The sequence below is a fragment of the Thermobia domestica genome, chromosome 15, assembly GCF_964235325.1.
Source record: "Thermobia domestica chromosome 15, izTheDome1.hap1.1, whole genome shotgun sequence".
In the NCBI taxonomy this organism is placed as follows: domain Eukaryota; kingdom Metazoa; phylum Arthropoda; class Insecta; order Zygentoma; family Lepismatidae; genus Thermobia; species Thermobia domestica.
In genome coordinates this window covers 185,738,156-185,878,730 of record NC_137468.1, presented here as the reverse complement: position 1 = coordinate 185,878,730, position 140,575 = coordinate 185,738,156, and the positions used below count along the sequence as shown (strand labels likewise).

The following is a 140,575-nucleotide window of genomic DNA, read 5'->3' as shown; positions in this document are numbered from 1 at the left end:
TGTGTGTGTGTGTGTGTGTGTGTTAAAAGTATCATAATCTGCGCCAATTATGCAAATTATGCTGGGTGTAATTGTATCTTCTGTTTAAAAAAAGTGAAGGGAAAAGTAGAAGCATACAAGCAAAAAGCAAATGGTTAAAACAAATGTGATTGACACTTCCTTTAATATAGCTAAATTAATTTTATCACATAACTTGTCATAGGAATTGGACACTCAACAAACTAGGGAAAATTTGCTAAGAAAAGGGAAAATTTTGTCAGTCGAGGGAAATATTATTAAGGACACCTACGGACAATGTCTTGGGATGGAAAACGGTGGATTTCATACTATAATTATGGGTGAGAGTACTGGTATTACATATTGTATTATTGTATTACTTACCTGGTTGTGTCATTTAAATATAATAACACACAGGCCCGTAGCCAGCCCAACAACTTAGGGGAAGCACGGTACAATTTAGGGGGGGGGGCCCGACCCAATCATATTATACTTCATCGCCATATTATTGTTCATTTGCAAGCCTACCGTGAAACTTTTAGGAGGCCAGCCAAAGTTTAGGGGGGCCGCCCCCCCCTGGATACGGACCTGATAACGCATATATAATTTGTTCTCTATAATATATATATCTAGTAGATAAAATATGACATATATACTTTCAAGTGAAAATTTTCAATCTTGCTTCGCTCCTTCCCGGTCTCATCCGGGATGAGAATTAAAAAATCCTAACGACTTCCTTAAACAGAGCTACACAAGTAACAGAAAAACTATAGAGACTATTCAATATTTTGCGAAGCATTTTTGTATTTGTGAAAACTAAACAAGAAAAATACTTATCCTAGGTATTAAACCTTTAATTAGTCCTCTTAAGTAATTTACAACTTTTATACAATTTATATAAAAATTAATATTCTTGAACCTATTAAATTATACTCCTCAACCTAATTTCTTTCAGACCATCAGTTCATTCATCCGAGCGGTCAATATCAATTCCTTAAGAGGACTCATTCGATCCCCGACCGAAGCAATCCTAGTATTAGGGTGGAGCGTTTTGCACTTTTGTTGGAAATTCGATGACGGCTAGTGCGGAAAAGGTGCCATTAGTGGCACCGACCTTACTGATTTTTTAAATATCTTTTTTGACAACCCCTTACCCTGCCCCAATGGACTTAAAGTTTTTTTAAGTGTATGGCTAGGCAACACGCACAACACACATGACAAAAAAGCTACTTGTGGTCGTTTTTAGAGTTACCTGATGGATATAATACAATTATTTTATTAAAAGAAACTTGTAAGAATGCCTGTAAATAATTTTAAAATGTTTATAAGTCAAAGTACAGCCATATTAGCTCAGTTGTTGGTATTAATGTCCAGATTTTGTTTGGAGTGCCACGTTAACGATGATTATAGGCATAGCTCTTGATATAACACGATTTGTTCTTGGCAACTCTTCGCTTGTTATGTACACCGACAGCAAATGCCATCTAGCTGCAGGCTACACAACTTCGTGGTTGCTTACTTTGGCCACGCTCTGCGAGCGTCGTCGCAACGCCCGGCTCCGTGCAGAAGATTCGCGCACCTCCCGCTCGCCTCGTTGGCTCCAGAAGCTACGCCAACGTTTCTAGAATACTCTCGCTCGAAGTTCGGCGGTGATATAAATATTGCGTACTTCGGCCAACCAATTTAACAGGCCACTTTATTGCAGCTTAAGCTTTAACGGTTTTAGTTCGCTACTGTTTCTGTTAAGACAGAGAGTTTGTGCATTGTGCCTAAAGTTACAGTATTCTTAGTGCGATATGATTCAGAGACATTTTGAATACTTTGGTTTCCAAGTTCGGAAGCAATGGAAAGGAAGATGAAGAAAAAGCCTCATAGTAGACCAACGCGGGAAAGTGTGAAATGAGGCTTATTTGGCACTCCAAGTGAAATGAGTGAAGTACAGTTACCCACGTACGCTGACGTTATGCGACATTACCATTGGTTTCGAAGTGGTTTAAGTAGTGACAAAACTGTAACTAAATTACCAGTGACTGATATTTGTAAACTAGTGGGACAAAGAATTGTACATATTTGGCCTAAAGCAAGCATTCCTGTGGTTTCAGAAAAGAGAGTTTTTGACATGCTGAAAACATCTTGTACTAAGTGTCGCACCAAGGAAAAACATTTCAGTCGACAAGGACAAGAAGCAACACTTCGTGCAGGTTTTGTTGCACACGCGGAAAAGTCTCTTTTTGATATTGCGTTTTGCAAATTTAAAACCGCAGAAGATTGCAACTGTGAGAGGACACGCAAGATTCCAAAACGAGAATTCAAGTTTCTTTTCCACCAGAGAACATAACGGAAAATGAGCATTGGTAACATTGACGTCCGAACAAGCAAACCTCTGTCAAAGATGTTTTCCCGTAAAGTGAGCAGATTTAAGGGGCAGACAACCAAGAAAGACGCTGGAAGTGTTGAAGCAAGTTCATCAATTCGTGGGTAATCCAGGGAAGCTGTTGAATCGGGAAGCACGTCGGGATCTGACTTCGAGACGCGACCAAGAAGGAAACATAGCCTAAAGCGCATCGGTCTTCAAAATACAGCGGAGGCAGCGTTTAGAACTGGAGCTTCAGACAGACAGGTTGCTGTGATCGCTTCTGCCATACCTCAAGACGCAAGACTCATAACGCCAGAGGACAAAATCTTGTTGAAAGATTTAAGGTACGAAGAGAAAAAGATAAACTGGGTGAGAAGATCCAGAAAGAAAAGACTCACCTACGCCGGGCGATTACACGTATCTACTTCGACGGAAAAAATGATGCAACTTTTGGGCAAGAAAAAATAAACTACGAAGACGAGGTGTTACAGAAAAGCATATCAGAGTTCTATCGGAGCCCAGTTCAGAATACTTGGGTCATGCCACACCTAAGTCAGGCACTGGCAAGGATATTGCCGACTCTATATTCGAGGTTTTAAAGAAGAACCAGTACGACGTGTCAAGTCTTGAGGCAGTCAGCAGCGATGCTGAAGCCACGAACACAGGATGGGATAACGGCGTGATAAGTCACATACAAAGATCCTGGGGAAAGGAACTGCAGCATCTCATTTGGCTTCTTCATACCAATGAGTTGCCATTTCGACAAATGGTTACCGAATTGGATGGTGGGACGACCGGACCCAACGCTTTTGCCGGCCCCATCAGAAAGAAATTAAAGGATTGTGAACGTTCATCGATCGACTCCTTTACACCCGTTCCCGTTGAATGGGAGTCTCAAATGGAAAAACCAGATGGTTTAAGCAGCGACCAGAATTATCTCTGAAATTTGTAAGGCTGTTGCTACAGGAATGTGTACTCCCGACCTAGCAAACAGAAAACCAGGACCATTATCACATTCACGATGGCTTACATTGGCCTGTAGGATGCTTCGCCACTACATCAGTACTGATAAACCTAGTTCAAGTTTCTGTCTACTTGTTAAAGTATACACTCCCGTCTGGTTTTCAATACGGCGAAATTCTTCGTGCGAATGGGCGCCATGAATCTGTTTAGCACAGTTTAGCTCTTACGTTTTCTGCCAGAAAATGTACAACACATAGTTCATTCTGTTCTACAAACAAACGGATACTACGCTCATCATGAAAACCTGCTGATAGCGATGACAGCAGATGAAAATCTGCATATTCGAACGTTAGGCTGGAGAAGGATAAAAAAAATGCCGCAGCCAGAAGACTCCGAGATCAAGCCGCCCACGTGAATTCATTGTTCCGAAATTAAACTTTAAAGCTGAAAATTACTATGACATGATCAATTGGCCTAAATGTCTAACAGAGCCGCCAATCACACGAACCATAACGGATCAGCAGCTTGAAGAAAACATCCGAACTTCAGCTACTCTAACAACAATATTCCCTTGCCATAGTCAAGCTGTGGAACGCACAGTGAAGCTGGTGTCCGAGGCAGCATCGAAAAAGTGCGGCCAGAATGTAAGAGATATCTACATTGGAGCCAAATTGAAGTCTAGAAGAAGAGTGCCCAGCTTCGAGACCAAGAAGAACTACGTGATCTAAGGTCAAATCTCAACGTATGCCTACTGGGTGGGTAGGTGGTCGGAACTCGATGTGCAACCACCTCCCCGTGGTGAGTTTTGGGTTATTTCGCGTACAGAGCAAAATAAGCAAAGAGTTGCACAAAGAAAATAGTGTTATATCAAGGGCTATGCCTATAATCATCGTTAACGTGGCATTCCAAACAAAATCTGAACATTAATTCCAACAACTGAGCTAATATGGCTGTACTTTGACTCATAAACATTTTAAAATTATTCACTGACATTACTACAAGTTTCTTTTAATAAAATAATTGTATTGTATCCATCAGGTAACTCCAAAAACGACCACAAATAGCTTTTCTGTCATTGGTGTTGTGCGTGTTGCCTAACCAAACATTTATAAAACTTTAAGTTCGTTGTGGCACGGTAAGGGTTTGTCCAAAAAAAAAATATCTTAAAAAAATAAGTAAGGTCGGTGCCACTAATGGCACCTTTTCCGCACTAGCCGTCATCGAATTTCCAACAAAAGCGCAAAACGTTCCACCCTACCTAGTATTCTAACTTTGTCGCTAGCTCACTCGACTAGACAATTGTTTTAAAATTGCACCTAGAATAAGACTCAGTTGATCCTCTACAGAATGAAAAAATGAAATTTCTCTTCCAGCTCTAATTCAACTGTTCCTACCTAAAACTTCTGAAATAATTAAAAAATCCGCAGCTATGCATCACTCAGATTCCTGGAATAAAAAAATCAAACCGAATGCCACCTCATTCAGGAGACACTCAAAAATGCATATCTAAATGCCCCCTAATTCAAGAGACAATCAAAAATAAAAATCTAAATGCCTTCTCATTCTAAAAGCAATAACAACACAGTGAATGTCCCCTCATTCAAGAGACAACCACAAGATTTAAAAGAAATCTCCGCAGCCGACATCATTTAGGCGACTGGGTATTAAAAGCAAAAAAGAACAGCGTCCCCTCACTTCGAGAGCGTTTCAAAAAATTATCTGGTTCGTCGTATAACGACCACCATCACCTATAATAAAAAATAGCTAAAGTTTTTCTCTATCCAGGCTCACTTTCCTTCCAAGTTCACTTATCTCGAAAGAAGAGTTATCATTATTACATTAAAATAAACAGTCTCTATCACTCAAGAGAGCTGCCCAATAAAATTTTCATAATATTTTAATAATACTAGTTCAAAAATAAAAAAGTAGACTCCCTTATAGCAGAAATCTAACAAAAATTCCTTGTTTTATCCTATCTAAAATATCCTAAGTTCCTAAGATTTAAAACAAATGATAGCGTATGCCTCAGAGCCAACTACTCATTCTGTAAGTCCGGATGAGAGGTAGAAGACTGCGTCCCTTCATTATTGGAGGTAAGGATCTCTGGGAGATGTGTAGAAGTCAGTGGTCGAGAAGAGAAGAGAGTGCTTCCCCCACCAACATGGACCGTATTTATACGCTCTACATCCCAACTCACCAAGCAGCCATATGTTCCACAAAAAATCTTATACCACTTTAGTCTTAAAAATTAATCTTTGTCTTTCTCTACTAACTAATGGTAAAAAGCAACTAAAGCGCAAAATATTATAAATAAAAGAATTCTTAAATAACACCAAGAAATTAAAATTTCATGTCATTTAATAAAATCTATATACTATCATTAATTATGTAAAAACACAAAAAATGAATGTGTGATTTTATAATCAACACATATTAACCTTTCCTAAAAGAATAAAAGAAAACGTTAAAAAAGAAAAAAGGCTGTTTACCCTCTGAATTTTCAAGAAAATTCTTTAAGCAAAAGTTTTCTTTTGGTCCTGTGCGATTAAAACTCAGTTTATGTATATTCTTATATCATTGTATACACTCTCCCACACACAAAACACTTCACTTTGAAAGTACACTCACTCTGCATTGAGTTTGAATTCCATTAGTTCGTCGAAGTTAACTTTCTTTCATGGGGTCGAGGGTGTCGCGATGCTCTCCGTGTAGATGAATAAATAGTCATCCTCTTCTTCTATAGAAAGTTCTTGCTCCATCTTTTGCCTTTTCCTTTCGCGTTCCTCCTTTCTTTGTTCTTCCTTTTCCTCTTTTATTCTTCTTTTGCCCTTAATTTCTCAATTTATTATACTAGACTAAGGGGAAGGTTCCAGTTTTTAGTTTCTGCACTTGTCGATTCTCCATCTCTGGGTTTGTTTTCTTCCCACTTCCTACTTTTGTTTCTATTCTTTGCTCTGTCCACCTGGAGCAAGTGCTCGACGTCCAGGCTCGGAAAGTCTTTCGGTCTGGCCGATACATATACGTTTCGGTGATTCACAGGAAGTTTAAAAGACATGTTGAAAACTAAGTAAAAAAAAAACTGCAGTCCTATCAACTCTAAAATTAGTACTGAACGAAGAATTTTAGAATTCTCGTTCTTATAACCACTTGGATCTGCTCAGTTCCCATAGAAAATATTCAATAAATCTATCATAATACGTTTGTGAACTGTTTTCACAAGAAAATGTACGAGAGAAGCTGGTGAGTAGCTTCCAATTTCATTTTCACAGTTCAGTTGTCGAAGGGTAAAAAACCACCTCTCCATCTCTTATTACTATGACCTCCCGTTCTGTGTTAAGAAAAGGTTTCCCTCTAAAAAAATATTAGTGTTAAAAGTTATTCTTCTCGTCAGAAGTCCCTCCTCACTTCTTCCCTCAATTCTTCGGCTATTTCCCTGTGTCCATAATTATAATTAACTCTCTCTTACACAGAAAATAGGGGCTACAGAGGATTTGTGAAGTAAAGAAAAAATAAGAAAGTTGGTATTGAGATAAAATTATGCTAGGGTTCACTAATACTGTATATTTACAGTCTTGCTTGTATCGAAAATTGTACTACATTCTAGGAAAACGTTTAGGAGTAGCATCTTCTTTTTCTGTTTCCTTATTTACAAAATCTGGCTTGTCATAATACTTTTAAAACTGATCGCAGTTTACCTTTAACACTGTTTTTCGAACTAAGTCTTCAACTTCGTAACTATTATGAGCGATTGTGTTCTTAATGATGTAAGGTCCCGTCCACTTTGCTAATAAACCTGTTGTCTCTCTTTTTGAGGCACACGACACTCTTACAGCCTTTAACCAAACTTTATCTCCGACATTGTACGGATTTTCTTTTCTCTTAACATTATATTTTCTTTCTTGTTCTTTGTGTGTCCTTTCTTGTACTTTTAACGCTTACATAATTCAATACATTATTTTCGTTCTCCTTTACTCGCATCTCATTAGATACTAATTCAAAAGTATCCCTCATTTCTCTACCAAAATAAAAAAAAAACTCGGCGAGAATGAGGTGCTAGAACAAATTTTTCTGTTTAACTTTCTTGCAATATACTTCGCTTTTATTACCACAGGGTCTATATCTAACAGTACTTCCTTCGCTTTCAATAGCTTCAGGGTATCAGACCAAAGTTTATTTTTAAATATAGAATGATTATCAGAAATCAGAACTTCATAAAATTCGCTTTGACAAAATACTGTCATTATGAAGTCGCATACAGCTCTGGCCGAGATCTTTCTCAACGAAAAGATTGTAGTAAACCTAGAGAAAGCATCCGTTGCAATAAAACCATAAATAAAACCTCCAGTCTTTTTGACTATTTGACCCAGTATATCTACATATAGCGTATTCCCGGGTTTGCTTACTAGAGTACTGCTCATAAACCCTGTATTCTTACTTGTAGACGATTTAAATTCCACATATGTCTCACAAACTAAACAGTAGCGTGTTATATCTTGACTCATTCCTATCCAACTAAACTTCTTCTGAGTTTTCAAAATAGTTCCTTTTATTCCAGTGTGTCCAGAATAAATAAAGCTATGCAAAGCTTTCAATAGGACATCTCTTAATTTATTAGAAACCCATATAACAAATCTAGCATCATTGATTTTCTTATCCGTAACTATTCTCTTTAGGAGGACATCGACATCAAGAATTGATATTTCAGCTAATCTCTTAATTTGGCTACACTGCTTTCCCTCTAAAACTACTTCTTCCCCATTGAAAAGCCTAATTATTTTTCCTAGTTCGCCATCTTTTCCTTGGGCATTCTTTAATTCTTCAATGTTAACAATTTGATCCACAGGTTTTTCTTTTCCGAGTGAATCATCATTTTTCTCAAGGAAAGGTAATTATTCAAATCCTCTTATTGCTTCCTCTGAATCAAATTTTTGTAAAATACATCTCGGTATACTACTAATACTTTTCTTCTTTTTTCTTTCTTCTTTCAAACTGCCGCTATTATAAAAAATAGTTATATTAATTTCTTCTCTAGGTAACTCCTGAAAATCAATCAATTTCCCATCACTCATTTCGAGTTTCAAGAACCCGTTGTGTCCGACGTCCTCTAAGGGATAATATTCATTCATTAAACCATATCCTTTCTATTCTTCCGGGATTGTATAATTATCCTGTATACGACTCAAATAGTCTACATACAGGGCCTTCCCCTTTAAATGTCTCAAAACAACAAGATATTTACTAATTGTATTTATCCATCTGCAGACAACAGCAGGCACTGTGGAAGCTTTCAAAAGAGGCAATAAAGAAACGTGATCAGTATATACGAAGACTGTGGGTGCATTCAGTAAATATTTCTCAAATCTCTCTATAGAGATTAACATCCCAAGTAGTTCCTTCATTATAGTATTGTATTTCCGCTGTGAATCTGTCAGCTTCTTATATCCATACGCGATTACTCTAAAATTTTTTCCATCTATCTTCTGAGATCACAAACCCCGTCGTTATATCCGATATATCCATGAATAGGTAAAATTCCTTATTTAACATTGGCGAAAGCAACTTCGGATCACTTTCAAGGATTTGTTGCAGTTTCTTAATAGCATTTCCACATTCAGTTGTCCATTTGAACTTCTCATTTCTTCGCAAAAGCTGAGAAAGTGGAGCAGTAATTTGTGTCATGTTCGATATAGCTGATCTGAAGTAATTATAAAAACCCAGAACTCTTTGTAGATCTTACAAGGGAACCTTCCGAAAATGATAGTTGCAGTGAAAGATGTAGCCTATGCCAATTGAAAGAGCTGTAACAGAGATGAGCATTCCCAAAAAATTAGCTGCCCATAGAAATAGGTTCAAGAAATATAAAGGGTGGAAGTTCGGGAAACAGCAAGGCTGGACAAGGGGATAAAGTGCAAATTCCCCAAAAAAAGAAAAAAAAGAGGGGGCACGGCAAAATACAATGCTGACAAGTGATGTATAGAAAGAGACCTGCCACAATATGGAACAAATGAAGGCCGCCAGTGGGGTTAACAGTGTTGCCAACTGTAATGAAAAATACATGTTTTGCAAAGAGCACTATATGAAGTGAGTGCAATATTCAGTGTCAATCTGTCATGTAGAACATAAGATATGACGTGTATAATCAGTGGTACAATCTAACAAAAGAAAATAGAAAAAACAGAAGTACGAAAAATATGGAAAAGACGAAGTTGGCCGTAATGCGCCACATTTAATCACGAGCTGTACATATTAGAATGAACAAAGCAAGAAAGCACCAACTATGCAGGAAACCGACGTACCTAGAGTCGAAAAGAAAAACGAGTTCCAAAGTTGGCAGCACTGGCCATAAAAATCCAGACAATTCTAATATAGTTAGGCCACTCGCTTCACAAAAAGGAAATTCCGGCAACAGGCATTAGCCTTCGCATCATTTGTACATGCTCGTCCACATTGTACGTGCAATTGTTCGATGAGACTATGGTCGAAACAGAAGATACATTTGCAGTGAGCACAGCGGAATACTGTCAATCCGTCACACATGGTATCGTCATCCGCAAAAAAAAGTTCGCATATACTGTAACTTCCACATTTTCATTAATAACTCAGTTTTCTTAATATATTATCGCTTCTTTGTGCTTTCCTTAACAAAGCAGTGTAGTAATGAATAATTATTTATGATTTTTGAGAAAAAATAAAGCAAAATAAGAAAATTATAAGCAAAAAACTGTGATTGTTATGAAACTTTAGTCTGTCAGATAATTACGCGAAGAATATCCCGAGGGAAATTCACTCCATACAGTGCACAGGTATTAGGAGCACTCACAAATACGTAAAATTGAAGGAACAGAAAATAATGTATTTTTGAGATGAACATACAATTCACACTTCACGTGAAGTTCCAATATGGGAAATCAATCAATATCTTCAGTTGAAATTACTGAAAAAAACAGAAAATGGATATTTAAAACTCCAAGTGTAAACCTGCGCTTGGAGCGAGTCTATTTCTAATATCAGAACGCGTTATTTCGTAACAGAGTTAGTTGGTAGTGTGGCCGAGTAGTGGTTCTCGGCGTGGTTCGCTCGAGGTCACTGGTGTTTCTTTCGAGCAGCTACTACTGCTAGTGTAGTGTGTCGATTCCTCTTTCTTGTGTGTGTGCTATCTGACTGAATTTAATTGTACTTTTCAACGTTCTTATTATTATCACGTAGCAATTTTTTTTGTTCTTTTGGATTCCAGTTTTCTGATTTAAGTTCGATATGAACACGATTCGCCTCAATACACTTCGTATCAGTTTTCAAAGTGTGGTAAATGTGCCGACTTCTATTATTTTACATGAGTGGATTAGGGATACCTTTGGGTTACCGTTGGAAACTGTGCTCAGCATAGAAATGGATTTTCCACGTAAGCTATTATATATTAAATTAAAAACTCAGGAAGATTGTGAACGCATTTTAAATGAATTTACAGATACTGTTAAGTATTCTGATGCGGTAGGTTCGTATAACCTACCTATTGATTCGGCTTCATATTTGATTAAATTGGTCCGCATTCATGCGGTTCCAATGGAACTTTCTGATTTACACCTTAAACAAGTTTTTCTCTCCTATGGGGAAATTCTAAGTCTTACCGATGAACTCTATTCTACTGGACATTTTTACCCGGTGCGTACCGGGCGGAAATTACTTAAGATCGTCCTCAAAAAGAACATTCCGTCATATGTCACAGTCCATGGTCTTCGTTTATGGGTGACATATCCTGGACAAATTAAAACTTGTGCGCGATGTGATAGTGATCAGCATTTGATATCGCAATGTGATAAACGACTGCCTAAACGTGCTCCTGTGACTGTTCCAGTTTCTGGAGGTTCTCGACTACCTTCCGAGTCAAATTCACGCTTGGCTCCGCCTCCAGTGCAACTTAAAGCTGTTCCAGATGTTACTAACTTCAGTGTTTTTCCTGTACTTTCTACTTCTTCTCTAGTCAAGACTATTAGTGCTGATGGTGATGTGGAAAATACCCCTCCCTCACTTAGTACCTCTGGAGCTCCTTCTTTAGAGAAATCTACTGTAACTATTTCGCCTGCTGATGTTTCCAGCAAAGGTGTGATACTACCTTCTATTACTTCTGGATTGAATCAGGTAAGTTCGGATAATACTTTAGAGGCTGCTGCTGCGATGTCGTTAGTAGTGGACTCGTCTCTTTCAACGCCCTCAGTGAACGTTTCAAGTGACCACTCAGTACATGAACAACACGCTGCAGTATCTAGTCCGGAACTTGTTACCTCTCCTAGTGTTTCTGTTATTCCCACCACAAATTTGCCTAGTGTGATGAATGTTGAGATGGTGCCTTTGGATACGTCGAAGAAAAAGAAACGCCCTCTCCTTGACAGTAAAGCTCCTAAAGTTCAGAAAGTGATTGACTCATCTCTGTCTGATGAACCTAGTATTGCTCTCCGCACGCGATCTAAACAACTTTCGCAACCACAGGTGCCCCCTGCATCTAATGAACATTCCTTTTCGTCCAACCAAAATGCTGAAACGCCGTCTTAATTTTTGGTTAATTTTTTTGAAGTTTAAATTTTTGCGGTGTGGTAATTTATCTGCTTCGTGCATAGGCTTTGCATTTTGTATATTACTCCCGTATGTTTTACATTTTTACTTTTCTATTTTCCATATTATGTATGGTGTTAGGATTGGTACTATAAACTTTAACGGACTTTCTTCCGCTACGAAACAGGATGCAGTTGCTGCCTTTATTAATACTAGAATGATTGATATTTTGTTTGCCCAAGAGGTTAAAATTACTGATTTACACGGTTTATATAATTATATTTTTATTAGTAATGAAACTGTAGCGGGCACAGGTACTGCACTTATTTATCGCAGTGATTTACACCTCGATCAGGTTTATAATTATCCTGATGGTCGCATTATTACTGGCAATTTGGAAAATATACACCTTTGTAATTCCTATAGTCCATCTGGCTCGCAAAACCGTATTCAACGTAATAATTTTTTCAGCGATGACGTTGCTACTGCATTGCATGCTGGTACTCGATCTATTATTTGGGGAGGTGATCACAATGAAGTTCCCGGTTCTCAAGATTCCTTACAGAACCGTACCCCTTCCACTAATTTGCTTCATGTTCTTACTCAATTTGGTCTCGTGGATGTTTGGCGTCATTTTCACCCTCACGACCCGGGTTATACGTATGTTCATTCTCAAGGAGCATCTCGCATCGATGCTTTTTTTATCTCTGCATCCTTGCTTCCTCATGTTCAAAGCATAGAACTGGTCCCAGTCTGTTTTTCTGATCATCATTCTGTTATTTTAACTGTTAATTTACCTGTAACACAATATCTACGAAAATCTTTTTTTTTGGCATCTTAATACTAGTATTTTGTCTGATCCTTCCTTTCAAGCACTTCTTCGACAAAAATGGAATGAAATAAGTAAGCAATCTTTACGTAAGCGTAACATTATGCAGTGGTGGGACTCTCGGGGTAAACCTACCCTTAGACGTCTCTGTCGAGACTATTGTCGTGAGCGAAGTAAAAACTTTCATGAACAGTATAATTATTATTACCGACTTTTGCATGAGTACCATCTTGCTTATCAACAAGGGGCTCCTGTTTTATCACAAATTAAACAGGTGAAAGCTTTTCTGTTATCATTACATCGCACCAAGTTATCCGGTATTAGTGTGAGGAGTAAACTTATTTCGAATCAGCCCACTGAATCTCCCGGTCTGGTTCAAGTAACTGCTGAAAGACGTCGGGGCAAACAACGGCTAATCGGTAAGATTCAAGATGAGGAGGGTCGTTTATGGTTGGGAACCAATGTTGCTCCTTGTTTTACCCGTTATTATACCCGTCTTTATAGCCGACATCCTTCTTCTCCGTGCCCTGATGATTTGTTTTCTGAGTTGACTCCCTTAGAACCTGCAGCTCAAGATGTTTTGAATGCCCCTTTTACTGAAAATGAAATCAAGCATGTTATAATGACCACGCCAAAACATAAATCTAGTGGTGTGGATGGATTTCCTTATGAATTTTATCAAACTTTTGCTGATATTTTTATTCCTTTTTTTACCGAACTTTTTAATGATTTTCGTGTCAACTTACGTTTAGGGACCTCTCTTACGCATAGTATTATCGTTTTACTTCCGAAGCAGTCTCAGTCCCCTTGTGTCACTCAGTACCGGCCTATAAGTCTTACTTGCTGTGATTATAAACTTTTAACCAAGGTTCTTGCCTTTCGTTTACGTAATTTCCTCCCAAATATTTTACATTTTGCCCAATTTGGTCATGATGTCCAACACCCCCTATATTTGGCACTAGCAAATATTCGTGACACCATCGCTTTTTTTGAGCGTTATCCCACTCGCGCCACAGCAATATTAAGTACTGACTTTTCCCAGGCCTTTGATAAAATTGATCATGACTATCTTTTTCGTATTTTGGAAGCATTACATTTGGGCACCAGTTATTTTAATATGCTCCGTGCTCTTTATCGAGCTCGTACGGCACAATTGAAACTTAATGGAGCGCTTACTTCTTCATTTCGGCTTGAACGTGGTCTAATCCAAGGGTGTCCTTTGTCCACCCTTTTGTATAGCATTGCAGTTATGCCTTTTATTAGTAAAATTTATCGTGAAATTGATGGCATTTGTCTTAATAAGGCGGTTCTCAAACTACAAACATACGTTGATGATTTTAGCTTCTTTTTTCATTCTCAAAGTGACCTTGATACGATTCAACATAATTTGCACTTATTTAGTCAAGCCTCAGGTGCGACCCTCAATGTTAAGAAAACCAAATTGTTATGTCTTTCCGACCAAGCACATACGTCTTTTGTTTCCCCCTTCACATCTGTTTCTTGTCATAAAATTCTTGGTATTACCTGGTATCCATCCGTTAAACATACCATATCGGTAAATTATAATCTTGTTGTTTCTAAGTTGGTTACTTTATTCTATCAACATAAAACAAGAAATCTTACCCTTTTTGAACGTGCCACTTTTATTCAGGTTTATGCTCTTAGTCTTTTATATTTTATTATGCAACTTTTCCCGCCCTCGGTTGCTATTCTTAACAAAGTAAACAAACATATGTTATATTTTCTTTGGTATCAACATACTCTTCGGGTAAATCGCCAGGTAGTTTGCAGTCGACCTTCTGTTGGAGGCCTTGGTATCAAGGACATTGCTCTACAGGCCAGATGTCTTTTTCTTCATAGAACCTGTAAACTGCTTTGTGTTTTTAGCAATTCCTTTTCGTCACAATACATCATGCGCTGCCTGAGTCACGTGACGCTTACTGCTCCTGTCTCCGTTCATGGATGGTCACAGACCTATCCTTATTTAAAAACGGTAGTTCTCGATATTGCATATGGCCTTATCGCACGGGCTCGGCTTGAAGATATGACCGTTTCACAATTATATCAATATTATGCTTCTCCCTCTTGCGTTCCGCTTATAGTAAGTAAATTTCCTAATAATAACTGGCCTCAAATTTGGCGTAACATTGGTTCCCCAGTTTTATCTTCCCCCTTACGTTCGCTTTGGTATTTATTGGTGCATAACTTATTTTTAACAAATGCACGAGCTTATACGCTGGGCATCTCCCCTGCTTCCCTCTGTCACATTTGTGGACAAACTGATACCCTCTCACATCGTCTTCATACCTGTACTAGGATATACCCTCTTTGGCAAAAATATACTCAGATTCTTGCCAGAATCCTTCGCACTAGTACCGACTATATAACTTGTGACAATATGATTTTGCGCCCTGATTTTGTTTTCTTCCCTCCAGTTAAACATAATTTTGTTGTGTGGTTGACAATTACAACGGCTGATCTCTTTCTTCATCTTTCTACGGATTTCTCCCCGGATTTATACATTTCTTGGTTATCTTATTCTCTTTTGCGTATACCTGTTCCCCAACGTCATCGCTGGTTTGCTCAGTATTATCAGGCGATCTATTAATTTTTTTTTTTTTTTTGCTTTAACTACTGGTATGTTTATTTTTTGTATTTCTTGTTATTAGTTGCATTTTTCTAATTGTTATTACTGTAACTATTATGTAAGTGCTCAATAAATACTATTAATTAAAAAAAAAAGCGGGTTTAGCAATGCTGTTGAAGTTCTAAAACCGAAGGGTGGCAGTTCGAGCCTGAGTGCGGAACGCTTTTTTTTTCAATATAGTGAAATATTTTTTAAAAATATAAATGTCTAGTTTGAAGTGCTTAAAAACACAAGACCAGATGAACAATCACTTTTCAAAGCTCAGTCACATTTATTCACTATGTTCATCAATTAGGCTATATACGAAGACACTAAAATGTGGAACGTTAACGATCCTTATTAACGTTAATACCACATCCGTTATAATGAGAACAGATTTGTGATCTGAATACCAACCTTAAACCATACGTCCAAAATGAAAATTATTCATGTTCTTGATAGCTATTGCAACACTCAGTTGTAATATAGAGAGTAAGAGTGCGAAAGAGAGAGATAAAATACTGTATACAGGGTGCGGAAAAATTCCCGGAACGGTCCAATATCTCGCGAAGTATAAATATCACCAAAACAAAAATAACACATGTTAAATAGTTTTACAGAAGCTATCCAATGATAGAAAACACAATCACCTATCCCTACCTCCTTGGGGACTACGGGGGATAACTTTAAAATTTTAAATGGGAACCCCTATTTCTTATTTTATATGTGGATTCTCCAGAAAAAGTGATAGTGATTTGATCAAAAATTGAAAATAGTGTGTGCGAAGATGAAGTTACATGGAATACAATATCGATAATTGTTTTGCAAAGTAGCTTTATGAAGTAGTTCTTAGTAGTAGGGTTATTTACAACAAAAATAAGCCATTTTTGTCACCATTTTTATTTTCTTGCAAATTAATAAATATGGACAAATGCATTATTTTATGGAAGTTAAAATGTATGAATTCGTTATGTGGGTAAAAAAAAATCACATAAAAATTTTACTCTGCGTGGAAATCGAACTCACGACCTTTCATACCGCAGTCCCGTACGCTAACCGCATGGCCCAGAGCTCGACACTGAGAGGCCACATTTTCATAAAGATTTGCCGCCTCCATTTTTTATGTGTCGATTCAAGTGCTATCCGTGAAGGCACTGTTTTCAATTTTGGGTCAAATCACTGTTACTTATTCTGAAGAATCCAAATGTGCAACAAAATATGGGGATTTCCATTTAAAATTTTAAAGTTACCCCACGTGTGGGAATGGAGGGTTGCGTTTGGTATCATTGGATAGATTTGTCAAAACTGTTTAACAGTTGTTATTTTTGTTTTGCTTATCTGTATATTTCGCGAGATATTGGACGGTTCCGGGACTTTCTCCGCACCCTGTATAAGCTTGTATTTTTAATTAAAACAGTTAGTGTAAATCATAATCTGGATTTTTATAAAGTAAATGAAACAATCACATAGAAAATGTATACTTATTTATTCTTTATTATTATGTAAAAATTTCTTATTTATTTACATCGAATGTTAACTTATTGTATAGTTTATAGCATGAGTATCAGCTGATTTGTAACACAAAATTATCTATAAATTGAATTTAAATAGGAAATGATATAGTTGCTATAAGAACAAGTTTATGAAAATGAACTGTATAATAATGGTTGTATTTGAAACAGAGTTTGCGTAATGGAGTAAATATTTACACCGCCAGCTTTGCAATACTGTGCGGTTTAAATTGTCAATCTCATCAATTTTACTTATTTCGCTTGAATGTTTATGGAATTTAGTATAGCATTATGAAACATTCAACAACTGATCTAGTAGTGAAACATATTTAATAAGATTACCGCACATTACGATAGATTCCGAGATCGCTCCCAGCTTTGCGAGCACTTGATAATATCTTATTATTATTTCAGATAAAATATTATGTGGAAGAGCTAAATTAAATTAGAAAATGAAATGAAATATTTAACATCCCACTATTACGCCCTTTAGGCGGTAAGGTTCTAGATTGCTGGTCCTCACATAGAGGAGAATTTGGATTAGTAACCAGTTTGGTTCTTTTCTTTATCAAATCTCAATACACAATTCATATAGTAATATCGAGCAAGCGATAGCGAGTGAAGGCAGGTTAACCAGGTTGATTGCTTTCTTCATCACCACTCAATTGGTATACGGACCAGTGTTCTAGAATCCTGCTATTTTAGGCTAAGGGAAAAGATAATTAAAGTAAGAAAAATGATATAAGAATTGGTGGAATGAGAAAGTGGAAGGAAAATGAAATGCTTTGAGAAAAGTCACGGACATAATGTTGTCCACCACAAGCTTACTTGGACGGAATAAAACCAGAGACCGCATGCACCAAAGGTAAGCGCTCTACCAGTGAACCATCGCGCCCCATAAATTAAATAAGAAAGGTCAGTAGTAGGCATTTTATAATTGAATATTGTATGTAAGAAACTTATTGTCCATAAAGATTCTTTCTCTTCAAGCTTTTGTAATTGATGTTGCAAATTGTCCGATGCTTTGCAATGCGGGTCAAAGGAATAAATGCATTTTTTCGGGATAGTATCGTCTGCCCCTTGCTGCTATTGGTGGTATAAAAGTAGTGTTGAGTTGATTTTTAGTTTCTTGTTCCTTTTGTTATGTGAATATAGACTAGACCAAAATTTTTTACTGGTGTTCATTTCAGGATCACTCGGTAGCATGTTTTTAGTGGAGGAATGTTACGTGAATATAGATTACACCAAGTCACAAATATTTTGACAAAGATATACATTTTTATTACACAAATAGTTTCTGCTTTTCCTTTTACTGCAAATGTTTGTTTCTAATAGTGATTTTTATTCTTATTGTATCCGTGAATACACATTCAAGACTTTTTTTTAAAAAATAAGTTGTTTAATAAGGCACTGAAAAGTGTTGGAGTTTGTAACACTCTAACACTTAAAAACATAATACTGAGTGATCCTGAAATGGACACCAATAATTAATTTTGGTCTAGTCTATATTCACGTAACACTTTCAACAGCGAGGCTATATGAAACGTGGGCTTACTAATTAACGTGGAATAAAAATAAAAAAGTCTAGTGGCTAGCGCGAGTGTTTTTGGTTCTTGTAGTCTCGGGTTCGATTCCCGGTAAGGGTCGATTCAGGTTAAATTTTCAGGGGAGTTTATGGGAAAAACGTTAAAAAATATAATTGCAAAAGTCTGATGCCAGCGTTTTGTAAGCTATTGACAAAATAATAGAAAGACAGGAAAGAAATTCTCTTGAGAACTGAAAGTGAACAATGTTTTCGCATTTATGCTTAATTTGCTACTAGCGTGACACATTAAATTGAATATAATATAAATATTAGACACAAAATTCTCTACTTCACGGTTGATAACATGGTAAATGCTAGGTATTGTTAAACATTAAACGTAACACCTCAATTTTATATCAATAAATAACTTAAATAAATAAATAACAAGACAGAACAATACTATTAACCTATATTTGCATAGTATATAAATTAAAAACACGTTGTTTATCATAACGAAAAATGGCTGAACCGTTTGAAATGAATTTTATTAACATAGTTAACACCTACCTCGGACTGGGTTGTTGTCACGCCATTTTTATTGAAATGCGTATCCAAACAGAAGAGAGGGGGTTAAAATGTATGCCAAAAATAGAATCTCTCACGTTTGTGAGATGAAATATGATACATAAATTCCTTATTTAAAACGAGTGTGCACGTGTCCGGCCGTGTTTAGAAATTTCGGTACTAAATGGAGAAGAGGGACAATTTGTATCGTTTTTGCTCAATATTTAAGAATGATGACATCGAGGTTGAGTCTTGTCTTCACAGCAAAACGGATGAAGCACTTGAAATTATCTTTTAAATGTACGGTATTTAGCATTTGGTCCATTCGGATTCATTAACACATATGTCGTAGGAGGAACCGATGGATATAAACACCTTATTTTAAAATATGTGAGCCCATCTTCCATTGTCCTTAAAAATCCACTTTTGAGGGGGAAATGGGGCAAGTTCCTAATAAGGCGGTCAATATGTAAAAGTGACGTCGTGTTTGTCTGTCCGATCATCACGGGAAATCAAATCAGCCGTTTGAAATAAATATTTGAATACATTTAGTACTTGGAAGAAAATGGTTAGCTGACGTTCACTAGAAACTTGACAAAACTTCGATACAAATTAGAGGATAGTCAGCTATGCCTAAATCTAATATTGTAGGTGGAAGTGAAAACGACGAAAGAAGTAACAGCGGATTAAAATTTAGCATTAGAAGTCATTGAAAAACAGAATGTGATGCGCGAAAACGAGAAAAAAAGAAAAGGAAAAACGTAACGTTGCCGACGACAACACACTGGATGGTGCTTATTGAAAGACCCATAAACGCTATTCATTAGCTCATTCTTCACGGTTTGGATTGCAAGAAATAAAACTATTTCTTCGTGCTAATACGCCTCTCAAAACAAAATGTTATATTTCTGCAAAATTTGTTTTTCTCACATGACTGGATAATTTTTTAAAAAATTCTATTGTGCTGAAGAAAACAAAACCATATGACAAGCATATATCTTTACTACATGTTGTTATTCACTACATCAGCGAGACGTTGTTTGCAATGACACTGATACATTGAGTGGTTTGTTCGAGAAAGTTGCTTGTCTCGATTTTGTTTACTCTTTAGGTTTTTCGTAGAATACATGAAAAAGAAATACATTTTTCGCTTAGATATCCAGGAATCCTGTTTTAACTGATCAGAAAACAGCAATCTACTGGTGAAATGATATGGGGTAATGTGTAGCATTTTGTTTTCACGCCATCGATAGCAGCAAGGGGCACATGAATTACATAAAAAGGGAGTGTGTTGTTATGAACTACTAATATCTTTTTAAAAATATCTACGTGTTACTTCGTAGCTCAGGGGATAAGTGAGAGATTACAATACACAAGTTCGCACGATCGAGTCTTGTCCACTGCTATCGAGTTTTTTCTATTCTCAGCCATTTCTGACTTCTACCCTTTTCACGAGTTGCACGTTGAATGAGCAGCCCTTTTAGTTGAAGCTATTAAACGACATGTGCAGTTGGTCTCTCCGAGAGCTAGTAAGATCGTAGTTTTTATTTGCTAAGAGGCAGAAAACACGTAATTTCGATATATGTTGTTTGACTACAAGGGAGCACTTCACAACTGATTACTGAGTGATAAGATCTGTGGTATTCTGTTCAACTTTCCTTTAGGCAATTTTAAACGTAATAGACAATATTTGTCTGACCTTGTCAGTGCCTGAGGCAGAAGAAAAAATCAATGAAAATGTTTTCAACATAACATTTTCGATTTATGTTTATCTCCTATCCGTTTTTGTTACGATTGCCTCCTTTAGAAATATCAGCTCTTTTTTTTTTTTTTTTTTTTTTGGCCCGTATAAGGAAATGCTATTGCGGTTTTCCAACGTTCAATATTTTTGGCAAAATTAACACTTTCAAATAAAGCTAAACAAGCATATGTTTCACAGACAAAACAATGTGTAAAGTTCTACTTTCCAGTTAGGCAACATTCCTTCAAAAAGTTGCAACTATAGTTTGCATCTCAAGTAATAGGGTAAATGTGCCAGTAGTCGACCATTTAAGGAGATTTTCAACTTTGTTAAAGTATAAAAAAAATCATTTTTTACTAATAACTTTTACTGCATATGTCATTAGAAAGAACAGTGTTTAAATTTTACGTTTGTGTAGCTCGCATAGGAAATCTTTTATAAATAATTACACAGGAAAAAGAAAATACCAGAAACCCTGAAAAAAACAGTAGTTGACCTATGAAAACCAAAGGTCAGCCATTACTTTAACCAGTACTCAGCCACACTATAGAATTGACTTTTTTAATGGAATTTTAGAGATCAATTCCTCAGTAGCAAATTAAGGGACAAATATATTGCAAAGAAAAACTACGTGGAAAACAGGCCCGCAACTAGAGGGAGATAGGGGGCCTGGCCCTCCTAAACTTTTCGTGGCCCCTCCAGACCTCAACACAAAAAACACAATTTAGATATGTGTAAGAGATTTTTGATGACTTGCCCCCCCTAACATATCTATGCCCCCCCCAAACCTCTGTGGCTAGAAGCAGGCCTGGTGGAAAATATATTGCGATACAGGAAAAAAAGACTTCTTGTATGATATTTACCATAAACTAAGAAAAATGTGCCTCGGCCTAGACTAGCCTATTTAAAACTAATACATAGGCCTATTTATATTTACATTGATATTTATATTTAGCTATGACATTAACCCTTTAATATGAAGTTCATTAAGCACATTCAGGACACATAAGCACTTGTTTAGCAAGTTCCTCGTACGATAATTCACTGAGGCACGTGCATTTTAAGTGATACCAGTGATCACAAAGTGACACCCAATATATTTAAGTGTATAGTTCTTAATATCACTTATGAATTCTTCTTCAGGCCTTAGACGGCATTTCAACAACTTCTTGCGTCTCGTCTTTTTAACTACTAGTGCTACTTGGCTTGACAGTCCTTTTCTTTTTGTTTGACTTAAAATTTTTCCTTTCTTTTGTATTCTCTCCCTTTTTCATTTTAGACATTCCTCTTCTAGTTTTCTTTTCTTTTCATTCTTTACCATCTGATAATTTCTCCATGCTTGGGAGGATACTGCACTTTGAACTTTTTCTCTGGGCACATGTTTGGTAGTTTTGTTTTTGATTGGAGCTAGCCAGAAAAGATGCTAATCAAAGCCAGATGATATGGAAGTATTTTACGAAGGTTTTCTTTGAATTTCTTCTGAGATCATATGGAGTTCTTTCTGGCTCTACTGACTGTAGAAACAGAAGCAGACCTTTCACCTTGCGTCGCTTCAGTACAAGATGCCATAACAGATATGTTGTTTTCCTGGTTTGAGTCAGACGTAACGTCTATTTCTGATATCGAAGATATATTTGTAGGCTCTACACGGCCAATTGCTAAAATTTGGTATGTTCCAGGACTAAGATATCGAGCATTTCACTAGCAAGTATCTACTGACAGCAGATCGATCCTCTTCGGACAGAACAATAGCCTTATATGTGTTCATTAGTGTAGAATAAGAAGACTCTTTGGATAGAGTATCCTCAACGCACCTGATTGCAAAAACATCTGACACTGAGTCTATTCCAGTAGATGTCTTTGGACTGGTTGAAAGAAACGCTAAATCACGCGTTCTTAAACTGTTAGACATATTTTCCTCACGCTCACAGTGAGTTAGAATGTAAATATTTATGATTATTCTGTGTTGTTTCGGCAATCAGGCAACTCTAGGAACAGAGCAGATAAGAACAGATAATAATAATAATAATAATAATAATAATAATAATAATAATAATAATAATAATAATAATAATAATAATAATAATAGTTGAAGAGCAATTGCAGCCTTGGAATTAAAAACGTGCAGAAACGTGACATTGTGCGGAGTAATTTAAAAAAATAAATCAATTAGATATGGATAACCCTTACTTCCTCATAGCTACCTTAGATTAAAAGACTAAGCTATGATCAGGGTCAAGGGCGTCGATCCTGCTAGGGCCGGGGGGCCCGGGCCCCCAAAGCTTATGTAGGGCGTATGCTTAGGGTAAAATAAATACTCATTACCTGTCCTTTTTTAAATTTTAGAGAAATAATTCAGACCAGCCATAAATCCTTAACCTTTTTTCCCTCAGTTCTAGAAAAATACAAGAATTGAAATGGTTACAATACCAGACTGATATTAAAGTACGGGACAAAAATAAACGACCAACATCGTCATAATTTTTAATGGCATTTTCGATCGTTTAATTTTGTCCCGTACTTTATAACTGTATTATACTTGTATGATGCAATTAATGACATCATAACAGTTACTTTTTCATTAAATCGTTAGAAAAGTCTTCTACGTATTAGTTAAGTGTTTTAGTTGTATGTCATGTGTCATTTAAATTGAATGAATGATAAGTGGATGACTACTGGAGTATATGTATCCAGTAGTCGTCCGTTGAAAGTAATGGGGGGCTGACCATTGGAAATTGAAGTGAAGAGTCATTTCCTAATGGCTGACTACCGGAAAACGTTATCAAAAATGCAACTTGTAGTCAGCCCCCCTTATTTCTACGCAATATCTTGTTTTGTATCATAAACCACGAATTTTTAATAAGCTACGATACATTCATGCACAGAAGAAAGCAATAACTCGTACTATTTTACAATAATATAATTTTAACTTAACTTTGAAGTAAAGCTTCTTCCTTATTTTTTATTAACAAAATGCGCACTTTGCTCACTTGCATCAGCAGACCTCAAATGATAATTTTTCTTTTCTGCCACGAGGAGTCACACCAGGCCAGAACAAATGAGGTTGAATACTGGAGCTCTTATTTAAGTTGTAGTTGATTATTTGTTTGATAACAAGCTACTGTATGTTTATTTAATATGCTTTTTACTGAAAAATGGCTGACTACTGGAGACGGAGTAGTAATTGCATGACTTGGCCTCACTTTTTGGCCCCTGGGTCCCTGCCTCAGGACCCATGGTCCCTGGCCCAGGGTCAATGACCTAGGGGTACCATGGCTCACCCCCTAAAATTTGGCAGGGGTACATAGGACCACCCCCAGGACCCATGGTCCCTGGCCCGTGTCAATGACCTAGGGGTACTTAGGACCACCCCTCTAGATTTTGGCAGGGGTACATAGGACCACCCCCCCCTTAAATTTTGGAAATTGCCAAATCTAAAAATTGGGTGTGGTAGCCTAGGACCACAGTATGTACCTCTATCAGTATTGGGTGTCTATGTCGTTCCCTTTTATGAGTAAAAAATTGCCAAAAATTCAAATTTCGGAGGTTTTTGACCTAATTTATCCCCTTGGATGAGGTATTATTACCCTATATGATTATATGGGCGTATACAGGGATTCATTCCCTTTTATAAGACATGGGTATATTAATGCACCCCTTGAAATTTTTGGGAGGTGTACTTTGGCCCACCCCTTCAATTTTGGAAATTGCCCAATTTAAACATTGGGTATTATAGTACAGGACCCTAATATGTATTATGATAAATTTGGGTGGTCCACCTCGTTCCCTTCTAGGGGTACAAAATTGCCAAAATATAAACGTAAGCAATACGTAGTACCACGTGTTTGGTTTTTGGTCGATTTTATCCCCTTTGATGAGGTTATTATCCTATATATATAGTTATATGGTCATGTATAGGGGTCCATTACCTTTCATAAGATATGGGTATATTTGTGCACTCCTTTAAAAATTTGGGAGGGGTACTTTTGGCCCACCCCTTAAATTTTGGAAATTGCTCATTTTATATATTTGGTATTATAGTACGGGACCCTAACATGTATTATAATAAATTTGGGTGGTCCACTTCGTTCCCTTTTAGGGGTACAAAATTGCCAAATTTTAGTACAACCACGTGTTTGGTTTTTGGTTATTTTATTCCCTTGGATGAGGTCCTATTACCTTATATGGGTGTATACAGGTGTTTATTTCCTATTGTAAGACGTAGGTACATTTGTGCACCCCGGCAGGAGTGCCTTGGCCCACCCCTTAAATTTTGGAAATTGCTCAATTTAAACATTTGGTATAATAGTATAGAACCCTAATATAGATCACTATAAATTTCGGTGGTCTATCTCGTTCCCTTTTAGGGGTACAAAATTGCCAAAATATAAACGTAAGCATTACGTTGTACCACGTGTTTGGTTTTTGACCTAATTCATTTCCTTGGATGAGATCCTATTACCTTATATGGTTATATGACCATGTATAGGAGTCCATTCCCTATTATGAAACATAAGTACATATGTGCACCCCCGGGAATGGTACCTTGGCCCGCCCCTTAAGTTTTTAGAAATTGCCAAATTTAAACATTTGGTATCATAGTACTGGACCCTAATATATATTACTACAAAATTTGGGTGGTCCACCTCGTTCCCTTTTAGGGGGCATTTTGTTCCGCTTTCGTCCCGAGTTTGATTCTTGAAAATGTTGAATTTAACGTCCCCGCGAAAACGGTGAGAGATGATAGGACGAAACATGAACTTACTTGACTGAGGATTGAAGCAGGGACCTCATACAGTAGAGAGACAAGCACTGAGCCATCGTACACGTGTGTTGATTACTATGCAATGGTCCCGAGTTTGATTCTAGGTGTTAGTTTCAGGAAATGTTAACGTTCCCTTGAAACGATGATGAGAAATGAGAAAACATCATAAACTTACTTGCTTGCGGATTGAAGCAGAGACCTCACATATTTGAGCCACTATGGCCCATTGAGAAGTTCAGTTTGTTGATTACTATGTCATGGTCCCGAGTTCGATTTTTGTGTTAGTTTAAGAAATGTTGAGTTTAACGTCCCCTTGAAACGATGATGAAAAAATGATAGGAGGAAACATGAACTTACTTCGTTGTGGATTGAAGCGCTGAGCCGCCGTACTCCATTCAGTGCGAACAGTTTCGCGTATGAAAAGAAGACGAGCAGATTATGTTACATTACACATTTCAGTGCGAGCAGTTTATACTAGGTTTATGTTTCATATAGAAAGATAGAAGATCTGCGTTGTCATCTTTTTTACTTCGTGTGCAACTTTGACCTTGAAGAAAACCTTGTTGACTCAGTGCAAAGCATTGACGTATACACATAATCTTATTGTTTAGTTGGCTGTATTTAGAGATGAATCAGACATGTAAGGTTGCTGGTTCGAATCTAGTTGTGTTCGCTGTAACTCAGGGTCTGAGCGATACTTACCGAAATTTTTCCAGTGTTGCCAACACTATCAGAATGAATCGATTCATTTAGTCGGAGCAGTTTCGTGACGAAAACTGATTTTTGTTTTGCACACAAAAAATTTTCTGAAACAGAATTTTGTTTGTACATAAAAATTTTTTTCTGAAACAGAATTTTGTTTGTACATAAAAATTTTTCTGAAACAGTTTTTGTTTTGTACACACAAAAAAATTTCTGAAACAGAATTTTGTTTTCGTACACAAAAAATTTTTCTGAAAACATTTTTTTTTTCGTACACAAAAATTTTCTGAATCAGTTTTTTTTTCGTACACTAAAAATTTTTTGAAACAAAAATTTAGTTTGATTTTTTTTTCGTAAAACATTGATTTATTTTATCGGTAAACTGATTCAGAAAAAAGAAATTGAAATCGCAGTACAGGAAAAAGAATTTGATTTTTGGATGTGAAATAAAAACACAGAATCATGTTTTTGTACATTTATTTTAGCATGTGAAATAGAATACAGAATTTCTTTTTTCTTCAAAGGAAGACGTGTCCGTGACGGGTACAAATTCTGTAAAGAGAAAATAAAACATATGAATATACATGGTAATATTTATTTTGTTTCCTGTGAAAGAAGAAAAACAGATTATTAACATCGAACTAACTGATCAAGAGAGAGTGAGGTGAGAAAAGAAACGCAAATGTGACGTAACTGAATTCTTTTTTTTTTTCTCCACGGGTTTCTGCAAGGTGATGTCATCTGAGTTTTGTTTCCGCTCGTGCATCGTTGAAGCATGTCCCGTGTTGCGTTGATTCTTTGCCCTGTCTTTGGGAGGTGATGTTGGTGGGATTAGGGAAAAATATGGCTGTTATTCTGTTCTGGCTTTTTTATACCCATAGGGCAATGTCTCGTATGTGTCTGGTATTAATCGGCGTTTTTTATAGTTGAAACTGTACTTCTTTTCTTCAGGTTTTGTGACAAGATGATGATCGTGGGTTCTGTAAATTTTGTGCGGCGTGCTAATGGAGATTTTTTCATTCGATTGATTTATGATCATTTGCTCCAGACTGTTAAAATTTAGCTTTTGACTTGCAGTATAATTGAGTGTGAATCCACGAATTTTGCATACATAACTGGTTGATTTCGTGTCGGGATTGTAGATTTCCAAGGCGTACTGTTTTGGGCTACCAGACACGAATTTTTTAATGTATGCTTTTGGTCCAATTGATTCCAGTTCATTTGACATTGAACCAAGAAATACTTCTGGTTCTATTGTGGGCTGTGATGGTCGCTGCGTGAATATTACGGAATCTGTATCGAAATATAGTACTCTTTCTTGCAGCAGTTCTAAATATTTGTAGAGTTCCAGACGAGCTTGACACGTTGTAAATGCTCCAAGGACAACATTAGCATTGTGATTTTGTACTGGAACATCATCTTCATACTGCCAATAAAGGTATAACATCGAATCGTTAACAGGTAAAATTTGGTTGACTTTTATATCTGGAGCAGTTAATTTTTTATACAGTTCTTTGGGGTCGTTAATGATGGTCGTTTGGCTGAAATTGTCTCTTATAGCGAGTCGTCCCCAGAAGGCATTCAAACAGAGTTTTGCAAGACTACGACGTGCTGAATTTGTCATTATATTTGCTGCATCTAAAGTTATGCCTTCCCGTTGTTGTACCACTTGAATATACTGCTGCTTTTCTTCTTCGGTGACGCAATTGGCAGGCCATCCAGAAGCTTCCAGCTTAGATTTCAAAAATGTGTTAATGTATTCGCTGAATAATCCGCCAGTCTTGGTTTCTGGATCATATACGGTGATGTCGTAATCCCAAATTTCGTAAATTTCAATGACTTGATACCCAAGTTCAATGGCTTTTTGAATTTCATAGGACACCCATGTTCCTGTTAGGCTTCGTTCACTGTCCGAATGTGTACATTCAGAATCTTGATTTAATGCTGTGGCACAGGCAGCACAAAGTGGAAACAACAACTTCTTATTTGAACGAAATGGCAGCACTGGATGAAACACATTTCTGCTAGGCAAAATCTTCAACTTGACCAATCCGTTGACAGTTTGAATGTCGGGCATTTCTGGATCTCCCTGTAGATATATTCGTGGATGCCCTATTGGATACCGTCCACATTTATTCACATAAGGATACAGGGAAACGATATCCAAGAATTTTATTTCTTCGCCTTCATTTTCATTTGCGACGTGGTACAATTTAATGGCATTAACACGGCCACCATAGAAGCTGTCTCTTGGATTTAATGGTGTCTTATTAGTATAAGGATGTGTGCTTAAAGAAGAGGCCAATGCTGGATTGGATTTTAACACTTGACGAAATTCACATTCCCACATTTCATGTATTTTATATCCCATGGATCGTAATAATTTCATTTTACGCTGTGTTCTCTCGTAGCGATAGTTCATCGTTTCTTCGGAGTTCTCATAAATGGGCTGATCACGGCCTGTAGGGACACATAGAGTACAGCCGTGAATTCTGCAGCCTTCAAATTCATACACGTGTTCCTCTTTAGTGTCAGGATCTTTGTAGTAACCGTCCAGATGAAAACCAGCAACATAAACTTCTTTTCCTTTCGCAGCATGTTGAATTGAATGACCCTCTTTTTCTTCCATGTAGGCAAGCCACTGCAAAGCAATCCGTGACTGATTGTTTCTGTGACGGTATCCTCGTGCAGGAAGAATGCTAATAGTATTGGGTTTTAAGAAATTTCGTCGAAATACTAAATTTCACGCACTCGCCAAAATGATAGCCTCCAGGAAAGGATTGACGTGAGTTTCTTGTTCAAAAGTGGTCATGACAGATATACAAGCCATTCGAAGTACGTTGACGTCCTGGATACAATAGTTTATTAATTCTTCTTGGAAAATAAACGTATCGTTCTGGTGTTCGTTGTACCATGTCATGAATTTCTCTCGTTCATCCACTTTCATTTCATCTGCACCATAATAATGGATGTCCGGTAATTTTCCCACATACGCTTGATTTGCAGCAGTATTAAAAAAGTGTGGAAAATATCCTTTGGTCGCTGGTAAATGAAATGCCTTGGATAATTTACTTAAAGCCATTGGCATGAAATTTAAGGAGTCAATAAACGATAAGTGATTCACTTTCATGCTTAAAATTTTTGCTCCGTTCAAGATCAAAGTTGGTTTCAATTCATGTTCTTCCACTAAAGATTTAAGAATAAAATGACCATCATATCCCTTACAGTTATGTGCCAAAGATACAATAAGTTTGATGTTGGGTCGTGGTTGACGTAAATACGCAAGAAAGGCATTGATCGGATCATCTTGAAAAATATGTTCCCGCTGTCCACAAACTTCACACGGATGATGTATATCCTCATCTTGAACACAGTTGTAACATACTTGTTGGGCCACCAGTAAATTGGGCTTATGAATGAACGTGTCTTCATCGAAGAAAGTATCCTGTGTGGCTTCGATATCATAGAAGACAATCATAGCCTTCTTGGCATGTAACACTGATGGAACTCCAGGCTTTAATTGAGTCGTATCAGGCTTCATGTAGCATTGGTGGGTAGACGTAACGTGTTTATGGCACACATTACAAAAATAATCAGTACAATCATGTTTTCTTTCCCCTGTATGGACAAACGAATAAATGCGTAGACATTTGGCACACTGTTTCACCATCTTGCATATTGGTTGGCCTTTATGATATGGTAGAGTCAGATGATTTGTATAGCATGTTTCACCATAAAATTCACGATTGCATTCTAGGCACTGCTTCTCCGTATTGGTCTTACTGCATGGCGGTTTCTGCAAACATTTCTCGCACATGGCCGAACAGTTCTTGACGTGTCTATTTCTGTTATTATATTTTTTGTGGCATGCAGCACAATAGTAGTTGGTAGAAAAAACAGACGTTAATGACGTGATGATGTCATAATGAGAATTGATGCACATTAAATTGATTGGAATTTTGTCTTCGCCACCAGGCCCTTCATACAGAATATCTTCTCCGGAAAAGCTAGTGTATACGGTAAGTTTATAATTTGTCAAGTAGCGTTGCAATTGTCGTAATTCTTCCACGGATCCCCCATGCTCTAAATTCACTGATGATCTGGACAAAAGTTCATGTACGGCTGGAATAACAACACACTTTCTCTGGTTGTGATATTGTCTGTACAGTTTCTTATTTGTATCCTTATATTTCTTTAGGCCAATAGCAATCACAATCGCATACGCTAAACATTTCTTGTCGGTGTTTTTTACACGTAAAATGCCTTTCTTGCACTTTAATAATTCGTCGTTTGATAAAAGACCTCGACGCACCAATCCAAATCTACGGGGCACATCCACATGATGAAAATGGACAATGAACGGTTCGTTCATGAGAAAACTATCGTTACTTTGAAGGATGCGATCAAAGGATGCCCATAAAGTCTCCAGTGTCAAATTACTTGCATGCCGGAAAGATAGATAAAATGGCTTGTTCTTTTCATCGTGGGATAAAATCGATAATCCAACCATCGATGATTCGTCGACGTTTTCCAATAAATAATCCAACATCTGTTGAAAGGAGGCCTGAACCCACTCCACAATATCGGTGCCACTGGTCGGAGCATTAATTTGAATTTCCAGCATTCGTCCTTCAAGATTAAAACGCCGATAATGTCTATTGATTTCTCGCAAGACAGTAAAGCCAGAAGTAGCCATATTCAAATAGGGAAAAAAGGTAAGGTAAGCAAAAAGGAATAGGCAAAGAAAAACAAATATCTAAAACGAAAAGAGAAAAAAAGCACGAATTAAAATTGAATTCAGAGATCACTACGTTATCAAAATGACTACACGATCAATCCTAAAAGAATGATCATATCTCAAATAGTTCTACTACTGAAACGTTTTATTGTCGTCAAACCCGGACCAACATCAACATGTAAATGACCTAAGTTTCTGTAGTGATAAAAAGAATGAATGAAATTGTTTTTCTAACTGTGCTGAAAGAATCATTGTAGTAAGCATTTTTTCCTCTGACACTGAACTTTAAAACGTATGACGAACATGAAACGAAAACAAAATCTCATGCGCTTGCTTTTCTCGAGCTAAGGCAAGAAAGACTCGAATTCGTTTCTCGGCGGGAGATCAGATCCCACATTAAACTGTAGGTCCACGTCTCACGTTGTAGGGAACAAAATCGTGCGTAGTTTCTTTGTTTACTTTCAGAAACTGAGCTAAGTGGTTAGCGTTACGTTCCTCTGGCACGGGTTCAACACCCAGTATGCGATCAGATTCAACATTAAGCTGTATTCCTAGCCCCACTACTGAAGGGACGCTAAAACCAAAATCAACAATTTTCTCGTGCCTACTTCTAATGTGTGGGATGTGGCCCGGGTTCAACACCCAGTATGCGCTCAAATTCAACATTAAGCTGTATTCCTAGCCCCACTACTGAAGGGACGCTAAAACCAAAATCAACAAATTTCTCGTGCTTACTTCTAATGTGTGGGATGTGGCCCGGGTTCAACACCCAGTATGCGCTCAGATTCAACATTAAGCTGTATTCCTAGCACCCCACTACTGAAGGGACGCTAAACCAAAATCAACAAATTTCTTGTGCTTACTTCTAATGTGTGGGATTCCTAATTCGATCCCCGGTCAAGTTATTCTTCCATTTGCTAAATATTTCGTGTTAAAATAAAACAATGATAACAATGTTATCCTCATGCAAAAAACACTCCATTGATGTTAAGAAAACGCAGTCGATACTTACCTCAAATTCAAGGAACGGAGTAAAGTCACGCTGTCACTAGAGGTACACCTACGTTCATTCAAGATCTTCGTGGAAGTAGGATTTGAAAATGAAATTAAGAAATTTATTTAGGTCTAAAACGTGTTCAACTATAAAGTGACATTACTATCAGCCAATCAGAAACGAGGAAAATGAATCAATGACATCACGGAGAACCAATGAAAACACAGCTTTCATCATGAGCCGAAACGTGATGTAAGAAGCAATCTGATTGGTTGTGACATTATTCACGTTTTTTCTCCTTACACATCAATCGTTACGACATCTAGTATCGCAATTTTGATAATGACATCATACCGTTGACTCGTTAGTTTCTTACGACATTCAAATTAACACATCTAAAATGTGATTCATTTTCCTTAAACTTGATTGAAAAAATGTAACACTCATCGATATGTTACGAAACTGTCTTTGACATAAATGTAAAGTTGAGCTTTAAAAGTCCGTCAGCTGAGAAAAAATGCTGATGTAGTAAAAGCAGATTCTGCAATTTCACAATAACAAGCTTCTATGCGTAACAACAAGCAGAAATGTGTAGTAATGTAACATAATCTGTTCATGTTCTTTTCATACGCAAAACTGCTCGCACTGAATGGAGTACGGTGGCTCAGCGTTTTTTTTTCTGATGTGTGAGTTCTCTGCTTCAATCCGCAAGCAAGTAAGTTTATGATGTTTTCTCATTTCTCATCATCGTTTCAAGTGGGACGTTAAATTTTTCTAACACTAGCACCAAGAATCAAACTCGGGACCATTGCATAGTAATCAACACACGTGTACGATGGCTCAGTGCTTGTCTCTCTACTGTATGAGGTCACTGCTTCAATCCTCAGTCAAGTAAGTTCATGTTTCGTCCTATCATCTCTCACCGTTTTCGCGGGGACGTTAAATTCAACATTTCCAAGAATCAAACTCGGGACGATTGCAAGGTTCACTCCTAAAGCGGAACAAAATGCCCCCTAAAAGGGAACGAGGTGGACCACCCAAATTTTGTAGTAATATATATTAGGGTCCAGTACTATGATACCAAATGTTTAAATTTGGCAATTTCTAAAAACTTAAGGGGCGGGCCAAGGTATCATTCCCGGGGGTGCACATATGTACTTATGTTTCATAATAGGGAATGGACTCCTATACATGGTCATATAACCATATAAGGTAATAGGATCTCATCCAAGGAAATGAATTAGGTCAAAAACCAAACACGTGGTACAACGTAATGCTTACGTTTATATTTTGGCAATTTTGTACCCCTAAAAGGGAACGAGATAGACCACCGAAATTTATAGTGATCTATATTAGGGTTCTATACTATTATACCAAATGTTTAAATTGAGCAATTTCCAAAATTTAAGGGGTGAGCCAAGGCACTCCTGCCGGGGTGCACAAATGTACCTACGTCTTACAATAGGAAATAAACACCTGTATACACCCATATAAGGTAATAGGACCTCATCCAAGGGAATAAAATAACCAAAAACCAAACACGTGGTTGTACTAAAATTTGGCAATTTTGTACCCCTAAAAGGGAACGAAGTGGACCACCCAAATTTATTATAATACATGTTAGGGTCCCGTACTATAATACCAAATATATAAAATGAGCAATTTCCAAAATTTAAGGGGTGGGCCAAAAGTACCCCTCCCAAATTTTTAAAGGAGTGCACAAATATACCCATATCTTATGAAAGGTAATGGACTCCTATACATGACCATATAACTATATATATAGGATAATAACCTCATCAAAGGGGATAAAATCGACCAAAAACCAAACACGTGGTACTACGTATTGCTTACGTTTATATTTTGGCAATTTTGTACCCCTAGAAGGGAACGAGGTGGACCACCCAAATTTATCATAATACATATTAGGGTCCTGTACTATAATACCCAATGTTTAAATTGAGCAATTTCCAAAATTTAAGGGGTGGGCCAAGGCACTCCTGCCGGGGTGCACAAATGTACCTACGTCTTACAATAGGAAATAAACACCTGTATACACCCATATAAGGTAATAGGACCTCATCCAAGGGAATAAAATAACCAAAAACCAAACACGTGGTTGTACTAAAATTTGGCAATTTTGTACCCCTAAAAGGGAACGAAGTGGACCACCCAAATTTATTATAATACATGTTAGGGTCCCGTACTATAATACCAAATATATAAAATGAGCAATTTCCAAAATTTAAGGGGTGGGCCAAAAGTACCCCTCCCAAATTTTTAAAGGAGTGCACAAATATACCCATATCTTATGAAAGGTAATGGACCCCTATACATGACCATATAACTATATATATAGGATAATAACCTCATCAAAGGGGATAAAATCGACCAAAAACCAAACACGTGGTACTACGTATTGCTTACGTTTATATTTTGGCAATTTTGTACCCCTAGAAGGGAACGAGGTGGACCACCCAAATTTATCATAATACATATTAGGGTCCTGTACTATAATACCCAATGTTTAAATTGGGCAATTTCCAAAACTGAAGGGGTGGGCCAAAGTACCCCTCCCAAAAATTTCAAGGGGTGCATTAATATACCCATGTCTTATAAAAGGGAATGAATCCCTGTATACGCCCATATAACCATATAGGGTAATAATACCTCATCCAAGGGGATAAATTAGGTCAAAAACCTCCGAAATTTGAATTTTTGGCAATTTTTTACTCATAAAAGGGAACGACATAGACACCCAATACTGATAGAGGTACATACTGTGGTCCTAGGCTACCACACCCAATTTTTAGATTTGGCAATTTCCAAAATTTAAGGGGGGGGGTGGTCCTATGTACCCCTGCCAAAATCTAGAGGGGTGGTCCTAAGTACCCCTAGGTCATTGACACGGGCCAGGGACCATGGGTCCTGGGGGTGGTCCTATGTACCCCTGCCAAATTTTAGGGGGTGGGCCATGGTACCCCTAGGTCATTGACCCTGGGCCAGGGACCATGGGTCCTGAGGCAGGGACCCTGGGGCCAAAAAGTGAGGCCAAGTCGCCCCATTACTACTGACGGCTGACTTTAGGCACACTTACCCTCCTAACTAATTAACTAATTCTATGGCCTATGGAACCCGGAGGTTCAATGTCGCATTCACAAAAGCTCTCCACTGACTTCTATCCTTAGCTAACTGGATCCAGTTTCTACTTTGTATTCCTATTTCTGCGAGATCCATCTTAATATTGTCCTCCCATCTGCGCCTAGGTCTTCCTAATTATAACCTCAAGTAATATGTAAGATAATAATAATAATAATAATAATAATAATAATAATAATAATAATAATAATAATAATAATATCTTAGTATCAAACTTTAAGCGATTTTTATATGATGCATATATTCATGAAAATAGTCACTACTTGTTATGTACTCATTTGGTGTTCCCCTAGGGTTACTAGGAATTGAAATCAGGATCTCTGACTGTGCAGTCCAGTATGCTAACTGTATGACCACAGAGCACGGATCTGACAAAAAACATTTTCATAACGTTTTGCTACCCCTCCTTTTCCCGTATCGATTAAAGTGCCATCCGTGAAGGAATTGTTTTCAATTCTGGGTGAAATCAGTCACTTTTTTCTGGAGAATCGAAATGTCCAATAAGAAATGGGGGTCCCACTTTAAAATTTTAAAGTTACCCCTACCGCCAAAGGGAATCGGGATAGAGGATTTTGTTTGGTATAATTGAACTATACATATAAAGCAGAAACATATATTCTCATTTTGGGCGTGTGTTTTCAATTTGATATTAACTTAGAAATCTATTTGAACTTTGGTAGTGCTAGCATTTCCATAGCGTCATCTTCGTATACAAACAGATGGTGAATAAAAGTGACAGAGGTTTGAAAGCTGACAGTTTATCTGATTTTGTTTTTATAACCAATTCAAATGTTAAAAATGTAACGTTGCATTTAGAAAAAATAAAATATCCTTATATTGAAAGAAAACCGGACTGGGAACCGAACCGTCAATCATTACTGTAATTTCAAGCGCCTCGCTAAACCCACTTATTTTCTTCTTAATTTACGTCGCGAAAGGCGGCCCCGAAGTTCACTTACCAAAGTCTATTTTCCCCTTATCAGTACTTTCTGTATATTTCCTACTCGGTTATACACGTTTTACAGTAACCTTGAATGATAGGGACACAAACACAGACACGTCGAGAACATTTAAAATTCCAAAAGTTCTCCCACCGGGAATCAAACCCGGTACCCTGTACACCAGAGACACACATGCTAGCCACTAGACCACACAGCCAAGTTATAAAGCCAGCGCGTTTTAATAATTATACTGGAAATGCACGAGATATGCACTTGTAATACATTGAGTGATTTATTCGAGAGAGGCAAAGCACTTTACTTTGAATTCATTTCTTGGTTTCGTTTCTACTGTGTTTATTCTTTGTATTTTTCGTACACTACTTGAAAAAGCAAATACATTTTTCGCTACGGTGTCCAGAAATACTATTTTAACTAATCATAAAACAGAAATCTTTCGGTGAAATAATATGGGGTAATGTGTGCTATTCTAGTTTCATACCGAGTTCCTTCGTAGCTAAGCGGTTAGCATACGCACCTTTGACGTAAGAGACCCGGTTCGATTCCCGGCGTGAGCTCATGTGGTTCGGATTTCACGCTAATCAGTAGGTAAACGTCTCATATAGCCTCGATGCTGAAAGGGATGTTAAAATCAACTCAACATTATTTTATAGCATCAATTGAAGCGAAAGGTAGACGATACTATCCTGTTTAAAACATGCATTTATTTCTTTGGCACATATTACAAAGCATCGGATTATTTGCGACACTTCAAGAAAAAGATGCTTTATGAATATTAAGTCGCTTCAAGCGTTCAAATCGCTTTGTAAAAATCCAGATTATGAATTGCAATAACTTTTTACGTTGTAATTAAAATTACAGCATATATTGTTTTCTATCTCTCTCACATACTTTCTCTCTCTCTCTCTTTCTTTCTCTATATATACACACCTGTATATTACAATAGGTATCAGAACATGAATAATTTTCTTTTTGGACGTGTGATTTAAGGTTAGTATTCAAATCAGAAAGTTGTTCTCATTATAACAATGTTAACGTTCCTCATTTTAGCGTCTTCGTATATAAATGATGACAGGGTGAACAAATGTAACAGGCTTTGAAACGTGATTAGTTCATCTGATTTTTTTTTCAAGCACTTCAAAGCAGAACTTTATATTTAAAGAAATGTTTCCATATGTTGAAAAAAATCAAAACTGGCGGGAGGCAGATTCGAACTGCCGCCCTCCGATGCTAGACTTTCAAGAACACTACTAAACACGCTTGACCACCGAGACAAGTCATGAACAGTGTTGCCAATTTAGCGACTTTGTCGCTAGACCTAACGACTTTTGGAAGTGCCTAACGACAAAAAATTTTATTTAGCGCCTAGCGACAAATCTAGCGACATTTAGGAATTCAAATATTTTGTTGAGCTCTTCCGTGACTAAGCGGTTAGCGTACGCGCCTTTGGCGTGGGAGACGCGGGTTCGATTCCCGGCAGGAGCTCATGTGGTTCGGATTCCACGTTAATAAGTAGGTCCACGTCCCATATAGTCTCGCTGCTGAACGGGACGTTAAACTCAAAAATCATCTCATCTCATCTCAAATATTTTGTTCTATATTTATATTAAAGTTTCCAAAATTTAGCAGTTTGTGATTCTAATAATTACTTTTGCACACTCAGTTGAACTACTGCTATAAGCGACGTACTTCGTTGGATTCATCGCTGCATTGAGGATTATGCCTTTCTTCACTGCGGTTCGGAAATCCGGGAATTTCCCGTATCTAACTAGTTGCGTAATAGCTGGTATTAACCTCTTGCATTGCACAGTGCGTACAGTGACAGTGACGTTGTAGAACGTTGTGCTTTTCTGGTTCAGTGTAGTGCGTGTGATTTATATATTAATTTAATTGCGGTTGTTCTTAATATAAATTATATAGAAATTTCGTGGGGTGAGTTCGGTGAATTGTTCCAATGCGAAAGCAACATGAATTTCGCAACCCCTCCAAAAAATATAATCGTACTCTATAAGAAGGAATGGGAAAAAGTGATCCAAAATTTTAAGTAATTGCAAACTTTTAATGCTATATTTATTAATTTTGTATTCTTGAAAGCGCATAGTGCAGTGGTTTTGTGAAGATGGTAATTTTTTTAAAAAAAGAAACACTCGAGTCTTTCATAGTACGTGAAAAATATGTAAATTATTTTAATTCCTTTGTAAAATTATATAGCGACTTGGCAGGGGGCGTTTAGTGACTTCTAGCGACTTTAGAGTACTAAACTAGCGACATTTCACACTGGCGAGTTGGCAACAGTGGTCATGAAAGAATCTGTTGTAATAATGCTCATATATCGCTCCAAGCGCACATTCACAGCTGAAGTTTTCAATAGTCATTTTCTCCCTATATCAGTAATTTCAACTGAAGATATTGACTGATTTTGCATACTGGAACTGTGCATGAAGTGTGAATTGCATATTAAACGCAGAAATACGTAGTTGACTCTTCAGTTCATGTTTCTGTTCAATAGCTTCACATGTTAGTGAGTGTTTCCTAATACCTGTGTCATCTTCCCTCTTTTTTCCCACGGGATATTCTTCGTGTAATTATTTGACACACTAAGGTTTCATAAGATTAAAGGTTTTTTGCTTATAATTTTCTTATTTTGCTTTATTTTTTCTCTAAAATAATAAATAATTACGCGTTATTACACTGCTTTGTTAAGGAAAGCACAAAGAAGCGATAATATAGTCAGAAAAGCGAGTTATTAATGAAAATGTGGAAGTTACAGTATATGCGAACTTTTTTTGCGGATGATACAATGATCGCCTGTGAATGTCTCGAAACAGTACTCTAGAGGTGTCGGAACCTTTGGTGGTCTTTCTATCACATATCCACACCTGTAGAAAGCAAACATAATCAAAGGCTTGATCTGCTGTGTGTTGCTGTCTGCAGTACTATCACCGAATATATGATATATCCAGAGTATCCCACCTAACTCTGCGACTGAAATAGTTTCAAAGCGAAAAAAATGTGACACATCGAGTTGTGCAGGAATGTACCCATGTCAGCGGGCGACAAACTTTTGTGAGACGCAAGTGCCCCCAAGTCCCCCATCATAGGGTCCCAGGGGCCAACTTAAAAATTTCAAATAGCACCATCGGTAGAGTTATATTTCTTTCGATAAATCTTGGAATATGCAACAACGCATATCAGAAATATTTACTATATGGGATTTCAAAATGGCCGCCAAAAGTATCTGCTGGGTGACAAGAACAACGTGCATTTTTGGCGGCCATTTTGAAACCCGTGCTTCATATAGCAAATGTTTTGTTATAGACGGTGTTGTATCTATCCAGAGAAATATCATCCGCCACTTTTCCCATTTGAAATGTTGCGGTTGACCCCCTTGAGCCTTATGATGGGGGCCCTGGGGGACTTGCTTCTTACAAAGTTCTCTTGGCCCTCGACATGAGTACATTCTTGTGCAATTGGATTTGCAACATCTCTTTTCGCTTCGCAGCAATTTGAGATCACATTGTTCGATGCCATGTTAAGGCAGCACATATTTGTGGCGGCCATTTTGAAAAACATGTTTTATATAGCGAATGTTTCCTATATATGTTGTTGCACATTCCATGATCAATCGAGAGAGGTAACACTGTCCCTGTTTCCATTTGAAAATTTGAAGTTGGCTCCTGGGGCCCTATGTTGGGGATCCTGGGGGCACTTGCTTCTCACAGACTTTTATCACCCCCTGACAATGATACATTCCTGCACAACTGGATCCGTCACATTTTTGTTCGTTTCTCAAATCTTTCAGGTCACAAAGTTTGGTGGGACACCCTGTATATTCCCACATACGACCCAACCATGACACAATGTTTACTTCTATTAACGGTTGTTGGCTCAACCCAACCATTTCATGTTCCCCGACTTGACATTGCCTCAATCACTCTAACATTGATGCATTCCGAGTGATGCCTGTTGCCGGAATTTTCTTTTTCTCAAGCGAGTGGCCTAACTATATTAGACTTGTCTGGATGTCCATGGCCAGTCTTGCCAACTTTGGAACTCGTTTTTCTTTTCGACTCTAGGTACGTCGGTTTCCTGCATATTCGGTGCTTCTTGTTTTGTTCATTCTAATATGTACAGCCCCTAATCAAATGTGGTGCATTATGGCCAACTCCGTTTTTTCCATATTTTTCGTACTTCTGTTTTTTCTATTTTCTTTTGTTAGATTGTACCACTGATTAGACACGCCATATCTTATGTTCTACATGACAGGTTGACACTGAATATTGCACTCACTTCATATAGTGCTCTTTGCAAAACATGTACTTTTCATTGCAGTTGGCAACACTGTTAACCCCACTGGTAGCGTTCATTTGTTCTATATTGTGGCAAGTCTCTTTCTATACATCACTTGTCAGCATTGTATTTTGCCGTGCCCCCCCTTTTTTTTGTGGAATTTGCACTTTTCCCTTTTGTCCAGCCTTGCTGTTTCCCGAACTTCCACCCCTTATATTTCTTGAGCCTATTGCTATGGGCAGCTAATTTTTTGGGAATGCTCATCTCTGTTACAGCTCTTTCAATTGGCATAGGCCACATCTTTCACTGCAGCTATCATTTTCGGAAGGTTCCCTTGTTAGATACCCCTAGGTCTCTTTATCTGTCTAGTCATCCTAACCTTTTCTCGATCACATGATACACTTCCGTTCTCTATACGAAAACCAAAACTGTACCTTGTTTAAATGGAGCGCAATATTAGCATTTCTCAATTTCTCAAATACTATTCGCAAATCCTCTAAGTGCTGCTCTTCACTCTACTTGCGACCACTACATCATCATAGTACACAATTGCGGTCTTAAAATAACATTCTACAAGTACTATTTGCATTATTCTATTCAACGTATAGGGTAATGTACATAATCCATAACACCCTCGGGCATATTGGTATATTCCTTGACATGTAAGCATGCCTGTATATTTTTGAGAATCTACTATAGGTATATGTCCATAAGTATTGTAAATGTTAAAATTGAGTATATCTTCTTTTCCCAAAGGTGAGCAATAGCTTCCTGTATGTCAGGTAATTGACTCTTTTCAGTTTTCGTAATCCGATTAATATTTCTCGCATCCAATATAATTTTGAAAGACCCCGATTTCTTTTTGTGTAATAACGGGCTACTGAGATATTTAGTAGGTTTCTTAACTATGTTTCCTTGAGCCTCCATCTCATCTAGTAACTGGCACATAATCCTTCTTTTTTCTTCTGAAAATGGTCTCAATTTCGTTGTAATTGGCTTATCTTCCTTTAGCTGTATATGATGTTCTATAATATTACTTACCTTAAGTTTTTCTGAGAAAACTTCTCTATTTTCTATGAGCATTTCAATAACTGGCTATCTAAAAACTTCATCTATGCCTAATTTATTTATTATCGGCTGTAAATTTCCCTCTATTTTCTATCAAAATCTAAAATTAAATTCTCTGGGAAATCACTATCAAACATACAAATCGGCTGTTCTATTTCCTCGCAATATCATCCTCCTCTAGAAAGATTTATTACAATCCCTACCTTCGAAATGAAATCTCTTCCTACCAGAATTTCTCGCGAAAGTTTTTCGTGAATGATAATTTTGTGTCTAACAGCGAAATCATAAAATTTTATTGTCGCTGTATTTTCTCCACACGCAACCTTGGTTCTTTCGGCTACTCTTAGGGCCAGGGAAATTTCTTTTACTTGCTCCCCATTTTGTCCCAACTTACCTGCGAGTTCTTTAGAACAAAATGAAACAGAAGCCCCAGTATCCAGCTACATTTTCGACTTTACGCCAAAGACATTACAATTGATAATAGGTGCTCTAATCTTACTGAAGACACTTTTTTCTTCCTCTGGCTATTCTCACCGGCATCGAAAATCCGTTCTTTGAAAACACTATTAATATTTCCTATTTCTCCATGTTAGGATAAATGTCGTACTCTGTATCCCCTAAAGTCTTTTCTCTCTTTCAAATTTTCTGTCATTTTTTCCACTTGGAAATTCCTATCCGCTACGCTATTTCTATCTTCTTTTCTTTGGACGCGCCCCACACTTTTTCTATCAACCGGAATTATCATTCCGGGAACTTCAGTGGCTTTGTTGATTTCTCAAAGGGAAATTTTCGCTTCTCGTCTTCAAATGTGCACGAATTCTGCGAAATTAATAAATCAATCTCATCTCTACCGCCTATCAAGTCATGAGCGAGGTCTCTTGAAACATGCAATTTTACACGTGCTTTCCTTCCTTTCATGTAAATGTTAACATACATGACACCTACAGTTTCTGTTTCTCCCTCAGCCAACTGTAATTTTATTTTTTCTTTCTTTCTTCATCTTTGCCCCTTTCGTTATAAGTTTCTCCACTAGGGATAATTTTATTAATGAAATTTCACTTTTGCTGTCAGCATATAATTCAATAATTTTTACCCAAATGTTACAGAGAATAAGCGGTTCTTTTACTAGATTATTCTGTTCGTGGGTTTTATTTTCAGAAGAATGTGTTTTCTTGTGAACGACAGAGCCGTTCTTCTTATTTTCTTTTTTCTTTCTACAAAACTTACTAACATGCCACCGTTTGTCACAAAAATCACAAGAAAAAGACTTGCTTTCACGGCTAGAATTTGACATGGTCTCCTTTTGGTTATTCTGACCACGCTTAAAATAAGCAGGATCAAGAACCGAGGATAATAAATTACTTCACCGCCCCATTTCGGCTCTTTCTAGCTCTGCGATCGGATTGCATGGTTTAGGTGCCTCTCGTTAGGATAGATATAATAATTCACTCAAAAGAAGATTCTGGATCTTCAAACTCTTGTTTTCTAGCTGTTTGAGAGTTAGAATTTCCTTGTTATATAACAGCTGGCTAAATCTGGCGTAAAACGCTCCATAATGAAATCTACCTGTGATTTCTCATCCGGTGGATTTTCTAAACTGCTGAACATAAGCGCAACATATCTTGTGTACGAAGCTAAAGATTCATCAGCCTTTTGAAAACTATTTTGCAATTTCCCATTACCTGCTTCGTAATTGAAACTAAAATATTCTATAGAATTTTTGAATTTCTTGTAACTAGAAAATGGTTATTTAAATGCAAACCAAACTTTCCCGCTCTCCAATGTCGGAGGGACAACTAATTCCAATAGCTGTTCATCGTTTAACTTTTTATTTTCCTTGAATTCTTCTAACTCGTCTACATACGCAAACTGATCCTCTCTAGGAATATTTCCTGTAAACTCGGGGCTGTTTAGCCTAATTTCTACCACCCATTTACTTTGACTAATATTTGACTCCATTTCTTCATTATCTTCAGCAGAATTACTTCCTTCTTCGCGCCTGTTCTCTTCTCTTCGTAATTCCTGTATCTTAGAAATTATTTCATCTGCGCTAACTCCCTCTCTATTTCTAGCTCAAGAGCTTCGCAAATACCTCTTTTATCTAGTCCCGTTGCCATATTTACAAATTTTCCCGAACGTAATTTCATAAATTTATTCATGCCTTAAACCTCCTCTCACTTAGGGTGTCGAGCATCAAACTTGTATAAATTACTTCTGTAGTAACTGTTACTTCTTTAGTTTGGACTACTTTAGTAAATTACTTCCGTAGTAATATACTCTTTTAGTAACTGTTGGAGAGCTCAATTTATATTTACTTCTTTAGTTGTAACTAAATAGTAACGCATTTTTACTAATGAAGTAAGCTATTTCTGTACACTGCTGGAACGCGCATTTCCTTTCGTATCGGGGACTAGAGCTTATCAGAAGATACACCAATGAAAAAATGGCAGAGAACATGCGGTTTTAGTTAAGAATAGAAAGTTGTTAGAAAAAGCAAACGAGCTTCACTCGTTAAACATGCGTTTAATACGAGTGAAGTATAATGCAAAAATGTTGTTAATTGAAAGACAAAGAGAAATTATGAAAGAAGAACATAACCTTAAAATGGAAGTTATGAATAAGTCCAAGAACGAAATGAAACAAACTTCAGATTCCGGTTCTTCAGGCAAAGTGCTCGAGAAATTTATGTTTTTGTAAATGAATATGAATATGTTTTATATGTACAAAACATATTTTATTTGCTTGATATTTTCCCGAATTGTTAATATGTTTTTGTTTTTCACATGATATAATATTTGTGTTTATTATTTCAGCATTAGTACATTTAATTTTTCTAATTGCCACATTCTAATATTTATTTGTATTAGCAAAATCATAAAAGCAGACATCTTGTTTTTCTTAGAAATAATCAAAATATCTTGATTGTATGAAATTGTGTACCAAAGTAAGAAATAAAATAAAAATGTTAATCCCCTAATTGCAAAAAAAAGAAAGAGAAACAAAGTAAAGAAAGGAAGGAAAGAAAAGAAAGAAAAAGAGAGAACCACAACTATAAAATTATACTGTAGATAAAAATAAAATGGACCACAATTCACTACAGAAATGACGATCCAGTGCCTTATTTATTAATTAAGAAGGAAAAGTCTTTACACTAATTTGATATTTTACCAGCAAATTAGGTGTAATTTTAATTAAAACACAGTGTAGTTCCGCTAATCCGAACTGATTGAGACCGAATTCTGTTCTGATTACGTGAGTGTTTGGATTAGCCGGAATAACAGTAAAATCGCTGTTCGAAGCGGATGAACGGGTCTATTGTGTTGCAATACACAGCGTATGGTATTTCAAAACACATTTTCTACAGTTTATGTACTGTACCGAAAAATGTTAAAATATTAAAAATGTTGAAAAAAATTGATGTATTTATTTTTCCACGTATAGTACGTAAAGTACATAATTTTATGTTACAGTACAGTACTTATTCTACTGCATTACTGTATTTCACTCATACTAAACATATACGTTTCAATATTGTATAGTACGTACTGTATTTCATTTCAAACTTTGCGTAATTGTCGTAATGTGGCTTAAGGCCTAAATACATTTGTTACAGGAAAAAATATATTTAACGAAAGTTTACTTTGTTTTCTGTGAAACCATGCACATCCATTTTCATCCTTTTAGTTATTAATTTCCTAAAACTGTGCATTTTCGCCACAAATAAATAAACAAGTAAATAAATAAATAAATAAAAATTTCCTCCTGGACCTATTCGGATGAAGAGGATGTTCGGATTACCGAGACTCCATTGTAATTAAGTATAATAGGTCTTCTGACAGCTTGCCCTACAGCATCTACTTCTTGCTGAAATGCATATTAGTTGATGTCATTCACACCCACAGCACCAAGGTGAAACACACCTCCTATCCCAAATTTGTGCAGAACTGCAGCAGCCATAATAACATTCCTATACTTGTTTTGTTTATATCGCATTGTTTTAGCGAGAATTTGGAAACATTTCTTCCAAACACCGAATGGACGTTCTATTACACATCTTGTATCAATACGGGCTCTATTGTAGCTCCCTTCGACCCCTGTGTAGGGTCAAAACACAGGAGTCATAAGATGTTTGGAGAGAGCACATTGTACATTTTCAAGTTCTGAAGCAACTCTCCAATAGTCCCAAATGCGTGTATCACACGTGGAAGCCAGCCAACGGCTTACCACGCTCAAAATCTTTATATTGGCATCACAAATTATTTGTGTATTGATAGAAAAGAAATTCTTGCGATTTCTGTATAGTTCTGCTTGTGTTCCAGAAGGACAAAGTATGGATATATGTACACAATCTATGGCCCCTATGACATTCGGCAATACACCAATTCGATAGAATTCCCTTTTGTTGCTTGATATATTTTCTTGGTTCTGTGACATAGACACATACAGTGGCTTTAAGGCAATTGAACTGTCTATCACACTGTTGAAAGCTCTTCCAGCAGTAGTACGATGGATGTTAGTGAGATATCCTGCTACGATTTGATAAGCACCAGTGCGAAAGATTCGCAATCCTCGAAGAAGTTGCAGCCTAGGAGACAAAGACTTTTTCTGTCAGAATTATACTGCAGTAACGGATCCAGCATAACAAGCAGTGACTCAAAAGATTCCTTACGAAATTGAAACCGCTCTTTGAAATCCTTGTTGCTATACATCGCAAATGAATCTCTTCTCTCCATTAAAACCCTCATTCTTGGGATGTCTAAAGCTTCCTCCATTTTAATATTTTCTTCGTAGTCCAGGTAATCCATAGAATTCGATATTTAACACATAAAAAACAAAGAATACACCTTACTCTCTAACTTTACTCCTACTACTGCTTAGGAGTAAATTTTGGCCTTATTTACTAATTAAGTTACTAATGTAGTAGCGTAATTTTGATGGTGCTCTAAACCTGTTATGGAGTAAATAAATGTACTACGGTAGTACATGATCATTTTACTCCTGTAGTAATTTACTCATTTAGTTCATTACTCTCGAGTGGAAGTCACCAATTTAATTCTCTCTTAGTAAGTTACTACTTTAGTTTCACTTACTCTCGGTTGGTGCTCGCCACCCTTAGTCTCTATAGAAATAATTTTCACTCTGGTCCCTGTTCGGGTGCCAATAATATGTGACGTTTAAATATAATAACACATATTTCTCTATAATATATATAGTAGATAAAACATTTTATATTTATCTTGCTTCGCTCCTTCCCGGTCTCATCTGGGGTGAGAATTAAAAAATCCTAACGGCTTCCTTAAACAGAGCTACACAAGTAACAGAAAAAATATAGAGACTATTCAACATTTTGCGAAGCATTTTTGTATTTGTGAAAACTAAACAAGAAAAATACTTATCCTTGGTATTAAACCTTTAGTTAGTCCTCTTCAGTAATTACAACTTTTATACAATTTATATACAAAATTAATATTCTTGAACCTATTAAATTATACTCCTCAACCTAATTTCTTTTAGACCGTCATATCATTCATCCGAGCGGTCAATATCAATTCCGGAAGAGGACTCATTCGATCCCCGACCGAAGCAATCCTAGTATTCTATCTTTTTCGCCAGCTCACTCGACGAGAAGACTGTTTTAAAATGGGACCTAGAAGAAGACTCACTCGATTGTCTACAGGTTAAAAATGAAATTTCTCTTCCAGCTCTAAGTCAGCTGTTCCTACCTAAAACTTCTGAAATAATAAAAAGAAAATCCGCAGCTATGCATCACTCAGATTGCTTGGTTTAAAAAAATCAAACTGAATGTACCCACATTCAAGAGTTAATCAAAAATAACAATCTAAATGCCTCCTCATTCCAAAGGCAATAAAAACATAGTGAATGCCCCTCATTCAAAAGACAACCACAAGATTTAAAAGAAATCTCCGCAGCCGACATCATTCAGGCGACTGGGTATTAAAAACAAAAAAGAACAGCGTCCCCTCACTCCGAAAGCGGTTCAAAAAATTATCTGGTTCGTCGTATAACGACCGCCATCACCTATAATAAAATATAGCTAAAGTTTTTCTCTATCAAACTCCCTTCCAGGGTTACTTATCCCGAAAGAAGAGTTATCATTATTACATTAAAATAAACAGTCTCTATCACTCAAGAGAGCTGTCCAATAAAATTTAGCACAATATTTTAATAATACTAGTTCAAAAATAAAAAGTAGGCTCCTTTATAATAGGAATCTAACAAAAATTTCTTATTTTATCCTATCTAAAAATATCCTAAGTTCCTAAGATTTAAAACAAATTATAGGGTATGCTTCAGAGCCGACTACTCATTCTGTATGTCCGGATGAGAGGTAAAAGACTTCATCCCTGCGTCCCTTCATTATTGGAGGCGCAAAGGGGGTAAGGATCTCTGGGAGATGTGTAGAGATCAGTGGTCGAGAAGAGAGTGCCTCCCCCAAAACATGGACCGTATTTATACGCTCTGCTTGGCAACTCACAAAGCAGTCATACGTTCCACAAACATACACACGATTTTAGTCTTAAAAATAATCTTTGTCTTCCTCTTCTAACTAATGGTAAAAAGCAACTAAAGCGCAAAATATTATTAATAAAAGAATTCTTAAATAACACCAAGAAATTAAAATTTCATGTCCTTTAATAAAACCCATATACTATCTTTAATTATGTAAAAACCCAAAAAATGAATGTGTGATTTTATAATCAACATATGGTGCATGTGTAGTACAGCCGATGGACGCCCGAACAATAAATAAGTAAACGATTAGCATTAGCATTAGCAAAGTAAGGATTAGCATTTGTTTGGATTCAGTTGCAACTTAAACTGTATTAATTCACCGTAATTATTTTAAGTGGATAGTGACGATACTAACGTAAACGTACTTTGGAGGCTATTATTAGAACAAGAGCCGTAATCACATCATACCTAAACTTGTATAGAAACCTGAAGATTGTCCTTAGTTTAGTATTATTTGCAACTTAAGGTCTCAAGTGAGTTCCTAGTGTCACATTGTTCGGGAGTAACAAGCTTGCAAACTACTCATTATTAGCACAGTACTTCAAATTTAATTTGTTTAAAATAATCTCTGTCACAAAGATTAGAAAACTAACAGATAAAAATATTACAATAAAGTAGAAGGCTGTTTGCAGATGGTCCAACGATAGTAATATTACAGTTTCTCTACTTGTAACATTTCCATTTTCAAATATTGATTCTTTACTCGTTGATTCACGAATCCACTTCCCAATCAATCCTGTTTCTAGTAGTCTTGTAATGATTGTATTTATCCTCGGCAAATAGGGGAAGTGTTTTGGTAGAATAAAAGATACCTGGAATCTTCCTACAGTTTGTTTGGAAACATGTAACATATAATGCCCCTCTTTCGTCTTATAACGCTGTTGTTGGTGCTTTGAACCAGAGATAAACCCAAATAATATACTATTTCTTTTATATGGTATGTTATCTATCACAGGTATTAATGTGTTTACTGAGATAGAATTGATTTTCAACTTTTTTATGATTGGGGAATCATATGTTTTGAGTAACGGTAACAACTGTGGGACTATGGTAATTACTAATTTTGACTTTTCTATATCTTCTAAAGTGTTCAACTCTTTCTCATATTGCGGGGATACCATATACCCCACCAAAGACCCCTGATACAATGTGTTCATAACAACTACCCCAGCAAGGGACAAGATTAACACAATCTTGAAAGCTCGGTTCCTGGGTATTCTAGAGACACTTCCTTGCAAATATATCGATATTACATACGAGAAAGAACTAACAGCATTATGTAATGAATACTTCCTTAAAATTAAGAAACTCATAAATAGATCAGATATGTAATTATAAACAACCATACCTGTTACTAAGGACCATAAATTTATGTTAAATGGTAGAAACAAGCACATCCATTGAGATAATTTCTTCGCTGTGGGACAAATGAATCCAAAAATGTCATAAAGAATATTTTTAGCGTAATCATCTACTTGATATCTATGATACAGCATCATTATTGTCATGGGACAAATATCTGAGAATGAAGAAACGACTTCTCCCACTGGTCCACTCCATGGCAGACGAATGTTGTGAAATCTTGGTTGGTTTCTTTCCACAAGAACAGGAGTAAAGTTAATAGTGTTAACAATGGATTCCATTATCTTACCACAAACAAGAAAATATTGAATAGTTCCATTTTCGATTCGATTTATCAGCGAATAAGGTTTAACGTTGTACGTACTTATAAGTAATTTGTATTCATAGAAATTTCTTACTTCTATATCGATCAAATTAGAGTTTGACTCTATGTTTGAAGCAGAATCTTGCTTCTTTAGAGGCAGCAACCGATACATCTGTATGAACGGATTATAAGACACGATATATAACCTAGAATCATTAGATATTCCTTTCAAAACAATTCTTACATTCAGGATCTTTTCCGACCAAAACAAATTAAACATAGTTTCTATATTCTTCATCACTATTTAGTCTTTAGTTAACAAGTATAACGAAAATGCTTGCTCTTCCATTCCAATTAAAAAAGTGTTTTAGCCTTAGAAATTGTTTGAGGGAGATTTCTTGAGTCATCCAACAAAAGTAGAAGGTGAGATATTTTTACATATTGATTATTGCTAATAACATATGATGCAGATTCATGGAGGTCTTGAATTATTATTGGTAAAACGCAAATATGAAACAAGTTAAGTACATAAATGTTCACTATATGCTTGTTTAGTGATTCATGTAAAATTGTAAACTACGTATGTTGTTTGTAGTGGGCACATAAATGATGTGAGATTCCAATATAGTCATTATTAACTGGTATGTTTCTTGTGTAGTACGAAATAAAACATGTTCCTATTTGGAGAAGAGTATAAGGTGGGATACGCCATTGAGCAACCATTTTATAACTGATCTTGTAACATATTAGTTACGAGGATAACTGCAAAGAAATTTAATATTTAAGTTGTATTGCTACATATTCAATTGGACAAATCTATTACAAATATTAAATGTAAAAAAATATTTATACTTGATGGGTATTAGTCTAAATGAACCTTTGCGTATGCTATGTAGCAACCCAGGCCCTCAACCAGCTACAAAGGTTTGAGGGAATTATAGAAATATGTGTTTGGAAAGGTATACGTAATTTAAAAAGTTTAAAACGCTCTATATCAATAACTAGCGAGATTTTTGTACGTGTGGTAAGCATAAATATCATTATACACATTGACTCAAGCTACGTACAACAACAACAACAATAATAATAATAATAATAATAATAATAATAATAATAATAATAATAATAATAATAATAATAATAATAATAATAGTAATAATAATAATAATAACAACAACAACAACAATAGTATAATAAAATGAATCACAGTTATTCTTACGCTGACATAAAATTCTGCCACACTAAATATAGTCCCCTTTTCATACATATCTCATTTGCAGAAACCCAACAGAAACGTTAAAACTTTACAAACATCTGCAATTGGGAAGCTAAACCTTCCTTTTGCATAGCACAAAACAGATAGCAGCACATGTTCGTAGTGATGTTAGCATGGTTGTTATATGATAAATTTATACCAACATGATTTCAGCAATATCACTTTCATCAATCAGTTGAGAGAAATCTTTAAAGAGCACATATTGTTTGTTAGGTAATGCATGTAATGTATAAAGATGGTGTTATTCGGGAAAACTGTACGTGATACGAAAAATAAATCGCAGATTCGTGTTTTCTTGAAAAAAAATCGATAGAAAAACATGCAACATTTTACAGCAAAAGAATAAATTTCGTGTTGTACCATGTTATTTCACAGTCAGTCACTTTCATTAACCTCCCGCCTCATTTAGCCTAAAAGCCATTATTGTAGAAAGCTCGAATAAGTAAAAAGTTATAGCATTTCACAAATTACAATTTTTCTTTAATACGAAGGCCATCTTTTTTGAACCTTTGGTTGCTCTTATGCGTGACCAGACAAGCATAAGGATGCGGACTCGGTTCAGCACGTTACTAGGAGTTGAGCTACAGGCGAGTAAACATGGCTGCAATCATTGAGTCTCCCGCCAAGAGTGAGTTGCGAAGCGTCATTCGTTTTCTACAAGCAGAACGGAATAGTGCAGCATATTCGCAAAATGACCCGTGTTTATGGTGCACACTGTATGAGTAAGGCTGTTGCGCTGTCATCTGTAATTGTGTTGATCCATGACAACGCCAAACCGCATACTGCTGCCGTAATCAGGCAGCTGCTTGCTCAGTTTCAGTGGGAAATGTTCCAACACCCGGTATACAGCCCAGATATATCGCCTAGTGACTTTAATCTTTTTCGGCTGCTGAAACAACGTCTAGGAGGACAGCACTTTCGCACAAATGGAGAACTTCAAAATGTTGTGAAGACCTATCTCCATACGCTGGTGGCAACCGTTTATGAAGAGGATATTGGAAAGCTCGTTCATCTATATGCCAAATGCTTCAATCTTTATGCTGACTATGTTGAGAAGTTACTATAATTGTGCTTGACTTTTGGTAATAAAATTATTTTGTGATTGAAATTGTTTGTGTTGTGCTCCATCGGAGGTTGAAAAAGAATAGCCCTCGTATTTATAATCTAAATTGCCTTTAGTCAACCCTGTTTGTAGAAATACACTTCGCCATTGCCCATAAGAGTTTTTTCTTTTTAAGTTTAGCCTAATGAAACAATAGTACTCATGATTTGTAATTGCGATCTCCTTATGTAGTTCGCCATATTTGTCTATTCTAATCCACACGTTGAAACAATGCTAATCGACCGAACTCTGGAAATCCTTAACATTGCGATGAAGTATGTCTAACACAAGTATAAAATAACAGGAAGTTAAAACAGACAGGCTGAAATAAATATTTATATATAAGGAGAAAATAGGAAAAAATCAATTGAAATTTCATTTTACTTGTTAATTGTGAATACGAGCACACAAGTAATACTTGTATTGAAGCATTTGAGAAATATTGATCAAATTTGAATACACTTTGAGTGGAAGCTTATATTTGTACTAGTTTATGGTTCTCAAGTGCCTATTAGAGATACTTCTTTATTTTCACTTTCGTTTATTTTGTTTATTTACTTTCTCTCAATAAAGATGCTATTATTCTTACAGTAAGCCAAGCATATAACTTTCTTTAAGTTCTTTGACATGCATTAGATGAGAAAATGTAATTTTCATGCTGGTTGTAGTTACAAATATTCCTAGACTATAGATATAATATCTATTTATAGAAAATCCTTTATTTGATGATGTAAATAGAAGCTTATGTTTATATTTGTCCATGTAAAAGTATTAAAACAAATAAATATATTCAAACAAACCTTCTACTCAGAAGAAGTGTTTATCAATAAATTGTCTTTAGATCCAACATTATATCAACTTCGTAACAATGGAACACAAATAATAATTCTCTAACCAGTGTTGCCACAGTCCTAGCTCTGGAGTGGGCTGAAAAATAGTACCAAATTGAAAGAAAAAGGGCTGAATTAATTATTTTATACCAGTGTAATACATAGCTTTATAACACGAAACTAAAAGAGGCAGAGTTCTAGAATAACCCCCTCCCTCTTCCAAGAGTCCAAATCAAGAAAGTGCTCTTTCTAAAAAAAAAAAAAAAAAAATACTTTTTAAAAGCATCCAAATCGGAGGACCTCGAACAACCGTAGAAGTAGATGACTTTTCTCGCACGTAGAAAGTATAACAGAGGCCGCAAATTCAAAGGGAAAACAGTTATCATCTTCGGTATGTATTGTAAAGAAATGAAACGAGCCTCTATTTCAAAGTGACCAGTAAACCAAAACGGTATTATGGCCATATATGAAAAAATATATATAAAATGAGGAACAAATCAATCATCTCCGAGTTCGTGTGTAATCAATGAGTTATAGTAAAATATTAAAATATAAATTATTGCATTTTATTCTCGCTTATTTCACGACCGAAGGAGGATAATAGAGTGTAAGAAGAATAGAAGGTCAGTAAAATAACATTTAAAAAAATGTAAAACAGTTCCAGAGTCCTAGAACCTTCCCTGAAGAAAATGAAATGAAATTTTTGAGTTTTACGTTCCACGGTTATGCCAGTTAGGCTAAAGGAGACGGTGATGATGAGAGATGAATGAAATGGTGGATTGAAGTGGGAGGAAACGGGAGAACCCCGAGAAAACCCACGCACACGGTGTTTGTCCACCACAAAGTTCACTTGGCGGGAGCAGGATTTGAACACGGGACCCCAAGCACCACAGGTGAACGCTCTACCATTGAGCCACCGCGGCCCTTTTCCCTGAAAGACATCACAACACATTATTAATAATATTAAGTCACAATGGTATCTATTATTTCTAAGTAGTGCAGCACACGCACACATAATACACATACAGAAACAGAAAACATTTAACATTAGACCTTATATGCAGTAAGACAGTATACAAACACAGAACACACACAAAGCAACAGAAACTACATAACATCACATCAAGTCTTACTGGCACTTCTGAAAATGTGACAAGTATTTGTTGAATGGTGCAGAATTGGGTAGAATTGTACCAACTTTTTCACAAAAGAAGCTGAAAATGACAAAAAGGGCTGAATTTGGTACAATTGGACCAAGTGTAGCGACACTGTCTCTAACTCATGAAAAACTTCTTTTACGACCGTGAACAACAAATCAATTGTCAACACAATTGTTAAGATTGTTCTTCATTACTGTTGTCAGATTGGGCTACAAGTAGTGGATTGGGTAGGGTGACCAAATCGTCAACTAGAAAAAACGGAACACCTTTTATTTCTGGATAGGTTGCTCCCCTAAATATACTTTTTAGCCTCTCTCTCTGTTTTTTTTTTCGAATCTCACAAAAAAAGGGCAAATTTACACTTTTTGGTTTTAAAACCTATTGAAAAGGTTGTGGAATTAATTAAATAACAAGTAACTATCAGAAGCTAACAAAATATGAAATATTTGAAAACATTACTAAAAATATATGAGCGCTCAGGATTTATAATTACTCTCAGCATCGGATTCCACTCCTTTTATTTGCATTTTGTTACTTTTAAACATTATTTCACTTACATCTAGGTTTCTTTTTACTTTCACTTTTATAGTTCTATACCTTTGTAACCCTTTTGTAGTGTGTTACATCTTAGTCAAGTCAAATCACGAAAACACTGTACTGTACTGATGACAGCGCCTCAATCTTTCACCACCGCCCGAAACAGAGAGTAAAAACAAGTTATATTTGTTCTCCATAAGACTTTCAGCCCCTTGCAGTGTCGTCTGATGAGTGGGAAGGCCTAGGAGGGAAAACAGTGCAACCACCACATCCAATATTGCAAACGTCGTAATGACGTTGCTCAGTAATTAGACATATTCCAATATAATCACATAGCTTAGAAAATAATAATATAAATTAGGAAATTTTAGCGATTCGAAAGTTTTTTTGTACCTAATGTACGTAAATACGGGACATTTTGGCGTCCCGAGAGAAGTTTTCGGGACACCGGGAATGGTAGTGAAAAAACGGGACAATCACATTTTTACGGGACGGTTGGTGATTTTTAAGTGCCCTCGCTAGCAAAAATTCAAATTGGGCCACACACTACTTTTATTTGTCTGCGGGCTATAACTCTTAAGAATACGCTATTTTCTTATTTTCATATGTGACATCACAAATCATTAGTTTTATATAATTCAATAAAAGTTTTGTTTCTGTAGTATTTTATTCACAATGAAGAATAGTTATACTAGAACTGACATATTCGATCCTAGTTCAATTCTAGTTTTAGTACTTCATAATCTCCAGATCTGACAACACTAGACTTTTGTTGAGTTTGCGCTATTATAGCATCACTAACTGTTGAGTTGAGTTGAGTTTGAGTTTAACGTCCCGTTCAGCAGTGAGGCTATATGAAACGTGGACCTACTGATTAACCTGGAATCCGAATCACATGAGCTGCCGCCGGGAATCGAACCCGGGTCTCCCACGCCAAAGGCGCGTACGCTAACCGCTTAGCCACGGAGGAGCTCCATCACTGACTGTGTTCCTGTCTCAGTTATGCCTAGGCTCATGGTTGTACGGAGCTGTATAGACGTGAACATCGCAAATTTGTGTTACTATAGGTCTATTATCCATATTAAAATAATGAGTAAGTGAAGTTGGAATAAAAACATCCAAAATTCATGGCTCCCAGATAAAGAATTTGACAAATGCATTAAAGAAGGGACTAAAATAAAAAACCCTGTTAAATGTCGTAAAGTGTATTTCAGAGGCCACAAAACTGACTTAAGGTTGGTTTAAAGGGACAAGTTTTGCTGATAGATGGCACTACAGTCTTCGTATCTCTCCCATGTATTTTTTACCTTTCACGAAAATTCACGATATCTCTTACAAATTTCAACCTAGAGACTCCAAATTTTTGGAGAAGGAACTTCATAACCTATCGAAAGCAATAATCCGTTTCGATTTTTTATTTAGAATTTTCTTCGTTGTTGAAATGGCTTGATTGTTGAAATGGATATCCACACCTTTAACAATGGAACTGCTTCAACAATGAAGAAAATTCTCAATAAAAAATCGGCACTGATTGTTCCCTTTAATAGGTTATGAAGCTTCTTCTCTAAAAATTTGAAGTCTGTAGATTGAAATTTGTAAGATAAATCGTGGATTTTCGTGAAAGGTAAAAAATACATGAGAGAGATACAAAGACTGTAGTGACATCTATCGGCAAAACTTGTCCCTTTACACTAACCTTAAGCAAACACATCTCCTAGAAATCACTGTCTGCACAGTTCGTTGCGCATTATAGTTCTATTGCTCCTGACGAAGTATGGAGTTTGTCCTAACACACCACCTTCAACAGTCCGAAACTGCGGTCGTCGTTTGACTGTTGCCAACCCAGACATCTTATGTATTTTCAAGTCCAGATGCCTCCATTCAATCGATAAGAATAAATCGGTTCGTAAAAGTAAGGCTGCAAAACAATTCACTTTTCGAATGGGTTACAAATAGTTCAAATCCGCTACTTCGGAGTACCTCCTCGCTATTTTTTAATCTTCAGATGTGGCAACACTGTTCTTCATGCTTAGTGCTTGCTCACTAAACGAGACGAGACATAATTTTTGTGACAAGAAACAAGACAAGACTGAGGCTTCCTAATATAAATAGGCCTACAATTACTTTTCGAGGCGAGACAACTTGAAATCTTTTCTTGTGAGCAACACTGTTCATACTCTTAAATAAACAATTATTAAATTATTGAAACTCAAAGTGGTACAGTGAAACCGGTCTACATTGATCACCATCGGTTCCATTCAAAAGTGGCCAACTTTCAGTAAATAAGTGTGATTGGTATATTTTTAGAATAGAATGTCTAGTATAACTTGTTTGTGAAATTTTAATAAGCAACAACACGGCAAGTACTTTAAAAAAATGATGTATATAGAGTAATCATAACAGTATACAGTACCAGAAAAGATTACTACAGCATGTTTAATGACATTTTGCTGTCTCTAGAGTAAGAAACTTTCATCTGAACTGATTAAACGATGATAAATATTTTCTGTAGTTACCATCGAAAAATAGCTAATCATTTATTAATAAATTTATTCATGGTGGTTCATTATAGACGTATTTCATTTATTCTTTTTTTTTTTCTTTTGGCACATATACACATTCTAATTTTGAAGTTAACTATCTCTTGTTAATGAGCTGCAAGTGTTTTGAGAAAATCTTAAGGGAATTAATATCTCAAAACCTCCACTGGCTTTCAACACGCCGTTAGATGTCAATGGTCGACAATGCGATGGTTAGCTTTAACGTTGAGAATTTTTGTCGGAATTACTAAAGCTCCCCACTGATGAAAGAAGCCGATATAGCTAATGGTTTTACCAAAACAGACAGGGTAAACAAATACGTACAACCTTTTCTGAATTCCTGTACCTAGTTTTTCTTATTCACATCTTCCTGCACCACATCTTTATCAGGGTCGTGCTCTGGCCATTGACCTCCAAGAACAAATCATGGGAATCCATGCTTTCTTGTCTCCAGTCACAAATACAGAACATCTGCCTCTCGTATGGGAATACGGAAGAGTTAAGAAAAAATAACAAAACGGTATTTTGCGTGGCTAAGATACGCAGGTAAATTTATCATTATCATCATAGGGTAAACATTGCTTCAATGCGGCCAACTTCCAAGATAGACAAGTGGCCAACTTAGAGAGGTGGTCAAGTTGACAGGTTTTACTGTATTATTATTACTATTATTATTGTAAGTTCTGGGACTAATGAGTTTAATTTTTATTTTTTTTAAGTTCGTGTCTGGAATTTTTTCTGACACGTTTTTCAATCTTCAGATTTCTCTTCTACTCCAAATAGTTTTATCTCTTATATTTCAAATCATAAAACATCTTTTTTTTTTTGTTCTTACTGCTCTGTTTCCTTTTACGGAGTTATGAATTATAAGACCGATGTAAACTGATCCGCTAAGAGTAAAGTATTCCTTATGGATGTTTCCATGAGAGATGAGTTATGCCATATCTTAGAGATGTTTAGTTATGAAATATCAAAAAGTCACCTGAATCGTTTTTTAGAAAATCGTCAAAAGAAGAAAACGAAACTAAACCCAAAAGCAAAGTATTACTTGTTTATAATAATAATAATAATAATAATAATAATAATAATAATAATAATAATAATAATAATAATAATAATAATAATAATAATAATAATAATAATAATACTGTGAAGAACGATTTCTGTTGTGTTGCAATAAATCATGTTCCAGTATCAGGTCAAAAGAACTAATCACTCTGTGTTCTTGACAACAATTAAAACTGACAAGTCGCAAATATGGAGATAATAATCCAAAAACCCCATTCTTTGCATGACGAGAGCAGATTAATGGAAAATACGTGAACCTTCTTCCCCGATAGAAAACGCATTTCAATGAATGTAATGACATAAACCCATAAGATATATACAGGATGTCCCATAAAGAACGCGACTTTTAAAAATACCAGCTATTTCTGTTCTAGTAAGTTGGCAGCACTGAACGTTACATGATTTCCATCTATTTGTTCTTGTGGCTACGCATGATCGTCGTCTGTTTTCTTACAGCAACATTATTACTTACACTGGCGATATTTTCCGCAGAACGACTAACACGAGGACGTCCCGACGGTTTCATGTCTACAACAAAACCAATTTTCTCAAATTTAGCAATCAATCTCATCACAGTTGAATTATTCGGTGCATTACATCCACCAAATATTCCATGGAGTTTGTGAACAGTCTCTGCATAACATTCACTACATTTGTTTTCACTATAACAACACGCTCTTCCGTAGTGAAGCACTTCATTCCTACTCGTACAGAGATGGTCATCCTCCCTCATTTTGCTCACATGAGGGCCGCCCTCACCCTCATTTTAGTAGTTGAGGGTGAAGGCGTTGGGGGGTGAGGGCGATAAAGCAATCGAGGGTGAGTGTGAGGGCGTCAATGGAGGGTGAGTGTGAGGGAGGGTGAGGGTAGGGCGTCATGGGAGGGTGAGTCTGAGGGCGTCAATGGAGAGTGAGTGTGAGGGAGGGTGAGGGGAGGGCGTCATTGAGAGCGAGTGTGAGGGCGTCAATGGAGGGTGAGTGTGAGGGAGGGTGAGGGAGGGCGTCATTGGTGGGTGAGTGTGAGGGCGTCAATGGAGGGTGAGTGTGAGAGAGGGTGAGGGGAGGGCGTCATTGGAGGGTGAGTGTGAGGGAGGGTGAGGAGAGGGTCATTGGAGGGTGAGTGTGAGGGAGGGTGAGAGGAGGGCGTCATTGGAGGGTGAGTGTGAGGGAGGGTGAGGGGAGGGCGTCATTGGAGGGTGAGTGTGAGGGCGTCAATGGAGGGTGAGTGTGAGGAAGGGTGAGGGGAAAGCGTCAATGTAGGTGATGTGTGAGGGAGGGTGAGTGTGAGGACGTCAATGGAGGGTGAGTGTGAGAGAGGGTGAGGGAAGGGCGTCAATGGAGGGTGAGGGTGATGGAGGGTGAGGGGCATCAATTGAGGGTGAGGGTGGATTAGGAAAAATGACTATCTCTGTACAGAAAACAGATGACGATCATCAGCTATTTGGGGCTCCGTGACTACTAACCACAAAGAAAACAGATTACAATCGTTTAACGATCAGTGCTGCTAAGTAAATATTCGAACCTCCCATTCGATCTTAAGATACACATTTTAATCAAAGCAACATGATAAAAAGCCGAGTTCGAGATGGATGGTTCATTTTAAACAATTCAACCGTTTTCCCGTTATTCAATTCATACAAGACCACTTCAATTTTTATATATTAGCTTACGTTGAGTTGAGTTGATTTTTTAGTTTAACGTCCCGTTCAGCAGCGAGGCTAGATGAAACGTGAACCTACTTATTAACGAGGAATCCGAACCAAGCGACCTCCCACCGGGAATCGAGTTCGGGTATCCCGCGCGAAAGGCGAGTACGCTAACCACTTAGACATTAGAATACGTGTAAATGTTAACAAAACACAATGAAGTACAACCTACTTGTATTGGGAATAAATTAGTAACCAAGATCTAGGCCTAGCTTTAAGTGCACCAATAAAGAGGTGAATGCGTAATGAAGATACTTCTTAAGACAAGAACCTGAGTTGAAATAGTGATGATATAATAATGTTGTTTATGATAAGAAACTATAACGGTAGTTTTAGTGATAAAATGTATTGATTCACAATGAAACTTTAATACATAACAATGAAATGTACGCTCAAGATATCAAGTAAATTCAGTAATAACATAGTTATGACAAAATTATAAGATAATATAAGTGCAATTGTGTTAATGACAAGCAAAGCTGAGAAAATTAGTCATCATTCTTCTAGAGGTATTTTCTTTCCTTATGCAATTCTATATCCTTATGCAAGTTTCTTCTATAATAATTTGTGATGTTTCGACGACATTTTATTATATGATACCAAAGTAACTGAAGATATGTAGTTACAACACTGGAAATTGTTTGTTTTAATAGGTGTTATGTTGTGTTATTACGATATCCCAAGTATTCATTCATTAGTACTATCAGAAAGAAAAATGAGAATCACACTTCTACGTGTGGGGGAAATATATATATATATATATATATATATATATATATATATATATATATATATATATATATATATATAAGAGCAGAGAATAGTAATTCCTCAAGGGCAAATCCATAAACGAAATGCAAATCTACTTAAGTATGAGCATATATAGTGTATAATGTGCTCTGTTGTAATTGAAACTTTAAATAACAATAATAAACCTCACTTTCTCATGAACAGCAAACAAATTATCTCGTACGGACATGTTTAAAAGACATAAAAATTCGCTCTACTTGAAGTATTGTTTAACTATTAAGAGCAGGTATGTTATGAAAACACACACAACAATACTAATGCAGATTCTATCTGTCACTTAACAGTATTTTCTTATGTATAAACAAATACAGTGGAGTCACGATAATCCGAACAGCTCCAGGAGGAAAGTTTTATTTTATTTTTTGTGGAGAACATATGCAGTTTTTAGGAAATTAATAACTAAAAGAATGAAAATCCGTGCATGTTTTCGTAGAAAACAAAGTAAACTTTTGTTAAATACAGTTTGTTTCTTTAAGGTTGGTGTAAAGGGACAAGTTTTGCCAACAGATGTCACTACAGTCTTCTCTCATGCATTTTTTTACCTTTCACGAAAATTTATAATTTCTTTTACAAATTTCAACCTAGATACTTGAAATTTTTGGGGAAGGAACTTGATAACCTATCGAAGGCAACAATTTGTGCTGATTTCTTATTTTGATTTTTTTCGTTGTTGAAAGAGTTATATTGGTAAAGGTTATATTTATATTGGATATCCCTTTCAACAAACAAGCAATTTCAACAATGAAGAAAATTTAACATAAAAAATCGGCATGGATTGTTGTATTCGATAGGTTATGAAGTTCCTTCTCTAAAAATTTGAAATCTCTAGCTTGAAATTTGTAACAGAAATCGTGAATTTTCGAGAAAGGCAAAAAACACATGAGATACGAAGACTGTAGTGACATCTATCGGCAAAACTTGTCCCTTTAAACTAACCTTAATGCCTGTATTTAGGCCTTAAGCCACATTACGACAATTACACAAAGTTTGAAATAGAATACAATACGTACTGTACAATATTGAAATTTATAGGTTTAGTATGAGTGTAATATAGTAGAATAAATGCAACATAAAACTGAAGTGCTAGTATTGTATTAATATGTACCATAGTACCATAGTCGCGTACTAATATTACTTGCTACAAGACATAAATTCAGTTATTGTCTTTTGTCGCAGTGAATAGAGTTTATTCGAAAAATAAAGGCATCAAGTTTTGCCAACATTTTTTACATTTTTCCAGTACAGTACGTAAACTATAGGCTAGTAAGATAATGTGTTTTGGAATACTAGACACTATGTATTACAACACAATATACTCGTTCACCCGCTTCAAACCGCGATTTTATTGTTATTCCAACTAATCCGAGCAATCACGTAATCCGAATAGGATTCGGTTCCAATTAGTTCGGATTAGCGGGACTTCACTGTACTCTGTTCCTAATGTATGAAAAGAATGTCAATTACCGAATAACATACATTATTACTGGCACAAAAAATTCTTTTGCTGAACTTTCTCGTAAACTACTCATAAGAATGTATCCTCAAGCATCTCATTTTCTTTTCGCTGGATGTGATTTATTCTTCGATGTATCACAATATCGATTTTTCGATCTTGATCACATCCTTGAACAACATTTTAATTAAACATAATTAAAGTTTAAAGGTTAACGATGTTTAGGGCTACATTTCATTAACAATGTTATGTACTGTCATTTTGCTAGCATCGTGTTAAAGAGGTTGATGATGGCATGCTTCACTATCAGTGTCATATTAATTTAGTAGGAATGCTTTATGAAGAACGAAGTAGCAAGAAGTGTAATCAAAGTGGAATACTGCAGTGAGCGCTTAATGTTTGTAAAACTACATGCAAAACCAGTGGATATTGTGATAATATAAGTGTATATGCCATCAACAGGCCATGATGATAATGAAGTAGAAGTAATGTATAATCAGATTAATGACATATCGCATCAGGAAGTAAAGGGTAAGGTCAATGCCGTACAGCGTAGTAGGAGAAGGAGCTGAGAATAAGGTAGTGGGACCGTTTGGACTAGGTAGAAGAAACGAACGAGATCAAATGCTTATCGGTTTCTGTAGGCAACATGATCTGATGGTCACGAACATGTTGTTTAAGAAAAGAAAAACCAGCTGTACACGTGGAAAAGTCCGGGAGATACGAAACGCTAACAAATCGATTACATTCTTGTGAAGCAACATTTCAGGAATAGTGTACGAGACGCAAAGACATTGCCAGGAGTGGACATTGATTCGGATCACAATCTACTGGTGGCGGAAATGCAAACCTGGTTAAAATCGATCAAGAAAAATGGGAGGAGAAATCGAAAATGGAACTTAGAGCGACTAAGAAATATCGACGATGATGTGAAAGAAGAGATTGAAGAAAAATTATGTGCAATGGGAGATATGGTTGACAATATAGAGAATAGTTGGGGAAAAGTTAAACAGATTCTTCTTGACACACTCCACAATAACATTGGCAGGATGAAAAGAGCACCGAGAAAACCATGGATAACTGAAGCAATGCTTAAGAAGATGGAAGAATGCAGAAGGGCGAAAAACACGGACATCAAGGAATACAGAAGGCTGAATAATGAATTGAGAAGAGAGACAGACAAAGCAAAAGAAAAGTACATGGAACAGATATGTGAAAAAATAATAAAACTTCAACGACGTGGCAGATATGATCTGATGTACCAGGAAGCACAAGAATTAGGAGGGAAATCTAACAAAAGTAGACGAACGTTCGGCATCGAAGACCAAGAAGGTAATGTAACCACTGACCATCAAAGAATCCTTAGAATATGGGAGGAATACATAAAAGATCTGTATGATCAGAAAAAACACCCCAAAGATATTGCGATCGAAGAAGAGGAAGAGGTGGATGATGATGAAAAAGGGCCCAGTATATTGAAAAGTGAAGTAGTACAAGCAATCAAAGACATGCGAAGGAGAAAAGCCACTAGAGAGACGATATACCAGTGAATTTACTCAAGGGATTAGGAAACAACACAATGAAAGTACTGACTTCACTTATTAACAAGATCTACCTGAGTGGAGAATGGCCAAAGGATTTTCTTGATGTTGCAATGATTGCATTGCCCAGGAAAAAGCAAGCAAAGAAGTGCAGCGATCACAGAACCATTAGCCTGATTTCCCATACTGGAAAGATCATTGCACGCATACTGAATAGGCGGCTGGAAAGTAAGATAGATGAGAGGTTAGAAGAAGATCAATTTGGATTCTGGAAAGGAAAATGCACCAGAGATGCTATTGGATTGATGAGAATTATATCAGAAAGAATTCTTGATGGAAAGGAAGAGTTGTGTTTGTCCTTCATCGACTGGCGAAAAGCTTTCAACCGAGTCAATTGGACGAAACTTCTGAAAATACTTCAAGAAATCGGAGTCAACTAGAGATCGACGACTGATTCAAAACCTGTACACAGGACAACGAGTGAAGCCGCGCTTGAATGAAGGAGAAACCAATAGTGTGGAGATTGGAACAGGAGTCAGACAACGATGTAGTTTGTCGCCCCAATTATTCAATATTTACAGTGAATGTTCAATGAAGGAAGCATTAATGGGAATTGGAGATTTCAAGATTGGAGGGCAGATCATTAACAAGATCAGGTATGCAGATTATACGGTTATAATAGCTAAAACCGAAGGAGAAATACAGAAGGTGATTGACAAAATAGTTGATACTGGAAAACTGTATAGAATGGAAATTAACATCGAAAAGTCGAAAGTCATGATAATATCCTGTGGAAACACGCCCTTACGGATCAGAGTAGAACAAAGAGAAGTTGAAGAGGTCGATAATTTCAAGTATCTGGGAAGTATTTTGACGAGAGACGCTTACTGCACCAAAGAGATCAGATCAAGAATTGCCATAGCTAAAGAGGTATTCAACAAGAAAAGATCACTCTTAACTAGCAAGCGCAATATCGAACTTAAGAAAAAGTTGGCCAAGTGCTATATATGGAGCATTGGAGTGTATGGTTCACAGATTAAGACATTACGGAAGTTAGAGAAGAATTATTTGGAGAGCTTCGAAATGTGGTGTTTGGAAGAAGATGGAGAAGAACAAATGGACAAAGAGATTAACAAACGAAGATGCTTTAAAACGGATAGAAGAAAAGAGGACGCTTCTAGCCACATTCCTTCGTAGAAAGACCAATTGGATTTGACACATCTTGCGAAGAAATATTTGGAGAGCTTCGAAATGTGGTGTTTGGAAGAAGATGGAGAAGAACAAATGGACAGAGAGATTAACAAATGAAGATGCTTTAAAACGGATAGAAGAAAAGAGGACGCTTCTAGCCACATTCCTTCGTAAAAAGACCAATTGGATTTGACACATCTTGCGAAGAAATATTTGGAGAGCTTCGAAATGTGGTGTTGGAAGAAGATGGAGAAGAACAAATGGACAGAGAGATTAACAAACGAAGATGCTTTAAAACGGATAGAAGAAAAAAGGACACTTCTAGCCACCATCCTTCGTAGAAAGACCAATTGGATTTGACACACCGCCATAGAAGGAAAGGATGGAAGGGAAGCAAGGAATAGGAAGAAGAAAAACACAGCTGATCGATGATTTGAAAGATATGAGAAAATATTGGGAGTTAAAAGAGGAAGCTGAAGATCGGCGAAAGTGGAAGAAGCATTTCCAGGCCAAAATCTAAAATTAAAAAAAAAATCCTCATCAGTCTCAGGACCTGCCGAATGGCAGAATACTTAATAATAATAATAATAATAATAATAATAATGCTTTCAAAGTTTTAACTGGAAGTCCAATCGGAAAATGACCTTTAGGAAGACCTAGGCGCAGATTGGAGATCAATATTAAGATGAATCTAGCAGAAATAGGAATACAAAGTAGAAACTGGATCCAGTTGGTTAAGGATAGAAGTCAATGGAGAGCTTTGGGGAGCTCAGTATTGAATCTCCAGGTTCCGTAGGCCATAGAGTTAATTAATTTTGTTTACCTAGAATATCCTTAATTTTACAGTTCAGGCTCTATTAAAAGTTACTTTCTTGTGTAAATTTTACTCTTTTCTAAACACTGCTTTTATTTGCTAAGATTCATATGTATCGCTTTTATCTAAAATGTATCGATGTACCCTATTTAACTAACTAACTAACTAACTCGGAACCCGGAGATTCAATCACGCGTTCACAAAAGCTCTCCACTGACTTCTATCCTTAGCCAACTGGATCCAGTTTCTACTTTGTATTCCTATCTTTGCGAGATCCATCTTAATATTGTCCTCCCATCTGCGCCTAGGTCTTCCTAATGGTCGTTTTCCGATGGGTTTTCCAGTCAAGACTATGAAAGCGTTTCTACTTTCTTCCATTCTAGCTACATAACCTGCCCACCTAAACCTCCTAGACTTGACGACCCTAACAATGTTGGGTAAACCGTATAAATTATGTAGTTCCTCGTTATGAAGTTTCCGCCATTCCCATTCCCGTTCCTCTTGGGTCCGAATATTCTTCTCAGGATCTTGTTCTCAAATACTTTCAGTCTATGTTTTTCCCTCAGAGTAAGCGACCATGTTTCGCAACCATACAGAACAACAGGCATGATTATCGTTTTGTATATTTTAAGCTTCAAATTTCTCGACAGAATTCGCGACGACAAGAGATTTTGAACCGAATAGTAACACGAATTCCATGCTTTTAGTCGACATTTAATTTCTTCGTGAATATGATATTCGTCTGTTAATATTGATCCTAGATATTTGAAACTATCCACTTTATCAAAAGTATTATTTAATATTTTAACGCATCCATAATTTGCCGTATTACGGTCCCAACTCACTTCCATGTATTTAGTTTTCTCTGCATTTACTTCTAAACCCATGTCTCTGCAAGCGTTTAATAAGATCTTTGCATTTCTTTCTATTGTTCTTCCATCATACCCTATTAAATTTACATCATCAGCATATGCCATAACCTGGTGAATACCGTTCAACTCTAGGCCCTGGTTGATATCTTTGATTTTCCTTATAGCGTATTCTAGAACGAAGTTAAATAATAATGGCGACAACGCATCTCCTTGTTTCAGGCCATTTTCGACGTGAAAGCTCGTGAACAAAAATTGTCCTACCCGTACTTTACTTTGGGACTTATTTAAACATATCTTAGTTAATCTAATTAGCTTTCTCGGTATTCCAAGTTCTGTAAGAACGATGTATTATGTTACTGTCCCAACCGAGTCGTAAGCCTTTCTAAAATCAATAAATAGTTGATGTACCGGGGTATTGTATTCCCACTTTTTTTCGAGTATTTGCCGAATGGTAAATATTTGATTGATAGTTGATCGATTTCGTCTAAATCCGCACTGATAATCTCCAATAATTTCATCTGCGTAGGGGGTCAATCTTGCTAATAGAATATTTGAAAGGATTTTGTAGGATGTTGACAAAAGAGAAATGCCTCGATACCATCAGTTTTGTCGCCTTTCTTATGAATTGGAACAATGATTGATTCTTTCCACTCTTGTGGCAATTCTTCCTTGTTCCAGATAAGGAGAATGAGTTTGTGTATCTTGTTCCACAACTTTTCGAACCCAGCTAAAATTAACTCGCCGGGAATTTCATCTACACCCGGAGATTTGTGTTTCTTTAATTTCTTTATAGCGGTTCCTACTTCTATTCGGTTGAGTTCTGGAATATACGGTTCTGCGCTGTGTATCTCTTTTTCTCCACGCGCATTACTTTTTGGCTGCGTGTTCAGCAAATCGTCAAAGAAACATTTCCATCTATTTAAGACGCTATCCATTTCAGTGAGAACTGTACCGTCAGCTCTCTTTAATATATAAGCACGAGGTTGATAGCCTTTCTTAAATTCGCTGATCCCCTTATGCATGTCTCGAATGTTTTTATTTTTACTATTTTCTTCAAGTTCCTTAATTTTAGCTTTCAAAAAATCGCGTTTCTTTGTTCTAAAAGTTTTGGAAGTTTCCTGCCTGATATCTGCGAAATTTTGTGTAGTTATTTCATTCGGATTTTGTAGCCAGCGTAATTTTGCCTGTTTTCTCTTCTCTGCTAGTTTAATGCATTCCTGGTCGAACCATGGTTTGTTCCTACGTATTTCCGCATGTGCCAATTTATCTATTGCTGACGGTACAATATGCTATCTCTAATTTCAATCCAAGTTTCACCCTAGTGCACTCCGAATCTTCTAAAACCGAGAATCTATTCGAAACTTCAATCTGGTATTCCTCTCTTACCTGGCTCTCTTCTAATTTCTTTAAATTAAATCTCTCCGTTCTCGGACATAGAATATTACCTTTATTCAACGATAATCTCTCTCATATTATCGCTACTACCAGGTAGTGATCAGTGCCACAATCAGCCCCTCTAAACGACCGGACATCAGTTATGGTAGAATGCCTTCTTCTATCTACTAAAACGTGATCAATTTGATTATGTTTTTCCGTCTGGTGATGTCCAAGAGTATTTATGAACATCTCGATGTGGGAATTTTGTACTCTTCACGATTAGGTTTTTGGATGTTGCAAAGTTCACGAGTCTAACACCGTTGTCATTACTTTCCTTATGCAGACTTCCGTTTCCTATAATCGGTTTGAAAATATCCTCTCGTCCTACCTTCGCATTGAAATCCCCTATTAGAATTTTCATATGGTATTGCGGGAGTTGATCGAATATCCGTTCCACTTCTTCGTAAAAACTGTCTTTTATATCGTCATCCTTATCTTCAGTTGGGCATGTACATTTAAAACAATAATATCACACCACCGTCCCTTAAGAGTAATAAAAGAAAGTCTGTCAGTAACAAATTCAAGCCGTTTAATTGCTGGTAATATTCGTTTGTGAACGAAAAACCCTGTTCCTAACTGGTGATTTTTACTTCCTTCCCCGTAAAAGAACGTAAAATTTCCGGAATTCCATTTCCTTCCCACCTAACTTCCTGAACTCTTACTAGGTCCATCCTGTATTTCTGGAACTCACTCGTTACGGATTTTAACGCTCCTGCCCTATAAAGACTTCTAATATTCCATGTTCCAAATCACATGTCCATTTTCTTTTGCTGAGGTCGTGCCAAGTTATCAGTCCTTGTCCGAGGCTTTTGTGAATGTTTCTGAACAAGTACCTTTTTTTTTTTACAGGATGAGGGTGTTAGCCTTACCCAAATCCCCAAGCTGGAGGACCACTCCTAGTCGTCTGTCCGCGACTGCTTTTAGTATATTCGCAGCTAACCTCTATATCTAGAGGTCTCCTCGAACCGCAACCTGAGGACGCGCCATGCCGTGGTGACAGGAACCCACGTTACACGGATACCCTATTTAATCCCATCTAAAATGTTAATATCGCACTTTCCGAAATGACTCTGTATTGTGGGATCCCGTTATTAAATGATTTTATTACAAACATCAATGAAACTAAGTATTAATTTAATTCTTGATTTGAAGTATTAAACTGTTACACAATTTTCTTTAAAAATTACAGACAAAATATATGTAAATTAAAAGATACTATAGAGTGTCCCAAAAGAAATTTAACCCAAACTTTGATCGCGTATATTTTTTGAAGTAAGAATGCTAGAGACAAGATTTTTGTGACAGAAGTCCACGGAAATATTTTAAGAATAAAACCAATGAGACAAATCGTAACATTGAATTTTAGTAATTGTTTCAATGACCACAATGTAATGTTTTTTTTTAAAATGGAAATTGCTTAATTCAATAGCGAGGAATATATATAAAAGAATTAATAGCCGTAATTCTTAATGTAAATGTTTAGTACGTATCAATGTTTATCGATTGGGACACAAACTGCATGTTGGTTTGCAGCGTTGACAGTTGTAAAGGCTATTTTTTACGTATTCGAGAAAACTAAAGTAAAATAGCGCATTCTCGCAACAATATTAACGGGTTTTCCGATTATGAAATTGAAAATCTTTCTTCGCTAATTTTGACATTTCTTATGAGTATACACTGCATATACTGAACATTTAACAGGTTTGTTCCTTTAAAAGTTTCAACTTTTGATTCGTTTCGAAAGTTTGACTAAGTCCGAATCAGGCCCGTATCCAGGGGAGTCTAGGGGGGACCGGGTCCCCCCTAAATTTTTACTGGCCCCCTCTAAAATTTTCACGGTAAGTTTGCAAATGAACTATAATATGGGATGAACTAATATTTTTTGGATCGGGCCCCCTAAGTTCCATCGGGCCCCCTCTACATTTTCGGGCTGAGTACGGGCCTGGTCCGAACCCAAAATTTGATAGCTGTAGCTCGAGAACGAAATATTAGTTCGATCCAGAGTTATATCAATTAGTTCCAGAGCGGCTGACTAACATATCGAGCCCTTGCAAGAAGAAATGAAAGTACGCTCGAATTGTGGCGCTCCAATCGGTTAATTTTTGGGCCATTTTTAGTGGCAGTTCAAACGCAATTCCTGTAGCTTTCTTAATCCCACGGGAAGACAATCAATACGTACTCATGGAACGACAAATATTTTAAGGCACCATTTTTATTCTATGAACCAATAATACATACAAAACTTTATATTTCCAAATGAAACTATATTCATTAATATGTAATTTTAAAAAAGTGGGGGGAAACTGCCCCCCTTTGCCCCCTAATCGCCGCACATGCCTGTTAAACACAGTACTTCTATTTCATTATCGTTGATCGCTAAATATTCTATGTGATTTTTTTTTTCAGGCTGCTCCCAATATTTGTTGAATAAATAAATGATGATCATAACATAGGTGTTTCAAACTACTGACAATGTTTCCGACATCTGCTAATACTCTGTAACCAATAACGAAACAACACTTTATTACATATTGGCACAGATGCAGCATGTGCGAATGTCATTGTAAAAAAATATTGACGAAAGAAAATTCTGCAGTCTCTGTAATTATAAGACAATTATCTTCTTTATGTGAAAAATAAGAAATGGAATTGCGGAAAAATGAGGTTTAGCATAGTAACAAGTGTACATAATGCCTATTGATTCAGCAAAGTGAATATTGATTCAGAACTTTTCATGTATTTCAATATCTCTACTAATATTTATGATTAACGGACTGGATCAGATGCATTGCATATATTCTTCACATATTTGTCTTACAGAAATTTAGCTGTCAATAATTCAAAATCATTTGTGAATATGAAATTTCTTATAGCTTTAGTGCTGTTAGTGCTGAGTGGAAAATCGCAGAAAACTCCTCCAAACAATAATACAAAGCCAATTGTACATCTATTTGAATGGAGATGGCAGGACATTGCGGAAGAATGCGAAAGATTTCTGGCACCCTATGATTTTGGAGGTGTGCAGGTAGGACTAAAAAAAAAGTTGCCTCTGTAAAGTTAACTCCCAAAAGTTATTTTAGTGATTTTTTTTTTCAGTAAAGAAAAATTTACATATAGATACACGTTTGCAATAAATAATAATAACAATCAATAAGTTATTTGTGGATCTAAAATTGCAGAAACTACTACAATATTTATATACTATGAACGGTAACCAAGAAAGTTCTGTCCCTTTTGTGGAGGTCTGTGTTGAATTGGCCCTCACACCATGAGTTGAATGCGAATGGAGAAAAGGCGAAGATCAGTTGTTGGTGTGGGTATATTCAACATACTTGCTGGCTGTGGCAATTCAGTTACACCGTGAACTTGCGTAAGGGCAGAGTGAACATGGGACCTCCACAGAGCGTCTAAAAGGGCATACATGCTGTACGAGTTCATTCTGGAGTCAAACGCAGCTGCAGCGGGGAAGAAGATATGTCTGGCCTTTAATGAGGTGTCGTAACTACGCGGACACTGCAGCGGTGGTTTAACAAGTTTAAGAACGATGACGAAACACTCGAAAACGCACCGTGTGCCGTAAGAACAACACACACACACACACACACACACACATATATATATATATATATATATATATATATATATATATATATATACAAAATGAAGATCTTCAGACAGCAATTGAGGCGAACAGTGGCCAGACATGTAAGAAACTGGAACTACAATTCAGGGTGAGTATAGAAACCATTCGGCAGCACCTCCGTCAACTTGAGAAGTACCACAAGTTGGGTTGATTGGGTTCCACATGATTTGACTTTGGGTTAGAAGGAAACGCGAGCAGATATCTGTATTTCTTTGTTGTCTGTTCTGAGGAAGGAGCTATTTCTGGACAAGGTGTTGACGTGTGATGAGAAATGGGTTCTGTATGCAACTCCACGACGCCTTCATTATTGGTTGGCATTTCATGAACCGGTTCCAAAACAGCCGAAACCAGCACTGTACCAGAAGAAGGTCCTCCTACGTGTTTGGTGGACTGCTCGCGGAATCGTCCATTGGGAACTGCTACCATCTGATCAGAGCATTAATGTAGTTGTATGCTGTCAGCAGTTGAGCCATGTTCAAGAAAAACTCAAAACACTTGGAGCAACACTTCTGAATCGCAAAGGGGTCCTCCTGTTACAGGACGACGCTAAGCCCCACGTGGCTAGGATGACCCGGGACACCATTCTACTCCTTGGATGGGAAACACTATTTCATCCACTATACTCTTCGGACACTGCATCGTCCGATTATCACCTGTTCCATTTCTTGGACAATCACCTTAAAGGACACCAGTTCAAATCCTTAGTAGAGGAGCAATATGAACTTGATACCTTCTTCGCTTCACGGCCCACCAAACTTCACCGCGATGGAACCTAGGACCTTCCAGAACGTTGGCAGAAAGTCGTCGATGCTGATAGGGACTATTTTTTATCTTCCATGTACGTCGTAGATGACATATCGATTTTCGAAGGTGGTGGGTGAAAAAACAATATAATTTTTTTTGATTACCTTTATATGTTAGAAGTTAGCCCTTTCCCCCGGTCTACTGGCTAGCGCAGTGTATCAGGTTGGATTCTGGCGGAAACCTTTAACACGTAATGACGGTTTGGATTCCTTAAAGTACAGGAACACGTTTCATTTAACCTCGGTGCTGGAAAGGGACTCTTATTTGAAACTAACCAACGAAACCTTCGTCACAAGTTGTTCTAAAATACGAAGAGACTACGTAGTTCTTTGATACTAAAGACCAGTAATACTTACTTCATCGGACGACATGCCCCAGCCGGTTGACATCCCTCTGCACTGCATTCAGGAACTGGATGATTGCTCCTTAATCCAATCTGGACGAATTTGGGATAGTGAAGGCCATGGTAATGCAGAGCAAACTAAGTACATGGAAGTGCGTCGGGATCGTAATACAGCAAATTATGGATGCGTTAAAATATTAAATAATACTTTTGATAAAGTGGATAGTTTCAAATATCTAGGATCAATATTAGCAGAGGAAAATCATATTCACGAAGAAATTAAATGTCGATTAAAAGCAGGGAATTCGTGTTACTATTCGGTTCAAAATCTCTTGTCGTCGCGAATTCTGTCGAAAAATTTGAAACTTAAAATATACAAAACGATAATCATGCCTCTTGTTCTGTATGGTTGCGAAACATTGTCGCTTAGTCTGAGGGAAGAACATAGACTGAAAGTATTTGAGAACTAGATCCTGAGATGAATATTCGGATCCAAGTGGAACGGGAATGGGGAATGACGGAAACTTCATAACGAGGAACTACATAATTTATACGGTTTACCCAACATTGTTAGGGTCGTCAAGTCTAGGAGGCTTAGGTGGGCGGGTCATGTAGCTAGAGTGGAAGAAAGTAGAAACGCTTTCAAAGTGTTGACTGGAAGACCAATCGGAAAACGACCATTAGGAAGACCTAGGCGCAGATGGGAGGACAATATTAAGATGGATCTCGCAGAGATTGGAATACAAAATAGAAACTGGATGCAGTTAGCTAAGGATAGAAGTCAGTGGAGAGCTTTTGTGAACGCGGCATTGAACCTCCGGGTTCCATAGGCCATAGAGTTAGTTAGTTAGTTAGAATGCCATGTTTCAAATCTTATTCCTGCAAAGAGAGGAAACATTTCAGAATGATCACTACATTAAACGCTACAAGCATACAGATCATTAGAATGCAATCCTATATCTTCCACCTTTCCTACTAACGGTACCGAATGGGTTTTATTTGTTCACTCCTTATACAAAATTTTATAACGTCAAAATACACAGAAGAATAATCTTAATACGTAGAACATGTTTAATGCTTTATTTCTTTGTCTTATTTGATATAATGGCCCTTTCTTTGTCACTTCCTCTTACATACTTTGAATTAAAACTATATTGAATCGTTTGGTCTAATTTTTGTTTTGCCAAACCAATTATCACATTTAATTATGACAGATACAGTAACTGGTAAGATTTCAATCTGCTATTTTAGGCGTAATAAGAAATTTGTTTCACCTGAAATAGTGAATAATAAAAGAATACATAAATGGACAGAAATTATACTGAAAGTGAGTTCGTCGCTTAGCAGTTCTGGCCCTTGTTCCTCGTGATGGTATGTTTAAAGGATGTACACTTTTATGTGCAAAAACTATTTTCTGTTTTAAGCTGGCTTTAGAAAAAACATTTGACCTGTATGTATCTACGTTTGCGGTATATCAAGAACCATTTGAGCATATTTTGCTGTGGTTTTCACTAGTATAATAGGCTATTTCCAATGAAGGTTTTTACGTGCAAAATATTTTTAAAATTTTGATAATTAATTAATTATTACTTGTAATTAGTTGTTTGTTTTAAAGACAGAGTGAACTTGTTCCACTTAAATTCATAATTGATTTACTTGAATAATAATTCAAAGATAAATGATTGATTAGTCAATAATTATTACTGCATTAGAATTATTGTTTATAGTAGTATTGTCCACTTGTATAATTATTTCTAATTATTGATTCAATGATTGGTTTATTTGAATAGTAAAAATTCCAATAGTTGTACAATTATTGTAAGAATATTTTTCTTCTTTTCAAACTCTTTTTCTTTACGGAATTCTTACTTCAACAATGTCTGGTTTACGTAAATAATTTATTAAAGGAATTATTGTTTTATTTAAACTATAACTCAAAGAATTATTGACCCATTTTAATAATAATTGGATGCATTGTTGTTTATTTCTATACTAATTCAAATATTTGCTGTATTATATTAAAATTATTCTAATAATTAATTATTTGATAAAGGAATGAATAGTTTGAACCAAGGATACGTATTATAGAATAGAGAATCTGCGTATACAAGAAAATCGTGAACCCACCCATACTTCACAGTTTCGCCACACCCACTCTATCCGCCAGGCAAACTAAGATCGCAATGTTTTGAGACAATATTCATGGTGGAAACGAGAGTAGCCAATCAGACGAGCCGATTCTCAGTTGGTTTTTGGTTTCATTGAGTTAATAGGATGAAGAATCATATGTGCAGATCCTCTATTTTATAACATCCTTAGTTTGATCACTTTAACCTAATATACTTTTCGTTGAAAGATGAATGACGAAATTCACAAACTATATTGATAGAATATTCAAATACGTCATTATTCAAATTTTACCAGAGATGCTTTTAAGAACTTCTTTTTCATTACTTAAAAAGAGGACTATCAGACCTAGGTAAACCATAAACGCAAAGCTTTATTTTAGATATCTCCTTTTTCTTCTGTTAGTATTTTGAGTTGAATGAATCTGTGATACAGAAAGTGAATTCCCTGTTCTCGTTTAAAAGTGTCTTTTATTTGGTCAATTTGTTAGAATGTTATTAATAATAGAAAAATATACGTGGTATATGCTCACTTTTGGTTGTAACTGTACAATATATTAAAAAAAAACTTTTATGCAGATCTCTCCTCCAAGTGAAAATGTAATCCTTGAAACTAGGCCCTGGTATGAGCGTTATCAACCTATTTCTTATAACTTAGTAACCAGGTCAGGCAATGAGCAAGAATTTCAGGACATGGTGAAAAGGTGCAATGCTGTGGGTGTCAGGTAAGTAGTGATAGAATTTGGGGTGCACAAAAATTATAACATAGAACTTCGGAAGATAATTATTTATTATTTCAAATAAACAAAAATTTTCTAATAAACTTTTCTAGAAGAACAACTTCATTGACAACTATTGTCTTCAGTGTTCGAGAAATCAGCTTTCTCAGAACATAATATGAAATCTATGGAATCTATGTCATGCAGTTTGAGACAGTATCGAGGTGTTAATACAGATTAATCTAAATATACATGTTTTCGAGTTGTGCAGTATCAAGACAGAGTATTGCAGAAGATGAAGTTTATCATCAAACGTATTTCTGTCAATGACGCAACTTACTCCTCTAAAATCTATTGTATTGGTACTATACACAGTAAATATGGTTGTGTTAATTGAACTCAATTTTAACACAGGGCAATAGTTGCAGCGTGTTAGTTCAATACAGACCCCGTGGTGTTGGTGTTTAACACAAGGGGTGTGTTACGTTTTTAGCACACAACCTGTATTGAGCGGTGTTAAATTCGGATGTGTTAGTATTTTCGGTGTTGATTCGACACCGTGTCAGGGTCGATAGTGTGGAAAAAAGTGTTGAGTGTTACTTGTGGCGGTGTTGCACCAACACGAAGAAAGTAACACAGTGTGTTAATTATTTTGTGTTAATATTACACTATGTCAAATATCAATATAACACAGTCCCTGTGTTACTTCTACATCATTTTCTTATTATTTCAACACACAATCTGTGTCATAATTCAAGGTGAAAGTCGTATAAGTAACACCGTTTTGGTGTTAATTCAACACTCCCAGTGTTAAAATTCAAGGTCAGACGATCAGATTAACACTGTTTTTGGCGTTAGTTCGACTCCACTTCTGTGTTACTACGACACCTATTTCGGTGTCGAATAACTCCGTGTGTGGTGTTGATGTAAACCATGTGTTGGAAAATCATGTGGTGTGCACGCTTACGCTTACTGAAGATTTTAATTTTAAAATAAGAATTTTAAACTAGAGAACACTTCATATTAAAAATCTTCATGAAAATTTTTGTCGTCCTCTCCAACATTTATTATGAAGTATTTATTTCTTGATGGTGCGAAACACAATCTTCACCAACGTCTTGTTCAAGAATGATAGGAAACTCTTACCTTATAATATGTTTGCCTCTTAATCGTGATCCTACTTGTTTTCCGCCATTTTTGGTGAGCTCTAGTGCAGTGTAGAAGTGACACAGTAATACAACGTTGTTTCTCGCTGTTCACATATTTCTTCAGAGACACTACGTAAAACAATTGAAAAAACATCGCGCGGTTTGCATGTTGAAATTCTGCGTATACCTGGATTTGTTTAAGTATTTCTTTCTACTCTGTTTGTCTGTAGCTTCAATTCATAAGCCTTTATAATTAGATGCCCAACATATTTGGCAATCACGCAGAAAACAACACCAAAGATTCTATATTTGTGTTAATTTAACACACAGGCTGTGTGTTATTTCAACTATCGGCATTTGACACACAATTACAAATGTAGAGTGAGTTGTTCTAACCACCTGTTTGTGTTATATTTTAACACAATCGTGTTAACACATAGGCATTTCGTTCGAATAACACAACGATTTTTTACAGTGTACTATTTGCAACTATGGAGATGTAGTTAAAATGTTTACTAATTCGTTTACTATTTCGTTTATATTTTGTTTTTTTTTCTCGCCGCTAGAGTTAAGTACATTAGTTTTCAAACTTGAGCACATTTCTTTTCGTATTTACACTTTTAAGGTACTTTCAGCAGCTCATAACTCTGAAAGGAGACGTATTCAACTAGTGTTTAAGTCAAACCCTCCTACCTTCAATATGATATACAATATTACTTATAAAAGTGATGTAGTATTTCTTTCTTGGAGCGTATCCATACCCAAAATGTATTTACATGCAAGGATTGACAAAATTAATGTTTCCTGAATTCTAAATTGTGTTCAGAAAACTTTTTCGTAACTTTAATATTGATTAAATAGATTGTGCTCTTAGTATAAAACAATAAACGGTGAAAGTTAAGTTTTGATTGATCTTTAATTAAAAGATTTACAATCCAGTGTTATAGGTACTACAGGGAATTTTCTGTGATTATTGGTGCATCTTTGACCTAGCTAGTACAAAGAGTTATACATTTTGGATAAATATTAGTATTTACATAAATGACCCGAAATATCACATGAAACTTATGGAAACTGAAATTAATTAAAGTGCATGGAACTGTCAGCGAAAGACCTCCGCATTTTCTGAATTTCTATAACAATATAAAAAATGCTGAACTTTGACATCTGAATACCATTTCGCTCACTTCCAGCCTGTAGGACCTGTCGACGTCTTTCAGACTGAATGGTTGGCAAGACTAATTGATTTGATGAGACCAAACTGACCAGTGTGTCCAAAGAGATCCGAATCACTAGAATGAACGTTTTGAAGACAGTTTATATACACACATCAGTTTATGTCTTCACCTCTGCATTTTCCTGTTTTCATTTTCTATTTCAATACTTTCACTCTTGTTTATTATTTTAAAATCTCTGTCTTTCTAGGAAGTGAGCTTGGCTATTTTTTCTTTAAATACTAACTAATACTTTTGCAACAAATATTAAAAAGCTTAACATACGTACTTAAATTCGAATATGTGACACAAAGCTTCCACGGGATGCTCATTATTATGATAAGCAAGTCTCTTAAAGTAAGCGACCACCTACTCATAGCGATCACCTACTATTAAAATAGGGACACTATTCGATTAGAAGTTTTATTTTTATTAATTTAAGAAATCCGAAGTTTATTACTGTACTGAAGTAGGTTCGTCTACTTTGAAGTTATCTGAAAAGGAGATTGTATAGATCCTTACCTACTTTGTTGTTGATACTAGAGGTACGCGACGACTTGACGTCATGACAACGCCGAACACTTCAATCCTTCACGAAATATGAAGATGAGAAGACAAAGGAGGTAGGTCCATGTGAACCCTTTCTGAACAAAACCACCGACTCCGAGATCGATGATGAACCACAATTGGGACTTTTGAAGAAGATGCTTCGGGTTACATCGAAGTAGCCATGGCCCAAGAATTCAACACCAAGATATTGTTGTTGAGGCTGACATATTAGGAAACTTTACAGTCAAACCATTTATTAGCTAAATATCATATTCTACCTCGCCAATTTATCTGCTGCACTATCTACCTGTATTTGAAATTACGTTTTGTTAATTTCAACGGCAATTAATGTATAAATTAGGTTAAACCTACATCCATCGTTTAAATTCTTATGTGTTTGTTTTGAGCTTTTGAGTGATGTTTACCGTTCAAATTTCTAGTACATAAATACTAGTGCAGGAGAAAACATCCACTACATTCTTCAGCAACTTATTGTCTATATATTCAGATTACCTATAGTGCTCATGAACGTTATTATGATAGCAACATAACACATAACTCAGTTATGTCAAGCTCCCAATTCTGACCACCGAACCATTCAATATTGTTGGAAGTTTTCGGTCTACAACGTCTCCCTTCTAATGTACAGCACATATCACATGGGCCAAGACATGCAATGCTAAAAATATTTAAACATTTGTAATGAGAAATATTTTCTGCTATAACTTTTGCTGAAAACTTTATAAAAGTAAAAACCAATCTTTTCAATATATTTGGTTAGGCACATTATTGGCGTCAATCGTACAACAATCAATGTTGAAAAGACATTTCGCGTTACAAGCTCTCAGTTCTAATGCTGTTTAAATTAGGGATGGACGTAACCGGTTTTTATAAAAACCGGAAACCGGTTTCTAGAAAAATCGAAACCCGAAAAACCGACATTTCGGTCTTCTCAAAAACCGGTTCCGTTTTTCACCGAAACTGGTTTCAGTTTTCTCCAAAAACGGTTCGGTTTTTAACCGAAACCCGTTTCGTTTTTTCTCCAAAAAGCGGTTCGGTTTTCACCGAAACGATTTTGGTGAAAACTGTTTTGGAAAACACAAAAGAATATGTATGTGAAATCGGAATCGGTTTCTGGAGAACAACGAAACACTATTCTGATCAGAAATAGAACCAGTTTTGGAAAAACTGAAAGTGGTTTTGGAAAAAACTGAAACGGTTTCGTCTAAAAACCGTCTTTTTAGTTTTAGAAACCGGTTTCGGTTTTTCTGGAGACCAGAAACCGAAAAACCAGTTTTGTGGCCACCACTAGTTCAAACATTTTATGTCAGAATATAAGATTAACAGGCTAAGAGATTGAATTAAATTGGTTTCACAACAGACACTTGGGACAGAGAAGATAATGTGTGAAATATTTACTAACTCTCAATACGATAGAGGTAGGTGTCCTTATCTTACATAAGCACTTGCGATGAGATATTATTTGTATACACACACACACATACATACATATATATATATATATATATATATATATATATATATATATATATATATATATATATATATTCATATATATACACACACACACACACACACACACACACATATATATATATATATATATATATATATATATATATATATATATATATATATATATATATATATGATTCAGAATTTAGAAACAGCCAATTATGTCTTTTTTCGTTGCTAAATATTTTGCTTTATGTGGCCTGGATTTGATATTTGATTAAAATAGAAACCAGTTGAGAATTCTCCAAGAGCATTCCCTGAACGAACTTAAAAAGAATTATTTTTTTTAATGGACTTTTACAGGTTTTATACCAATTGTTATATGTACTTTATTATTATACTCATTACACAATTCTTGTAATATATCTATCCATTCATAATTTCCTCGAGTACGGTACTAACAAGGGAACCTTCCGAAAATGATAGTTGCTGTGAAAGATATGGCCTATGCCAATTGAAAGAGCTGTAACAGAGATGAGCATTCCCAAAAAATTAGCTGCCCATAGCAATAGGTTCAAGAAATATAAGGGCTGGAAGTTCGAGAAACAGCAAGGTTGGACAAGGAGGAAAAGTGCAAATTCCGCAAAAAAGGGGGGTCACGGCAAAATACAATGCTGGCAAGTGATGTATAGAAAGAGACTTGCCACAATAGGGAACAAATGGAGGCCACCAGTAGGGTTAACAGTGTTGCCAACTGCAATAAAAGAATATGTTTTGCAAAGAGCACTATATGAATTGAGTGCAATATTCAGTGTCATGTAGAACATAAGATATGGCGTGTATAATCAGTGGTACAATCTAACAAAAGAAAATAGAAAAAACAGAAGTACGAAAAATACGGAAAAGACGAAGTTGGCCATAATGCGCCACATTTGATCACGAGCTGTGCATATTAGAATGAACAAAACAAGAAGCATCGACTATGCAGGAAACCGACGTACCTAGAGTCGAAAAGAAAAACGAGTTCCAAAGTTGGCAGCACTGACCATGAAAATCCAGACAATTCTAATATAGTTAGGCCACTCGCTTCACAAAAAAAAAAATTCCGGCAACAGGCATCACTCGGAATGCATCAATGCTAGAGTGATTGAGGCAATGCCAAGTCGGGGAACATGAAATGGTTGGGTTGAGCCAACAACCTATAATAGAAGTAAACATTATGTCATGGTTGGATCGTATGTGGGAATATACAGAGTGTCCCACCAAACTTTGTGACCTGAAAGATTTGAGAAACGAACAAAAATGTGACGGATCCAGTTGTGCAGGAATGTACCTATGTCAGGGGATGATAAAAGTCTGTGAGAAGCAAGTACCCCCAGGATCCCCATCATAGGGCCCCAGGAGCCAACTTCAAACTTTCAAATGGCAATAGCGACCGAGTGGTACCTCTCTCGATAGATCATGGAATGTGCAACACATATAGGAAACATTTGCTATATGAAGCATGTTTTTCAAAATGGCCGCCACAAATATATGTTGTGTCTTAACATGGCATCGAACATTGTGATCTCAAATTGCTGCGAAGCGAAAAGAGATGTTGCAAATCCATTTACACAGGAATGTACTCATGTCGAGGGCCAAGAAAACTTTGTAAGAAACAAGTCCCCAGGGTCCCCATCATAAGGCTCGAGGGGTCAACCGCAACATTTCGAATGGGAACAGGGGGCGGATGATATTTCCCTGGATAGATACAACACCGCCTATAAGAAACATTTGCAATATGAAGCACGGATTTCAAAATGGCCGCCAAAAATGCACGTTGTTCTTGTTACCGAACAGATATTTTTGGCGGCCATTTTGAAATCCCATATAGTAAATATTTCTGATATGCGTTGTTGCATATTCCATGATTTATCGAAAGAAATATAACTCGACCGATGGTGCTATTTGAAAGTTTGAAGTTGGCCCCTGGGACCCTATGATGGGGGACTTGGGGGCACTTGCGTCTCACAGAAGTTTCTCGCCCGCTGACATGGGTACATTCCTGCACAACTGGATGTGTTACATTTTTTTTTCGCTTTGAAACTATTTCAGTCCCAGAGTGAGGTGGGACACACTGAATACATCATATAGGCGGTACTGCAGACAGCAACACACAGCAGATCAAGCCTTTGATTATGTTTACTTTCTACTGGTGTGGATATGTGATAGAAAGACCACCAAAGGTTCCGACACCTCTAGAGTACTGTTTCGAGACATTCACAGGCGATCATTGTACCATGTGTGACGGATTGGCAGTATTCCGCTGTGCCCACTGCAAATGTATCTTCTGTTTGGACCATTGTCTCATCGAACAATTGCACGTACAATGTGGACGAGCATATACAAATGATGCGAAGGCTAATGCCTCTTGCTGGAATTTTCTTTTTGTGAAGCGAGTGGCCTAACTATATTAGAATTGTCTGGATTTTCATGGTCAGTGCTGCCAACTTTGGAACTCGTTTTTCTTTTCGACTCTAGGTACGTCGATTTCCTGCATAGTTGGTGCTTCTTGTTTTGTTCATTCTAATATGCACAGCTCGTGATCAAATGTGGCGCATTATGGCCAACTTCGTCCTTTCCGTATTTTTCGTACTTCTGTTTTTTTCTATTCTCTTTTGTTAGTTTGTACCACTGATTATACACATCATATCTTATGTTCTACATGACACTGAATATTGCACTCACTACATATAGTGCTCTTTGCAAAACATGTTCTTTTATTGCAGTTGGCAACACTGTTAACTCCACTGGTGGCCTCCATTTGTTCCTTATTGTGGCAAGTCTCTTTCTATACATTACTTAGCATTGTATTTTGCAGTAGCGGCTCGTAGTCTCTACAAGCACCGATTGCAATGTTGCAATATCAAAGGTATGTAGGTACGCGCAAGTGTTCCCCTCCCCCAGCATTCTTGAGTCTTATCCAAGAAATATTCAGGAAATATGAAGAGGAAAGTCTTTTAACCTCTATTTGTATATTATTGATTAAATTATTTCTCTAATATTAATTTAATATAAAAGCTATTTCCTTTTTTTTCAAACAACCACTATCAATGTACGTTTATACACTATTTATATACAAAACCTCTACACTCATGTTATTGAACACAAGATAAATCGAATATATAGTATGTGCTGTAAGCCATGAATGATGGCGTTAATCCGAAAAGAAGAAAAAAAAAGCAAGAAAATTGCATGCACGCAGTTAAACAAAATTATTTAATTATATAAACTATGCATTATTTTAGAGTGGAAAGTCTTTCTTCGATCTTTCGGGCTTCAAATTTTTCTATGACTTTATTGAATTTTTCTATGACTTCATTGACTAATCTGAAATGCTGCTCGCCAAGTTTCTCTGAATAGAAAGCACCGCTACCGCAAATATTTTCCGCTTTATTTTCTTTAGGGTCCAGAAACATCTCTCTCCTCCGACAATATACATTTTGTTAGCATTTCTTTGTATAAATATACGGAACAAAAAGTCAATTTTCAGGAACCACGTATTTTTTTTATTTTTTTTTTTTGTCTGTAAAGAAGCATGAAATCTAAGATGTTTTCCTTTGAAAATGAAAAAAAAATAGTTTAACATTCCAGCAAATTAGGCTAAAGAAGACAGATGAGTATTGAAAGTGAATGATTTATGCTCTCCGCCGGAAATCGAACACAGAATCATGTACACGAAAGACACAGAGGTAGGAATTAGACCAGTAGTAAGACATTTTCTTCTTGGAGACTCGATTGACCCCCCCCCCCCAGAATAGGATTTTTTTAAAAATAAATCTTATCTCAAGAATTTTCACCTTTGGATTATAAATGTTAAATAAAATCTATTGACTTCGAACGACCGCCCCCCAAACTTTCAGCCTGGATCCGTCCCTGCTACCACCACTTATATTTGTTTTTTGCGAGTTTATGTTTTGTGAATAACTTCTTTCTTCCACGCGTCTGTATCTTCCTCACCCTATCAATTGAGTCAAGCGCTGCTAAGCGGAGGAATTCGTAACTATTACAGAAGCTGACCAGTTGCGGAAAAAATGCAACCGTAAGGGACCAATACGGGAAGATAGGAGCGTTGCAAGAATAAATCCACTTCCCCATGTTAAGAGATAGGAGCTCGCTGCCATATGCTCAATGTTACTGCTTCCAGTGGCAACGTTCGCTGCCACTGGAAAGGTAAATCTCTCTCTTTCTTTCCGTTTTTTAATTGACTTTTTTCAGAAATGCATCAATACTGTTTTGCGCTCAAGAGCAAAGGTTTATTTTTTACTGATACACTACTTTAACGCTTAAAAATATTTTTAGTATTAAAAAAAATATCCGGTTGCACAACTATGCAACATATAGTACCAGCCGCCACTGGTATTTTGCCATGTCCCCCTTTTTTGCGGAATTTGCACTTTCCCCCCTTGTCCAACCTTGCTGTTTCCCGAACTTCCACCCCTTATATTTCTTGAACCTATTGCTATGGGCAGCTAATTTTTGGGGGAATGCTCATCTCTGTTACAGCTCTTTTAATTGGCATAGGCCACATCTTTCACTGCAACTATCATTTTCGGAAGGTTCCCTTGTAAGTTTCTTCCACATGTTTTGTTTAAGAGTTCTGTTAAAACGTTCTGCAGTATATTGTTTTACGGACACATGCTCAAAATGGAGGGCTCAAAATTGAAAAAAAAAATCTCAAAATATTATCTCCCTATGACTTATGGTTCCCGAGATATGACTTCTTTAAACTCCCGAAATCCGAACTTTTCTGGCCAATACCGTAAAACGGGGCTACTTTGACAGATTTTGGAGTAGTTTAGATGTGTACACGGGACACTTTCTGCAACCAGTGAATGATACTATTCTCATCATAACAATAGGTATCTAGGCTATCACATCCACTACTAAACCTAAGTCTCTACAAGTAAGTTTTGGCGGGAAGAAATTATGAAATACCAGTCAAAATAGCCCCGGAGCTACTTTGACATCTTATGTATTTGTTACATAAGGTCCAAGTTACTCAACGTATGGAGTTATTTTGACATGGAATTTATGTAAAGTGTATAAAACACTGTTTTGATCATATGTAAGGTACGGTATGCTGTATACTTGATAAACACGAAATCTTTATTGTGTTGTGGTACATTATACATCACTATACAAGTTTTTCTAAAGCTTTACTTTTAACATCTTTTACTTTGAACATACACGATGGTTTACTTTACATTGTTACTTTATTTTTTATTCTACTTTATTTTTTTACTTTACTTTACTTTTAACATAATTACATATGTACCGGTATGTTATCTTTACATGTAACAATGGAAAGAAAAACCTTAGTCGTCAACATCACAGTCGTAACAAGCATATTGAGGATATCTATGAAAGTATATGCAACAATTCTCATAGGAAGCACGAATTGCTCATCTGTCAAAGTAGCCCCGCTCTATGTCAAAGTAACCCTAAATGTCAAAGTAGCTCCGTTTTACGGTATCTGGGGGGCGGGGAACGATGGTCAGTTCGCCAGTGGCTACCGGTTACTATTTAGTACCAAAATGTTCACTATCCTCTTACGTATTGATCAACACCAATATAATCTCTCTATGACTTACAGTTCCCGAGATATGGATCCTTAAATCTCTCGAAATCGGAACTTTTTTGGCCAATATCTTGGGAGCGGTAAGAGTGACGCGAAGAGTTCTGTAACTTCTTAGAGATAGTTTCCGATGGTCTATCGAATAGAGGGCTCAAAACTGAAAAATTCGCAAATAACACACACACACAGAATTCAGTACGAACATTTTAAGTTCGTTGATAAATCAAAATCGTTTTTTGGATCTCACTCAACTTCAAGAGCTAAACATAACAATATAGTGTGGAGTTCTTCTGTACTATTCATTGTTGGGGGGAAGTTTTCTTGGCCTATGTTTAGCAGAAGGGGTCCAGCTCTTTTCTCTAAAAAATATTACAAATTTTGGTAATTTCTGTTCACATTCGGTTAGTTTAGGGTAGGATTGGTTAGTTTAAGTTAGGTTAGGCTAGTTTAGGTTACGTTAGGTTAGTTTAGTTTATGTTATATTAGTGTAGGGGTCCCGCATAATTTTCAAAAAAAAAAAAATCATAGAATTTCGCTTATTTCTACTAATATTACGTTAGTTTAGGTTAGTTCAGGTTAGCTTACGTTAGTTTATGTTATGTTAGGTTAGATTTGGTTATGTTATGTTACGTCTAAGCACTTGCATCACTCATTTCTCCTGTAAATTTTGTGTTTTTTACGTGCTTCTGGACCCCTTGTACTAAACATACCCCGTTTTCTTCTTCTTTTCCTTTTTTTTCTTTTCTCCACTTCAAAGGATTACATCGAAAAGATTACAAAAGTAAAAATAAGCTTTTCATTGTTGCATTGTTATGTTCTCAAAGATTTTGCATCGTTTATATTGGTTGTACAAAATATTAGTACAATACGCTAAGCTTCCAGTTAAACAGAGTTATCCAAGAATTGTGTGTGCTATATATTTTAAATTATGCTTTATGCTTTATTTTCTAAAATTATGCTTTATTATCCTTTTAAAATTAGTTTCTTCTTGGCTTTTAGACAACCACAATCATGTTTAAGGTACCTACCATATGTCTAAATTGCTGTTATGCTTTTTATGTTTTTGGGTTGCCCTACTAATAAGGAAAACAATGAACTGTGAACGCAGAATGGTAAACAATAGTAAACAAAATTTTCTGTGTATTATTTTCGGAACGACAAAGCAAAAATATTAGGAATGCGCACGAGACAAGATTTGAGACTGTCTCGTCTCGAAAATGTGCTGTAAAAGTGATGTTTCGACTTGAAAAATGTATATTTTTTCTATTGGAAGAGCTGTGTCTCGACTCGAATTTTGTAAGGAAAATTCTGTCTCGACTCGTCTCGTGCGCATTCCTAAAAATATATTTACTACACCATTACAGAAGAGTGGGATGATCAAACAATCTGGAATGAACATTGCAACTGAAAATAGATATATTTAAGCCTCAAAATATAACAGAAGCACACAATAATTTGCATTTCTGGAAGGGAATCTCATGACGTATGAACATGAAACTTCCTTCAATAAAACTGCAAAGACTGTACATTCTGAAAATGCTACTTTCCAAAAATCGAAAATTTTAATCCCAAATACGGATATCCCCCTTAAACATACCAAAGTTGTTAATTCAGTTAATCACAAATCTTATATATACTATTTTAATTTTAATCTAATGTTCAAACCTTCCAGAATATATGCAGACCTGGTCCTCAACCATATGACTGCTGACCATCCAGTTAATATAGGTACTGGAGGAAGCACTGCAGATCCACAAAATAGGCAATATCCAGCAGTTCCTTATGGACCTGAGAATTTTCACAGTCGGTCAGATTGCCCAACGGCTAGCGGAGGAATAGAAACTTATGATGATCCTTATCAGGTAAATATTTTACTTGGTAATGCAGGAGATAAAAATTTAAAGTGCAATTAAATATATACATATAAAGTGTTTTTGAATATATTTTGAGTATTACAAGAGAGTATGGCTACTCTACTTTTACCAATTCTATTACTACCTTTTTAGTAGGAAATTAGAGCAGGACAACCAACATTTAGACAAACAAAATATATTTAAAAATTTTCCAAATCTTATACCTTGTCAAAGTTTAGGAGAGTTGTAATGGCGTCAATTGTCAAATTTGTCTAAAATAACTAATTTTTAGATATGTAAGACATAAAACAAGGAGCAATATATATTTCGGAAGAGTTACACATGTTAAAAATCTGAATGGTGATTCAACGTGTTCTTTAGATGAGGACTATACACCATGGATTTTGTACTCCTAGAAAGACAAAACGTGTGCTAACAAGGAGCACAAAGTTCCATGAGAAAATCCCATGTCCGAATGCTCAAAAATTAAATTCTGCTGCATCTGCAAACTAGAGGGACCGCACTACTAGTAATAACAATTATATGCAGTTTGAAATTTGCAGATATTTTCCCACGTACTGTTCCTTCTCCCTTACCTGTAATCGTGGATGAATATAGTTCACTTTGTTACATTTATATAATGCAATATAATCATAAATAGTAAACTGGAATTATTCGTCTACTTGCATCTACTAAAGATAATCTAATCCCACCGATATTAGTGTCCAACCCCATTAGTTTTAAGTGTCGATTAGATGAATAGTGAAGCTCTCGATCCCGTTTGAATCTAAGTTCAGCCCTCATCGGCGTGGGGATTAATGAGAAAAAATGAAACGCCAAAAATCAAAACTATTTGTTGTTTGTGATCGTATCACGGGAAAAACATAAACTTGTTTAAAATGAGTTTTGACACATAATTAGTACCTACTTTAAGTTATTACCCTACGAGTGGGAAGTGATGACATGTTTATATATTCAAAAACCATCGATATTAGTGTACAATCCATAGTAGAGAACACTCGGTCGAAAAGGTGTATCTGCTTTCTCAGGCTAGCCATCTTGAATTGTTTTTTTTTCTAGGTTTATCCACACCAAACAAATGCCGGGGTAGCACCTAACATATATCTATTAATCAACATGGTTTTTGTCAAGGAAAATCCACTGTAACAAATTTGGTTAACTTTGTTCAATATATATTTAATTCCTTTAATAATGGAAACATAGTTGACACAGTTTATTTGGATTTTTCAAAAGCTCTTGATACTCTGGATCATGATATTCTTCTAAATAAATTGTCTAAATTTGGTTTTTGTGACAAATTTTTAAAACTGATTTCTTCTTATCTGAGTGTTCGACAACAATTCGTAACATATAGACATACAAATTCTTACATATATAAGGTAAATTCTGGGGTACCACAAGGTTCCAACTTGGGACCTTTATTTTTTTTATTGTTCATTAATGACTTACCAGATATCTTCAAATACTCCAGGTGTTTGTTATTTGCTGATGATGTCAAATGATTTAAAGAGATAAAAACACTCACTGATTGCAACGAATTAAATTCTGATTTATCAAGGGCATACAAATGGAGTTTAGACAGTAAGCTATATTTTAACTCAAATAAATGCTGTGTTATATCTTTTTCTAGAAAGAGAAAAGCATTATGTTACGATTATCAATTGTCTGGAAAAAGTTTAAAAAGATGTAATGTTGTAAAAGATCTTGGAGTCACATTGGATGATAAATTAACCTTTGAATTTCATATTAACAAAATGTGTAATCAGACTTTCAAATTACTTGGATTTATGTTTAGAAATACTCAGGTGATGAAAAATGCATTTGCTTTGACTAATTTATTTAATAGTCTTATAAGAAGTAAGTTAGAATATGCTAGCCTGATATGGTTTCCTTACACTAGGAAGAATATAGAGAAAGTTGAACGTGTACAAAATAAGTTTCTACGATTTCTTTATTATAAAAGATACAATAAATCCTCGTATTTTGAAAAGATTTCTTATAAATCTTTATTTGAAGAATTTGGTGTAACTTCGTTATATACCAGAAGAGAAATAAGTCAACATAGGTGTTATTAATAATCCCGACTTTCTGGGTTCGCTTTGTTTTAATGTGAAGAAAGATGTATTGCGTATTAGGTTACCCTTTTATTACGGTATTTCACGCTCTAATTTTCACCAATTTTCACCTGTCATAAGGCTTAGTAAAAAACATAATGAACTGGTACAACGTAACTCAAATATTGATTTTTCTTTACCATTTAAAGTATATGTGTCAAAAATTAAAGAAGTAGTTTAGATTTTACTTGCTGTTAATATTGGACAAAGATTTTATTTTTATTTTTGACACATATCTAGGTAAATATATTTAAGATTTGCTGGAGTGCAAGTAAGAAGTTTCAGTTATAGAAGCAAGGTGGAAATGAAATTAATAGCAACTTATTTGTAATTATAAATTCTAAAAGCATTATGTATTGTAGAAAAAATGTTTGTACAATTGTGCATATTGCAATATTCTTTTTGATTATTGTAGTTAATAATGTAATAGGTACTTATGTATGACGTCTTCTTTTTCTTTTCTGTTTTTTTTAAAATAATATTTTGAAACATAAGCTTGTACACCTATTGCAATTGGGGGGAAACCCCTGTTATAGGTAATAATAATAAATAATAATATAGATCCCAAGCCGCTTCCTTTCTTCACCTCTAACCCGTATAGTGTGCTCGCCGAGGGACATCCCACGGGATTAAGGTTATAGATACCGATAATGCCCATATCAATCAATCAATCAGTTTTCGATGTTGCTGAGATTGAATAGTTATACTCTATAAGTCATTTAAGTCCAACTTTAGTCTCCATCGTTATGAGGCGTAGAGAGGGATACATGTAAAGGTAATCGAAAATGACTGATGTTGTCCAGTCAATAGTGTTCGGTTTCGTTTGGATGAATTATATGGCTTTCCGGCTATTTCTAGCACATGCACAAACGGAGGTTTTTTTTCTTCCGAATTGCCAAAAGAAAATCAAAATTACTTTTAGTTACAGGGCACTGTGGAACTTTAAGATCTATCATAATAACTAAACAAAACAAAATCAACTGTAACTTTCAAGATTTAGTAACAACTCAACAAAGCACAAAATGTCATTTTCTTTTTAGCTTTGTACATGAAACAATTTATGAAACATGCTTCTTTCCCTGGCATTCTCACGGCATCAAGATCCAATAGGTGTAGAACATCTTAATACATCTCTTTCCTTCTTTGGATTTAACAACTTTGCATTTAATTCAGGGGTGCAAGTAAGTAACAAGATTTTACTAGCCCACATCCCACAATAGAAATCATTTACTTACCTTTGAAATATATAATAGTGATATTAAAAACTCGCCTGCACCGGTGAACCCCTCGCCCCGAGTGAGCGGGCGAGTGGTTATTTGCATCCCTGATTTAATTGGTAGTTTGAGTGATATTTTGGATAGTTTTGGTAATCGCTGATTGGCTATTACTGTAAAATTAGATTCAAGTAAACAATTTGTTCTTGGTTACGTCAAGTCTCAATCCTATCATAAGATCAAATCTTGACTGAAGCCTACTAAGCAAATTTTCTGTATTACTCCTTTTTAAAGAATCCATTTTAATTCGAATGATACGTGTAGTCTACTATGAAAAATATGAGATAGATAAGTGCTTGTTGTTTGGTTGTAGTGTCGTGAATTAGTAAACCAATGTCGTTTGATTCTATGCCCTATAATTGAGGGGAAAAAATTAGTTTTCTTGACTGTATGTGCTTAATTATTTCAAACAGGTTAGAGTGTGTGAGCTTGAAGACCTTCACGATTTGAATCAAGGAAATGACCATGTCCGACAACAAATTGTCGAATACATGATTAAGCTTATCAATTATGGCGTTGCTGGATTTAGGCAAGTATTACTATTCCCTTATTTTTTGTCATTAACAGCACCAGAAATTTTTATTCTCAATATTTAGCCAAACGTTTTCTTAGATCAAATATTCAAACGTATATGAATCAGTTTAATCTAAAACTAGCTCAAAATTTGCTAATAAACAACAATATATGTAAGATGTGTACAAAATAAAAAATAACAATATATGTTCAGTACACTAGAGGATGCATCATTTATATAATGTCCAACCATGATAACGGAGAAACCAAAACAGGCAGAAAAGAGAAATTTTGCACGAAGGAAGTAGAAGGAGGCAAGGGCGCCCATATTGTGATTTCCAAGGGGGCAAGTATACGCGACATTTCAAATATAGGTTCAAATTTTGCTGTAACTAATGTAAAAATTCTATTGGGTTTTCGATATTCCGAACTACAATTTCCTCTAGAGGGGCAATCGCCGCACCATGCCCCCCTGATGGGCGTCCTTCTAAGGAGGGAAAAATATTTATACGTATTAAACAGAAACATCCAACAAACAGTGTTACCGATCCAATATAAAGTTATTGTTTTTCAAATGGCACTACGTCAGATTATATTACATACAGATGGTGATCAGAAAAATGGAAACACCTGAACGAAATTGCAACTTACTAGATTAATATGGTGTCGGGCCACCTTTCGCCTTCAGAACAGCCTTGATGCGACGTGGGATGGAGGCATAGAGGTCGTGAATGGTAGCAAGTGGAATTTTACACCATTCCTCGTGCAGGGCATCGGCCAGTTCTGTGAGAGAGGATGCAGGTGAAAATCGTCGCCGGAGTCGTGTTTCCAAGACGGACCACAGATGATCTATTATGTTGAGATCTGGGAGTTGGGCGGGCCAGGGGAGGTGTTGAACTTCCCCCGTTGTTCCTCAAACCACGCTCCAACAACGCCAGCTGTGTGAATGGGTGTATTATCATCCTGGAAGATGGCGTCATTGTCCGGGAACAACATCCGGATCATAGGATGCAAGTGGTCTCCTAAAATTGCGACATAATCGTTGTCAGTGATTCGTCCGCTAAGTGTGACCACAGGATCCAATGAAAACCATAATATGGCGGCCCACAGCATCACCGAGCCGCCGCCATGTTTGATAGTTGGGCGGAGACACTGCAGATCATAAGCTTCTTTGGACGTTCTCCACACATAAACACGGCCCGTGGTTGGGAATAGGGTGAAGGATGACTCATCCGACCATATCACACGTTTCCAGTCATCAACGGTCCAAGTTGCATGGTCGCGGCACCATTTGCGGCGTGCGAAAGCGTTATGGACTCTGATGAGCGGTTTGGCCCGTGCAAAACAACCCCGTAAGTTCATGTCATGTAATTCGCGGCGGACTGTGATTGTCGAAACAGGGTGGGGGAGGTGCTAGTTGAGTTCCTTCGTCACTTGCTCCGCAGTGGCACGACGGTTCTGCGTGACAATGCGCTTTAATACCCGGCGTGACCTGTCACTCATGATTTTCTTCCGCCCAATGTTCCGCTTCCTCGATGTGGTTTTCCCGTATGTTGTGTAGGCCGTCATCACCTTCGACACTGTCCCACGCGACACACCTAACACAGTAGCCACTACCGTCACACTCACTCCACATAACCGCGCACCAACAATTAGCCCTCTTTGAAAATCTGAGAGGTCTCCCATTTTACACTACCTCCGTCTGCTGCAGCAACTGGACACTGCTGTTCCACTGCGCCTGACGTAGTATGGAGACCGACTTAACACATCACCACCAGCGGTCCGGCGCTGCGGGCGCCACGACACCACTGCCAATCCATACATCTGACGTGTTGCCAACTACAGGTGTTTCCATTTTTCTGATCACCATCTGTATTTCAAACTAACATTTCAAACAAAAGCATAAAATATCATTCATTATTAAGTAGTGCAAACTAAAGATGTTATAGTATCACAGACATTTAAAGTTTGGAAGCCTCTATCACACATGCAGCACAACAGAGATGGACATGATAATACACAAAAAAAAAGTACCTCTGTGTTTTATATCATGGTCATGGTATTACTTGTTTCGAATGAATAGAACGAAGTTACAAAGGCTTGAACATTTAATTTTTTTCTTCGAAAGGTTTTATTTTGAAAACATGGTTAGCAATTCGAACAAAAATCGTTTTGCCGTTTAAAGCACTTCGGTATCTCAAACCGTTTCGGAGATATGGAAACCATTGCTTAAATTTGCAACACTGCTTAACCCCTTCAGTGTGGGTGGCGAGTTAACTCGTGTCTTCAAAACGCACCTGCTGTGCGGATGGTGTATATATACGCTTTCATTTTGCTTTGGCTATTTTGTATTGCGTATGGCGAATATACTTGCCCATAGTATGAGTAATGGTATTCCCGACAATATTTAGCGAGTTTGCGCTCACCTAGGAACCCCAAGAGACCACACAGAAAAATTGCGCTTGATCTGTTGAGGCATTCCCAAATTTTGTGTAACCTAACCATATGATGATGATGATAATCATAAATACGACAATGACAAGTTATAGTAGCTAATTAGAAGCAACAAAGATCATAATGCCGAAAATTTCATTGTGATTGCGTGAGAGGTTCAAAAGTTATTAAAAGGTAACAAATTCCAAAGTTATATATATATATATATATATATATATATATATATATATATATATATATATATATATATAAAACTACATTTTTTACAGCGGTTTGCATCTGAAAATTACGCACTGGAAGAGGTTGAATCATTAATTTCCGGAACTTATAATTATAGATACTAAAAACTATCGCTGTAATGCTATAAAAGAGAAGGAAAACAACAATCATTTAAAAAATTTTCCACAAATATATCATTATTAGCAGTGTTGCAAACTTTATGAATGTTTATCACAGTGAAACTTAGATTATTATCAGTCCCACTGGGGTGATTCCAATAATGACGAACAGAAAACTTAAAATATTATAAGTCCTACTGGCATGATTCCAATAATGAACAGGAAACCTATTCTTGGGAACGTCATTTAATTCCAGAAAACCACTTCTTGCTATCTATCACCGTTTATGTTCTATTGATAATCAACGTTCAGACCGGAAATGGTTTATTTCTACAACTTCTGGTTTGAATAGAGGGTTAAGGGAGGAGAGGTAATTTCTTTTCTTATGGGCACGGTGGTTCAGTGGTACAGCATTTACCTCTGGTGTTTGGAGTCCCTGGTTCGATCTCTGGCCAAGTAAGTTTGGGATGGACAACATCGTGTACGTGAGTTTTCTCGAAGTACCTTCATTTCCTCCTACATTCTCATTCCAGCAAATCTTCCATCATTATTCCCTGCCTTTGTCATTGTCTCTCTTAGCAAAAAAATCTTTCATTTTTACGTCCCACTATTACGCCGGCTAGTCTAAAGGAGACGGTGATGATGAGAAATACATGACATGGTGGAATGAATAAAGTGGGAGGAAACAGGAGAACCACGAGAAATGCCACGCACATGGTGTTTGTCCACCACAAATCAAACTTGGGACGAGCTCAGATCGAACCAAGGACCTCAAACACCAAAAGCAAAAGCTCTACCACTGAGCCACCGCGGTCTTGGTCTCTGCTAGATTAGGGGTCCAAAATCATGGCACAATAAAACTGAAAGATTTCATATCATTTAATTTCAAAGAATATTTTCTTGGGACATAGTAGAGACCTGCACGGGCCGGGTCTGGCCCGAGGCCCGAAGCACGGCCCTGCCCGCGGGCCGACACAGATTTTTTCAGATCGGGCCGGGCTGGGGCCGATTAATTGAAATTCTTTAATAATTATTTACTTTCGTTAAATGATAATTAGAATAAAGGCAAATGTTGAAGAAGTGTGTCCGTAAAAAATGTTATAAAATGAAACTTTTAAAATTTATCGGGCCCGGGCCGGGCTTGGGCCAAGAATTTTAAAAAATTATCGGGCCGGGCCGGGCTCGGGCCGAAAATCTCCAAAACGTTTCGGGCCCGGGCTGGGCCGTGCCAACGTACATTCGGGCTGGATTGGGCCCGGGCCGAAAAATTCAGCCGTGCAGATCTCTAGGGCACAGTTGACTAAAGAAAAGTTTGTGGATATTTCTTTTTTCAATTTTGATCTAGTATGTTTTGTCGAACAGACTGACGGATATATGTAGTTATTTTATAAAAGTGTCAATATTTATGTATCTCATAGTTTCTATAATTAAAAAAAATAATAATAAAAAAATTAGGTACATACACTGAAATGATCTTACAGAAAGACGTATAATTTCTTTCTAGGTCTACGTACTGTAATATGAAGGCAATTATCTCTTGGATATTTAATCACATGCTATTGAAATCTTTAATATATGCTTTGATAAATGAACTGCAAATTTTTCTTTTATCTGAAATTTATCACATATATAATGAAAGTGATTTAATTTTTGTAGAATTGATGCAGCGAACCATATATGGCCCGAAGATCTGGAAGCCATTTTCAATCAAGTCAACGATCTGTCAACGGAACATGGGTTCACAGCTGGGCAACGACCTTTCATCTATCAGGAAGTGATTGACACAGGTAAAATACATGCTGCTGTGATTGTTGCTTAGAGATCGCGTTTTAGAAAGGTTGTTTAACTTCACTTGCGGAAGAGATTTTTTTTCCTCTATGAAATTCTCACTTCATACGTACATTAGGAAAAAATACTGTATCTGTGAGAACGATGTGAGATTTCGTAAGTACACAAGGATTTAATTAATTCCTTTGTGTGGATGTTAAAAATCTCGTTATGAACTTATGGAAGCATTGCCTACTACAAGAGATAGTTCTATATAAATAAATGTGAGATTATCATGGTAGAGTTAACCAATTATTAGAATCACGCAATCAAAGGTTATAATATTGTAGTAGTATGGGCCTGACTTGATCGAAGTTTGGACTTTGATCCCGACATTTGTGACGTCATAGGTCAAAGGTCAATGACCTTGGCCCCAGGATCAATGACCTAGGGGTACTTAGGACCACCAACCTCAAAATTTGGAAATTGCCAAATCTAAAAATTGGGTATGGTAGCCTAGGACCAGGGTATGTACCTCTATTAGTATTAGGGGTCCACTTCGTTCCCTTCCATGGGTAAAAAATTGCCAAAAAGTTAAATTTCGGGAATTTTTGACCTAATTTATCCCCTTTGATGAGGTGTTATTACCTTATATAATTATATGAGCGTATACAGGGGTCCATTCCCTTTCATAAGATATGGATATATTGGTGCACCCCTTTAAATTTTTGGAAGGGGTACCTTGGCCCACCCCTTAAATTTTGGAAATTGCCCATTTAAACATTTGGTATTATAGTACTGGACCCTAATATGTATTATGATAAATTTGGGTGGTACACCTCGTTCCCTTTTAGGGGTACAAAATTGCCAAAATATAAACGTAAGCAATATATTGTACCACGTGTTTGGTTTTGGCCCAATTTACCCTCTTGGATGAGGTCCTATTACCTTATATGATTATATGATCATGTATAGGGATCCATTCCCTATCATAAAACATAGGTACATTGGTGCACCCCTTTAAATTTTTGGGAGGGTTACCTTGGCCCTACCCCCTTTAATTTTGGAAATTGCCCATTTAAACATTTTGTATTATAGTATAGAACTCTAATATAGATCACTATAAATTTGAGTGGTCCACCTCGTTCCCTTTAGGGGTACAAAATTGCCAAAATATAAACGTAAGCAATACGTTGTACCACATGTTTGGTTTTGGCCCAATTTACCCTCTTGGATGAGGTCCTATTACCTTATATGGTTATATGATCATGTATAGGGGTCCATTCCTTATCATAAAACATAGGTACATTGATGCACCCCTTTAAATTTTTGGGAGGGGTGCCATGACCAACTCCTTAAATTTTGGAAATTTTCCAATTTAAGCATTCGGTATCATAGTACATGACCTCAACATGTATGATGATAAATTTGGGTGGTCCACCTTGTTCCCTTTTATGGGTAAAAATTGCAAAAATGTAAATATAAGCAATATGTTGTACCACGTGTTTGGTTTTTGGCCCAATTTATCCCCTTTGATTAAGAGTCTTATTACCTTATATGGTTATATGATCATGTATATAGGTTCATTTCCTATCATAAGACATGGGTACATTGATAATTTAAAAATTTGGGAGGGGTATCTTGGCTCATCCACTCAATTTTAAAAAAAATGTTTAATATAAGCATTTGGTATCATAGTACTGGACTTCAATATGTACCACTATAAATTTGGATGGTCCACTTCGTTCCCTTTCATGGATAAAGAACTACCAAAAATCAAATTTCGGAGGTTATTGACCCCCTTTGATAAGGATTTAGCACGTTATATGGGTATGTACAGAGGTTTATTACCTTTATATGTTTATGTTCCCTTTTAAATTTGGGAATTATCAAATAACAAGTTGATGTCGCTCTTATGGACAAATATTCAAATTTTAAAGGTTATTGGCCTATTTTATCTTTCTTGATATGGCTTTATTATTGAATTAGTACAGGATTTATTACTTTTTTTTCATAAGATACAGGTGTATTTGTGTACCAATCTTAAATTTTGGGAGGGGTTGTTACGATTAATTATTATCATTGTATTGAAATCTATTTGTAAATGAAACCCCTTTTCAATGTTTCCGTAAAAGTAGGTGGCAACCTTGCCTTGTCACGCTACTACGTAGTAGCTCGCTGCCGAGACCGGCTGCGCGAGTGAGTACCTGACGTCACAGCGAAGGCTTTCTCTCCGTGATGACGAGAGGCCCTTCCTGTTGAATGGAAGACTGGTGAGTGTAATGTAGGAGAAAATTAGCTGTGCTTAAAAAAGAAAATGGGAGCGTGAAATAGTATTATACATTAATAATTTAACAGTTGCATTTTTGTTTTGTTAAACATTATAGCTTTGGAAGACTTGAAATATTGCAAATGAAGGTGAACATAATATGTAAATTGAAGTAACAGGCATTTGATTTAAATATTTACGAGTAAGTTGTTACCATCTTTGAAAGCCTCATAAGCTTTAACTGGAAATGTTTGATTCACAGAAGAGGTGGGTGAGTTAGTGAAAGGTTCCTCTATGTTAATCCTCTTTTGGTGTTTTGTTTTATTCTAAATTTATACAGGAGTCAGTCACTGACACTATTCATTATCTTTCTCAAGGTAAGCTTCTTTTTGATTTCAAAAAATTAATGACAAGAAACGAAGAATTTAAATTAAAGCTAAAAGTAAATCAGATTTAGAATTTTGAACATAACCCCTCTCTATTTCGGAACTTTGAAGGAGGATTTCGTAAAATAAAAGGGAAAGGATTTGTTAAATATTTTTATGAAAAAAAGTATTTTCTATATATGGTTAAAGGAAAATTGAAGTAGCATTTTTATGGAAAGTATCGATTGCTCCATTACACGGAGTGCAAAAGTAAACTTGTATTTCGGTGGATTTGTCCAGTGGTTCCTCCTTTGAAAAAAAGTTTTGAAGGTAGGAGCTAGGGCTGGTCTACCGAGATAGAGGTTTACATGTTGCGCTGAATTATGTATGTTGTGGTTATTCGCAACAGGGTACATTTCTTATTGTCATATCAATAATTGGTAATTCTTCTTAAAATTGGATGGTATCTTATTCATTGGGTAAATCATTGTCAAATATTAGTATGATCACGTGGTCAGTTATTGACCTATGATGGGATTAGGAGTCCAGGACATTGGTACATTGAGACTTTGTAGGATAATTTGAGAATTGTCAAAATGAAATTACGTCATTGGTTTTGATTATTTCTGCCTTTGGACCAAACATAAACGTAAGCAATACGATGTACCACGTGATTGACCTTGATGAGATAGTGTACAGGGATTCATTTCCTTTGTTGTGGTACTTCTTAAGTTTGAGTACACACTTGCAGAAAACAGTTGGTTCTACTCAGGTAAACAATTGACGGACATTATTGCCCTTATTGAACATATAATGATGTGATTAATTCTAAGACTTAGGTATATCGAGAGAAGTATTCTTTAAATTTGGGAATTGTGATAAACAGAACTTTAACATAAGGCGCGAAATTTGAAACAATACTTTGAACTTTAGTCATAGCTCATAGTCTAAGATCATTTGTGGTGATTGATTTGACCTTGAGCTTTAGAAATCTGATAGCTAACTTTATTGAATCTTATGACTCATAGTCTTCAGGGAATACATGCTACAACACTGAAATTTAGTCACAAGGTGATGTAATCTGACACTGGCAAAGTTATTGTTGATGCAATTTGATTGGCAGATTACCATCTTTCATGCAATCTGATTGGCTGATCACTATCTTTCGTGCAATCTGATTGGCTGATGATGTTCAAATCTTTCCTCTATTCAGTTTTAAGTATTGTTTAACATTTAAAAATCTTTGTTTGAACACTTTTGCTCAACATTTTGTACTCTCTGATAAATATGATCAAAAACATCTATTTGTTAATCGAATACTTAGAAACCGGATAATGTTTGACGGTTAACCGTGAAACGTGAAATTATTTGAGTTGACATTTTTGGTTTGAAAACTTTTTGTTTGAAAATTTTTTCAAATTTTTGTTTGTATTTTTTTCAAAATTTTGTTTGAAATTTTTTGAAAATTTTTTTCAAAAGAATGTTTTTAAAAATTTTGTGAAAATTTTTTGTTTGAAATTTTTTTGTAATTTTTTTCAAAATATTTTGTTCAAAATTTTTGTTTGTACATTTTTTCAAAATTTTTAATTTTTTTTCAAAATTTGTTTAAAAATTTTTGTTTGTAATTTTTTTCGAAATTTTTAATTTTTTTTCAAAATTTTGTTTATTTTTTCGTTTGAAATTTGTGAAATATTTTTTGTTTAAATTTTTTTTCGTTACAAAACAAATTTTTTGTTTCAAAATTTTGGTTTCAAAATTTTTGTTTGAAAGTTTTTTGTTTGAAATGTTTGTTTGTAAACTTTTTGTTTGAAATTTTTTGGGGAAAATTTTGGTTTCAAATTTTTAAGTTTGTGCACTCATTGACAAAGAACCGGAACTGTTTAGAACAAAAACATCTGGCAATACTGTTTTTCATGATGCAATAGTACACGTCAGAACATGGGGTTGTACTTGAAATGAAAAAGACAAATCATTGGAATGGGTCATTTTATTGCACTGCACATACATCCATACCAGATAAAGGATCTGGATATTGTCGATACAATGTATTTTAACTTCTTGCAAGAGTTTGTCTTTAGCGTATAATTGTAATTCCAACTGAAGTCTTTTAAAGTCTATTGCAATGTCAATTGGTGGAAACTCAATGTCCATTTAATCACAAATAAACTGTTTATCAATGCAGGTATGCACCCACGAACGATGTTGACAACCATCACAACATCTAGATACATGTTGTACAATATGCATGACACTTTTCTCAAAACAGTACTTTTTTAGGAATATACTTGTTTTGTTGCACACTTCCACTGAATGTTTAACACACTGAAATACATTGATGAAGTTTTTCCATTCCGTTTGCGTTAGATACACCATATTTCGGGCTTCATGCAATGTACTCTTTTTACATAACAACACCATCTTTTTCTCGAGGACTGTATGCAGCACAACTTCATGATTTGAGCCTAATGATTTGACTATGGTCACATTTAGCTCATCATGAAAATAATCATTCATTTGGTCGATTCGTGAACATGATATTTGCCATTCTTGAAGTTCAGTTGTACACCAAATTGTTCTGCTTTGCCCAATTGAACCACAGAGTCAAATGTTGTACAAACAGACACAAACAAACAGATACAAACCATGACATGTTTTGTTTATTGGATAATAGCTTGCGAAGAGAAATTCTTTATCGTTAGAAGTACACATCTTTCCTGCCTGACACGGTATTTGACGATTTCATACAGCTACGGCTAATGTCAACGGAAAGGAATGTGCTGACGTTTGAATTCATGATTTCATCAATATTACTGACGAAACCAAATTCACAGATCAGGCTGTGAACTAAATTCAAATTGATGACTCCATCCAACAAGTCTTTTATAGCATAAAGATACAGATCCAGTGTTTAAAAAGCGTAATAGTTCTTCTTGTTTTCAAGCTTTCATGGGTAAATATCTTGCTGGTAATATAATATCCTTTTCATTTTCAAGCTTCACTACGATTCTTAATCCCAACTTTGTAGGGATCATTTGGCTGGCTAAGATTCTATAAGGTATATTCTATTGTAAATCGGTAAATGAATTCATCACATCACGAGAGTTTAGAAACTCCAGACAAGTAGCCATGAAGACGTTATGAAGAATACTACCTCGAACGATGATGTAAAACTGATGACGTTGCATTACCATGTTCTGACGTGTACTATTGCATCATGATAAACAGTGTTGCCAGGTGTTTTACTTCTAAACAGTTCCGGTTCTTTATCAATGAGTTCACAAACAAAAATTTGAAACCAAAATTTTCCAAACAAAAAGTTTACAAACAAAAATTTCAAACAAAAAATTTTAAACAAAAAATTCGAACAAAAATTTTTAAACAAAATTTGGAAACGAAAAAATTTCAAACAAAAATTTTTCAAACAAAATTTTGAACAGAAAAAGTTTGAAACAAAAAATTCTAAACAAAATTTTCAAACAAAAAAAATCAAACAAAATTTTGAAACGAAAAAATGTCAAACAAATAATTTTATGTTTCACGGTTACCCGTCAAACTTTATCCGGTTTTTAACTATTCGATTAACAAATGAACGGTTTTGGTCATATTCATCAGTGAGTGCAAAATGTTGAACGAAAATATTCAAACCAAGATTTTTAAACAGTAATCGATAAATGTTAAACAAAACTTAAACCTAAATGCAGCAAAGAATTGAAAATCATCAACCAATCAGATTGTGTAAAAGATAGTGATCAACCAATCAGATTGCACGAAAGATAGCGATCATCCAATCAAATTGCATCAACAATAACTTTGCCAGTGTCAGATTACATCAACTTGTGATTAAATTTGAAAGTCTTGTAGCATGTATTGTCTTTACACTATGAGTCATAAGATTCAATAAGGTTAGCTATCAGATTTCTAAAGCTCAAGGGCAAATCAACTATCACCAATGATCTTAGACTATGAACTGTGACTAAAGTTTAAAGTATTGTTTCAAATTTCGCGCCTTATGTTAAGAATCTGTTTATCACAATTCCCGAAGTGTGTACTCAAACTTAAGAAGTACCACAACAAAGGAAATGAATCCCTGTACACTACCTCATCAAGGTCAATCACATGGTACATCATATTGCTTACGTTTGTATTTGGTCCATTGGTGGGAATAATCAAAATTAATGACGTAATTTCATTTTGACAATTCTCAAATTATCCTACAAAGTTTCAATGTACCAATGTTCTGGACTCCTAATCCCACCATAGGTCAATAACTGATCACGTGATCATACTAAGATTTGACAATGATTTACCCAAAGAATGAGATACTACCCAATTCTAAGAACAACTGCCAATTATTGATTTAACAATAAGAAATGTACCCCTCCCAAAATTTAAGATTGGTACACAAATACACCTGTGTCGTATGAAAAAGGTAATAAATCCTGACTCATTCAATGATAAAGCCGTATCAAAGAAGATAAAATAGGTCAATCACCTTCGAATTTGAATATTTGGCCATAAGAGAGACACCAACATTTTTCAAAGGGTCCTAGAAAACGTTTACCGAATTTTATTTGATAATTCCCAAATTTAAGGAATGGTTCTATGTACCCCAACAAAATTTGATAGGGAACATAAAAATATAAAGGAAATGACTCCTGTACACATCCATCCTTATCAAAGGGTTCATTTACATTTTTGACAATATTTTACCCATGGAAGGGAACGAGATTTATAATGGTATATATTTATTAAGGCACTATACTAGTATACCGAATTTGTCATTTTCCAAATTTTAAGGGGTGAGTCAATGTACCCCTCCTAAATTTTCAATATACCTATATCTTAAGAAAGAAAATAGACCTCTGTACACGTCCATATAATCATATAAGGTATTTAAGATTTTATCAAATGGGCTCAATAACCGAACACATGGTCGTACTAATTTTTATCAATTTTCTAACCCTAAAAGGGAACAAGATGGATCACCGAAGTTTATAAGTAGCAATACATATTAAAGTCCTATATTATTATATCAAAGTTTAAATTGGATAATTTCCAAAATTTAAGGGTGTGCCAATGTACCTCTACCAAAAATGTAAAGTGGTGCATCGATGTACCTATATCTCAAGAAATAAAATAGATCCATGTACATGCCCACACAATCACATAAGGTAATAAACGTCATCAAAGGGGTCAATAACCTCCGAAATTTAATTTTTGGTAGTTCTTTACCCATGAAAGAGAACGAGGTAAACCGTCCAAATTTATAGTGGTACATATTGAGGTCCTGTACTATGATACCGAATGTTTATATTGAACAATTTCTAAAATTGAGGGAGTAACCCAAGGTACACCTCCTAAATTTTTAAAGGGGTGCGTCAATGTACCCATGTCTTATGATAGCTAATTAATCCCTATACATGAACATATAACCATATAAGGTAATTAAACCTCATCAAAGGGGGATAACTTAGGTCAAAACCGAACACGTTGTACAACTTATTGCTTACGTTTGTATTTTGGCAATTTTTTACCCATGAAACGAAACGAGGTGGACCATCCGAATTTATCATGATACATATTGAGGTCCTGTACTATAATACAAAATGCTTAAATTGGAGAATTTCAAAAATTTAAGGGGTTGGCCAAGGTACCCCACCCAAAAATTTAAAGAGTACATCAATATACCCATGTCTTATGATATGAAATGAACCCGTGTATACGCCCGTATAACCATATAAGGTAATTAAACCTCATCAAAGGGGATAAATTGGGCCAAAAAAGAAACAAGTTGTACTAAAATTTGGCAATTTTGTTCCCTAAATAGGAACTATGTAGACCACCCAAATGTATAGTGATCTATATTAGAGTACCATACTAAAATACCAAAAGCTTAAATTGGGCAATTTCCAAAATTTAAGACGTGGGTCAATGTACACCTCCCAAATTTTTAAAGAGGTGCACCGATAAACCCATATCTTATGAAAGGGAATGGACCCCTGTATACGCCCATATAACTATATAAGGTAGTAACATCTCATCAAAGGGGATAAATTAGGTCAAAAAACCCCGAAATTTAACTTTTTGGCAATTTTTTTACCCATGAAAGGGAACGAGGTGGACCCCCAATACTAATAGAGGTACATACCCTGGTCCTAGGCTACCACACCCAATTTTTAGATTTGGCAATTTCCAAGTTTTAAGGGGGTGGTCCTATGTACCCCTGCCAAAATTTAGGGGGTGGGCCAAGGTACCCCTGCCAAAATTTAGAGCGGGTGGTCCTAAGTACCCCTAGGTTATTGATCCCGGGCCAAAGTCATTGACCTTTGACCTATGACGTCACAGATGTCGGGGTCAAAGTCCAAACTTCGATCAAGTCAGGCCCATACTACTATTGTCATATTACTACATCTAAACGCCCGTTACTCCTCGTGATAAACCTGAACTAAAGCGAATGTTTCGATTTTTTTTTTGGTAACAGAGTGGTAAAGCGATTATCTCGGTCGAATTCGTTAATGGTGGCAATCCGTTAACATCCTAACGTATAACGGCGACCTACATCATTCCGTTACCTCACACGTTTACTCTCAAACGAAAGTGAATTTTTGAATTCTGCTGTTTTGGAAAGATAGTAGAAGTTAAGTGGCAGCAAGTATTAATATACAAAGATAGTAGAATACCACCGTTAGGTGGCAGCAATCGTATTTCAACCGGACATCTGCCGGACAAAATTGAAACTTCTAGTATGTGATTCTTGTTTACTGTGTACCAGCGTTTTGTAATATTATGGTTCTCTCAATGTAGACTATAAAGCTGAATATTTCTTTGTCTTTTGTACAAATGTACACCAGTGGTGCCCACCCCCCTTATGTCTATGACGCACCCCCCCCAATTGTCTATCCGTAGGTGTTCTTCCATGAAAAAAATCTTCTTTTCGATTAATTTTACCCCCCCTCATCAAACATATTTATATAGATTTAACCCCCCCAAATATTTCAATGACGCAGTTTGCGTCATAGCCCCCCCCTTGTGGGCACCCCTGTGTATACCATTGGATTGTTATACTTTAGATAACTATAAGAAAGATCCCTAGGCTGTTCAGGATTTTTATAATGCATATTCTAAAGGAAGCAGGATAGGGCTATTGAGTACTTATCTACACGAGGATGACAAAACATGACATACACATATATACAGTGGCGGATCTAGGATATGATCAAGGGAGGGGCTAAACCATAGTTTGTCGCTTTATCCAGTGTAAAGCAGGATTGAAGTCCATTTTATCCAGTGTATATCTGAGCGTCAAGGGAGGGCTATAGCCCTTATAGCCCTCCCCTTGTATCCGCGCCTGCATATATATGTAAACTGAAAGCAGTGGCGGACTTACCTACGGTGTCGCTTCTAGGCACAATTCGGCCGTCCGCCCCTTTGTGTATCACGAATATAGGAAACGTAAATAAAATGAAATGAAATCTTTGAGTTTTACGTCCCACGATTATGCCGGTTAGGCTAAAGGAGACGGCCATGATGAGTGATGAATGAAATGGTGTAATGAAGAAAGTGGAAGGAAACGGGAGAACCCCGAGAAAACCCACGCACACGGTGTTTGTCCGCCACAAAGTTCACTGAGATCGAACCCGGGACCCCAAGCACCAGAGGTGAACGCTCTACCACTGAGCCACCGCGGCCCCTGAATATAGGAAACGTCTTAACGTAATAGGCGATATTTAATATTCCGTCATTGGCACGCTTTTATTCATGCATTCATAGGCGTCTCTGGCGGGGGGACGAGGGGGTCGCGTTCCCCCAATATTTTGAAGTACAAAATATTCAATATTTCATTCTAATTTAATTTATTTACTACGACAGAATAACAAATAAATAATAATAATAATAATAATAATAATAATAATAATAATAATAATAATAATAATAATAATAATAATAATAATAATAATAATAATATTTATTTGGAATATATTATTCAGGCTGTGGAACGATTATAGAAATATCAGAGTTCTTGATATACCTTAGGGGATCCGTGAAGGTAAGCAGAAAGGTAACAAATGGAATCGAAGATAATAAATAGGTTGGGCTAGATAGCACCATTTTAATCACTTCTTCGATGTCCCCCCCACATTTTACATGCCAGAGAGGCCAGTGCATGCATTTGTCCAAGAAAGGCATAGTGAAATACATTGTTTTGAATTTTTATTAATACGTTTTGAGATGAAAAGATATTTTGCCATTTAGGTGAGATTGAATATGGATCAATTAATCGCTGGACGCAATACCTTTCTTGGCAAAATTCGACTAAAATTTGCTTAGTCTATATTATGTACTATATTTTAACGTAATATATTATAAAAAAATATTCATACCTTCAGTTTCACATTTGCGAGTGAAGGTAATGGAAAATAATATAGCTCAGAAGATTTGTAAGTTTTGTTTACTGCTAGAGATGCAAGGGCTCGGAAAAAAACCGGCTATTTTGGAAAAAAACTCGGTTTTTTCTGCTTTGCTTTTTTGCTGGGGAAATTTTGGGCTTTTTTCAAAATTCTGCTTTAAATCGATAAAGCAGACTTTGTTTCGCTTCTCTATAACACAGAAAGTCATTTAATTAGTGGTTGATGCCGATAATAATATAAAACCTCGAAAGTAAACCATGAATTTCGAAAAGATATTTTAAACAATTTTACTTCAACATTTTTACATTATGAATTCCAAAGGATTAACCAATGTATATAATAAACACATTTTAACCTCCTATATACAAAAGTAAGCAGAGTTGGCAAGAACCATGGTTGTTTCTGATAATGCCAAAAACCCGTTTTGGGGAGGCAGTTTAAACCAGGCTTTTTTGGGGTTTAAACCAGGTTTTTTGATTTAGATATTTTGCTTTATATATTTGTATTACATGTTCACAGAAATAAGTTTGTTTCGCCTTGGTGTTATTATTCAACAACGGGGTTATGCTGGAAGAGGTCCCATAAGCTTAAAGAAGTCCGGTCAGTAAATTTCTTAAATTGAGAAACTCCCGCCCTAGCCATCGGGAAAATCCCGTCATTCTTTTAAATGTAAAACAATAACGGGAAAATCCTGTAAAATTTAATTTGCATGTAAAATTTAAAGGTCAACGTATTATAATCAATACGCTAAAACTGAGTGACACACAATCATAGTCAACGTCTTGCGAATAAAATCAGAAAAATAAATACACTGCTGAACAAGACTGCACTTATTTAATATAAAAACACATTTACACCTGACGTTTCGATCTTCTATCCAAGATCCTCATCAGACGTACACTCACGTCTGATGAGGATCTTGGATAGAAGATCGAAACGTCAGGTGTAAATGTGTTTTTATATTAAATAAGTGCAGTCTTGTTCAGCAGTGTGTTTATTTTTCTAAAACTGAGGTATTAAATTACAAATTTAGTATGTAGGTATCATTGAAAGTCCAATCCAAGCTAATGTTGGAAGCTAAGTAGGCAATCGATAAATTTTACCAATTTTAATCAATATATTTAAGCAACCTTCGCTCCTTTATAAAACAACAGGCACGCAGAAATATATAATTTGGTTTCGTTTTGTATGTTTAGGCTTAACATCCTTACGTAATACCGAGATTATCAAGGAGAAGACTTTCGCTTAAAGTGACATCCGAAAGAGTACTTGGTTTACACATGAAAGAAGGGTTGTGGTTCGACCGAGAATTGAACATGGGACACCTTGATTAAAAGGTGAAAAGGAAATAAGACTAATGCAGATGGTTTGACATGTGAAACGTCACTATGAAGTTCACACGATTCGCATTTTTGTTCTTTTAATTTTTTTTAGTTTAAACCAGTTATTTAAAAAAAAAAACAGCTGGTGTAAACGAGCCAACCCTAAGAGTAAAAACTTCTTTTAAAAAATTCACAAATAACTAGCAAAATTGTATGTAGTATTTTTACTTCAAAATATTCCATACCCTCTGTTTGAAACAAAATAAAATTAAAATAAAACATAAGAGAAATACTTAGATTTGTATGATACAATTAAAGGCTGCACATGGTTCTGTATATTCTTGAAATTCTACAGTCAAGTTTTTTATAACCACCATCAAGGGCGCCCATCAGTGGGGTTAAGGGGGCGCTTGCCCCCCCCCCCCAGAGGAAAATGTACTTCAGAATATTGAAAATCCCATAGGATTTTTACATTAGTTACAGCAAAATTTGAAACTATTTTTGAAACGTCGCTTATACTTCCCCTCCTTGGAAACCACAACATGGGCGCCCTTGACCACCATCACGGTTTACCCAGTCCTCAAGTTTTCTGAATTTTTAACAAGAGGGATTCAACATATCATTACGGAACAAAAAAAAAAAAAAAAAAGACTACGGAATATATTTAAGTTAAGCTAAATACAACTGCACAACAAACGTGACTGAGTGGTTGCCTTTTGCGCTTCTATCGGGAAGTCCGGGATTCAACCCAGCATTCGACCATTCTGACAAAGCCTTCCTTCATTCCATCTGAGAATGTAGAAATAGTGCGTGTACTGGCCGACTAGGAGTGTAGGAGTTGGCCGACTTCCTTTCTTATTGTTTTTAAATCGTTATTATTACTAATTACCAGCAGTGACGGTTTTGCGAAGGTTAGAGGATCGGTCTTTCGGACTGAAGCCTGTTCTCCAAAGTTGTGGAATGTCTAAAACGAACGAAATATCTATTAGTTATGCCTTTACTCATAAACTTTAAGCTCCCGTCAAATAAAAATTACGAATATTTAGAAAAACTAAACATTAGTAGTAAGAAAACCCCTCCCAAAACACTTTTTTAAATTCGCCACTGATTCTCAGTATAAAATGATCTTCAAGGTTGTATCCGGAAGATTATTGCTAAACATATAAACGAAACGAAATATTAGTTATGCCTGTACTCATAAACTTCAAGCACCTCCCAAATAAAATTAGGACTTTTTAGAAAACGAAACAATCAGAGAAACCCCTCCCAAAGTACTTTTCTAAATCCGCTATTGATTATTTGTATAAATTGGTATTCAAGGTTGTATCTGGAAAATTATTGCTAAATCATTGCACAACTACAGTATAACAGAAATGTGGAAATACGGTTTGACGGACATATTGAAAAACGTATGCTTTGACGGATATATAGAAAAACGTAAGTTTAACTTTCGTGCTAGAAGCTGGAGTACTAAGCTCTTAGAAATGAAACACGTATGACAAACTAAAATGATCTAGAGAAGGAAAAAAATGTCGATAACTCAAAAGTTAAAATAAAGTTAAATAACCTGTAAAATTGTCCTCAAATACTACATTCTTCATGTTAGCTTTAATTCGTAAAATATGTGCTCCATCCATCTTGGTGGTGAATTACAGAGCTAAATATGGCATTCAGGTCGTGGAAATCTTATCTAACTATAGAATATACTATAAGAAAGCTATTTGGATAGAAAAATCATGAAAATGAAAAAAGCCAAAATTTCCAAAATTCTTGTTTTTTTCCAAAAAAGCCGGCTTTTTATGTGAAAAAACCATCGATTCAAAAAAGCCGGCTTTTTTGTATCTCTATTTACTGCACTTGAATAGTAAACAAAACACACATAAACGGGAGAAATTCACGTACACTCATATTTTTACTTGTTGACATAATAGTTTATAATGATAAAAATAGTGTAAAAACTATCATTAATATTATTTGTATGTGTAACACATAGTATTGTTTACAAGTTTTACTACCAAAACAAAACTGTTAAGCTGAAAATATATTCTTACATTAAACGTTTACGTGTAATTTATTTTTAAACGCCATTAATTTATTTTAATTTTCCTACACTTCAGGCTCCTATTATTTTCCAAAAATACATGTTTCAAAGAAATAAAATCGTAAAATAATCACAAAACATCGAAAATTGTGCAGTAAGACTTATAAATATTACAACTTTATTGTGCAATCTACAGACTACAACTATTCTACTTGGTAGTAAGACCATCGGACTATCTACGTCACAAAATGCAACGTTTCCTTGTTCACTTTATGGCTAGGAATTATAAAGAAGGCTATGCTATAGCCTACTATTAGGGCTGTTTCTAATTCCGGAATTCCAGAATTTTTCGGAACGGAAATACCAATTCCTGAATCGGAACACAGTTTCAAGACGTTCCGGAATTCCGGAACATTTTGGAATTTCGGAACATTTCGGAACTTCTTATTGAAAACGTAATTTTTGCTGTTACCTCGAACTGAGAGGTGTGCGCAAAGCTTAGCTTTAAAACTGGATATTGATTCTGCTGTGCTGAAGGAAGGAGCTTTTGGTCCACGGCAACTGATTTGTTTCATTCTCTAGATCCGTTCACTGTGAACGATTGCGCATAAGATTTGGAACTTTGTCTGGTTATCCTTAGAGTCTCAATCATAAGTGATGCAGTGTAAATCCCGTGATTTTGGTGCAGAAATTGGAACCTAGAAATTCGATCTAGTTCTTCCCTTTAGTTTGTTTAATCTTTCAAAAAGTACATTTTTTTAAAGTAAACGATTTCGTATATTTTTTTTCAAATGAATACCGACATTACCTTTTCCATTTATACAAGGGAATCCTAACAAGAAATTGAACTGCATATCCTTTGATGTATGGCCATTGTTAAGTATAAGTACCTGAAGGAGGGCAGAGAATCATTTAAAAGAAAATACGATTTTCAGTAATTAAAGAGATGGGATAGTCTGAAATATTTGAAAAAAAAAATCTGACCACTATTTCTGGTGGCCCCACACCCCTGCTTACTGGGAGGGAAGTTGCCATTATTTGTCAGTAATCTAAAGAGGAAAATGATTCCCAACTCACCGACGTCCGTGCTTTGTTGCTAGATTTTTTTCTTGATCGTTGGTTGATGTCTTAGCATTTTGATTTGTTATAATCTTCAATACTGCACAGAATATTATTTTGCTAAGTCAGGTGTTTCCGTTTTGTGAACAAATAGATCCTTTCGTTGGCTAAAACTACATGTGTATATGTAACATGACGTAAACACTAGCGTATAGTTTTCGTGGCATTTCAGTATGCCATAGCATAGCATACGCTATGAAGCAGTGTCCTTTTGGAAATAAGACCCTTTTGTATTCAAGAATCTGAAATAATACCCTACAAGACGTAAAAGCGAATTTACATGAAGTACCCAAAGCATCGAATTTGTCGCGCCAAAATCAAAGCTTGGCTTGTAAACTTGTTTCTAATCTTTGGTAGGCCTCGGTACGTTCCCGAATTGTAGACGCTTACGAGCATATGTGTTCACCACAGGAGTATGGAATTGGGAGACCGTCGTTGGATTGGACCACATCTAGCGTATGAGCAACGTTGTTAATCGTAACGGGGACGTATAGCCTAGTTGCTGACGTCCCCATTACTCCCCCTACTCATACTCACATCTAGCTCATGTGGTTCGGATTCCACGTTAATCAGTAGGTCCACGTCTCATATAGCCTCGCTGCTGAACGGGACGCTAAACTAAAATCAACTCAACTCAACTTACATCTAGCATAAGCTATACCCCTATCAACGCCTAACCACAGGCACATGAATGCTTTAGTGATACACAGGAGACTCTTCTGAGTCACCGGTGTCCAACCTGCTTCCAATTTCAACGTTCCTGTAATGAATGCTTTTTATATGGACACGCGCGCTCTCGTACACTATAGTACTTTCGAAGTACTCAATCCCATCTCTTCCGTTGTTCGGGACTTACCCGAATTCGCAAACTCGTTTCATTGCTCGGTACTGTCCCGAAGTTTAGACTCTGTCGTAGTCTCTCCAGCAGTAATAGATTTTTCACAACGAGTTGGAGGTTTCGTTGAACAGTCAACGAAACAGAAGTGGGAACAAGTCACAATGAAATCTTATACGTGGAAGTACCTTAAACGCATAGAAGGAAAGGACGAAGTACGGTGTACAGTTATTAATTGCTCGGCTGTTGTTTCTATAAAAGGTGGCAGTACAATAGGGCTGTTCCTAATTCCGGAATTTTTCGGAACGGAAATTCCAATTCCGGAATCGGAACACAGTTTCTAGACGTTCTCCAATTCAGGAACATTCCGGAATTAGATGAATTCCGAATTCCGGAATACGAAATCGAATTCCGAACCCCCCTACCTACTATATTAAAAGCTGGCACGGAATGTTTCATTAATGATTTTTTTTTCAAAAATAAACTCTCCCAATGAAATTAAATTGAGGGTCACATTATACTATAACAACTATAAGTACAAATGTTCCTATAATTTACCGATAAAAAAAAATTCTTCTGGCTGCCGCTCCTCAATGGCTGCGTCCTCATGCACGTGCCTAGTGTGCCTAATGGTAAGTTCGCCACTGACTGAAGGTATTTTAAATTTAATTAGTGAGGTAGAAATTTGCTCTCCTATAAAAAGAGCATGGAACCGATTCTCCTACGGTAGTTAAACATGAAGTTGGTAGACCCGGATGCTGGCATTAGAAAGGTTCAAGTCTCCTGAACAGAGTAATGATGTCCCGAAATTTTGAACACGAGTCCCTTCTACACGTCTCACGAGTTCGTCCACATGGAGTTTTTAGGCACGGGTTGTGGTTCAGGTCCCCTAAACATAGCAATAACGTTAGAAATCGGGCCCTGGTCCCGAAGCCCTAGAAATGAAGTCTTGGGCTTTCGGGCACGGATTCTCTCTATTCGTCCATTAAACATGGAGTTGTAAGACGCAAGTAGTGGGATTGAAAAGTTCTTGCTCCCTTAAGCACAGTGATGTCAGAAATCGAGTCCTGGCCGCCCCGAAGTTTTGGGTTCTGTCCCAAACTTTTGCTGTGGCTTAATCTCAATATTTGATTCTGCGAGATAAAACCATATGAAAAGCTGAATTGATGCTTTCATTTTGAGCAATCAAGTATTGAAATTAAGCCACAGCAAAGGTTTGCAACACAACCCGAAACTTCGGGCCCGGACCCTATTTCTGATATCATCGCTGTGCTTAAAGAGCGAAGACCTTTCCAACCTCACCACCCACGTCCACCAACTTCCTGTCTGACACGGTCTCCCTATCATAGGAGAATTTTAATGGAATTTTCTCCATGATCTTTAAGCCATACCGTTGTTCGAATAACAAGAAAGCTGGAAAACCTCAAAAATGAATTCCATCACCGGAATGGACGCTGTAGTTTTTTTAGTAAGTGTTCATGAAAGACATCTGTCGAAAGTGAATGATTCTTTTGTAAAAATGCTGTCCTTGTAAAAATGCTTTTCGTGTGGGACAGTATGACGAAATTGTTACTCGCAAGTATGTTCATAGTTATGAAATGTGAACTATAGATATTGTTGATCAGAACAATAGCAATCCTCTAAGGTCAACAGCAGGCCTCTGAGGCACTTCATATGCGCACTGGGAGCATTATTACAACAATCTATTCAGAGTCAAAGCTTTGCTACATATTTTCAGACTTTTAAAATTTTCCTAGCAAGTCCAAGGTTTCTTTATTATTTTAGTATTTTCTGTGGTTTCCAAATTCAGGGTTTTCACTGCAGCGAAGTTAAACTACCGCTAATTTTAAAGTTTTTCTGTAATATCTTCAAAACAAATAAAAATATTCGGAAAGCAGAAACATAGTGAACTAGACAATACGATTTTGCATGTGATACTATTACCACAACTTACCTATTTGCTTTTGGTGTGCCGTTATTTACAGAGCCCACAAAAAATGCTAAATCTGTCGACAGTTGCAAATCGAAAGCTGATAGATGAGTTGTGATAATGGAATTACATACAAAATAATATTGTCTAGTGGACTACGTTTTTTGCTTTTCAAATATTTTTATTTGTTTTGAAGATATTATAGAAAAACTTTAAAATTAGCGGTAGTTTAATTTCGCTGTAGTGAAGATCCTTAATGAGTTTTGTTAGAATTAGCTGCTCCTACCTGCTCCTTGGCAAACAAAGCGAGCTTCAATGAGTCCAGACAGTCGCGTAATACTCACAGAAACTCAATAGTCTCGTTATTTTGCGTCATCTTAGTGGGTGTTAGTGTGATCAACGGTATTGTGAAGATGTCAACTATATCCATAGCTCTTCTCCCAATAGGAATACTAAGTGAGGAAGTTCAGGAGTCTCGAAACAGACTTCAGCAGGTATCGCTAGAAACGGTACCGAAAAAGTCTAGAAAAGATACAAACTTAGATTTCCTACACATATTTTGACATAGTCTGACATGATAATTTCAATATGCCCAAAAAGTATAACAATATTCCAAACGAAATGTTTCAACTTTTAAATAGCATCAGCAATCTCATGTTTGGGTACCAAATTGTTTTGAAGGTGATTAATTTCAAAATCGAATTTTTGTTTTTGTGACTCTCATTGTACTTGATTGGACAACTCTCTATTTTTTTTTCAAATATGCGTATTGCGAGATAATTTCGTTTTTGTAAACAATGTCTTACACGGACTGACTTCTGGTTAACTTCATCGTTCGCGTTTTTGCTGGCCAAAAACATGTTTATTTTGTTTAAAATGACATCTTTGCTATGCAATTTTAATAAGAATAACATTACCACAAGTTCTGAAGTATTTATTATTTTTTATACCGACCCATGATGATATTTGTAAACCTATTTTGAAAGCATACTCATTAAAATGTCCACTTTCTTTCGCCGCCTACATAGGCAACCCGCATTACTGTCCATAAATGTTAGATTATTGCACACATTACGGCATAACAATCAGCAATAGCCTAATATGTCTTCAAAAAATACCATATTGACAAAAATCATGCTTCAAATACGCCCGCAAATAGTTTTGCCGCGTTTTCTCGCCATTCCGACCACTGTGCACCATCCTCATACAGCTAAGCACCTAATCAGAAAACCCTCAAGTTAGACAACTCTTAACCTTTTGTCACTCGCGCCAAATTTAGTAACATAACTACTCGCGCGTTTGCTTTTTTCCAGCATTGACATTTTGAGATACAAACAATATATTTAGTAAACTTATTTGAAGTAATGCATGCAATTGTTGAGTAAATACTTAGGATATTTGGAATTGTTGCTATAGTGCTGTCAAAATGTCTTGATCCGTGGCAAAAATGCGAACTAAAGTTCAAACCATCGACACATCCACGCGTTGAGCCAATAAGGGTTCAGCTGTTGCTAAACGAGAGAGCCTTGGCGAAAGGGAGTGAATTCCTTCAGCCGATAGCAACGCTTGGAACAGAAAACTAGGTGTCAAGTCAATGTGGTATATCTATAGCTTGTCAATATCTTTTCTCTGAGATCGGCTTTCGAAATCATCGAATCTAATGCCCTGAGTAGCAGTAAAAAGCTCGTGTAACTCATTGCTGCTCTTACGATTAGAATTCCTGTTCCGTCACATGTCCACAGTGATTGTACATCATCACGTGCTCCTTTCTTTTGGCAATCAAATAAAGACGTCGAAATAAAGTCATTAATTTTGCTCTTGAAGTTGCTGTACAGTTGCAGTGCGTTCTTCGCCGAAACTTGTTCGTAATTTATCCAAATAATTGTTAGTACATTTTACAATTTCATCAATCACGGCTATATCGATAAATTTCGAAAAAAAAAAAAAACTGTTTACTCAGTGATACCCTTAGCAGTAAACTTCGGTTCTAGCATCTTTTTCACAATGTTTTTACACTTTGTCTTTGCTGATGCTGCCAGTTACTATTTACATTTTGTTTTCCTGTCTTTCCCAATGAAACAATATTTTCACTGTAACTGTAATTCACATCCATATCGTTTGCATCTGAATCTGCATCTACACTGTTCTTATCTTCTTCACTATCATGATCAATATCATCTTCATTCACTTTTTCATTACTTCAATCCGCATCACTTTCAGCAGCCACTAATTTTCGATAGTTAACATCAGACTCATCATTAATATTGTCAAGCCACTTCTCTATCTCACTTCTATTCAAGAAGCGAGACGTTGCTTAGAAAAACAAAACTTCACTCATAAACAATAATTATCACTTTAACGATCGCGCGTTGGAAAATTTCAAACTCCATAAAAATATATGGTTGCTAGTGTTATCACGGAACTACTCGCGCGTTTGAAAAAAGCAAACGCAGACGAAACTATTTCCTCAACCTGTACTGGAAGCTACTACAATTGCAGCACGTCAGCGAGCTTTAGGGTGAAAGAGGGGAAGGAGCCACTTGAGGAATAGCAGTGAGGGTGACTCCGCTAATGCGACCCCATTCGTAAAAATCATTAGTTTTTACTCACCTGTTTGCTTTTTTCCAACAGCGCGAGTGACAAAAGGTTAACGGTTTGCTATGTTCTAGGTTGCATATAGTTCACCCGATGAATAGAAGGGACACTGTTGGTAATTCTCTATAAAAATGACTAACTAAAAACAGAATTTATTAGGAATCTCCTAACTATGTATGTCTTCTACTTTGATGGGAAAATACTTTAAAGGTTATGTTACACTTGTCAACTAAAATGTAATTTGCACCTGTATAATTTGTTTGTGGAAAATATTGTTTCAATCAATTCTCATCCACGCTCGTGAAAGATTCATTTAAATAATTTTGGAAAGCATTTTCTTTACAGAATGGCGTATGTAATTTTCTCGTTCACTCCTATTATCTATTTCTATTAAAAATAACATCTATTGTAAATGAATATTTTGATTTCTCTTTGGCAACAATAGTATAAAATTAGCTATTTTTGACCTAGAAAGGACTTTTTTCATTATAAATTAGCAACCCACATTGTGTATATCAGCGGGCATATCAAGAAATTTCTTGAGGTGGCATAGGTTTGGTTTATATATATATATATATATATATATATATATATATATATATATATATATATATGTGTGTGTGTGTGTGTGTGTGTGTGTGTGTCTGCGTGTGTGAGCGTGCGGTGGTAGGTGCATATGCTATTAAATTTGACATTTCTGCATTATAATTGAAGGGCTCAGAAGTAAAAGGCGCTAAGTCCAATTTTTGAGGTTTTGAGTTATATACATATATGTCAACGTCTCGAGGTCCTCTATATTATGCGCAAAACAACAGAGTTAAAACACGCTTCGTGTCTGTGTTATTGGAGAGGAAAGTATTGGGTCAGTCTAACAAGGTGACAAGTCCACGCACTAAGGTGCTTAGTCCATTTACAGTACATTAAGGTGATAAGTCCGGTAGCTACGCATTAAGTCAGTTGCAGCAACGCTACCAAGTGATCTTTTTTTAAAGTGCTGCTACTATGTATTAACGTTGTGGTTGCTTGCATGTGCTTAATGTTGAATCATCCACTTTGGCAGGCAGGTGATTAAAAGAAGTTTATCGTTTTCTAAAATAAAAATAAACCCTGCTAATATCCCGCAAGCAGCAGAGAGCGAAAACAAGAGTAAGAAGAGAAAATTGAACCCGCAGAACTGGAAATCGGAGAAAAGAAAGCAAGCCAAGGCTGCCGGAAAGGAGTACGTCTCAAAAAGTGGAGTCGTCGTGGAAGCTCGAAAAAGCAAAAACATTGAGTGTCGCTGTAGATGTTCCGCCAAACTGAATATCGCCCAGAAGGGAGAAGTATTTAAGAAGTTCTACAAATTCAAGGATCACAGTTCCCAGAATGCCTTCCTGTTCGGATTGATCCGTCCATAGCCAGTATAACGACGTCGCCCAAGAAAAGGAGGCGAATCCGGAGAGCGCACCTGCAATTACCAATACGCCATTGCACTCACCAAATCACCAACAAGCGTAGGATTGACGTTTGCAAGGAGTACTTCATGGCATTCTACGCGATCGGAAGAAAGCGGATTCAGCACGTGCTGCAGACTCAGGGACAAGCCGACAAGAGAGGCCACCATGACCACCACCCCACGAAGGACCAGGAACGACAGCTTGTCAAACGTCACTTCGCCTCATTCCCAGCCAAGGAATCCCATTATTCAAGAAAAGACAACAAACACAGGAAGTATCTGGCACCGAATCTAACTATGGCCAAAATGCACACTCTGTACAATCAGGAGCATCCAGATAGTGCGGTAAACTAAGAGTTTTATCGAAGCATCTTCGTCAGGTCCTTCAACATTTCCTTTGGATTCCCCAGAATGGACACATGCCATACCTGCGATGCGTTTCATGCCAAAATCAAACTAGCCACTGCAGAAGGTAGCAACACATGTAGTCTTGAAACGCAGCATGACCTCGACATCCGGAAAGCAGACGTTTTTTACCAATAGAGGAGAGATCTGCAGAAAACGTTGAAGAATGATCCGACTTCTGCTGTTTTGGCATTTGATTTTGAAAAAAAAAAAATATGCCATTACCGCATCTCACTGTCAACAAGGTGTACTACAGTCGTCAGTTGTGGCTTCACGTGTTTAACATTCACGACTGCATTACAGGGGAAGCAACCCTGTACATGTACACGAAGGACTGTGCGAAGAAAGGGAGTGATGAGGTGTGCTCGCTCCTGTACCATTACCTAACAGAGAAACTGCCAGCATCGGTACGCCACCTTCATCTCCTCAGCGACAACTGCGCCGGACAAAATAAAAACCGTGTGGTAGTTGGAATGCTGTACTGGCTTTGTCATGGAGAAAACGCAAGATTCGCCAGTATCACGTGGTAGTTCCCCATCCCTGGGCACTTTCGCCTACCTTGCGATACAGACTTCGCAAACCTGGAGAAGATTCGCAAGAAGACTGAGAGTGTTTACCTCGCTGGTGACTGGCTCAAGATCATTATATCCTCGAAGCATGACAACAAGAAGTTCAACATTGTTGCCGTTCAGCGAGAGATTGCGGTTGCAGACACCGAGTAACCCATTCCTGTGGTACGAGTGCAGGATTTCCAGGCGGCCTGTCACCGTGGCTGCTTGGCTCGCTGCAGAGAGTAGACAGTAAAGCGCCATTCAAGTTGAAGAAGTTCGAACCCTTGAGTTAAAGTCCTCGAACAGGAGCGTTGCAACGAGAGCCACTATGACAGGACCTCTGAACATGAAACTGAACCTGATCAAGAAGAACAGCACGGTCTCCTTACAAGTACCCGGGCCCCATTCCCATCTCCAAGAAGAAGCTGGATGACGTTATGGCTTTCTTGGCCTACATCCCTATTACAGACAAGAGTTTGTACGAAAACCTAACAGCTGTAGAGCAAGGTGCGGGGGACTCGGATAAAGAAGAGAATCCGTGATCACAGTAAAGAAGGGAATTCCTGCTATTACTAGTACTGTTAAGGGAACCGTAACTGTATTTATAACATACTGTTTATTGTACAAGAGCAAAATGATCATGAATCATTCGTACACTGTAATGTCATTGTTTAGAAAAGATTCATAATGTGGTATACATTTTTGTGGTTTTAGTATAAGATGATTATTGTTCAATAAGGGTAAAAAAATTAACAAAAAACAAGAAACAAAACAAAACGAAAACATTAACAAAAAACAAACAAGATAAAAAAATAACAAAGCTTACATAGTGTTTGGACTTAGCTCCTTATACTTCTCAGAGGTACAAGGTGCTACGTCCAAAGATAATATTTTAATAAAAGCCTACATTACATACGAATTTAATTGTTTTTGTTATTAAAAGTATTACTTAATAATATCTTAAAAAAGTAACACACTTTGGTTTCACAGAGTTTGTTGTCCATATGTGTTCCATTTCAAACCTGATTTCCCAAAAAGTTAGTTTTGTGACTTAGCGACTTTTACTTTTGAGCCCTTCAATTAATCCATTTTTTTAGATCCTTTTATTGTAATGTATTATTTATTAACAGACATGTCTAGCTTCTTTATACTCTGAAAGGAGAAGGGAATGAATATACTGAACTGGTGTGTATGTATTGTTATTATTTTCACGTATTGAAGCAATTCACGCTACTGAATATACCTCATTCGGTAGAGTGACCGAGTTTAGATACGGAATGGAATTAGGAAATGCTTTCCGAGGGAACAATCCAATCAAATGGCTGGAAAATTTCGGTAAGTTTTCATTCTGGATTCATAATAATAATAATAATTTACAGAAGTGGTTCTCAACCTAATTCCTAACACGACCCCCATTCTATCACATCCTCTTGCCAACGACCCTCTTATAATTTCTGATTAGTAATAAGCTTGTGTGGGATTTTTAACATACCCACTGCGGAGATCTCACGATATCCATCTATTTCTATAATAGTAGAATCCATTCTTTGTACATAGTGAATACAGTAACTTCCCTAAAAGCGAATGGATTTAAACTAAATTTGGTCAGTTTGACCTATATTACAAATATCGAATCCGATCCTCTTTCACTTAAATTGATTTTTAAACAATTCTGCACTTGTTAAAATGTTTAGTAGACGTATTTTTGTTGTTCTTAACAATATATGTAAAAATGAAACTATGCCTATCAGAACAAAATTCAAATAAACTAATATTTTCTGGTATTAGATTCTAATTATATTGATCTCTTCCGGTTTTAGACTTTAATTATATATATTTGAGACCCCCATAGGGATCGCGACGCCCAGGTTGAGAATCCTGATTTACAGTAAAGTTTGCGATATTATTACCCTTGTTTATTGATAGCTTCTATAGTACCTTATACCACAGAAAAAATGAAATAGATAAACACTTTCTTAATGTGCACTGCAGAAATCTCCTTTCATCGTCTAAAAGGTGAAAGGGCCAGGCCCAATCGATGTTCCATAAGGTCACAAAGAGTTGGCGCTTCCGTCTGTGTTTGTACATGGCGACATAGGCTGTCATAGTTATGAGCATGTTTTTATGCTTCACTTGTCTGTAAGTTGTAGGCTCAATGAGGAAAGATCAGATACAAAATTAACTCAACTGAATATCTGTCTGCTACTCATTTGTTTCCTCTATTGTAGCCATCAGTAACTTAAATCGAAGTAATCATGTGGTTACTGTTTTTTCCCGGTTTTTGAACTATAGTATATCCAGTGGCGTATTTACGATTTTGTTTCGGAGAGGGCTTTGCTAACTTTCGGGGGAAACGGGGGCTTTGCCTGAAAATGTGAAAATTCTGCAAGATATTTCATATACTTTACTATAGTAAGATTTCGGGGGGGCTTAAGCCCGGAAGCCCTCCCACTAAATACGCCACTGAGTATATCTAAGTTCGGATATTAATTTTCTTGCCTATTTTTGTGTCTATGCACACTGCAATTCCTTTCCCGAATACCAGTTGAGAGTTAAATGAAAAAAATTCATACAACTGACATCAGGGGCGGATCCAGGGGCGGGCGATCGGGGCAATCGCCCCACCCCCCAAGAAGAGGAAACTTTATTATTTTATATATAAATAAACCCATCCATAAAGAGTTTGTAGCTCTTAAAAGTAGCTCTAAGTAGCAGTATTACTGTCGACCGATCCCCCAGAAGTCCGTCCTGGATCCGCCCCTGACTGACATTACATCAGAAAGTAATTTCTGAGTCGTGAAACAAGAGACGCTATTGTATATACCATTAGGCTATGCAATTGGCACATCAGATTTTTCAAGTTTATTTCTTTTCTTCCGGCAAGTGTATGCTTTATATAATTCTTGTCTTCAGTGGTGCGAGTTTAATGAAAAATTCGTTAAATTTAGGTAATTTAACTTCAATTCATCATAGTGACACGAATCATTTTCCCGATTAATGACTTTTTTTGGGAGGAGTTAGAGTTGAAATAATGATTTGACGAACTTCCAAGATAAACAGGTGATCAACTTACAAAGTAATAAGTAACGAATGTTTTATGCGAAAATGCTGGTTCAAGACGAACCAGGTGTCCAACTTAGAGATGTGGTCAAGTTGACAAGTTTTACTGTAGTAAGATCAAACTCAACATATTCTTTTAATATTATTTAACCAAAGTAATAGTAATAATACAAGAAATTACAACAACCGTAATAATAAAACTAATTGATAGAGGAACGTTTTGTTGAGTTTGACCTAATGAAGAAAGTTTAAAATGAATTTTCCGTAAAACATTTCTTTTTTCCTGCTTTCTACCCAGAACATCTCAATCCAAACTTACAATCTCTAGTTAGCACAACTTTCATTAAAAGATGACACGTAAAGCAACATTAGAGACAGTGAACAAACAAGCTTCAGAAGAGCGAGGAATTGCATATTAAATTTACATTAATTTTCTTTTTTCTTTTTCTTTTTTTTAGGGCCGCGGTGGCCCAGTGGTAGAGCGTTCACCTCTGGTGCTTGGGGTCTCGGGTTCGAACCCAGCCCCCGCCAAGTGAACTTTGTGGTGGACAAACACCGCGTGCATGGGTTTTCTCGGGGTTCTCCCGTTTCCTCCCACTTTCTTCATTCCACCATTTCGTTCATTACTCATCATCACCGTCTCCTCTAGCCTAACCGGCATAACCATGGGACATAAAACTCAAAGATTCCATTTCATTTTTTCTTTTCTTTTTCTTTTTTCTTTTTTTTTTGTGGATTTAATTTTTATACATTTTTAGAAATCATATACCATTATTACTTTATAGTGTTAATTGTGCCGAAGTATTACAGGATTACTTTTTTTTTTATCAACTTTTCACTCAAAATAACAGTGATTTCATGTATTATTTAACGATATTTTGAGTCAAGGTTTGGGCAAGCCTGTTTTTTATGTGCCCCAGACCTCCCAACATTAACTGATGAAATGAAAAAATGTAATCTTTAAGTTTTACGTCCCGCGGTTATGTCGGCCCGGCTAAGGTAAAAGAAACGCTGATGATGAGAAATAAATGAAATGGTGGAATGAAGAAGGTGGGAGGAAACGGCAGAACCCCGAGAAAACCCATGCACACAGTGTTTGTCCACCACAAAGCTCACAAGTTCACTTGACGCGAGTTGGTATCGAACCAAGGACCCCATGCACCAAGTGTGAACGCTTTACCACTGAGTCTCTGCGGACCCAACATTAACTGATGTTTAAAGGTTAATTGATTAAATACACTTTCTGCAGTGTGTGTGTGTGTGTGTGTGTTTATTTTTAAGCAAATTTATAGTAATGAAGTATTTTTTTTATTTTTGTAAAAGGTGAGGCGTGGAGTATGCATCCATCTGGCGACGTATTGGTGTTTATTGAGAACCATGACAACCAAAGAGGAAATGGGGCGGGGGGTGCCAGTATTCTAACGTACAAGGATGACAGGTTATATAAGGTAAGATATTTCCATTATTTACTAGTAACACCCGCAAAGCCCAGAGCTATAAAGCTATTAAACTAAACTAACCATTGGGATGACAGCCCTTATGGGCCCGATTCGCTTTAATGCCATCTGTTAGCGATCGGTTCAACTACGTCTAGCCTAGCGACGAGCAGAGGCGTATTGGAAGCTCTTTAACAGTTTTATTTTCTCTAACAGGTTATTAAGAGCTTCCTAGACCTACTGGCTGTAACATCTATTGATGTGACTCCCCAGTTAGCCTCACGACACTGGCAACGAAAATTGGAAAGTACCAGGTGGAAATCGAAGCCAAGACCATGCAGACGTGAGTCAAACGCTCTGACCACTAGAGTACGGTGTCCCTGAGACGTTATGAAACGTTTGTTGGAATCATCTTTAAATATTGTAGTCACACCTTCTTACGGGAATTCTGCTGATAACCACTCAAAGAGTCACAACATCCTGTTTACCTCAATGTTGTGAGAATTGAGTTCTAGCATTCCTGGTATTTTGCCCGCGGAAATATTAATTTATTGCGTATCATGTGGTTGATGAAATATGTTTTTTTTTTTTTTTTTTTTTTTTTTAAGAATAGATCCAGTGTCTCATCTGCATATTATCTCTACCCACATCTCTCTATTAAGCTGGAAGTTATAGAAAATTATTACTGCTTCCTGTGTTAATATAGAGCAAAAAGAAAGAGAGAGCGAGAAATAGGTTTTTAGTATGGATTAAAACTGTTAAGAATAACTTTTGTCTCTACCTTTGTTCCTGTATGTGAGCGGAAAGTGGTGGAAATCTACGGTATCTGTCTCAAAAGCTTATCATTATAGTGAAAAAATCGTAACAGATAACGAGAAACAATTATTTGAATTAAATTCAGTAGCGCAAAAACAGATCCCATATCTGACTTTATTCCTCGAAGGCAACTGAAAGTGGTACAAAAAGTTATCACTTCAGGCTCTAATATTAATTCACATACAGCGAATGTCGTAATAGGAGGCGCCAAATGCATTCTAGTTTGTATTTCAACTCCAGGAATATATATTGTCTGAGTTTTATTGTTGTATTTATGAGGGTCATCCAGAAAGTAAAGAACATTTTGGCATTGTTAAATAAAAACAAAAGATATCAGCACAAAACTTTATTTACAAAGACACAGGACCTTACTCTACTTTTTTATTTAATCGACACAGTTTTCAAGATACTTGTTATAACGTTTGACCAGTTTGTCAATGCCAATGTTATACTCATTTGCCACCAAAGATATGAGCAAGGCTGTTACTACTTGCTTGAGTTCCTTATCGTGTGCGAACTGTTTTGCACCAAAAAAATCCTTAAGTTTCAAGAATAAGTGAAAATCACTTGGTGCCAAGTCAGGGCTATAAGCAGAATGACCACTTTAGACGTTGAAGTTCCTGCTGTGTTCGTGTTTATGTACGAGGCCGGGCATTGTCATAGATCAACAACACTTTTGTTGACAGCATTCTACGTCTCTTGTTTTGGATGGCGCGTTGAAAGTCGTTGGAGAGTTTCACAATACGCTTCTCAGTTTATTGTTGCTCCTCTTGGCATAAACTCCGTACTTCATATTTGGCGGGATTTTCAACTGACACCGACATTTTGAATCGCTGCAAAAACAAGTAGCGTCACCGCACAAACTCAGCTCACACTCAGGTGAAGGAAGGTGCTAACTGCCGCGTATGCGATCGCAGTGGTGAGGAGTCGGCACCGCGCGAGATGCGCATCGTTCTGTACTTTCTAGAAAGCCGTCGTAAATATTAGTAGTACGAATTGGTACAAGCGCCGGCTTTAAAATAGATTTTTATATAATTCACAAGCCGAAGTGAACCCAACTCAGAAACAAAGCTGATGAACACATCCTCTGTTGTCGACTGTAGCCTGTCCTGGGCCAAGCCTGGTCACCAATTATAGGGATATTTAGTTTCTAAGCGATGTTTTACTTACCCATACCACATACAAGGCGAATCGAGCCTGTTCCTGGTCACGTCCAGGCACAACATATAGCATTTTGTATTCCCTAGGTCATGGGCTATTCCCCCATCAAATTTGGTCTAGATCCAGCTAGGAGTTACCGAGAAATAAAGTATCACATACAAGGCAAGTTGGACCGAGCCTATTTCTGACTGACCAAAGATGCCAAATATAACATTTTAAATTTATTTGGCGATGAACTACTTGGGCACCAACTTTGGTTAAGATCTAGCCAGTAGTTACTGAGAAATAAAATCCCATATACAAGGCGAATCGAGCCTGTTCCTGGTCAAGTCCGCCCACAACATATAGCATTTTGCATTCCCTAGGTCATAGGCTATTTGCCCATCAAATTTGGTTCAGATCCAGCCAGCAGTTCCGAGAAATGAAGTCCAATATACAAGGCAAGTTCAGCGGGGCCTGTTTCTGACTTACCAAAGCCACCAAATATAGAATATTAAATTTATTTGGCCATGGGATACTTGAGCACACCGAGTTTGGTTCAAATCGGTGTCTTCCCGTTCTGCCTAAAGGCTCTCCAGCACTTTGTAGAAAATATTTTAAACGATCTTTAGGCAGAACGGGAATCCTCGTTCTACCTAATATTTCAAGACCAAAAATTGTGTGCAGGGAGGGATTTTCTAGGGAATTTTCCTTTAGTACACTAATTGTAACAAATTCTCTAAGAAGAATAAATATATTTTAATGTTTCATCACAAATTTTAGATGTTATTCTACTAAAGTTCTGCTATTAGCAGTGTTTTTCTCATCTACTTTATTTAGTAAAGTGAATGTTTTCTTTTTTTTTTTCAAATACCTGCAGGGAAATGGAAAATTGATTGACTCAGTGGCAAGAAAGGCGTTTGACATTGTAACTGAAACGGACATAAAACAAGCTTACATTGGTCTAATATGAAGTCATTTCACACACACACACACACACACACACACACACACACACACACACACACACACACACACACACACACACACACACACACACACACACACACACACACACACAAAAAAAAAAGTTTGCCAGTAGTTCATCTCCAATATGCTAATACTCGCAGTACGTAAAATGTGCCACAGATCAGATATCCTAAAGACATGTTAATCACAACTTAATTTGCGGCATTACCTTGTCAGCTGATTTGTCTTCTATATAAGATTGACGTATATATGATATGCAATAGTATCATATATACGTCAATTTTCGCACTTGTGTTCATATTTACGTATTTTCATATTGTTGTTAATGTGTTCCACAATTATGAAAAAAAAATGATAAGTTTCTGGATAGATAATGGTAGATAGTGTCTTTAGTGGAGTACGGTAAGCGTAATCATTATTCTTATTCCATAACCACTCATTTTAGAGATCAGCATGCCAATAAAAAACTTTAACCTGCTCATAACAGAGATTTGAAATTAACCCAATACTAGTGAGCAAGGGCGCCCATCAGGGGAGGCAAGGTGGGGTGCTTGCCCCCCTAAGAGGAAATCGTACTTGGGAATATCGAAAACCCAATAGAATTTTTACATTAGTTATAGTAAAATTTGAAACTATATTTGAAACCTCGCTTATATTTGCCCCCCTTGGAAACCACAACATGGGCGCCCTTGCTAGTGAGTAATGAGTACAAAACTGAATACTTGTAAATTCCACGGCACTATGCTTAGTGAAACCTCGAATCGCTGCAGAATGCCTTTTGTTAAGCTTTGATTTGTTTTATGTAATTAATGTTTCTCTCTTTTCCAGAGATATGGAATCATTATGACAATGTTAAGGGAAGAACAACTGATGTTGTAGAGGGACGGAACTCTAAATTAAACAGAAAACTGACAAAATAACATCCAAATATTTTGACATTTGTGCAGCTTTTACAAGAACAAAGTGAAAATGAAGTTTCTATGTTAATGTTGGAGGTAGGAAAGAAACTGAAGGAATATATAGAGAGAGACAATTTACAGGAAAGGAAAAAATATATTCTTTTAACTTGGGAAATATGATATACGTCCTTTGATACGTTTAGCATACAATATGATGAATGAAAAAAAAAATCTTAAAATGAGGATTAGGAATGAGTCCTTATCACATATATTAACATTTTGAAAGTAGTTATACGAGTCCTCTCTCGTACTTTCAGACGAGCTATAATATTATGAATAGTGTGGAAGCACCTTTTCTGATGTCCATGCATTTCACTTTATTACATTTCTTATACACACATAAGATTACGTTTACTAATCGTCATTAGTACATATTATGTCCGTCGAAGTATCTATCGAATATATTTGTCCCATTTCTGGGGTTAAGATATCAAAGTTTTGTCACTGATATGGGAGGTGTAGATGCAAAAGTGGCAATCTCCACTCGGCCGAATTTTTCAGGACGAGCGATTAATTAATATCTCGTAAACCCCATAAGATTTTAACCTACAGATATTTTGGCATAGTATTAGAGGGTTGAACATATATTTTCCCCAGAGAAAGTCCCTCATTTTTTGTAATTACCGTTACAAAATTGGAGATTTCGTTTTGAAAATGAACGTGGACTAGTGAACTAGTACAGACTTGTTGACACATTAGAAACTAGTGAGGAAGTTTGGAACGATTCCAGGCAAGCGACACGGTCGCCATGGCAACGTCTGACGCAAGCGGGCCTCTGATTGGCTGAAGTGTAGATTGTCACTTTTGAACCGCACTGGGTAGTAGAGATTGCAAGTTTTGCAAAAATTGTGATATTCGCCTTCAGTTTTTACTGGAAGGATGTATGTTGTGATCCAAACAGACTTCACCGCTCGGTCGCGGACACTTAAAACAATACAGTCCCACCTCTAATTCAATTTCTCAAAAAATTGGAGATTGCCACTTTTGCATTTACACCCCTCATATCACGTTGACTAATGTTACTTATCCTGTCATTCACTTCCTATTCCATTCATTGACGATCTTTCAGTTAATATCACCTTATACTACCAGATTCACACATTTAACGTGAGATTCACACAATGTATATGTAGGAACGAGAATTTTCCAAGATCAGAAGAACTTTCCTTTGTATTGAGAACACGACTACTGAGGTGGAAACACTGGTCAAGTTTGAGGATTCGTTCAACATTCCCATTTTACGTTTATCGGACATCTTGGAACTATAGCAACCAAGGACCGTTCGGGGTAGGTACCAAGACCCTTTATACATATTTATTCAATTCTCCAATCCACACATATTTAGATCTTAATATACATATATTCAATAATCATTTAAACTTTCAAATCAATAACCCCGACAAATTAAATTTTTAGGTTGCAACACTTCACCTAAGAGAGAATCCGAATATATCGCACATTTACATATAACTAACTGACCGCACATAATAATAAGATTAGTATTCCCAAGCATTTTATTAAGACTGGTAGACATTTAAAACTAAATACATGGAAGTGTGTCGTTACCGTAATACACCAAATTATAGAGGAAAATCATATCCACGAAGAAATTAAATGTCGACTAAAAGCAGGGAATTCGTGTTACTATTCGGTTCAAAATCTCTTGTCGTCGCGGATTCTGTCGAGGAATTTGAAGCTTAAAATGTATAAATCAATAATTATGCCTGTTGTTCTATATGGATGCGAAACATGGTCGCTTACACTGAGGGAAGAACATAAACTGAAAGTATTTGAGAACAAGATCCTGAGACGAATATTCGGACCCAAGAGGAACGGGAATGGGGAATGGCGGAAACTTCATAACGAGGAACTACATAATTTATACGGTTTACCCAACATTGTTAGGATCGTCTGCGCAGGTATTGTAGCTAGAATGGAAGAAGGTAAAAATGCTTTCAAAGTCCTGACTGAAGACCAATCGGAAAACGACCATTAGGAAGACCTAGGCGCAGATGGGAGGACAATATTTAGATGGATCTCGCAGAGATTGGAATACAAAATAGAAACTGGATGCAGTTAGCTAAGGATAGAAGTCAGTGGAGAGCTTTTGTGAATGCGGCGTTGAACCTCCGGGTTCCATAGGCCATAGAATTAGTTAGTTTAGACATTTAATTCGCATGGCAGGGACGTAAACACAGAAATATGTACAGAGGTTGTTCAGCCTAAGTTTGGCCGATTTCGTTCCTTCTCCCTCCCGGGCAGAATGGACTCACCCGACCTGGCTCGTGGCATCCTGCAGTGTGTTGTGCAGTGGTTTCCTGGGAATGGAGTTGTTTTTCCTAGCGGACGAAAATAGCGCACAAAACAGGATAATTGTTGTGTGTGTTGTGTTAAATTGGCTTCCAAGTGTGTGGGTTTCCGCTCTCTGACCCAAATGCCGCCCAGACTTTTGGGAAGGCTATGTTGCGGCTCCTCATGACGCCCACTTTTCTGTTTCTGTCATTAGAAAACAGTGCAAGAAGAATGGTTAGAACACCAGTTTAAGGGGAATAAAAAATGATATTGAAAAGTACAAGGGCAACGAAGCTCCACCATTTGGATCACGAACGAAGTTGTCTAGGAAGCGGGAATGCACCAAGATCACCTCCACCATGCAGAGGAAACATCGCAAAATGGCAATTGTAGAAGGCCGATGTCCTTCTCCATCATCTGCATATCGAAATGCAGATGAGGGGCACATTTGCATATTTATATGTAAATATGATAATTTTGTGGTATAATTAATTGCTTACCATTAGCATATTCTGTGCATATTATTTTGATTTATTAGCAATGAAGTGTGAAACACCAGCATAGTACGTAAATATTAATACAATATTGTATTATATTGTATTTATTTCATTTGTGTTTATTTCATTTATAGGCATTATATAGTGTATTAATGGGTTGCATAAAATTACTGCGTCGTTACATAATGTATAGTTTACAGGGGATGATGGAAGGAATGATATTAAAAGCAGAGATGAAGGATTAATTTAATAGGAAATGAGAAGATTCTATAGGAATCATACATGAGTTTTCAGAACGCTTGGAAGAGAGCTAGCACTGAGAGAAGTTTTTTTTTTCTTTCCCGACTTGCTGTCGCCTAGACTACTTGATGTGAGGTCTCTCTCAACTCTACATGGAAAGAAAGTACTAGAATAGGAACTAAATAAGTATTTTAATACACAGGAAGTAGCCTACGAACTTCCTTGGTGAATCTACACTGAGTTTGATACAGTGTGTTGAAACAGAGCGTTTGTATTGTTTCAAAAGCCATAAACTTTTTCGCTTCTACATGCGAAATTTTAGCTTTCTATAGGTGTGATTTCCAATGCACCGAGTTCAAGTGTCATTTCCTCCCCCCCCCCTTCTCACCAGAGACCAGTAACCTGGCCAGCGAGTCTTTTAGTTAGTTCCCGAAATGCAACACCAATTTGAAAATGTATACTCTGATTTGACTTATTTTCTGTATTTAATATTAATATTTACGTACTAAGCTAAACACGTTCTTGGAAATACCGCACAAAATTCTGATTTATTTTAACAGCGTGTTTCCCTTATCGAACAAGACACTTGGATCTTGTATTTGTGAAAAATAAATAATTAACAAAGGTGTTTCCTTCAATCTCTCTCCAAGAAAACATGGCTGCATTGGTAGCAGACAGTTTTGAACGACAGCCGCAGAAATTGGGTGTACTGCTGCTTCTGGGAGAGATGACAGTTCATAAATTGTATAAATATGTATTCTTTGTATGTTTACCTTTATTTTGATGTATAATATCATATGTTTCTAAATTTTATTTGTATGTAACAAGTGAAGAAAAACAAAAGTGTGCGAAAAACTTTCATAGTTTCTGCTGAGAGCAAAAAGTTCAGTGTTGGCCGTTCCTTAGAGAAGGGGCAGCACGTGTCAGCCAAGAAAGGGTGAATTTGGCTACGGATAGTAACTGAACAAGTGCATTGTGCAGGTCGGACCACACGCAAATCGCCTCAGGGCAGAGAACCTTTTGTCAAAGGTTGCTTGTGGAAGCGAGTTTCTTCGTTTCCTTGTTTTTGCCAGAAACATATACTCGTTTTCCTGAGAGAACGAGGTAGTTCAAGTCAGATTCGTGAAGCAACAACATATAGTTTTTCGGTTCGAAGGAAGTCACCTGACTTCTCTGACAGAGTGTTTGATACCCGGGACGAGGTGTGAGCAATTTGTTTTCCGGCTCCCCTGGATTTGTCCTGTGAACAACTGTAATACGCGAGTGTGTAGAACTCAGTTTTTTTTTAAGATATAATCATATTACAAAAATGTGTAAGACCTACACATTTCTTCAGTTTTTCATCAGTGGTGCTTATTAGATATAGTGACAATGGAAGAATAAATTTGAAATCATCAGTTTATACTCGGTCATTCTCTGAGTGCTATGGACGCTCAATAGAGACCACATAGTTTGGAACTCATCGCACCTCCCAATTTTAATATGGGAAAACCCAGTTTTTCAAACATGGAAGAAATACATACTTTACAATATCTCAGTTAGAGATATAAAACCTAGGCCAGTAACGTCTCTAAGCTGTGCCTGTCCTTGGACATTTAGTACAAGGTTTCAGTAATTATATTTTGCTTGGTTATAGCAGCTACTAAAGTTCCTTCATTGAACGTGTGAAATCCAGCTTACCGTATCTCCTACAGGACATTTTACATTTCAGTGGAATGGGAATCTAGGAGGACACTGTGTCATACAACATAGAACTAGTGAACAGCGAGTAAATAGCGGAACAGTGAACCAGTATATTAAATTGTGTTTATTTTTATCTTCAATCTGTGTATTTATATACACACATCTTGAAATATGTGTCAGTGGAATACCTCTCTCCTCTAAAAACTGTTAGAGACAAGAAACTCAAAATTATGAGGAGATAAAAAGAATGTTGTAAATATCTCTATATATATTTTTTTTCTTTTTTTAAAGGTCAGACAGACCTTTCTAACTTCAGATTCATCCTACCTTCTCCTTTTTGTTATTTTTTTTTAATGATGAAATAGTGTTTTAAAATTATCAAGCATATCTATATATCTAAAAAGTGTGTGTGTGTAGTGCACTACAAAAAGGTGATAAGTATTAGTGTATCAAAGTGTGAATATCAACACATTCATCCTACTTTATGTTCCTGATTCCATGTTGGAAAATAAAACTGCCAGCTCTTACCAGAACAACTGTCTATTCAATTTGCTGTATGGTGAGTACCTGTGCTAATGATATGTTTGTTTTCAGGAGTGTGATTCAAGGAGGCATTTTCCCCTTGATTGTGTATGTTTGACCACCTCTCTGTATGGGGCTCAGAGAGAATTCTGTCCAAGGAACCAAATAACAGTCATGAAATAGTGAGATTACATACAGGCTGCTACCTGTAAATTTTAATGTCAGATTAAATTTTCTTTTTTTTTTTAACCTTATTTGAAATATATATCTAACTCACTATTGTAGCATCTTTGAGCATGGCTGTTATGCAGATTGCCCTGAGATCTGCTGTTCCACAAAACATAAATAATATTGCTCTACCGACTTCATAAGGGAGTGGCGGCCCTTACAGGAGAGAAACTTATCTCCAAGAGGGAATAAATCATTTTTACCTAGTTTGCATTTTTTTCATTCTATGCAAATATTGCAGTTAATTTGAATATTCCCAGCCACTCTCCTTCATTTATTTTATTTTTATTTTGTGTTGGTGTTCTTAGGTAAACAGTAGTTTCGGCTCTGGCTACCTAGCACCCCACAATAAAAGTGGCGCCCAGCGTGGGGCACGATACTTCACGCTTTTGCGCCAAACATAACTTGGCGCCATCAGCGTAAAGGGCATGAAGTATATGTTATATACTAGCTGGTCAACATACAGTTTGTGTTAAAATTTCGGTATATGTTTTGTTTCTCTTCCCGAAAAAAATTTCCAAGAACGTAGGTGTCTTGTGTGTTGAAATTTATTTGTGTCTTGAATATTTTGACAACCATTACTGTGTTAAGAGAATTCAGTTTTTTTTAGAACTTTGGGGGGAAGAAACTTTGTAATCCCGTTTTTATATTTGTAAATGGTTGTAACGCGAGCACAGGCTCGAAGAGTAGGAAATATGGACACAGAGTTTATATTTGAAGAGTTCGCTCAGAGAGCTGGGGAGCTCTCCGATGAGAATAGTGTAAATGACGCGCAGAGCGCTAGCGAGCGTCCGGTCAGCGTTGTGGGAGACGCTGATGCGGTGGATACCGTTCCGCCAGTCCACAGTAGGGAACAGGAAGTACCATTGCGGGAGGAAAGGGAGGTAACCACGGAAACTACAGAACAAAGTAGAGTTAGCCCAGCCAGTAACACTAGTAGTGCATTTGAGAACATAAATAACGGAAATATTGCTGCCATGTTAGGGGAGATTTTGTTAAAACTAGAAGAAAATAGTAGAAGTATACGGGAAGATTTTAACGCAAAACTAGAAGAAAGTACGAGAAGACAAGAGGAGAATGCAAAAACTTTAGAAAGTAAATTAGTAGAAAATGCACAAAGTTTAGAAAGGAAGTTAGAAGAGAACTCAAAGGGTGTAGAAAAGGCTATAGAGTCGGTCAATGCTCGTCTTGAAATGCGGTTAGAATCCATGACGTCAAGACTTGAGCAGAGTGAACGGGAATTGACAGAGCGACTGGAGATCACCACTGTAGAGCTGAGGGGGGAGATTGAAGGCGCTCGGGAAGATCTCAATTCTCGTGTCACGGAAACCACTAGGAGACTAGAGGAGAATTACACCGAACTTGCTGAAAGTGTTAAACAGGTCTCGTCTCGTGTAGAACAGACCACACTTACTCTGAATAATCAGGTCAGGCGAGTGGAAGTGAGTTTCGCTTCCCAACTAGCAAGGATCCGGGGGGAACTAGAGCAGGAAACGCCACTCGATGAGATCAGGTCGGAATGTAACGGTAGCATCCAACAGATGCAAGAGACCGTTCATGACGTGTGTGCACAACTCGAGAAGAAAATGGAGGAGTGGAAGAGCTCCATACAAAAGGAGACAAGCGAGGTGATTGAGGGGAGACTCGCAAGCATCTCTGTCTCCGGTGCACAAGAACATCCTACGTCACAACATGACACCTCGAGTCGCGATCTGCCTGGTTCTCAACCTGGGAACCTCGCTACTTCCCACGAGACAGAACCTGTCCCGTCGACGTCTCGCTCATGTAATCATGAGACGAGACAGCATCTCGCAACAGCTTTTGGTCTCATACACAGGGACGTTACCTTACCTGTGTATGCTGGAAATGAATCTGAGACAGAAACCTATAACTTTCTCCAAGATCTCGACCGGTACTTTGAGGTCACTGGAGTACCGGACGAGATGAAACTCAGTTTCATACCGCGAGCCATTCGGAATACTTGTTACCAGTGGTTTCAAGTAAACCGGAACAAAATCCACACCTACCAAGATTTTGTGCAAAACTTCAAACAGTGTTACCTTAGCGAAGAGCGGCTGGCAAACCTACGGGCTACTATTCTCACCTCCCACTTCGACAATCGTGTACACAAATCCCCCGCAGAGTACCTACTGGACTTGTTACACAAAAATAGCATATTAGAGCCAAGAATGTCTGATGCTACATTACTGAAGGTACTTCCGCGTCATTTCCCGAACTGGCTATTTAGGGCGATAGTCTCTTCTCGCCCAAAGACAATAGCAGAACTTTTAAATCTAGTACAGGAACTGCAGTCGTCGATGACGAATCGCGACCAGTTTTTCCAGAGTAACCAGAGGAAAGGGGTCAACATGCTCCAAGTGAGCATGGAAAACGAGGACAATAACCCCTCTGGCCACAGTGGTAAGCACGCTGCTCGTAAAAAGAATAGAACGAGAGAAAACCAGCGTCCTTATCAGAGAAAGAGACAACAAAACACGAATCAAAACAACCACCAGCGATCCCCGCCTCGCCACCAGAGCAGCGGAAGTGGGTCGTCTGGCTGGTCACGTGGGGGGAACTCCCACTCCTCTCACAACAACAACGTTCGTGGAGCCCGCGGTAGGAGGGGAGGGATGCGCCAAACGGATAGACCACAGGGAAATTCCTTCCGTCACGAGGACCAGGAAATCCAGCTGTTGGAACACTATGACCGGGCGCCTCCTCCTACCAGCCAAAACCATAACATTACCAGGAGTAACCAATCCTCTTCTTCTGCTCCCAGAGAATGAGGATTGTCCGCATGTGCTTGGAACAACGGTAAGATGACTATGGAGAATACGAGTACATCTGAGTTGACAAATGTAAATTCCAAGTATGTGCGAAATTTAGAAGAAAATATAGAAAACATACACTTATACGAAAATTCATGTGAAACCGCAGTTAAGGAAATTTTTGAAAATGTAGAAGAAAAAGTAGAAGAAAATTGTAAAATTTGTTTAGAAATTAAGGCAAAGAAGCATTTCAGTGAAGGCATGTTAGAAAATAAGATAACCTTGTTAAGTAGGACTGGAGAACACATCGATTTAGATAGGGCTGTATATGAAGAGGCCAATGGCATTTTTAAGAATTTATTTGATTCAAGTAATGAAGAACTACCCAGTAATAACGTCATCTCACTACCAGAGATTAATGTACTTTTGTTTGGAAAGGAAGTTAATTCTTTATTAGATACAGGGGCTACTTGCTCCGCCATTTCAAAAGAAATTTGGGACTCCGTCTCAAATAGCCACCCCACACCCGCATTTTTGAGTGCTAAGAATATACGGGTTACGTCTGCTTTCGGAAGTAAATCAGCGACGATCATAGGTCAGACGCTGTTAGTCATTCAGATACATGGGAAGGAATTTCATACATTAGGCATCATTATTTCAGGTCTGAATAGATCTTTGATTTTAGGTTCCAACTTCTTTACAGAATCTCGTGCCGTGTTAGACTATGACACCGGCCTTCTACATCTCAAACATCCTCATGATGTAGAAGTGAAATTTAGATCAGTAGATTGCGAGACTGAGGATCTAGTAGTTCGTTGTTTAGAATTGAATGGTGAGTGCGAGAAACCATATAGTTTCATTGAGGAAGTAGATACTTTTGAGTGCAAATTTTCCCCGTCAGATGAAAGACGGAAGGCCATTCGGGTTAGCGCACAGAATGAGCATAAGACCTGCAGAGAAAAGGCTGCTCGTGCCCCGAACTTGGATGAGTGTATATTCCCAAGTGCTCAAGAAATGGCAGTTCATGTATTCCCACCAGAAGAGTGGTTGAAAGTGAACACACGTGCCTCCCATTCAGATATAGAAGATTTTGTCTCGAACTACTCAGATCTCTCAGCCTCACAAAGAGAGAGTTTGAAAGCTGTTCTTTTAAAGCACCAGGCGCTTTTTGATATCAAGCCAGGTTGCATAGCTAACTACGAGCACGAGGTTGGAGTAACGGACGAACGTCCCATAAAAACGAAATTGTATCCTTACCCAAAGAAATTCAGGAATTTAGTATCGAATGAAATTTCGCGTTGGGAAGCCTGGGGTGTGATAAAAAAGATGCCTACAGCTTATATAAACCCTCTGGTAGTGACGCCGAAGAGTGACGGACGCATTCGAGTTTGTATTGATGGAAGAGCTCTGGCCAAAATTTCAGGGGATCTCTCCGACAGACCTATGCCACCCCTATCTGTTCTCCAAGACATCTGCGACAACTCTTGGTTCAGTTGCGTAGATGCAACCGAGATGTTTTTACAGATTAAAGTGAAATAAAGTGACCAGAAATATCTTGGGTTCCTACATGAAGGCATTTCGTATGTTTTTCAAAAACTTCCGTTTGGGACAAAACAGAGCCTTGCTTCTTGCGTTAGAGCATTAGATATGCTGATTGGATCAGAAGCTAGAGAGTACTGCGGCGCTTATGTAGATGATTTAATTCTAGCTGACAGGAGCTTCGATGATCACTTAGTACACCTCGACAGAGTGTTGGGTTTACTCACTGCGGGCGGCCTAACTCTCAGGCTGAAAAAGTGCAATTTTGCGAGAAAATCATTGAACATACTTGGTTTCCATCTTTCGCAATCCGGTATCGGTAAAGATCCGGCGAAAGTGAAGGCGGTGTTAGATTTTAGGACACCACGGAACGTAAAGGAACTGCGTTCCTTCATTGGCTACTGCCAGTACTATCGTTGCTTTAGTAGGAAGTACTCGGAAGTTCTCCATCCGTTGTTCCAACTTCTGAAGAAGAATGTTAGGTTCAAATGGGAACCAGTACATCAGGCAGCGATGGACAGGATCAAGCAGATCTTCCAGGAGGAAGTAGTACTGAAAACCGTCCTGCCTGACAAGCAATTGATTCTAGAATGTGATGCATGTGATATCGCGTGTTCTTCTCTGTTGTACCAGCGTGATGAGAATGATGACATTCGTGTCATTGCTTTTACATCACGTGTGTTCAATGCCGCACAACGAAATTATTCGATAACGGAGAAGGAATTTTATGGACTCATAGATGGCGTTGTTAAGTTTAAACAGTACTTAGTTGGTACTAAATTCATAGTACGCAGTGACCACCTTGCTCTTAAGTTTATTCTCTATTGTAGACTTACAAACCAGCGCATCACCCGGTGGGCGATGTTGCTCTCAAATTTCAATTTCGAATTCCAGTTTGTCAAGTCAAATGAGAATCTGAGTGATTATCACTCCAGGTACCCTCCTCACACAGAAGAAGACCTCAGTGTTGCACGGAAGCCTATCCTCCAGGAGTCGCTGATGTCCATCCTGACGGAAATCCCATGTGAGTTGAGGAAGATGATAGCCATACTACCGGAGATGCAGTCTTCAGATCCTGTCTACGGCAAGATCAAGAAAGATGTCGAAGAGAAGACGGACTCACCAAAGGTGAATGGTGCTTGTCACCGTTTTGAAGTTTTGAACGGGCGCTTATGCAAGCGTGACCGGGAAGGAGTCCGAATATGCATCCCAGAAGTGTTAGTAGTTCCACTGCTCGATTATTACCATTCAGATCGAGGGCACATGTCGGCTAGCAAACTACTTCCGCTTCTATCAGAATTTTTCGTATGGCCAAAGATGAGGGCAAGTGTGAGGCGTTTTTGTGCTTCCTGCGAATTATGCCAGAAAAGCAACCCTCCCCAATGTTATCGTCCGGGACCTCTGAATCCCGTGGTAGTTGAGAAGCCAGGCTATTTGGTCTGCGCTGACTGGTTAGGGCCTCTAACCAAGGGAATTGGGGGAGTCCATTACATATTGGTATTTTATGATGCATTTTCCAAGCTAATTGGCTTGTACGCATGTAGAAAGGCAAACACTACCACTGCCATAAGGAAACTAAAGGAGTATCTGAAAGTTAACCCTAGTGTGGAACTAGTCTTGACAGACAGAGGGTCACCTTTCCAGTCTAACCGCTGGAAAACAGAGTTAGCAGATCTTGGTATCAGGCACATCACATCGACGCCATATTATCCGCAAGGTGAAATGGCAGAGGTAGCTGTCAAGGCTACAGTACGTTTACTACGTAAATTGTGCCATGATAACCAGAGATTGTGGCCCAAATACTTGGAGAAAATAGAGAAGTGCTTAAATTCGGCAAAACACCTGACCACTGGCGTGTCAGCCTTTGAGTGTCACTTTGGGCAGTCTATGTCTAGAGACATAGCCAGGCTGTTTGAAATCCCAGAAGTGGATCAGCGCAATGACGTGCAGTACTATGTAGAAATTGCAAGAAAGAACCATAAAAGGAATGCTGCTGCACGAAAACGCAACTTCGACAAGTCACACCGTACTGTAGAGTACAAAGTGGGTGATCTTGTGCTAACTAGAGTTTTCCCCAAGTCGGATGCTCTAGCAGGTGTGTCGAAGAAGCTCTTGCTCTTGTATTCGGGACCATGGCAGATTGTCGCCGCCACTGGTCGTAACATGTACACACTAGGGGATCCAGCGACAAAGGAAGTCAAGATGACACGAAATGCTTTTCTATTGAAACCATACGTTTCTAGAGAAGAGAAGGATCACAGTGGTACTGGTAAATAGAGAAGACACAGATCACACATCTAAGCATCACGTAACCGGATTTGACAACCTGTGTATATAGTGTTAGTGTTAGTGTATATTTCAGTGATCTAGTGTATTAGTGTAAGTGTATGTATTGGGAAATTATGTCATTTATGTTTATGTAACTTAGGGAACACTGAATTCTCTTTATATTTAGCTTTTGTGTGTTGATTTTCATTTATTATGTTTGTTGTGCTATTTAACTTTGATTTTTTTTTATTTTTAACCTTGGATGTTTTGTGAAATAATATTTCAGGAACGAAAATGTGCCCTCCGTATGATCTATGTCCTGTGCTAGAAAGTACAGCACCTAGAATCATAGGAGGGAAATTACTGTAGAAGGCCGATGTCCTTCTCCATCATCTGCATATCGAAATGCAGATGAGGGGCACATTTGCATATTTATATGTAAATATGATAATTTTGTGGTATAATTAATTGCTTACCATTAGCATATTCTGTGCATATTATTTTGATTTATTAGCAATGAAGTGTGAAACACCAGCATAGTACGTAAATATTAATACAATATTGTATTATATTGTATTTATTTCATTTGTGTTTATTTAATTTATAGGCATTATATAGTGTATTAATGGGTTGCATAAAATTACTGCGTCGTTACATAATGTATAGTTTACAGGGGATGATGGAAGGAATGATATTAAAAGCAGAGATGAAGGATTAATTTAATAGGAAATGAGAAGATTCTATAGGAATCATACATGAGTTTTCAGAACGCTTGGAAGAGAGCTAGCACTGAGAGAAGTTTTTTTTTTCTTTCCCGACTTGCTGTCGCCTAGACTACTTGATGTGAGGTCTCTCTCAACTCTACATGGAAAGAAAGTACTAGAATAGGAACTAAATAAGTATTTTAATACACAGGAAGTAGCCTACGAACTTCCTTGGTGAATCTACACTGAGTTTGATACAGTGTGTTGAAACAGAGCGTTTGTATTGTTTCAAAAGCCATAAACTTTTTCGCT

At 36.8% G+C, this 140,575-nt stretch overlaps 1 protein-coding gene across 1 annotated transcript; it reads left to right on the top strand.

Moving 5' to 3' along the window:
- Positions 1–70,727: 70,727 nt before the first annotated feature.
- Positions 70,728–127,439, top strand: LOC145671755 (alpha-amylase A-like). The gene is made up of 9 exons (XM_081740961.1): positions 70,728–70,895; positions 75,366–75,511; positions 87,182–87,371; positions 91,185–91,300; positions 95,733–95,863; positions 117,272–117,280; positions 120,340–120,453; positions 123,502–123,626; positions 127,389–127,439. The coding sequence occupies exons 1-9, from the start codon at positions 70,728–70,730 to the stop codon at positions 127,437–127,439; spliced, it is 1,050 nt and encodes a 349-aa protein (XP_081597087.1).
- The last annotated feature ends 13,136 nt before the right edge of the window (positions 127,440–140,575 follow it).

Coding starts and splice junctions, on each gene's coding strand:
- LOC145671755 (XM_081740961.1), top strand. CDS start 70,728: ATGAAATTTCTTATAGCTTTAGTGCTGTTAGTGCTGAGTGGAAAATCG. Junction 120,454..123,501: donor CAAATGGCTGGAAAATTTCG/GTAAGTTTTCAT, acceptor TTTTTGTAAAAG/GTGAGGCGTGGAGTATGCAT. Junction 123,627..127,388: donor AGGATGACAGGTTATATAAG/GTAAGATATTTC, acceptor TCTCTTTTCCAG/AGATATGGAATCATTATGAC.